At 37.9% G+C, this 144,179-nt stretch overlaps 5 protein-coding genes across 7 annotated transcripts; 3 read left to right on the top strand and 2 right to left on the bottom strand.

Annotated features, from left to right (window-relative positions):
- Positions 1 to 49,661: 49,661 nt before the first annotated feature.
- Positions 49,662 to 51,340, top strand: LOC133298093 (inositol-tetrakisphosphate 1-kinase 1-like). The gene has a single exon (XM_061497328.1). It carries the CDS (start codon positions 49,872 to 49,874, stop codon positions 50,874 to 50,876), a length of 1,005 nt encoding a protein of 334 aa, XP_061353312.1. The 5' UTR covers positions 49,662 to 49,871; the 3' UTR covers positions 50,877 to 51,340.
- A 29,132-nt stretch (positions 51,341 to 80,472) lies between these two features.
- LOC133298089 (ABC transporter B family member 2-like) lies at positions 80,473 to 92,824 on the bottom strand. Its single transcript, XM_061497323.1, has 13 exons — positions 92,709 to 92,824; positions 91,714 to 91,961; positions 91,207 to 91,261; positions 90,906 to 91,081; positions 87,735 to 87,935; positions 86,541 to 86,800; positions 85,409 to 85,949; positions 84,399 to 84,778; positions 83,673 to 84,088; positions 83,092 to 83,333; positions 82,765 to 83,012; positions 82,076 to 82,488; positions 80,473 to 81,113 (listed from the first exon to the last, which is right to left on the bottom strand). The coding sequence occupies exons 2-13, from the start codon at positions 91,954 to 91,956 to the stop codon at positions 80,551 to 80,553; spliced, it is 3,738 nt and encodes a 1,245-aa protein (XP_061353307.1). The 5' UTR covers positions 91,957 to 91,961; positions 92,709 to 92,824; the 3' UTR covers positions 80,473 to 80,550.
- A 24,683-nt stretch (positions 92,825 to 117,507) lies between these two features.
- LOC133298095 (probable calcium-binding protein CML11) lies at positions 117,508 to 119,987 on the top strand. The gene is made up of 2 exons (XM_061497329.1): positions 117,508 to 118,378; positions 119,583 to 119,987. Exon 1 carries the CDS (start codon positions 117,864 to 117,866, stop codon positions 118,353 to 118,355), a length of 492 nt encoding a protein of 163 aa, XP_061353313.1. The 5' UTR covers positions 117,508 to 117,863; the 3' UTR covers positions 118,356 to 118,378; positions 119,583 to 119,987.
- A 1,777-nt stretch (positions 119,988 to 121,764) lies between these two features.
- LOC133298096 (dolichol-phosphate mannose synthase subunit 2) lies at positions 121,765 to 124,812 on the bottom strand. Of its 3 annotated transcripts, none has more exons than XM_061497332.1 (4): positions 124,756 to 124,809; positions 124,335 to 124,392; positions 122,118 to 122,234; positions 121,765 to 122,028 (listed from the first exon to the last, which is right to left on the bottom strand). In XM_061497332.1, the coding sequence occupies exons 3-4, from the start codon at positions 122,205 to 122,207 to the stop codon at positions 121,876 to 121,878; spliced, it is 243 nt and encodes an 80-aa protein (XP_061353316.1). In that variant the 5' UTR covers positions 122,208 to 122,234; positions 124,335 to 124,392; positions 124,756 to 124,809; the 3' UTR covers positions 121,765 to 121,875. The 3 variants fall into 3 exon arrangements, with proteins under 3 accessions (XP_061353316.1, XP_061353315.1, XP_061353314.1); XM_061497331.1 differs by lacking the exon at positions 124,756 to 124,809 and adding an exon at positions 124,611 to 124,748 and having other exon boundaries at positions 121,770 to 122,028; positions 122,118 to 122,231; XM_061497330.1 differs by having other exon boundaries at positions 121,771 to 122,028; positions 122,118 to 122,231; positions 124,756 to 124,812.
- Positions 124,813 to 141,192: 16,380 nt separating this feature from the next.
- On the top strand, positions 141,193 to 141,630 carry LOC133298090 (uncharacterized). The gene has a single exon (XM_061497325.1). The coding sequence runs from the start codon at positions 141,193 to 141,195 to the stop codon at positions 141,628 to 141,630; it is 438 nt and encodes a 145-aa protein (XP_061353309.1).
- Positions 141,631 to 144,179: the final 2,549 nt, after the last annotated feature.

Here is a 144,179-nt window from a genome sequence, read left to right as displayed (position 1 = left end):
ATCAAGTATTTGAAAGAGCAGAGTGGTATATCTTTGAATGAACTGGGGTTATTAATGTGCCAGGGCAGGATTGTTGTACCCAAAGAGTTAGCATAGGAGGTAATGGTTGAGGCCCATAAGGGTCAGTATGCTATCCACCCAGGTGCCACAAAAATGTACTAAGATTTAAAAGAGAAATTCTGGTGGCCTGGGATGAAGAAGGATGTGGCCGAGTATGTATCAAGGTGCCTAAATTGTCAAAAAGCGAAAAATAGAACATCAGAAACCTGCTGGTTTACTTTAGCCATTGGATATACCATAGTGGAAATAGGATAGCATCTCTATGGATTTCGTTGTTGGTTTGCCTCGGACTCAGGCTGGTTACGATTCAATTTGGGAGATTGTGGATAGACATACAAAGTCTGCACATTTTCTGCCAGAGCGAGTGGACTTCACTACGGATAGATTAGCAAAGCTATATGTTAATGACATTGTAAGGCTCCACGGAATTCCAGTTAGTATTGTAAGTGATCGGGACTCGAAATTTACTTCTCGCTTTTGGGGAGCCTTGCAGCAGGCTTTTGGCACTCTGCTCAGGCTGAGCATTGCATATCACCCACATACTGATGGTCAGACTGAGAGGACCATACAGACACTTGAGGATATGCTGAGAGCTTGCACACTGGAGCAGGTTAATGCTTGGGACAGGTACTTATCATTGGTGGAATTTTCTTATAATAACAGTTTTCATTCCAGTCTGGGCATGGCACCATATGAGGCATTGTATGGATGGAGATGTCGTACTCCTACTTGTTAGACTGAGGTAGGTGATAAAGAGATATTTCGACCGAATTTTGTGCAAGAGACTACAGTACAGATTGAAATGATCAGAGAAAAACTTAAACAGGCACAGAATCGGCAGAAAAGCTATTGTGATAATAAGCATAGACCACTTGAATTTGAAGAAGGTGACCATGTATTTGTTCGGTTATCTCCGGTCACGGGTGTTGGCCGTGCTCTGGGTGTGAGGAAGCTGAGTCCTCGTTTTATTGGGCCATATCAAATCATGAAAAGAGTGAGACTTGTGACCTATCAGCTTGCCTTGCCCCCACATTTGTCTAATCTACATGTTGTCTTTCATGTGTCACAGTTGCGGCGTTATGTTCCGGATGAATCACATGTGGTGATACCGGATGATATTGAAATTTGGGAGAACTTGAAAACTCCCATCTATCCTATTGAAATATTGGATCGTAGTGAAAAGAAACTAAGAAGTAAAATTATTCCCATGTTGAGGGTTCAGTGGGAAGGTCGCACACCTGAGGAGGCTACTTGGGAACGGGAGGATGAGATTCTTCGGCTGTATCCTGAGTTAGCGGACAGGTATGATTTAATTTTGCGGACAAAATTTCTAAAATGAGGGGTGTATATAACACCTCATATTTCTAAATGCATGTTTATATGTGATAAGGTTGGTTAAAGGGGCAGGATTAGTGAAAATCCGGAAATTAGAGCCAAAATACGTAAAAAGGGACTAATGGTAATTTACCAAACACGTATCCCTAGGCAAGAAAGATTGAATAGCAGGTCTCAAATGGTAAAAATAATGTCGGAAATGGATTCAGGACGAAAAATCAAGTGGATAGGCAAGTTTCAGAAAATTTGATGAATAGTGATTTTTTCGGTGTAAAATACTACGGTATAGTTGTACCGATAATCGTGAAATTATGATCAGTATTTTTAGGAAGTAAAAATATGACGTGAACGAAAAAATTCGTAGGATATGAATTTGAGGTTTAAATTAGGTGATTATTAAAGTTAATTCGCAAGTGGGACCCACTTTGGGTTTTAAGTGACTCAAGTGTCTTGAAAATCATAAGTTCCATCACATTCTCTCTCCTCTTCCTCTTCTCTCCCGTGAGCTTTCACCATTGATAGGGCTTGGAAGCTTTTGTTTTTCAAACTTATTTTCTAGCCACTTCTAGGAAAAACTTCCAACTACAAAGTTGTTCCCCTCACTCTTGTGTATGACTTTCATGTAGAGTGCATCTTGTGGGAAGCATTGTGAAGAGAGAAAACCCCCTAAATAGCCACAAAAATATTGACTTTTTGGAGGATTTTTGGTGACTTTTGTGTTGATTCATTGGTTGGAGATCATCCCCTTGGATCCTTGGAAGCTATTGGTGGTAAGATTTCTCATTCTCATTGAGTTTTCATGGAGATCATAATATTGATGAGGGTTTTGAAGTTGTAAATTGAGATACGGCAGTTAGGAGCATTAAATGGTATGTCTCCTTTGGAATTAAATTCTTAGAATGATAAATGATGATGATTGATGCAATAATATTTATGGTGATTTGTAAATGTATAACTTAGGCAATTTGTGATGAGTTTCATGACTTTATGAAGTTAGTATGTGGTGTAATCGAACAATTGAAATATGGACCATTGGTATAAGTTAATAATAGGATTTTATGACTTGTGTAAGTGTTGAATTGGATTGAAAACCTTATGGGGTAATTCCTTGAAGAATTCAAACTATGTAGTGAGTGGAGGGAAAATTGAGGTGAAAAAATGTATACAATTAATGGTTGATATGTTGATGCATAGAATGTGGGATTGATGAGTTAGTTTGATGACTAAATGAGTTAAGATAATTGAATTAAATGGGAAAGGGCCATTAGGCCTAAATGGCAAAAATTAGTGATAAGTCTTGTGACATTGATGAATTGGTTACAATTGATTGATTGTCATTATTGTTGATCATATAGGTTGCCTCTCACGGACGCGATAAAAACGGACTAAGCTTGGAGGTTACGTTTTGGAGCCTTGTCTTCGGTGTTGAGGTAAACCTTTGGAACTTGGGTTTAGTCCCTTGTGTGCTCCACCACACCTAGTGGGAGGTTGTGGTTGGATTTTGTGCCTTTGGGCATTGTGTGAATATGTATGTTCATGCATTATTGCTTGTTTGTGTGACATGCTTGGAGCATGTTGTGTGTGAAATTTTGTGATCTCTGGCCAGTAGATGTGTGTGGTTTGGACTTCCGCTGGAGATATCTTTTGGGGATTCCGGTCGGGTTTTGCCGTGGGGTCGACTCTGAGAGCGGTACCAGGATGATCCAAACGTGGGACTTCCGCTGGATAGGGCTCATGAGGAGTTCCAGTTGGGTTTTGCCATGGGGTCGTCTCATCCATGAGAGAGGAACCAGGAATCTTCCCGGGAGTTATATGATGGGGTCCTTGAACATAATCCTTATGTGGATGTTCTTGGTTTTGTGCCCAGTTATTTGTGATTTTGTATGTTATGCATTTTACATGATGTTATTGTTGAACATTGAGTGAGCCATGGGGTGGAGTGATCCTCTAGTGCCCTTGGTTTACTGAGATATATTGGTATATCTCATCCTGCGTTTGGGGACACCATTTCAGGCTACAAGGATAGTAATATCAAGTCATATAGTGTTCACCCAGTACACAGGGGAATTCATATTTATAACATATTTGTATATAACGGCAAAATGTGTACCCAGTACACTCCAGATCACACATGGACCGAGTCCATTTGGTGTCTGTATTATATCCGTATATAACGGCAAAATGTGTTTGGTATATTCACATGGGGCTACCCCTAATAATAATAGTAGTAGTGGTATAGTATAAACATATTACATACAGGTAAATTTATTATAACTTCTTCGTTTAATTCTCCCCACCGATAGTTTACTTTCATTTTGGTTAACCCTCAGACCTATTTTATAACATCGTCACTATTACAAGAATTCATATTCTCCTCCTATTTTGTACATATTTCCTAACTCTTAATGGTTCCTTCTATCATGTTATCGTTCAATGTTATTGTCCATTATTTCTTTCTCGTTACTCCCCTTGGTGGTTGTAGAATATCCATTACGCTTCAAAATCATCACTCTGTTTATCAACTCTTCAATACGTTACGAGGAACGCCATCATTTACTGGTTCACTCAATCCGCACACAGAGACCATCCAATGAGTTCCACTTCAAACAGTGTCCACCTGGGACTCCCAAGAGTCGTACCTCTTAGGGTCCAATCCGCGAAGGGAAGCCCAGAACAATTTCACGGTCACAACATCTGCGTACCGGCAGTCAGGTCCACTCGAGGTATATATATATACTGGCACTTACGCCATCACAAGACCATTGTCCATTTAACCTTTCAAGGTGTAGACTGACAATCAGTCCATTAAGTATAACCCACTTATCCTTTACTAATATCCTTTGTCATTTAAGTTTATCCAATGGCATATCAGCATATTCAATGGTCTGCAGGCCTAGTATGTTCCTAGATATAAGATCTAATGGGTACTCCCAAGGGTATCCTTTAACTATAGTTCTACTCTTTGGTCAACCCTACTTGACAATCCACACAGTGCATTGCTACAGGGAACGTCCCATCCCCACTACCAGGAGATCATAACTGTAACAACTCGTTGTACACCGGTAGTGTTAACATTAATTATGATATTAAGCGCAGTTACAATCACAGCGATTCATTTATAAAAACGCGAATAAACTTTTTTCGATTATTACGTGAGCATTTAAAACAATAAAAAGCGTAATAATTAAAAGTTGTGACCATAAATGTAAACTCTTGCGGAATACTTATTTAAACTATTTTTACATCTTACTTTGCTTATTATAAGTCACTAAGGGGTTCCCATAAACCCACTTAGCCAATTTGTCAACCTTATGTTTTTACCTATCCGAACATGGTTCACTAATTACTTTTTTGCGCACACACCGTACCAAATCAGACCTTCCTATCTAAAAAGCTATCACACGCTTTAATCGGAGTTCGTTTGCTCCGGCTATCGCCGTTTGAAGTAGGACAAGCAAAACTGCCAACCAACCCCAAAATATCTCAAAACTACACTCACTCCACTAATTACTACAGATAATCCACTCATCTAATTGCTTTCAAATTTTTATTCTACAAACTAGACACCTCAACCTTCAATTTGATATATCATATGCTTAATTTGACTGAGAAACGAAGCGGGAATAAAATTCCCAAAACCTGCCAGAAACAGCCCCTGCATAAGAGGGTTCTGGACATTCAGTGTTCAATGGCTCCTACAAGGCTGCATGCAACCCGGAATATTCTAACATTTTGAAACCTTGTAGGGGACATCTCAAGCTTCAAAATGGAGTATGGCACGTCCCTATCGGACCTCTCTGGAGGGAGATATGCTCTCCCGAAGTTTGTCTAAAATCTGCCAATTCTACAGAAAATTCGCCAGAGTTTCCTTTGTTTTTCCTAAAATCCCTAAATTTGCATAAGCTCACTAGTACCTCAAATGTACCTAATAATCTAATGGGTGGCACACACAAGGACCAACAATGCCTTGGGGCACTTACAACCCAACTCAGTTTATATTTATTACACAATATAGCTCACTATAAATCCTTAAATGGTTTCAATCAACAAAGTCCCTTTTCATGCATATTTCCAACATACAAGTAATCATAAACCTACAATAGGCCTAAAGCCCTTCCATCATAGTATATCATGCATTTCTTGTACATTTACAACATTTAACTTACATATTACAACTTACAACTTCAACTTCAAATTACAACTTATAAATATTACAACTTTAATTACAAATCGAAACATAAGCTTAAATGACACAAACTACTAGACTTAGGCAAAACGACATGAACAAATATGCTAATGAAGCTCATCCTACATACATATGAGATGTTCATTCCCTAAGTCTAGCCTAGGCCACATGGCCAACAAAATGCAAAATGGTAAAGGTGCTCCCACTAATCATCCTACGGGCTTCTTGCCCGCTGCTCCACTGCCACTGCTACCTCCTGAAATAGTGCCCCAAGACGGGGTGAGATATACGGATATATCTCAGTAACCCAGAGGTTCTGGAGAAAACTCTGCCCAATGGTTCACTTCGATGCATATAAATAATATAAAACAACCACTTTCAAAACGGGATATAGCAAGAGATTTAGAAAAACTGGGGAATATCGGGATATAAAATACGACGAAGCTGGAATGGTAGCTACCAATACCACGCAACGTCCTCGGCATATAAGCCTACGGGTTTCATCCAAGGCATTTTCCAAGAACCACAAGCAAGGTACCCCTTCCATCCATATACACCCGAGACTTCCTAGTATGCTTCTAACTGGATAACACACCACGACCCTAGGTCAACTGGAACTCCCTCTCGGAGACCTATTCAGTGGAAGTCCGCACTGCCCGAAGGCTACATTGTCTACTGGTCAGAGACTCGGTACATAAGTACCCTCATAAATACTACATGCATGCTCATGCTGTTCTACACTACTCATATACATTTCCTACCAATACCATCAACTGGCATGGTGGAACACACAAGGGGAACAAGCCCCAGTACCAAGAGATTACCTCAAAATGTTCTTCCACATAGCTCCACAGCAGCTTATTTTCCAAACTCTCTAGTCAACAGAATGCCTACACAGAGGACATTCCCAATTACTCAACAACTCACACAACACTTGCCAATTTACAATTTTACATGCATTGATCCAACCACTTACCTCAATCCACTTGGTCCAAGACCAAGGGCAATCCACCGACTCACGGTTTGGGGTTCAAGTCGACGTACGAAAACCTACAATATCCATGTACGAATCTCAGTACACGGCAAATCCATCACAACGCGAAAACGTCAAATCTTCACCCTTCCCCCTTTAAGGTTCGGCCAAACAAGGCTAATTTTCAAAATTATTTTTCTAGATTTTCTTTCTCATTTTATTACACATCCTTAGGTTGCCAAGAGGCTAATTCAAGTGTCGTTTTTCCGTTTTACGTCTTTTAAGCATCGTTTTGCTAAATAATCCACTCTAGGTTCCTTAATGACCCTAAATACAATTTATTATTTTCATTGATTCTGCCACTTTCCAACCACCACACAACCCATTTTAATACCATTCAACACTTGATATACCATCCACCAATCAACACAAACAACCTCAACTCCCTAAAGCTCTCTATATGGCCGAATTGCACACTTGGAATTTCCAAAGAATTCTCACTCAATTTTAATCATTCCACACCTCATACAACATCATTACATCAACATATAATCATCCAACAACTCTACAATAACATCTTAACACATTTTCCAAAATCTAAGTCATGACACCTCAAAAATATCCTAAGTTAAAAATCCACATTTTTCACCTAAAATTTTCATGGCATTTATAGCTAATACACATTATCCTAAGACACTTTTATGTACAAACTTTTCCCAATTGAGCTCTCTAACCTCACACATCAAAATTTCAAGGTTTAGGGTTCATGAAAATAAACTACAATCAAACCATGTAAATGGGATGGAAATATACTCACAATCAAGGCTTGATGCTACCCCAAGACTCCTCCAAGCAATGGAAGCTCAAATGGCTCCATGAACCTCCACTTTTTCCCAAAATTCAAATCTGAAAATGGCTTGGATCTCACCTAATACACGGTTTCAAGGCTCAAGAGTGGTACCAATGTGTTTAGAAGGTGTTTTCCATCAAGATTCAAGACAAAAATCGATGGATTCGGTGGAGAAACAACTAAGTTGTGACGAAATGAAATTTTGGATGCAAATGGTGATGGAGGGGCTGTATGGTGCGGCCAAGGAGAGAGAGAGGAGTGAAGGTGATGAGAGAATAGTGAGGGGTGAGGTGGCTTAAGTGGAGTTTAAGTGGGGTGGGTCCCACGCCACCTCACGCGATTTAAAACTCGTCTGAACATTCACTAAACGTCCGTAAATTCAAAACCTATTTAGAAACTCTAATTTTTAACATTAACTATTCTCCTTTAATTATACTTGATCAGATGAATCCGGAGTTTTCCGATCGTTCAGAGAAAATACTATTTTAAGCTGTTGCGCGCGTCGTTGGCACGCTTCCCCAAACTGACTTAATTCCATCAAATATTATCAGAAATCATATTTCCTAATTCTGTAGACCATTTATAACTCATATTTGAAACCTAGAGCTCAAAACTCAACTGGCACGTTTTACGGTGCAATCGTGTAACATCCCACGTTAATAGGAATAGGTGTACATAATTATATAAATTGTTTTGAAAATTATGGCAATGCTTGTAATAGACTACACATGCTTTGACTTCGGACTTATATGGCTACTAGTCTGGAGTTAAGATTGAGTTAGGAAAACTATTAGAATTATGATTTATTTTGGAATATGAGAGGCCATAGTTGGAACATGTAGAGATAATTAATAGTAACATATGTAGAAATTAAAATATTTGAAAGGCTAGATACTTATAATTTTATGGGCTAGGCTTTAAGGGAGAAACCGTAATATATTTGCAAGTTTTATTGCCTAAAACTCTGAAACGGCCGAAGGCCCAAAGGGCCTTGAGGAGTGGTTAGGTTCAGCCCAAACCCTTCTGTTATCCTCACAATATCTTAAGTCATCCAACAAAGGAGTCTCCTATTGGGTGGAAATCACACATGGCAACCAACTCAACCTTTCCTTTTCCCTGTGGTTTGCGCTGATTTGGGCAGAACAAAGAGTTGATGCAGTGTTACTTTAATCAAGCAATTCAGCTTTACTTGCATGCAACCAATGAGGCTATGGAAGTCAGCTTGCATGCAAGGTTATTGGTCACACATCTTTCACAATTTCTGCCCTCTTGGTGCGCATAAAGGGAGAAGAAAACTCAGTATTCTTGGTGCTCTTATCAACACTTCAATTCAGTATCCAATCCCTCTTCCTCTCCCTTGTAGCGTTGAATGTGTAGGAAATCAACCCTTGCTTCTTTCCTTCTTAAACCGTGAGTCAAGGCACAACAAGAAAAAAAAATCCTATTGTTTCCATTTCTTCTCTCCTTGACCGTAAGAGACAGTGAGAGGCATTCAAAGAAATAATCACCAAACTGCATCTACCTACCCTTCCTTGCAACCGAGGACAATTGGGAGCAAATACTCTTGAAGAATTCATCCATTCCTTCCCTGTCCAGCCGAGGTCCTTCAAACCAGAAGGTATATAAGTTCCTCATCTTGTTGATTTGTCCCTATTACGTCAAATGATGGGAATACTCCCTTGCATGTAGGATTGAAGTCTAAGAAACTTGTTTTCTCTGTTGCTGCACACAGTCACGGCTTGTAGGATTGAGTTGCTGTGTTTGTAGAGTGTAGAAAACGTGGGTACTGCTCTTGATGTTAATTAAGTTCTCTTGAGGACTTGCAAAGGTAAGCTCAAAGTCTCTTTTTCCTTTTCTACTCAAGTCGTCGTGAATGATTGGAATCTGTTCTTAGAAATTTTGTTAGCTCTACTATTCTTGCCCTCTTAAGTACCTTGGACTTTAGTTGAAAGTATAAAATAGTAAAGTTAAAACTCATATTTAGATCCCCTCTTCCTTCTATTATTCGGCGGTTCATCATGTTAGCGAGTAAATTCTCTAAATTGTATTCTTTTAATTCTGTCTACATGAACCGATTGGATACTCACTCAAAGATAAAAATAAACAATAATGATAGAACCATGTTAGGAGAGGAAAGTCTTTTAGAATTATGGGACTGTTTGGTTATACCCCAAATTTTCATGAAATAAAGGTTGAGACTGCATACCTAGACCCCTTGTTGTAGCGCATCAATTAGAGACAAGTGGAGTTTGAGAACATTTTGTCACTTACATTTTAGGACCAAATCTGTTTTGGAAATTTAGGTGGTACTAAGTCCAAATTTAATTATAAGCACAGCATGCTAAATGGGTCCTTATTTGCGCACACCTTAAGCAGGAAAATAGAAATTTTATCATAAAATGTTGAGGACTTCCTATGTGCCAAAACCGGTTCTGTTTAGAATTGATTAGTCATTGTAAAATATTAGGAAAAATTATTGTAAAGTCAACATGTTAATTGAAAAGAAACAAGGTAAAAAAAAACGGAGTAGGAAATTGGAGGAAGATACGGGCTAATATATGTGGTGTAGGTAAAAATAAGAGAAATACGATTCTGACTTGTATACTTATGCTCAGGTGCGCAACCTTCTTAAAACGTGGGCTTATACACTGCTGTTTGGTTAGTACTTGAAAGCATCAAGGTATGTGTAGGCGGTATTACCTAATGTGACTATTGGCTAGTGTATGGAATTGTGATGTGTTGCTCACATTTGTTCTATGTATGTTATGATGATGATGAGCCAATGGTAAGAATATGAAAGGATGATATGGTATATGCATGCATTTTACATCATAATACATTTTTATGTTGGGTACGATTGCATAACATGGCATGTATACGTGATTCATGACATCTTGAATATATATATATATTTGTATTGAGGACATGTGACTGAGCATGCATCATATAGGCATGCCTGGTACCAGGAGAGGGGACACTTGGCTTCAGTCCGCATAGGTTCCACAGTGGGATTCACCTTCATGGGAGCCATTAGGAATACCCACTGTGATGCTACGCGCACGACGGTGCTATGAGCGTAAAGGAAAAAGGGCGTTGTATACGCGTTATGATATATGATGAAAAGGATTAAATGTTTGAAGTGACTATTTATGATTTTGTGCCTAGTTAATACTGTTGCATTTGGTTTTGTTGCCACACTACTGGGTTTATTCTCACCCCTTTGGGGCTGCAATTTTTAAATTGCAGGAGGAAGTAAAAGCGTTTGAGGACTTGGATGTTGAACTCTGTTATATTTTTGCTGCTGTCTGGATTTATTCACTGTTGACTGTTTTAAGCTTGGGATGACTGTATTATGTGGTACTTGATGATTTTTGGATGACTATAAAACTATGACTTATTTCTGCTTTATGTCTTTTTATGAACAGCGGCTGCTTTAAGAAATCTGAAATGTTTTGCGAAAAGGGACTTTCTTAACGTTCATCAAATGCTGAATTTTTAATGATTTACGGACAACTTACGAGTTATGGTTCGAGGGGCAAATGAACTCCGATTTACTATTATTTTATATGCACGCGAAGCCCCAAGCGTCTACTTTCAGATTCTGGAAACCGTACAAAAATATTTTGAAAAATCGATTTGATATTGATTTTGTACACGAACTGTTTTTGGGAAATTTCCAACTTTGCAAACAGCAAGGTTTTTACAAAGTTTTATCAAGAAAATCTTATTAGCTTTCCACTTTCATCACTAAAAGGTATTTTAAAAGAAAAAGTTCGCTACTAAATTCCGCAACTCTAATAACGATTAGCAAATGACTCTCTTGGATGCATACAAGGGAGGGTGTTACACTAATTGGTATCAGAGCGGTTTTGGTTCATGGTGATTTTCTTTGCTTGAATTGTCTGTTGCTTGTTTAAATTGATTTATATTAAATGTTGAATGATTTGCTTGCTGTTTGATAAATATTCACTACTTGCTATCTGCCGTATGATGGACTGCTTTAATTGTTAAATTTAGGTATTGACTGTTGTAATTAGACTGTTAGATTTAGACGGTGATAAGGGACCGATGCACTGTTAACTTACCCGATTTGAACTCGAGTACCTACTTGGAATTTGATGTCATAAATAACCTGCAGTGAGTCTGATCAGCTCATTTCGTGATATTGTGAGTGCAGAATCATGGCAAGTAATCGTGGTTCCACTCGGGGAAGGACTGACAATGCTGAAGAGGATCTTATCACAACTATTGGGGGATTGGCCACGTTCGTCCAGAACATGAGCCAAGAATGGCAAGAACATCGTCAACATAACCAGAATCAACCCCCGCTGCATGACCATGCAGAGGAGATTGCCTGACGGAGGTTGAAGGACTTCCGTAACTTTCAACCACCTATCTTTGAAGGTGGAGACCACCCTGAGGCTGTAGCAAACTGGCTGCAGATGATCGAACATATTTTTGAACGGATGGGATGCCGGAGGCTCAGAAGCCAGACTATGCCTCCTATCAGTTGACGGGAGAAGCATTGACATGGTGGACTGGCGCGAGAGCTCTGCTGCGAGCTAAGAATACTGAAGTGACCTGGGCTGTGTTCAAGAGGGTATTTTTGGACAAGTACTTTCCAAAAGCAATGCGAAGAATGAAACACACGGAGCTGCTGTCTTTGAGGCAAGGAAACATGACTATCAATGAATACATTGCAAAGTTTGCACAATTGATGGAATATGCCAATTTCGACCGTAACATCTATGATGAGGAGTGGCAAGTGGAGAAGTTTGAGAGCGGATTGCATCCCGAGATCAGAAAGCTCATGTTGACCACGGTTATCCGTACTCTGCCCGAAATCATTAATCAGAGTGGGCAGGCAGAAGGCATTATCATTGAAGAGAGAAATTTGAATAGACAACCGGTGCAACAGCAGGGAGGAAACAAAGTGGGCAGATTCTTCAAGAAGAACACGGGAATGAACAAGGGAAAGGGTCCACAGATGCAAGCTCGGAATGGTAATTTCAAGAGAAATGCTGCACCCGGTCAGTCATCAGCAGGACGTCAGGGTCCCAGTGCATGTTCTAATTGTGGGAAAAACCATGCTGGAGTCTGTTTACAGGGAAGCAACACATGCTACAGATGTGGTCAGCCTGGACATTTCGCTTCTAAATGTCAAAGCTATGCAAGTCAGCAACCTACTCAGGCCAGAGTGTTCACCCTTGATGCTAATGACGCCCAGAAGTATCCAAATTTGATTCGAGGTAACATAATTCTTAATGGTTGTCCTATTTCTGCTATTTTTGATTCTGGAGCATCTGGTTCGTTTATGGCAAAACATATAGCTATGAAGATAGGTATCACCCCAACTCCACTCCCCTATGAATTACAAATCAGTACTCCTGCGGGAGGATCCTGTACAGCCTCAGAAATTTGCAGAGGCGTTCTTCTGGAGTATGAAGGAAGCATTTATACAATCAACTTAGTGGTCTTGCCGGTATTCAATTTCGAAGTAATTATCGGTATGGACTGGTTGGTGGAGAACAGGATCACTTTGGACTGCCAAGCAGGGAAGGTCATTGTTCCTCCGAGAGACAGTAATTTTCTGTCTTTTGCTACTATCTCTTTGTTGCAAGTTCGTAAAGAGCTCCTTCGGGGAGCAGCAGGCTATCTCTTGTCAATCGAGGCTGAGACCTCGGTTGTTAATCAAATTCAGAACGTCCCTGTTGTAAATGAATTTGAGGAGGTGTTTCCAGATGAAATTCCTCACTTACCTCCTCACCGAGAAATTGAATTTTCCATAGAACTCATTCCTGGAGTTGGACCTATTTCCATTGCTCCGTATCGTATGGCACCTTTGGAACTCCGAGAGTTAAAGAAGCAAATAGAAGAACTGCTGGCAAAAGAATTCATAAGACCTAGTACTTCTCCATGGGGTGCACCAGCAATTTTGATAAAGAAAAAAGATGGTAGTCTACGTCTGTGTGTGGACTATCGTCAGCTGAACAAGGTGACTGTAAAGAATAAGTATCCACTTCCGAGGATTGATGATTTGATGGATCAACTCAGAGGTGCCAAAGTGTTCTCCAAAATAGATCTTCGATCGGGATACCATCAAATCCGGGTCAAACCGGAGGATATTCCGAAAACTGCTTTCCGTACCCGTTATGGGCACTATGAATATCAAGTGATTCCGTTCGGACTCACAAATGCTCCAGCAATATTCATGGACTACATGAACCGCATCTTCCGTCCTTTCCTGGATCAGTTTGTCATAGTGTTCATCGATGACATCTTGATTTATTCGATCAATGAAGAATTACATGCAGCACACTTACGGATTGTTTTGCAAATTTTAAAGGAGAAGCAGCTGTATGCAAAGTGGTCTAAGTGTGAGTTCTGGCTCAGTGAAGTTCAATTCTTGGGCCACGTAATTTCTGCTGAAGGTATTGTAGTTGACCCCAACAAGGTCGAAGCGGTGATGAATTGGGAACAACCCAGAACTGTCACAGAAATACGAAGCTTCTTGGGACTAGCAGGCTATTACCGAAGATTTATTAAAAATTTCTCACGATTGGTACAGCCTCTCACTCGCCTCACTCGGAAGGATGTGCCTTTTGAGTGGACTGTAGATTGTGAAGAATGTTTTCAGGAGCTGAAGGATAGATTGACTAGTGCTCCAATCCTTACCATTCCTGATCCAACCAGGAAGTTCGAAGTGTACTGTGATGCGTCCTTGAAAGGACTTGGATGTGTACTGATGCAAGATCGCATGGTCGTGGCTTATGCCTCTCGGCAATTGAAGTCTCACGAAGAAAATTATCTTACGCACGACCTGGAATTAGCCGCCATTGTGTTTGCGCTGAAAATATGGAGGCATTATTTGTATGGTTCGCAGTTTGACGTATTCAGCGATCATAAGAGTTTGAAGTACTTATTCGACCAGAAAGAACTAAATATGCAGCAACGTCGGTGGATGGAATTCTTAAAAGACTACGAGTTTGAATTGAAATACCATCCAGGTAAAGCAAATGTGGTAGCCGACGCCTTGAGTCGAAAGACTCTGCACACTGCAACTTTGATGATTAAAGAATTGAAATTATTTGAGGCTTTCAGAGATATGAATCTGTCAGTGGTGAAGAGAAAGAATAGCATAAGGTTGGGTCGAGTAAGAGTAGAGAATGAATTATTTCAGAGAATTAAGGAAGCTCAGAGAGATGAGGAATTAGTCCGAAGTTTGGTTAATAATCAAGATGTAGTCTGGGATGACAAGGAAATGTTGAGGTACCAAGGTCGGTTAGTGGTGCCGAACAAGGAGTTAAAGCAAGAAGTTTTGCAGGAGGCTCATAAAGGGAATTATGTTGTTCATCCAGGATCCACGAAGATGTACCATGATTTGCAGACGTCGTTTTGGTGGCCGGGAATGAAGCGTGACATTGCTGAGTATGTATCTCGGTGTTTGACTTGTCAAAAGGTGAAGTACGAACATCAAAGACCATCGGGACTTCTTCAACCTTTGGAGATTCCCGAATGGAAGTGGGACAGTATCACCATGGATTTTGTGGTAGGACTTCCTCGTACGCGAGATGGTTATGATGCTATATGGGTGATTATTGATCGATTAACGAAATCAGCTCATTTCCTTTGTGTTCGAACCACGTATACTACAGAGAAGCTTGCCAGAATTTATCTTCGTGAAATTGTGAGACTGCATGGAGTACCTACTAGTATTGTCAGTGATCGTGATCCCAAGTTCACCTCCAGATTCTGGGAGTCTTTTCAGCGGGCTCTCGGGACCCATTTGAAGTTGAGCACTGCCTATCACCCGCAGACGGATGGTCAGACAGAACGCACTATTCAGGTTTTAGAAGACATGTTGCGGGCATGTATATTGGAGCAAGGAGGCAGTTGGGACCAATATCTTCCTTTGATAGAATTCGCCTACAACAACAGTTATCACTCCAGTATCCAGATGGCACTGTATGAAGCTCTGTACGGAAGGAAATTTAGATCCCCCCTGTGTTGGACGGAAGTTTGAGAGTGAAGCATTTTGGGGCCCGATGTGATTCAAGAGACCTCTGAACAGGTGAAGAAGATAAGAGAAAATATGCAGCGAGCGTATGCCAGGCAGAAAAATTATTACAACAAACGTCATAAGCCTCTATCTTTTGAAGTGGGAGACCATGTATTTTTGAGAATCACACCCACCTCGGGGCTCGGCAGGAGAATGGGAGTCAAGAAATTAAGTCCGCGGTATCTGGGACCATATCTCATTTGGGATTGGATTGGTGAATCAGCGTATCGGTTGGCGCTACCGCCTAATTTGTCAGGGATCCATGATGTATTCCATGTGTCGCAACTGAGGAGATATCTCTCTGATCCATCTCATGTGTTGCAGCCGGAAGAAATAGAATTAAGGGAAAATCTGACGTACCAGGTCCAGCCGTTCCAGATCCTGGAGAGATCTGTTAAGCGACTCCGTTCAAAAGAGATTCCGCTGGTGAAGGTCTTGTGGAACAACAAATCGGCATATGAAGCCACTTGGGAGCGCGAGGATGACATTCGGAATCGCTATACCGAACTTTTTTAATTAGTAAGTAAGTTTAATTTTGCGGACAAAATTCTATTTTGGTGGGGAGAGTGTAACATCCCACGTTAATAGGAATAGGTGTACATAATTATATAAATTGTTTTGAAAATTATGGCAATACTTGTAATAGACTACACATGATTTGACTTCGGACTTATATGGCTACTAGTCTGGAGTTAAGATTGAGTTAGGAAAACTATTAGAATTATGATTTATTTTGGAATATGAGAGGCCATAGTTGGAACATGTAGAGATAATTAATAGTAACATATGTAGAAATTAAAATATTTCAAAGGCTAGATACTTATAATTTTATGGGCTAGGCTTTAAGGGAGAAACCGTAATATATTTGCAAATTTTATTGCCTAAAACTCTGAAATGGTCGACGGCCCAAAGGGCCTTGAGGAGTGGTTAGGTTCAGCCCAAACCCTTCTGTTATCCTCACAATATCTTAAGTCATCCAACAAAGGAGTCTCCTATTGGGTGGAAATCACACATGGCAACCAACTCAACCTTTCCTTTTCCCTGTGGTTTGCGCTGATTTGGGCAGAACAAAGAGTTGATGCAGTGTTACTTTAATCAAGCAATTCAGCTTTACTTGCATGCAACCAATGAGGCTATGGAAGTCAGCTTGCATGCAAGGTTATTGGTCACACATCTTTCACAATTTCTGCCCTCTTGGTGCACATAAAGGGAGAAGAAAACTCAGTATTCTTTGTGCTCTTATCAACACTTCAATTCAGTATCCAATCCCTCTTCCTCTCCCTTGTAGCGTTGAATGTGTAGGAAATCAACCCTTGCTTCTTTCCTTCTTAAACCGTGAGTCAAGGCACAACAAGAAAAAAAAAATCCTATTGTTTCCATTTCTTCTCTCCTTGACCGTAAGAGACAGTGAGAGGCATTCAAAGAAATAATCACCAAACTGCATCTACCTACCCTTCCTTGCAACCGAGGACCATTGGGAGCAAAAACTCTTGAAGAATTCATCCATTCCTTCCCTGTCCAGCCGAGGTCCTTCAAACCAGAAGGTATAGAAGTTCCTTATCTTGTTGATTTATCCCTATTACGTCAAATGATGGGAATACTCCCTTGCATGTAGGATTGAAGTCTAAGAAACTTGTTTTCTTTGTTGCTGCACACAGTCACGGCTTGTAGGATTGAGTTGCTGTGTTTGTAGAGTGTAGAAAACGTTGGTACTGCTCTTGATGTTAATTAAGTTCTCTTGAGGACTTGCAAAGGTAAGCTCAAAGTCTCTTTTTCCTTTTCTGCTCAAGTCGTCGTGAATGATTGGAATCTGTTCTTAGAAATTTTGTTAGCTCTATTATTCCTGCCCTCTTAAGTACCTTGGACTTTAGTTGAAAGTATAAAACAGTAAAGTTAAAACTCATATTTAGATCCCCTCTTCCTTCTATTATTCGGCTGTTCATCATGTTAGAGAGTAAATTCTCTAAATTGTATTCTTTTATTTCTGTCTACATGAACCGATTGGATACTCACTCAAAGATAAAAATAAACAATAATGATAGAACCATGTTAGGAGAGGAAAGTCTTTTAGAATTATGGGACTGTTTGGTTATACCCCAAATTTTCATGAAATAAAGGTTGAGACTGCACACCTAGACCCCTTGCTGTAGCGCATCAATTAGGGACAAGTGGAGTTTGAGAACATTTTGTCACTTACATTTTAGGACCAAATCTGTTTTGGAAATTTAGGTGGGTACTAAGTCCAAATTTAATTATAAGCACAGCATGCTAAATGGGTTTTTATTTGCGCACACCTTAATCAGGAAAATAGAAATTTTATCATAAAATCTTGAGGACCTCCTATGTGCCAAAACCAGTTCTGTTTAGAATGGATTAGTCATTGTAAAATATTAGGAAAAATTATTGTAAAGTCAACATGTTAATTGGAAAGAAACAAGGTAAAAAAAAATGGAGTAGGAAATTGGAGGAAGATACGGGCTAATATATGTGATGTAGGTAGAGATAAGAGAAATACGATTCTGACTTGTATACTTATGCTCAGGTGCGCAACTTCTTAAAACGTTGGGCTTATACACTGCTGTTTGGTTAGTACTTGAAAGCATCAAGGTATGTGTAGGCGGTATTACCTAATGTGACTATTGGTTAGTGTATGGAATTGTGATGTGTTGCTCACATTTGTTCTATGTATGTTATGATGATGATGAGCCAATGGTAAGAATATGAAACGACGATATGATATATGCATGCATTTTACATCATAATACATTTTTCTGTTGGGTGCGATTGCATAACATGGCATGTATACGTGATTCATGACATCTTGAATATATATATATTTGTATTGAGGACATGTGACTGAGCATGCATCATATAGGCATGCCAGGAGGAAGTAAAAGCGTTTGAGGACTTGGATGTTGAACTCTGTTATATTTTTGCTGCTGTCTGGATTTATTCATTGTTGACTGTTTTAAGCTTGGGATGACTGTATTATGTGGTACTTGATGATTTTTGGATGACTGTAAAACTATGACTTATTTCTGCTTTAAGTGTTTTTATGAACAGCGGCTGCTTTAAGAAATCTGAAATGTTACGCGAAAAGGGACTTTCTTAACGTTCATCAAATGCTGAATTTTTAATGATTTACGGACAACTTACGAGTTATGGTTCGAGGGGCAAATGAACTCCGATTTACTATTATTTTATATGCACGCGAAGCCCCAAGCGTCTACTTTCAGATTCTGGAAACCGTACAAAAATATTTTGAAAACTCGATTTGATATTGATTTTGTACACGAACTGTTTTTGGGAAATTTCCAACTTTGCAAACAGCAAGGTTTTTACAAAGTTTTATCAAGAAAATCTTATTAGCTTTCCACTTTCATCACTAAAGGGTATTTTAAAAGAAAAAGTTCGCTACTAAATTCCGTAACTCTAATAACGATTAGCAAACGACTCTCTTGGATGCATACAAGGGAGGGTGTTACAAATTGTATCGCGGTATTTTGACCCGGTAAAACACTATTCACTGATTTTTCTGAAACTTGCCTATCCACTCAATTTTTCGTTCTGAATCCATTTCTAGGGTTATTTTTTATCATCTGAGACCTTCTACTCAATTTTTATCTTCCTAGGTTTGCGCGTTGGTTAATTACTGTTTTGCCATTTCTTTGTATTTTGGCCTAATCTTTAGGATTTTCACTAATCCTTCACTTAATTACTCATTTAATATTTTAATACTTAATTTAGAATTGTGAGGTGTTATAATCACCCCACCTTTTAGAATTTTGTCCGCAAAATTAAATCATATATGTCCGCTAACTCAGGATATAACCGGAGAATCTCGTCCTCCCGCTCCCAAGTAGCCTCCTCAGGTGTACGTCCTTCCCACTGAATCTTTAACATCGGAATAACTTTTCTCCTCAGCTTCTTTTCATTGTGGTCGAGGACCTCACTAGGACCTATAGGAGTCTTTAAATTCTCTCTAATTTCAATATCGTCTGGTATCACCACATGTGATTCGTCCGGAATATAACGCCGCAGCTGCGACACATGAAAAACATCGTACAGATTTGACAACTGTGGGGGCAAGGCAAGCTGATAGGCCACTGGTCCTACTTTTTTCATTATCTGATACGGCCCAATAAAACGAGGACTCAGCTTCCTCACGCCCAATGCACGGCCAACACCTGTAACCGGAGATAACCGCACAAATACATGATCACCTTCTTCAAATTCAAGCGGTTTGTGTCTATTTTAATAATAAATTTTCTGCCAATTCTGTGCCTGTTTAAGTTTTTCTCTGATCATCTCAATTTGTGCTGTAGTTTCTTGCACAAAATCCGGCCCAAATCTCTCTTTATCACCTACCTCAGTCCAACAAGTAGGAGTACGACATCTCCGTCCATACAATGCCTCATACGGTGCCATGCCCAGACAAGAGTGAAAACTATTATTATACGAGAATCCCACCAGTGATAAATACCTGTCCCAAGCAGTACCCTGCCCCAGTGTGCAAGATCTCACCATATCCTTGTTGGGAACGCCTTTATTTTTAACGTTTTTCCTCTTTCCTTTTTAAAAATGTGTTTCTTTCTTACTCAATTGTTAGCAGCTGTTTTTGTTCTTTATGCTTCTGGCATTTCTTCAAAGTCTTTTTTACTTTCCTTCATTGGTTTTCCTGATTATTTGTTTTCAGTTGTCATTTCTCTTGGTGGGTGGAGTTATTGATTGTGGAATGTGGTTGAATTGAATGAATATGATGATTAAGGTTGCCCGAATTGGGGTGACTATGGAAATGATGTATGGGTTAGCTTTTTGGCTCAAGCTTAGTTTAAAGATGGCCTGATGGGACAAAAATTGGTTCCCATCTAAGCTCATTTTGATGGTAAAATTCCATTTGTTCCTTCATCTGATGACCAATTTTGGCCTCAAAAGCACAGTTTTAGAACTTAAGAACAAAAAGCATCAGAAGGGAACGAATGATGATGTAATCAGTTGAGAATACAAAAAAAGAAGAACAGATTGAATCATTAATACACCTGCTCCACTAACTCAATCTCTCTGACCACTTTGTAGGAAAGGTTGAAAAGAAGCTTCCAAAAAGCAAAAAGAGGTACAACAATCAAGAAGGAAGAAATTTGTATAGCAGAGAATGATGAGTTGTCATTGGGTAAGAGGAAAAGCAAGGATGGGAAGTGCAGAAGAAAAGACAAATCTCAACAATAAGTGTCTCATCCAGCAACTTGTTTCCCAAAAGAGCACTGTTCACACCTCCTCCTCATGCACTCAAGAAACAACTCAAGTGGAATTACAATTTTTGCCATCCACTCTTCTAGCCTATAAATAGGACGTTCCAACACGAAGAAAGCATTGAATTCCTTAAGAAGATATCACCTAGGATAGTTTCCAGCTTCTACTTTTTAGTTGTATAGTTTTTAGCAATAGTTCAGTGACAGCAACCCTTCCTCCATTCTATATCTTCCATTTGAGACTCCTTACGAGCAACTACCATACTTCTCCATTTTATTTTCTTGTAACATAATCTTGTTTCTTATTAATATAAGTTGTTATTTCTCTTCTCTTCCAATCATTATCTCTGAACTGAATCTCGGGTCTGTGGGACTTCAGTTTGGAATAATTATGTTTATAGTTATAGCCATGGGCTAAGTTATTTATGGAACGGAAAAGTTGTGAAGTTCTTAAAGAACTATATTCAAAACTTTTGCACTGAGGCTTTTGTATTTCTATGATTTAAGTGGGCTTTATTCTTTGTGTATCAATGGAAATTGAACTCAAACTGAGAAAAGAACATCCATAAGGAAGGGATTTCAGACAACTTAATCAGAGGAGGAAGGTAGTGTTGTGAAAACAACACTACTGGTTGCCTTAGGAATAAGGAACCACCTCATTCACTGAATGTTCTGAACTTAGTAACTGTTGGAGTCAAGGGAGCCATAGGAATATGAAAACTTGTGAGCCTTTAAAGTCCATGAGCTGAGGAATTAGAGTTGGCAGTGAAAAGACCTGAACAAATTCAGAAGGGTTAAGTCTTGAGTTGAGAATATAGCCATTTAAGAATGGAACAGTGGATTCGTTCCTTGTGTTAAAAACTGTTTTTATCCATCTATTTTATTCTCTTAAATATTGTTATCTTGTAGTTATTTTCTTTTATAAATCTTGTGACTATAAAATCAAAACTCTAATGAATCTTGTCGTTCCTTCTCACATCAAGAAGGTTTTGGTATATAACTACGCGAGGAGTTATTTGGAGTCAGACTGAACTTATAATCTTTGAGGAACATTTTCAAGGTAATAGGGAACGAATGACCAAACAGTTCAAATACTGTCTTTTCTTTTCATAATAATTCTTTGTAAAACAGTTTAAGGTATTATTTAGAGTTCTATCCTCGTGGGAACGATAATCTGGGCATTAATAATCCCATTTATTACTTGATGCGTGCATTTGCGCAACTGGGTTGATATCAAGAGAACGAATGCATTTTCTCTTGATGAACTAAGTAAAGGGAACATCCTTAAAAGAACATCTAAGCAACCAACAAGTTCACAACCAACGTGGCCCTTGTCCTCTTGTAGCTTACAAGTGATTCTGCAGTACTAGTAGTGTTAATGCAAGTTCAAGAACGAGTGGTGAAAATTCTTCGGAATGCTCTCTTAAGTGTTTTGCTTATTGATCCTTACTTTGAAAGCGCACTCAGATCAAAACCTCAGCAATTTCAAGAGTCAAAATTTAACTTTTGATTTTTTCAATTTTCAAAAAGGCATGTTGCTGAGCTAAAATTGCTACTTAACACTGAAACATTTTTGTTTTTCCCTTTTTCTAAAAGATAAATAATTTAAACAAAATAGTTGTGCACGAAAAAATAACTAAGCAGGACACTTCATTTGAAAAACAGATTGGAATGATTAAGGAAGCAACTATCATACTGCTAAAAATAACTCCTATAAACTACCAACCTTAAAATTCACAAGTAGCCAATCACATTAAAACCCTATACTTGAAACGAAGACTGAACAAAGATAATGCATAAAAATAAAAAGTGGGAGATCGAGGAGAATATAAGTTGTTCATTCAGATTTTTCCTCATCCTCATCATCTTTTTCCTCGTCTATTTCTCCTCTTTACTACTCCTTGAATTGCCTTTATCTGGGTTTCATCTCTGATTTGCTGCTGTTCTTAGAATTGGTTTAGGGTGCTAGTGAGTTTGTCGATGGATTACTTCAATAAGAGCAAGCTAAAGTTGTCTGTTTCTCGATTCAGTTTCTTGCTCATTGCATCTTCTTGCTGAAGGGATTAAAGAAATGGTTTGGATGATGCAGAATGTTGTAGAGGACGAAAGGCATTACCGTCTTTCAAGATAGGCGTGTTAGTACATAGGTGTCCTAGAGACAATATGAGAGTTAGATGGACCCATGTACTTCTTTATTTGTTATGAATAAATTTTATGAATAAAATCATTATTTATCTTGTTTCATATTGCATGTCTCAAATATTGAATATGAGTAACTGGATAAAGTCCTTGGAATGGAACGAATGTCACATTGAGGATTTGTGATAGGGATCACGATCATGAGGGCTCAATTACACCACATGTCCATTGCTAGAAATATGTTCATAGTCTAAAGATACCGACAATGGGCATTGGTGATCTCGAGTAAGACTAGCATGACTCATCTACTTGCATGGAGATGTAAGGTAGAGTCCTCGTAAGCTACAGACATGGAGATGTCTTAGTTGACTCGTGGGTGGACCTATTAGAGAATAGCCCGCACTAAATTGACCCGCAAAGAGACACTACAAGGAAATCTCACATATAGTATCAATAGGTAATGTCTCTTATTATTTGGGAGTGTCTTTCCTTAGACCTAACTTTGTCATATAGACCTGTGATTTGGAAGGCTTGCTTTGATTATATACCTTGTCTGCCTGAAACATGGAGATTCGTAGATAAACTCTTGGGCATGCCCTAAGGACTTAGGACTAGTGTGACAAGCTGAAGGAATTCATCAATCTCTGTGAGAGATTAGGTTATCCATAAACCGGTGAAACCGAGATGACATTTACGGGACTTAGGAATCTATGCATAGTAAGGGAGTCATGAGATGGCCCGCTCTTTAGAGTCCATAAATGAAGATTCCCTGTTTCGGCAAAAGCTAATCCTAGACCGCAGGGGTTGATACGTTTTCCTTGACGTAGGTCAATGGGACACATAATCGAGACGAAAGGACAATTCACACGGTAACCAAATAGGTATAACATGTTGATCATTCGATTAACTCAACTAGCTCTGGGACAACAAAGCATTGCTAGTGCTTTGTGTTGTCATTAGATGGATTAGGCCTAATGGGCCCAAGCCCATTTATGTCAGTGGCTATGTTGGGCCTGATGGGTTGCACACGAACACCTTAAGTTGTCTTGAATTCTATCATATGTGGTTTGGCCCAGTAAGGTATAATGGGCCTAAGTTGGAAAATATAACACCTCACATTTTTAAGTTTAAATATTAATATGTTAAATGAGATTAGAGGGAAGGATTAGTGAAAATCCTGAAAAAAAGGTCGAAATACGTAAAACAGTAAATTGACAAATTGTTGTTAACCTTGTTACCAATTAATTTTACTTAGTATAAACTAAAGTATGTAGAGGAAATATAAACTAAATGGTATATTTTGGTCTCCCAAGTAGGTGATTTATTTCCAAATCAATTTCTAAGTCCTTTTGGTGTTTCACCGTTAGATTCATTACTTTGTCCTTAGTGAGATAATAAATCAATAAATGGTGTAGTTGGTACCCAAGTAGGTGATGCAATCTGTTGGCTTTACTTCATGAGAAGGTAAGTGAGTTGATACCAATAAAAGAATAGGTAGCAAATAGTGGAAAGCAATTCCCCAAACGGTGAACAAAAACAATCGAAGAAGGAATTTAATAATCAATAGAAACAAAACAACAAAGTCAGTTTGTTTGTTCTCCAAGAAGTGGTGTCAAGGAGATATTAAACAAAAAGAAATTATGAATGCCTTAAACAAACATCCAAGTCGGCAATGCAAGTGACTTCCAAGCGGTGGAGTCAAGAAAGAATAAAAGAAGAGAGTCCTTGTCATGCTTAAGCAAGTAGGAAACTCAAGCAAGAGGTGGAGTCGAAGGAAACATTAAAGAAAGGAAATCTGATTTCCTTCAAACAAACAAGTCGGTTCCTTCTTGTCAAAAACCTCAAGTCAGTTTTCTTTCCCATTCAAAACACTTGACCGCCCCTAACTTCTTCTCTCTTTCTTTCATACGGCCAAGAAAAAATTCTGGATGAGGAGCAAGTCATTAAGCAACTTGACCAGCCTTGTTAGTATTCGGTTGCCTCCTTTCCTTTTTAGATATCAAGCAGCTGAATTGTTTCTTCTAAACCGTAGCAGCTGAATTGTTTCTTCTAAACCGTAGCAGCCAAGTGAGCTAAGAGGAGCTAGTGAGATACGTGCCTCCTTCCCCTTCGACCTTAGACTGTCTTACAAGGATATGAAGTTGTTTTCCAAAGATTAAAATTGCAAGTTGATTCCTAGTGTGGTGGAGGTTAAACAAGGTAACGTATAGATGTTTGAATGGTTGAAAATTTATAGTTGATTGGATTTTATATGTCAAGGGCTGATTGTAAATAATTAATATAGTGATTATTTAAGGAATGTTATGTGTGGTTTGGGTGGTTGTTGATTATATGGTAAACTATGCATGTATAGGCTTGGAATGAACAAAAGAAATAGTAAGAAAAATCTATGGAATCCTAGTCTAGGCCAATTCGGCCAAGAGGAGAAAAATGGTGTAACTGTATGTTTAATAAAATTTCTAGGTGGAAGTTGGAGTGTTAAGTGAAGTGATGTTGATGGAATTAGTAGAAAATGATGAAAAGGTCGTCGAACTTAATTAAGGCCAATTCGACTTTATATAAAAATAATGAGGTTTTTTGACATTTTCGTATTCAGACAGAATTGCCGTGTATTAACGATTCGTACATGGTTGTTGTAGGTTGCCGAACGTTGACTTGAACCCCGAACCGTGAGCTCGGTGGATTGCCCTTGGTCCTGGATCAAGTTGGATTGAGGTGAGTAATTAGAACTATGCTTGTGGAATTAGTAGCCTGCATGTGTTCATATGAACATTAATTAATTGAGAATGTCCTCTGTGTATGCATTTCTGTTGTATAACGAGCTCGAGAAATACTGTTGTGGAGCTAAGCGAATAGGCTTATTGAGGTAACCTCTTGGTACTGGGGTTTGATCCCCTTGTGTGTTCCACCATACTCGTTGAGGGTGATGGTAGGAAATGTATATGAGTAGTGTAGAATAACATGATCATGCATTTAGTATGTATGTTGGTACATAGGTACCGAGTCTCTGGCCAGTAGACAGTTTTGGCCTTCGGGCGTTTCGGACTTTCACTGGATAGGTCTCCGAGAGGGAGTTCCAGTTGACCTAGGGTCGTGGTGTGTGATCCGGATAGGAGCACACTAGAAAGTCTCGAGTGTATGCGGATACGAGGGGTACCTTGGTTGATGTTCTAAGAACACGCCTTGGATGAGACCCATAGGCTTATATGCCGAGGACGTTGCGTGGTGTTGGTAGCTACCAATCCACCTTCGTCGTATTTTATATCCTATGATCCCCATTTTCATTAAATCCCTTGTTGTATCCTATTTTTAAGAAGTTATTTTATATTATTTATATGCATCGAAGTGAGCCATTGGACAGAGTATTCTCCAGAACCTCTGGGTTACTGAGATATATTCGTAAATATCACCCCGTCTTGGGGGCTTTATTTCAGGAGGTAGCAGTGGTGCAGGAGCAGCGGGAAAGAAGCCCGCAGGATGATTAGCTGGAGTATTTGCAGTATTTCGCATTTTGGTGGCCACTGGGCCTACGCTAGACTTAGGGCATGAACATTCCATATGTATGTAGGATGAGATTCATAGTCATCTTTGTTCATGTCATTTTTCCTAAGTCTAGTACATATATCATTTTGAGGTTTTTACATTATGTTGTATTTGAAGACTTTGAGTTGTAAAGTGTAATATGCATATGGAGATTGTAAACTGTACCTGAATACTTGATGTGATATGTAAACATGTAATACGATGGAAGGGTAATAGGCCTATTTTAGGAATATGATTATGTGTACGTTTTAAAGATGCATGCAATTGGACTTTGATGATTGAAACGTATTAAGTATTAATCCAAGAAGCAATGTGATATGTATTATATAAGTAAAATAAACTGTGATGGGTTGTAAGTGCCCCAAGGCATTGTTGGTCCATGTGTGTGCCACCCACTGATTATTAGGTACTATTTGAGGTCATAGATCACTTGTACAAATTTGGGAAACGTTGGAAAAACAAAGGAAACTTTGGAAAAATTTCTAGGAATTGACAGTTTTTTGGTGAATTTTGAGAGATCATATCTCCCTCCATAGAGGTCCGATATGGACGTGCCATACACCATTTTAAAGCATGCTATGTCCCCCACATTGTGTTAAAATCTGTGAATTTCCTGGTTGCACGCAACCCTGTGGAAGCTTGTGATCTCGGACTGTCTAGAACGCACCTGTGCAGGGGCTGTTTCTGGCAGTTTTTGGGAATTTTATTCCTGCTTCGTTTCTTACTCAAATTAAGTGTATGATATATAAAATTGAAGCTTGAGGTGTCTAGTTTATGGTATAAAAATTTCAGAGCATTTTAGTGAGTTTTTTCCCTGCAGTAATTAATTTAGTGAGGGATGTTTGGAGCTGTTTTGGGGTTGGCTGGCAGCTTTGCTCGTCCAACTTCAAACGGCGATATCTGGAGCAAACGAGATCGAAATACCTCGTGTGATGGCTCATTAGAAAGGTAAATAAGTCCCGTAAAAGATACAAAAAGATGAGACAAACTCGAAGAAAACTGTGACGATATAAACAAATATACCGAACAATGTTCGGATAGGTAGAAAACGTAAAATTGAGAAATTAGCTAAGTGGGTTCATGGGAACCCCTTGGTGGCTTTTAACAAGAAAAATAAGTTAGAATAGTAGTTTAAATAAGTATTCCGCAAAGATTTTACAGTTACAGTCACAGCTTTTATTTATTACGCTTTTTACGGTTTTAAATGCTTGCGTAATAAACAGAAAAAGTTTACTCGCATTTTTATAAATGAATTGCTGTGATTGTAACTGCGCTTAATATCATAAGTAATGTTAACAATACCGGTGTACAATGGGCTGTTACAATTTATGGTATCAGAGCAGTTTTGTTAGGGAACTCTGATAATGCATTACTGTATTTTGTGTTGCATAGCTATCTGTGAACTGTTTATGATTACTGCATATGTGATTCCTCAGTGTGGGTCTGATCAACTCATTCCTTTGTGTTACATGTACAGATATCATGAGTAGGGCACGTGCTCGACGTGGAACTCGAGGTGCAGGTCTTCTTGTAGCACCAGATCCTATTATTGCAGTTCTGAATGCTCTGCAAGAAGAAACTGCTGCGAATAGAAATATGACCGAGACCCTGATGAAAAATAATCAGGATATGGTGCATGCCTTTATGAATGAGATGAGGGCAGAGAGGGCTCGGAACAGGAGGGATGATTCTCCTCCACATACGGCTACGGAGACTAATACCCGTACGCCATCTGTTATACCTCAGCAGGAGGGGAGTGGGGCTAGTCGTCATTTTGGGGAGGCTAGTCGTCACACTACTGATCCTACTTATAACCCAGAGCCTTCTGTGGATCCTTCAGTGGTTGCTCAGTCTGCTAGAGTTGCTGGGAAAGTATTTGTTGGTACTGACGAGCAGAGGCTCATTTCTTTCAGAAAGCATAAACCGCTAGCATTTCAGGGGTCAAGGGACCCGAAGGTAGTGACTACTTGGTTGATGGGTATGGAGAAGATATTTCAGGTTATGGGTGTCAGGATCCCAGAGATTATTGTATTCTGTTTATATGCTCGAGGGAGATGCCCACGAGTGGTGGTATACTACATGTCAGCCTTTTGATATTCAGGGGGAAGAAATTACCTGGGCTTTATTTGAAATATTATTTCATGAAGAGTACTTTCCCAGGGATGTTTAGGAAGCTAAACAGGGTGAGTTTGAGAAATTGGTACAGGGTACCATGACTGTTGATGCTTATGTAGCAAAGTTTAATGAGCTAGTGAAATTTTCTAAGTATGGGGGTGTGCTGCCGACTCCTGAGTTTCTGTGTGCTAAGTTTCAGAGAGGTTTGAATGAGAAGATTGCAAAAAGAATGTCTAATACTGCTGTGAGGAATTTCGCAGAAGTCTGGTTCTTCAAGGACATCTGGTCCTCCAAGTAATAATAACAGGGGTGGCTACCATCAGAATAATAATAGAGGTAGGGGGTTCCAGGTGAGGCAGTCTCCGGGTCAGTTTAAGAGGGGTGGTGGTTAGAGAAGTGGGTTCAATGACAGAAATTCTAATCCAAGATGTGACAAGTGTAAGAGGTTTCATCAGGGCCCTTGTACTGCGGCTCCAAATTCTTGTTTTAAATGTGGTAAGGTTGGGCATTATGCAAACAATTGTTACAGTAATACTGGGCAGGCTACGAATCTGCAGGCCTTGCCATCTGCTCCTACGGTAGGACGTGTTTATACTACAAATGTGCAGTAAACAGAGAAAGCGCCTAATCTGGTTAAAGGTACAATTTTTATCTCGAATATTGATTTTTCTGTATTATTTGATTCGGGAGCTACACATTCGTTCGTGGCTGAATATGTTGCAAAAGGATTAGGGCTAAGAGTATCACAGATGATCCTCCCATGCGTATTACTACGGCTACAGGAGAGGTTAGTGATTCCTCCTTCATTTGTAAAGAGGTCGGGTTTATCTACGAAGGCAGGGGCTACACTATTGATTTGATTATCTTGCCCCTGGCCTCTGTTAATTTGCTATTGGGCATGGATTGTTGTCGCAAAACTGCGCAATGATTGATTGTTGCGGCAAGAGGTTAATATTATCTCACGAGAAGCCCTCGGTTACTCCGTCCCCCTTTCTGTCTATGTGTGAAGCTGTTAAAGCCTTGAAGGCTGGGGATCAGGGTTATATTTTCTTGGGTGGATTGGTGGGTGATAAGGAGATAAAAATTTCCAGTATTCCGGTGGTTAATGAGTTTGTGGATGTATTCCCTGATGAGATACCAGAATTTCCACCTGAGAGAGAGAGAGTTCTCAATTGAATTGTTGCCTGGTGTGGGGCCTCTTTGGCTCCATATCGGATGTCTCCGCTGGAGTTGGCTAAGTTGAAGAAACATATGAGGAGTTGTCTGCAAAGGATTTTATCAAACCAAGTGTGTCTCCGTGGGGAGCACCAGTAATATTTGTGAAAAAGAAGGATGGAAGTATGAAACTGTGTACTGATTACCGGCAATTGAATAAAGTTACGGTTAAGAACAGGTACCCATTGCCACGTATTAATGACTTGTTAGATCAGTTGAGGGGTGCTTGTGTATTCTCTAAGATTGATCTCTGGTCTGGACACCATCAGATCCGGATTAAGGCGGAGGATGTGCCTAAAATGCCATTCTGTTCTAGATACGGACACTACGAGTATCAGGTGATTCTTTTTGGGCTTACAAATGCCCCGACGGTGTTCATGGACTATATGAATCGTATTTTCAAACCGTATTTGGATCAGTTTGTAATTGTGTTCATTGATGACATCTTGATTTATTCTAAGAGCAAGGAGGAGCATACTGAGCATTTGAGGACTGTGTTGCAAATATTAAAGGATAAAAAATTATATGCGAAGCCGTCAAAGTGTGAATTCTGGTTATCTGAGGTGCAATTTCTGGGTCATGTTATTTCTGATAGGGGTGTTGCGGTGGATCCAAATAAGATTGCTGCTGTAATTGACTGGGAACGACCGAAAACTGTTACTGAGATCCGAAGCTTTTTGGGTCTTGCTGGATATTATCAGAGATTTATTGAGGGGTTTTCCACAATGGTACTGCCATTAACCCGATTGACACGAAAGGATACTCCTTTTGTGTGGACCCAGGAATGTGAGAGGTGTTTTCTAGACCTTAAAGAGAAATTGACTACTGCTTCTTTGTTGACCCTTCCCGATCCGGAAGGTGAGTTTGAATTGTACTGTGATGCTTCCAAGAAAGGTTTGGGGTGTGTGTTGATGCAAGAGAGGAGAGTGGTTGCTTATGCTTCGAGGCAGTTGATGCCTCATGAGGAAAACTATCCGACACACGATTTGGAACTTGCTGCTATTGTGTTTGCCTTAAAAATATAGAGGCATTTTCTGTATGGGATGAAATTTGCTGTGTTCAGTGATCACAAGAGCTTGAAGTATTTGTTTGACCAGAAAGAGCTGAACATGAGACAGCGTAGATGGGTTGAATTTCTAAAGAATTATGATTTTGAGCTGAAATACCATCCGGGTAAAGCTGGCAGATGCCTTGAGTAGGAAATTTGTTAGTGTGTCCCAGTTGATGTTGTGGGATAATGAATTGATTGATCAATTCTGGAATTTGAAACTAACGAAGGTCTTTGCAGGTAGAATGGATGAATTTGAGTGTTTACGGGTGGAAAATGAATTACATGAGAAAATTAAAGAAACACAGGTACAGAATGACAGTATCAAGTATTTGAAAGGACAGAGTGGGATATCTTTGAATGAACAGGGGTTATTGTTATATCAGGGCAGGATTGTTGTACCCAAGGAGTTAGCAGAAGAGGTAACGACTGAGGCCCATAAGGGTCAGTATGTTGTCCACCCAGGTGCCACAAAAATGTATCAAGATCTGAAAACTAAGTTCTGGTGGCCTGGGATGAAGAAGGATGTTGCAGAGCATGTATCAAAGTGCTTAATTTGCTAGAAAGTAAAGATAGAACATCAGAAACCTGCTGGTCTATTGCAGCCGTTGGATATACCAGAGTGGAAATGGGAGAGCATCTCGATGGATTTCGTTGTTGGTTTGCCTTGGACTCAGGCTGGTCACGATTCAATTTGGGTTATAGTGGACAGGCTTAGGAAGTCTGCACATTTTCTGCCAGTGCGAGTGGACTTCTCTGCGGAGAAATTAGCAAAGTTATATGTGAAAGAGATTGTAAGGATCCACAGGATACCGGTTAGCATTGTTAGTGACCGGGACCCGAAATTTACTTCTCGTTTCTAGGGAGCCTTGCAGCAGGCTTTTGGCACTCAGCTTCAACTGAGCACTGCGTATCATCCGCAAACTGATGGTCAGACTGAGAGGACCATACAGACACTTGAGGATATGTTGAGAGCTTGCACACTAGAGCAGGGCACTGCTTGGGACAGATACTTATCACTAGTGGAATTTTCTTATAATAACAATTTTCATTCCAGTCTGGGCATGGCACCGTATGAGGCATTGTATGGACGGAGATGTCGTACTCCTACTTGTTGGACTGAGGTAGGTGATAAAGAGAGATTTGGGCCGGATTTTGTGCAAGAAACTACAGCACAGGTTGAAATGATAAGGGAAAAACTTAAACAGGCACAGAATCGGCAGAAAAGTTATTATGATAATAGGCACAGACTGCTGGAATTTGAAGAAGGTGATCATGTATTTGTGCGGTTATCTCCAGTTACGGGTGTTGGCCGTGCGTTGGGCGTGAGGAAGCTGAGTCCTCGTTTTATTGGGCCGTATCAGATAATGAAAAGAATGGGACTAGTGGCCTATCAGCTTGCCTTGCCCCCACAGTTGTCAAATCTGCACGATGTTTTCCATGTTTCGCAGTTGCGGCGTTATATTCCGGATGAATCACATGTGGTGATACCTGATGATATTGAAATTCGGGAGAATTTAAAGACTCCCGTAGGTCCTATTGATGTCCTCGACCGCAGTGAAAAGAGGCTAAGAAGCAAAGTTATTTCAATGCTAAAGATTCAATGGGAAGGACGTACACTTGAGAAGGCTACTTGGGAACGGGAGGATGAGATTCTCCGGCTGTATCCTGAGTTAGCAGACATGTATGATTTAATTTTGCGGACAAAATTCTAAAAGGTAGGGTGAATATAACACCTCACATTTTTAAGTTTAAATATTAACATGTTAAATGAGAATTAGAGGGAAGGATTAGTGAAATTCCTGAAAAGAAGGTCGAAATACGTAAAATAGTAAATTGACAAATTGTTGTTAACCTTGTTACCAATTAATTTTACTTAGTATAAACTAAAGTATGTAGAGGAAATATGAACCAAGTGGTATATTTTGGTCTCCCAAGTAGGTGATTCATTTCCAAATCAATTTCTAAGTCCTTTTGGTGTTTCACCATTAGATTCATTACTTTGTCCTTAGTGAGATAACAAATCAATAAATGGTGTAGTTGGTACCCAAGTAGGTGATGCAATCCATTGGCTTTACTTCATGAGAAGGTAAGTGAGTTGATACCAATAAAAGAATAGGTAGCAAATGGTGGAAAGCGATTTCCCAAACGGTGAACAAAAACAATTGAAGAATGAATTTAATAATCAATAGAAACAAAACAACAAAGTCGGTTTGTTTGTTCTCCAAGCGGTGGTGTCAATGAGATGTTAAACAAAAAGAAATTCTGAATGCCTTAAACAAACATCCAAGTCGGCAATGCAAGTGACTTCCAAGCGGTGGAGTCAAGAAAGAATAAAAGAAGAGAGTCCTTGTCATGCTTAAGCAAGAGGTGGAGTCGAAGGAAACATTAAAGAATGGAATTCTGATTGCCTTCAAACAAACAAGTCGGTTCCTTCTTGTCAAAAACCTCAAGTCAGTTTTCTTTCCCATTCAAAACACTTGACCGCCCCTAACTTCTTCTCTCTTTCTTTCATACGGCCAAGAAAAAATTCTGGATGAGGAGCAAGTCATTAAGCAACTTGACCAGCCTTGTTAGTATTCGGTTGCCTCCTTTCCTTTTTAGATATCAAGCAGCTGAATTGTTTCTTCTAAACCGTAGCAGCTGAATTGTTTCTTCTAAACCGTAGCAGCCAAGTGAGCTAAGAGGAGCTAGTGAGATACGTGCCTCCTTCCCCTTCGACCTTAGACTGTCTTACAAGGATATGAAGTTGTTTTCCAAAGATTAAAATTGCAAGTTGATTCCTAGTGTGGTGGAGGTTAAACAAGGTAACGTATAGATGTTTGAATGGTTGAAAATTTATAGTTGATTGGATTTTATATGTCAAGGGCTGATTGTAAATAATTAATATAGTGATTATTTAAGGAATGTTATGTGTGGTTTGGGTGGTTGTTGATTATATGGTAAACTATGCATGTATAGGCTTGGAATGAACAAAAGAAATAGTAAGAAAAATCTATGGAATCCTAGTCTAGGCCAATTCGGCCAAGAGGAGAAAAATGGTGTAACTGTATGTTTAATAAAATTTCTAGGTGGAAGTTGGAGTGTTAAGTGAAGTGATGTTGATGGAATTAGTAGAAAATGATGAAAAGGTCGTCGAACTTAATTAAGGCCAATTCGACTTTATATAAAAATAATGAGGTTTTTTGACATTTTCGTATTCTGACAGAATTGCCGTGTATTAACGATTCGTACATGGTTGTTGTAGGTTGCCGAACGTTGACTTGAACCCCGAACCGTGAGCTCGGTGGATTGCCCTTGGTCCTGGATCAAGTTGGATTGAGGTGAGTAATTAGAACCATGCTTGTGGAATTAGTAGCCTGCATGTGTTCATATGAACATTAATTAATTGAGAATGTCCTCTGTGTATGCATTTCTGTTGTATAACGAGCTCGAGAAATACTGTTGTGGAGCTAAGCGAATAGGCTTATTGAGGTAACCTCTTGGTACTGGGGTTTGATCCCCTTGTGTGTTCCACCATACCCGTTGAGGGTGATGGTAGGAAATGTATATGAGTAATGTAGAATAACATGATCATGCATTTAGTATGTATGTTGGTACATAGGTACCGAGTCTCTGGCCAGTAGACAGTTTTGGCCTTCGGGCGTTTCGGACTTTCACTGGATAGGTCTCCGAGAGGGAGTTCCAGTTGACCTAGGGTCGTGGTGTGTGATCCGGATAGGAGCACACTAGAAAGTCTCGAGTGTATGCGGATACGAGGGGTACCTTGGTTGATGTTCTAAGAACACGCCTTGGATGAGACCCATAGGCTTATATGTCGAGGACGTTGCGTGGTGTTGGTAGCTACCTTTCCACCTTCGTCGTATTTTATATCCTATGATCCCCGTTTTCACTAAGTCCCTTGTTGTATCCTATTTTTAAGAAGTTATTTTATATTATTTATATGCATCGAAGTGAGCCAATGGGCGGAGTATTCTCCAGAACCTCTGGGTTACTGAGATATATTCGTATATCTCACCCCATCTTGGGGGCTTTATTTCAGGAGGTAGCAGTGGTACAGGAGCAGCGGGAAAGAAGCCCGCAGGATGATTAGCTGGAGTATTTGCAGTATTTCGCATTTTGGTGGCCACTGGGCGTAGGCTAGACTTAGGGCATGAACATTCCATATGTATGTAGGATGAGATTCATAGTCATATTTGTTCATGTCATTTTTCCTAAGTCTAGTACATATATCATTTTGAGGTTTTTACATTATGTTGTATTTGAAGACTTTGAGTTGTAAAGTGTAATATGCATATGGAGATTGTAAACTGTACCTGAATACTTGATGTGATATGTAAACATGTAATACGATGGAAGGGTAATAGGCCTATTTTAGGAATATGATTATGTGTACGTTTTAAAGATGCATGCAATTGGACTTTGATGATTGAAACGTATTAAGTATTAATCCAAGAAGCAATGTGATATGTATTATATAAGTAAAATAAATTGTGTTGGGTTGTAAGTGCCCCAAGGCATTGTTGGTCCTTGTGTGTGCCACCCACTGATTATTAGGTACTATTTGAGGTCATAGATCACTTGTACAAATTTGGGAAACGTTGAAAAAACAAAGGAAACTCAGGCAAAACTTCTAGGAATTTTGACAGTTTTTAGGTGAACTTTGAGAGATCATATCTCCCTTCATAGAGGTTCGATAGGGACGTGCCATACACCATTTTAAATCATGAGTTGTCCCCCACATTGTGTTAAAATCTGAGAATTTCCTGGGATGCACGCAACCCTGTGGAAGCCTGTGAACTCGGACTGTCCAGAACGCACCTGCGCAGGGGCTGTTTCTGGCAGTTTTTGGGAATTTTATTCCTGCTTCGTTTCTTAGTCAAATTAAGTGTATGATATATCAAATTGAAGTTTGAGGTGTCTAGTTTATGGTATAAAAATTTGAGAGCATTTGAGTGAGTGTTTTCCCTGAAGTAATTCATTTAGTGAGGGATGTTTGGAGTTGTTTTGGGGTTGGCTGGCAGCTTTGCTCGTCCAACTTCAAACGGCTATATCCGGAGTAAACGATATCGAAATACCTCGTGTGATGGCTCATTAGAAAGGTAATTAAGTCCCATAAAAGATACTAAAAGATGAGATGAACTCGAAGAAAAATGTGACGATATAAATAAATATACCGAACCATGTTCGGATAGGTAGAAAACGTAAAATTGAGAAATTAGCTAAGTGGGTTTATGGAAACCCCTTAGTGGCTTTTAACAAGTAAAATAAGTTAGAAGAGTAGTTTAAATAAGTATTCCGCAAAGAGTTTACAGTTATAATCACAGCTTTTATTTATTACGCTTTTTACGGTTTTAAATGCTCGCGTAATAAACGGAAAAAGTTTACTCGTATTTTTATAAATGAATTGCTGTGTTTGCAACTGCGCTTAATATCATAATTAATGTTAACAATACCGGTGTACAACGGGCTGTCACAGAAAAGCTCACATATTGGGCCAAGAGAGAGTAGGTGACATCGTGGGTCAAGTTGGGCTTGATCTATGATGGAACCTAATTAATTTTAGGTGGCATCGTGGGCCAAGAGGGAAAAATGCTTGGTGATGAATTTTATGTGCATCGCATGTTTGCATTGTGACAAAATTTCGATTTCTTGCGATGGATAATGTATGTAGCTAAATCATGTCTTTTTAGTAAAGGTGTGTGTGATTTCGAAATTGTGGAACTACATCTCATATTATTATAAGATTACATCATTAAATATAAATCATGTCGATTTTGTGGTTGGTTTTCCATCTGTATAATTGTTTTGCGAAACTTGTGCTTGCTTTGACGGTGAATTCTTGAATTTTATGAGTATATTTTAACGTTCAATAATTTATTGGATTATAAGAGTATTTTTAAATATAAATAAAATATAAAATAAAATATAAATATAAAAGTTAAAGAACAAAAATAAAATATAATTTATTGTAACAAGATCATTGGATCAAGATAAACAAGGAATAATTAGAAGAGCAACACCAAGATCAAAGACAACAAACCGTAGACAACATCTAAGAGAAGCTCAATATTATAACCTTGGTGAAAAATGATCAAAACCAACAAAGTGTCAAGCATTGTCATATCCAACAAGTCAAAGCATCAAGCTCAAGTAAAGATCCAAGACACAAGACATGAAGCTAAGTCTAAAATTATATTTAGAATATATCTTTAGGACTTAGAATATATGTGAGGGTATATGGTAGATTGCATTGCATGAGCTCAAAGTTTATCTCAAAGTAAACGTGTTTTTCGAATTGCATAATCACGACCTTTATATACTTGTAAGAAATTTGAAAAACCCATGAAAAATATCCTTGACATATTTTATAACTTCAAAACATACTTATCAAGTCAAGATCTTTCACAAGAAGTGGTTGGAAGCAAGCTAGAACACATCTGAACTTAAAATTTGTTGCATAATTTCGTTGATGCCTTCCATACAGTTTTTCGTATCCAAGATGATGGATTTGGATCTTGTGTTCTTCATAGAAGTTATAGATCTTTTTTTATCTTTCCAACAAGACCAAGATCATATAAATCCGACAAGAGTAGCTCAAGTTATGCCAAAAATATGAAACATTGTTATTGATGTCGAATTTCCAGCCTTCCAATAGGTTGGGAATCGATTCTCTGCACATGGAAATCGATTCCCCAACTAGGAAATTGATTACCACATGTGATAATCGATTCCCTCTTCCTGGAAAGGTTGGGAATCGATTCCCTAAGTATGGAATCGATTCCCCCTGCGACAGAAAGCCTATAACGGCTATAAACGGCTAGTTTTGAGAAAAATCACTATAAATACATTTCTTATGACCCTAAAACGATTTGATCACTATTCCTACACATCTTACGGATGATTTGAGAGCTTCTTCACTATTATTTGCATATTCTTTCATATCTTTCAAAGATCAAACATATTTGAACTCATATCTTAAAAATCCATATACCCATAGTGCTTCAAGTTGTATATCCATACTTTGAGAGTGTATATTCATTTATAAATATTTATCTCCTTGTATTCTTGAGTTGAAAGGGTTGTGAGACCCATTGTTTGAGAGGTAGCCAAATACCTAAGTAAATTTGGAATGAATTATAAGATTGTCAAGTACTCGTAAACTTGGAAATTTTAAGGTATCCAAGAACCCGAAGTCTTGGAAGATTGTAAAGGTTTGTTATAACACCTCGTATTTCTGAAACGTATAATTATATATGAAAATATGGATTAAAGGGTAGGATTAGGGAAAATCCTGAATTTAGAACCAAAATATGTAAAAAGGGTAAAATGGTAATTTGCCAAACACGTAATCCTAGGAAAGGAAAATTGAGTAGAAGGTCTCAAATAGAAACACTAATACTGGAAATGGATTCAGAACGAAAAATTGAGTGGTTAGACAAGTTTTTGGAAATTTGATGAATAGTATTTTTATCGGGTAAAAATATTACGGTACAGTTGCACCGTAAAGTGTGTCAAATAAATTTTGAGCTCTAGGTTTGGAAATAAGTTATAAATAGTACATAGGACTAGAAAATATGATTTCTGGTGAAAATTGATGGAAATTAGGGTTTTTGGGGAAGTGTGCCCACAACGCGCATAACAGCTTAAAACCGTGATTTCTCCGAACGACTTGAAAACTCCGGATTCATCTAATCAAGGACAATTAAATGACAATGGTTAATGTTAAAAATTGGAGTTTCTAAATAGTTTAGGAATTTATGGACGTTTAGTGGAATAAGCGGAAGATTTGAATTAGTTTGAATAACGCGAGGTGGCGGTGGGACCCACCCCACTTAAGTCATAAGATGACAACATGGCAAGGGACACTATTCACTCTTCTCCTTCCTCCTTCTCTCTCCTTAGTCGCGGCCTCATGTGTGAGGGACCAAGGTTTTGCTCCAAAATTTCTTTCCCTCCAAACTCCCTCATTTCTCACTCAAAATCAACAATGTCCTACATCAAACTTTAAGTAAAGGACATTCTAAACACAATCATGGTAGTTTTAAGGCTTGAAACCCACTAATTTGAGAGAAAAATCCCACTCAAACCCGCGGCCAAGTGTGGAGATTTGGTGTTCTTGGGTTGTTTGATCAAGTCATTGCTTGGATATCACTAGGAGGAGTCTTATGCCTAGCTTGTGGATAAGTTTCAACACATTTCATTGGTTGATTCATTGGATTTGAATTTTGTGACCCAGAGCTTACATGCTTGGATTGATATGGTTAGAGAGCTCAAATTGAAAATGTGTATTAGATAAAAGTGACTTATAATGATGTTTTATAGTGATTGAACTCAAAAAAATTATTGAGGAATTGATTGGTAACTTAGGCAAATTTTGATGTGGGAATGTGTGACTTTATGAAATTGACATGTTGTAGGATTGTGTAATTGAGTTGTGGAGTATTTGTATAAGTTAATTATAGGATTGTATGATGTTTGAAAGTGTTGAAATGAATCAAAAGTCCCTAGGTATCCAAGCATGTGGAATTCGGCCATATGAGGGGTTATAAGGTTGGATGATGTAAAAATTATGTAATGGATGTTATGTGATTGTGAATTGTGTTTAAATAGGTTGTATGTTGGTGTGATGTAGCTGAATTGGAAGGAAAATTATTGGTTGTGTTTGAGTATGTGTATTCGGCCATAATGGCATAAATTAGGGAAAATGGTGCTATGATGGTATTAGATGGAATTAAGGGTTTGAATTGGTGTTGTGGTAAGTTTAGAAAGCTAGTGGGAACTTGAAATAAAATTAAGAACATGGTTTGGTTATTTTGGGCCACTTGGCCGAATTGTGATGTGTGTGGGTGGGCTTGTGGTGCTTGTAATTTTGGTTGGTTGCTCCTTGTGTTGATGATCCTTGTGTGATCATTGTAGGTTTCCTCCCACGAAAGTAAACTTGGAGCATTGAGCTTGGTCGGTTGCCTTTGGTCCTTGACCAAAAGGATTATGGTAAGTGATTATGCAAAAAAAAAAATGCATAAGTGTTTGAATAATCATGTATATGATTTTATTTGGTTATAATTGAAATAGGAATGACCTATGTGTAGGCATTTCTTGTTGGACCAAGCTCGGTGACATATTGCATTGGAGCTACCTAGAGAGGGAGTTCCATCAGATAATCCCTTGGTACTGGAGTTAGTCCCCGTCTGTGCTCCACCATGCCCTTTGGGGTAATGGTTGGAGGTGTATGTTGAGAGTATATTATAACATGCTCATGCATATATGTATGTTTAGTGGGTACATAGGATGTTCCGTGTCTCTGGCCAGTAGATTGTTGCCTTCGGGAGTTACAGACTTCCACTGGATAGGTCTCTGTGAGGGAGTTCCAGTTGACCTGGGGTCATGGGGTGTCATTTGTTGAGGAGCACTGTTAATTTTCATTTTGAGGCCTTTGTGGCATAAGATAGACTTAGGGCATGAACATTGTATGTTGATTTAGGATTATGCATATTGTTATCTTTGTTCATGCTATATTTTGTCTAAGTTTAGTTGATGATTTACAATTGTTGCTGTACATAGTATAGAAGTCCCACATTGTGTATATGTGTGTGTATTTCTTACTTAGTTTAATATATAAATGAAATCTCCTTCGTGTAGTTGACACAAGGATTACAATGTATACCTCTTGCCTCTTGGTAATTAACATGGTATCTAGAGCCTAACAAGAGAAATCCTAATCTGCGTTTTTTTTCCGGTGGACCACTGTCTGGTGAGTAAAAATTTTTTTTTTTCGGGAAACTGTCATATCTGTCAGTTTCCGGCTTCCATATATCGTCTACGGACCTGTCTGATCACTGCCGCCATTAGGCACCACTGTCCACCGCCGTTGACCGCCGTCCATCGCCGTTGGCCGCCGTCCACCGCCATTGACCGCCGTCTCCGGTGACTTTTTCGGCGATTTTTCCGGTGAAACCCATATCGATCTGATCGCCACGAGAAGGCGCTCCTTTCTGTTCATGACCCATCCTCAGATCCTCCTACACGCGCTCTCACGCGCGTCAAACAGCGGCTGCAACCTGTTTTGTTGCAGCGGCGCGTCCCACTCCGGTTGGCCGTCGAACCACCACGGTTCCCTTCGTCTTCTCCTTGCGCACTTGGATCTGTCCTCACTTTGTTGTTTCGACTTCGTTTCGGCTTCCTACGGTGTCTTTTCCCTTGCTGGTCACTATTCACACACGTTTCTTTGCTTTTCGTTGCTGTTCATTTTTGTTTCAGGTAACCCATGGCTGATTTGTCACCCCACGATGCATCCAAGGGTTCTCAAAAGGCTGACCCGCCTGTTTTTTCTAATTATGTTAATGTTCCGCTGCACGTCGACAAGTTGGATGGCTCCAATTATGATTCTTGGGCTTCTGATCTCCGACTTTGGCTTGATGGACAGGACTACACTGACCATCTCATTACTAAGGTTGAGTCCATCTCGGTAGATGTACGCCCTCGTTGGAAAAAGGTTGATGCTCAGTTATGTAGCATCATCAAGTCTACCATCCACTCGTCCTTGAAGCAGATTTTTCGTGCTCACGTCACTTGTGAGTCTGTTTGGCGTCAGGCCAAGGCACTTTATACTAATGACACTCAGCGACTCTGTGGCGTTTGTCAAAATTTGATCACTACTATTGCTGCTCACCGACTTGATGTCTCTATGTCTGCTTACTTGGGAAAAGTTCAGGGCCTCCTTCATGATTTCAATGAACTGTTGTCGCCTGCTGCAGATCCTGCTAAAGAACTTGAGCAACACAGCACGTTCTTCATGCTCATGGCTCTTTATGGTTTGCCCTCGGAATACTTTGTCAACCGGGATCAGATCTTGGGTTCTACTACTGTTCCATCGCTGGACTCTGTTTGGTCTACGTTGCTTCACATTCCACCTAAGACTGCTATGGAGCCTGCAGTATCTGCTCCCTCTTCAATTGACCCATCTGCCCTTGTCTTTAAGGGTTTTGCACGTGGACGCAAACCCTCTACGAGACGCTTTCTCTGCACTCATTGCAACAAGTCGGGCCATACTATTGATCGTTGCTGGGATCTTCACGGTCGCCCTCCTCGCTCCGCTCATTTTGCTCAGACTACTGTTCCTGCCTCGGACTCTGCTTTGATTGCTGGATCACAGCCACCTGGTACCACTGCCTCCGGTGTACACACAGGTAATTCCTTTGCTGGTGTTTCTCACTCGCCCTCTCTTGGTCCATGGATTCTCGATTCTGGTGCATCTGACCATATTTCTGGTAATAAGTCTTTATTTACCTCTCTCTGTACGTCTGGTCCCCTGCCCAGTATCACTATGGCTAATGAGTCACTGGTTCAGTCCCAAGGGATTGGCACTGTTCTCCTTTTTCCTTCTATTTCTATTGAGAATGTGCTTTATGTTCCTCATTCTCCTTTCAATCTTATTTCCATTAGTCGCTTGACTCAATCCCTTGACTGTATTATTTCTTTCACTAAAGAGTCTGTCGTTTTGCAGGATCGGAGCTCGCGGAGGACACTTGGCGTCGGATCTGAGTCCAATGGCCTTTATCAGCTTTCAACTTCTGTTCCAGTGTGCTCTGTTGTGGATTCTCCGCTTACTATCCACGCTCAGTTGGGTCATCCAAGTCTTGCTAAGCTCCAGAAGATGGTCCCACGTTTCTCAAATTTATCTAGTTTGTCTTGTGAGTCGTGTCAGTTAGGGAAACACACTCGTAGTTCGTTTCCCGATCGTGTCAGTCGTCGGTCTTCGTCTCCTTTTGCTTTAGTTCACTCCGATATTTGGGGTCCTAGTCGTACCGTTTCCACTATGGGGTACAGATATTTTGTAACTTTCATTGATGATTATTCTCGATGTACTTGGTTATTTTTAATGAAAAATCGGTCTGAATTGTTTTCTATTTTCAACAAGTTCTTTAATGAAATCCTTACTCAATTTGGTGTTTCGATTCGCATTTTTCGTAGTGATAATGCTCGTGAATATTTGTCTCATCAGTTTCAAACCTTCTTTGCATCTCACGGCATCCTTCACCAGACATCTTGTTCACACACCCCTCAACAAAATGGGATTGCTGAACGCAAGAATCGTCACCTAATTGAGAACACTCAGACACTTTTATTACATAGTCATATCCCCTTCCAGTATTAGGGCGATGCTGTCCTCACAGCTTGTTATCTCATTAATCGCATGCCTTCCTCCGTACTTAATAACCAGGTACCACATTCTGTGTTATTTCCCCATCAACCTTTGTACCCACTCACTCCTCACATCTTTGGTTCTACTTGTTTTGTCCACAATCTCAGTCCTGGTCTTGACAAGTTATCTACTAAGTCACATAAATGTATTTTCCTGGGTTACCTTCGCTCACAAAAGGGTTATTGTTGTTACTCTCCCAGTCTTCGTCGTTACTTTGTCTCGGCAGATGTTACATTCTTTGAGTCTATTCCATTCTTTGACTCCTCCTCCCATCCCAGTGATTCTGTTGCTACTCAGCTACCTTTACCACCTGTTTCAGTTCACTATATACCTTCACCATCTCCTTCTTTAGATGTCCCTGTTCCCGCCCCCGTTCCCCCCCTCCAGGTCTATCATCGTCGGCAACGTCCCCCTGTTCCCCAGGACCCTGCCCCCCCCCCGAGTCTGCCTCTATTGTTCCTGAGGCTCCTGTGGACTTACTTTCGTCATCATCTTCTCCGGCAGCTCTGATCCTTCCGTCTGACATTGATGTGCCCATTGCACTCCGGAAAGGTACTCGTGATTCTCGTCCCCCTCCCAGGTATTTAATAAATTTGAGTTATCATCGTCTTTCACCATCCCATTTTGCTTTCCTCTCTTCTCTTTCTTCTGTATTTGTTCCTAAGACTACAGGTGAGGCGTTATCACATTCTGGTTGGCGACAGGCCATGATTGATGAGATGAGTGCACTTCAGAGCAGTGGTACCTGGGATCTGGTTCCCCTTCCCTCTGGGAAGTCTGTTGTTGGCTGTCGATGGATATACACGGTTAAAGTTGGTCCGGATGGTCAGGTGGACCGTCTTAAAGCCCGCTTGGTGGCTAAAGGTTATACTCAGATATTTGGCCTTGACTATGGTGACACATTTTCTCCCGTGGCGAAAATGACTTCTGTTCGCCTCTTTATTACTATGGCAGCCATTCATCACTGGCCTATGTATCAGCTGGACATAAAGAATGCTTTCCTCCATAGTGATCTGCGGGAAGAGGTTTATATGGAGCAACCTCCTGGGTTTGTTGCTCAGGGGGAGTCTAACCTAGTTTGTCGTCTCCGAAAATCTTTGTATGGTCTCAAGCAGTCTCCCCGGGCTTGGTTTGGAAGGTTTATTACTGTTGTACAGCAGTTTGGCATGACTCAAAGTGAGGCTGATCACTCAGTCTTTTACAGACACTCTGATTCAGGTTCTATTTATTTGGTAGTATATGTTGATGATATCGTCATTACAGGTAATGATACTCATGGCATAACTCAGATAAAACAACATTTGTGCCATCATTTTCAAACAAAGGACCTTGGAAGACTCCGATATTTCTTAGGGATAGAAGTGGCCCAATCCAAAGATGGCATTGTACTATCACAGAGAAAATATGTTATGGATATTCTTGAGGAAACAACATTGTTGAATGCTAAGCCCGTCGATACTCCTATGGATCCAAATGTCAGGCTTTTACCAAATCAGGGGGAGCTATTTTCTGATCCAGAAAGGTATAGAAGATTGGTTGGGAAACTGAACTATCTCACAGTTACTCGACCAGACATTTCCTTTGCAGTCAGTGTAGTAAGTCAGTTCTTGAATTCTCCTTGTGAAGATCACTGGAATGCAGTAATCCGTATCCTCAAGTACATCAAGACTGCTCCTGGCAAAGGTCTTCTCTATGAAAACAAAGGTCATACCAGAGTTGTAGGATACTCAGATGCTGATTGGGCAGGTTCTCCTATTGATAGAAGATCCACTTCTGGGTATTGTGTATTCGTTAGAGATAACTTGATTTCCTGGAGAAGTAAGAAGCAAAGTGTAGTTGCTAGATCAAGTGCTGAAGCAGAATATCACTCCATGGCCACAGCTACCTGTGAACTCATCTGGTTAAAACAGCTACTGGATGAACTCAAGTTTGGAGACAATGGCCCAACATCTCTCATTTGTGATAATCAAGCTGCTTTGCATATTGCTTCAAATCCAGTGTTTCATGAAAGGACTAAGCACATTAAGATAGATTGTCATTTCCTTAGGGAAAAGGTTCACTCAGGAGACATAGTCACTCGTTTTGTCAACTCAAATGATCAATTAGCTGATGTATTTACTAAGTCTTTGAGAGGACCTAGGATAGACCAGATATGTAACAAGCTTGGTGCATACAATTTATATGCTCCAACTTGAGGGGGAGTGTTGTTGTACATAGTATAGAAGTCCCACATTGTGTATATGTGTGTGTATTTCTTACTTAGTTTAATATATAAATGAAATCTCCTTCGTGTAGTTGACACAAGGATTACAATGTATACCTCTTGTCTCTTGGTAATTAACAACAATATTGTATTTGGAGAAATTGGTTATACTCATGTTTATTATTTTGCAGAATTGTAATTTGTAAATATTGGACCTTGTGTATTATTGAAGGATGATCTATTATGACAGGGAAATAGGCCTATTTTAGTTGATGATTATGCAAATGGATCAAAGTGATTAAAACGGTTTAAGTTTTGAGATTGTAAGTGATGAGATGTAAACTGAGTAAATTGATATAAACTGTGATGGGTTGTAAGAGCACCAAAACATTGGTGGTCCTTGAGTGCCACTCTTGAATGTTAGTTACAATTGATGATAGTTAACACACTTTTGATAAAGTGGGATAAGTTGAATAAACAAAGGAGATGCCGTCAAATTTTCTATAAATGACAGATTTTGGATAAATTTTGGGAGAGAATATCTCCCTCCATAGAAGTCCAATAGGAACATGCCATACATCATTTTGAAGTTTTAGATGTCAAATACATCATGTCAAAATTGGGTAGCTATTGGAGTTGTACGCAGACCTATAGAGTCATTTGAGTAGAGACTATTCCGAAGTGCCCTCCACATGGGGCTGTCGGGTGCTGGTTTGGGAAAATTTATTCTCATCTCAATTCTTGATCAAATTAGGCCCATGATATGTAAAATTGAAGCTTGATGTGTTTAGTTTACTGTATAAAACTTTGAGAGCAATTGCTGAAGTAGTTTATCCAGAATCGTTAAAAGAGTAGAGGCTGTTTGAAGCTCTGTTTGAGGTTGGCTGACAGCTTTGCTAGTCTAACTTCAAAAGGTAATAACCGGAGCAAACAAGAACTTTATGGAGCGTGTGATAGCTTGTTGGAAAGATAATTAAGTCTAGAATAACATTTTAAAAGATGGGGTGTTTGTAGCATGCGGATCTCTCATAATATCCAGATTACTGAACCATGTTCAGTTTTGTAAAAATCGTAAAGATGAGATTTATGCTAAGTGGATTTATGGGAACCCCTTAGTGACTTGAGAGAAGTATTATATGATAGCTAGGCAATTATTTCTAATTATTCTGCGTTTAATTTTCAGTTATTTCACAACTTTTACTCATTATGCTTCATTATTGTTTTAAAATGCTCGCGTTATGAAAAGGAAAAAGTTTACTCTCATTTTTATAAATGAATTGCTATGATTGTAACTGTGCTTAATATCATAATCAATATTAACAATACCGGTACATAACAAGCTGTTACATTTGTCAAGCACCCGTGAAGCTTGACCATTAGTGAAAGAGTTGATCGATCGGCTTCAGTCTAGACGTAGGTTAGTATATAATATATTTATAATTTGTTTAATCTTATAGTTTATTGCATAATAAATAATAAAACATGCTGGATACCAAAAAAAGAAGAAAACGAATAAAACATGCCATTTTTTTATTTCTCATTTCTTAATATTAAGATTTTCTCTTTTAATTTATATTTTTTATATTCCACCTGAAGGAATTATTTCTCTCTCTGTATATATATTTTATTACTTTTTAAAATATATGATTTTTTTAATACATCATTGTTATGTATATAGATGGTTGCTAAAGAATTTTTTATTATTATATTATTTTAAATTTTTATTATTTTATTTATTTTTAAATAAATTAAAAATAAATATTTGAAAAAATAGAAGATTAAAATAATAAAAATAGAGCACCAATAAAAAATTTGTTTATATTTTACACAACAAAAATTAAGAACCTTACACTATTTAATCCTAATTTAAGTATATCACAGGAATGTCAAAAAATATAATGATAATTATCTCAATTCTAATTTCTTCCACATCGAGGCATTAACTTTTCTCTTGAATGTTGAACAAAACACCATTTATTTGCGTTGACCATATACCTCATTAGCATGTTCGGTTCCTTCCTCATTTCTAGTTTTTTTTTTTTTTTTATTGTTGCAAGAAAAAATTCAAAAATCCCCATATGGTTTAATATTTATCACTTACCCTCTTAATCATTTACCTTGCTTGTATTTTTTTACTTATTTATTGGGGCAAAATAGATAGATTTTCCTAATATTTAACGACACTAAATGTGGATTTGGATGGTAAAAGACTATTGATAGATAAAAAAAAGAGGTTAAATGATTTTAGAGCAAATAACTTGGGAATTTTTAAATTTTTCTCACTTTTTAATTTATATTTGTTAAATAGGTCAGGATTTTTTACACCGATATAAATTTTTTAATTATGTGAGTCATTGAATATAAATGAGTTAATAAAAAGAATCACAACCCATGTATACTTGCTTGTATTATTTAAAAGTGTAACCTTTGTCTATAAAAAAAAAATAGTGTAACCTTTAGTCTTTTCAATACTTTGATTCTTTAATCGTATATATTAAGAATCGTGATGTTTTGTTTTTTTAATTATTATCAAAGGAATAGATTAGTGGATATATTCTAATTTTTACGTACCTTGATTCCTATAAAATAATGTGGCAACCGAGATACACCCAAAAAAGCTAGTAATTTTCCACGGAGAATGTCTGCAATGCTTCTAGTAGAAACCATATCAATTATGCTCTAGGGACTAAGGGTCAACCAAAACGTGGGGGGTTTCAGTCAACTCTCTGCCTCACGGAACCCCTTTCATAAATCATTCAATGGATGAAGGACTTCAGCCTCCAATCTCCTCACAAGTAGCATATTCCTTTTTTAGGGTAAACTGAATTCAAAGAGCCGTGTCTAATTAAATGCTGGTAACTCAGTTGGTGTATGGAAACTATTCTGGATATCCTATAAGCTTAGGCCCACTACTGGGCCTAGCTTAAAGAGTCCATTTTTAGAAGGCAACTTAGGGTTCTCCCTCCTCCCAAGGCACAAGGTTGTCCCTGCACAAGGGCAGTGTATCACCATGAGTACATGAACTAAGCAGGTGGAGTGAGAGCATGTGTTCGAATCTCTTCAGTATCACCTTTGGGAGGAATTTAAAATCTTAATCCTATGTACCAAAAAAAAAAAAAAAAAATCTTAATCCTGGATCGCCCTGAATCGAATTAATCACAGAGGTTGGAATGAACCGATTGAAATATTTCAAAAAAAAAAAAAAAAACTGTGTCTATTCTTGACCAATTGAGTTTAACGTGGACTAATTTATAAACTCATAAATTGTTAAATTAATTATATGATAAAACTTCAAAATTAGTCAACGTTGTATAATGAATTGAGAATAAAAGAAAATACCGTTATCAAGAAAATTAAGGTTGAAAAGTTATGCAGTAGAGTAAGTGCTTGTTATCCGTTTAACTGAGCGGGGTGTTTAGTAGGTGGAATTTGTTAAGAATATTAGATGAGATTTATAAATGATCATATTTGATATCGAATAGAAAAAAAATTTGTCTAGAAAAAAAAATTTGATGGAAAAATTTTTATAGCGTAAAAATGAAAGAAAATGTCAACTTCTTAATACCACTTTGATGTGGATATTTTAGCAATTTTACACCAAAATTTTTTCGATAATTTTTTGGTCTATTAAATAACTTTTTCTTAACTTTATCAGAAAAATTATTTTCCCACATTTCTCATCATTTTTTTAGTAATTATATTTTTCTCTTAAAATTATTTTTTCCTCGACCAAATGCCATCATTTGTCTAAGGAAATTCATCTTTATTGTGATAACAAATTAATAACTTTAAAATATATCAATTTAACTTTCCCGTAACGATTAAGTAACTCCTTCAACTTTAATATCATCTTGATAACAGATATAAGAATATTAAACTAATTTTTCAATACAAATATCAATTTGATGTTAAAATGTGTAACTGAAAAGCTAATTTAATATCAAAATCAATAATTTCTTAAAACTGATATTAATCGAACATCGTGATATATTTATTATTGGAGGATAAAGCCGTCATATTCTATTACTTATATCTCTAAAAGAACAAGAAATTTATTAAACCTTTCCTAATTTTATGTCTTTTGGACCACCTCTTTTTTTTTTTTGTAAGTACAATATTACTAGTTTACCACACAAAGTGCAAAAGACCAAGGTCAAAAAGTCCTCTGCTCCAGAACCGGAACTACATTCCTATTCCAAAACAGAACCAAAGCCAAACACCCACCCAATCTTATCACGTTTTGACTTTGCCCAATCCAAGTATCAACCCGCTGTGATTTTATCACCGTCTCATCCACCTCTCACCCTTCCCTATCCGGCTATCCCTGCCAAGATTTCCTCACGCGTTTCATAAAGCGGCGCGATACCTCAATCGAAGCTCAAGAACGTGACACGTGTACCCCTTCTCCGCTCATTTTCCAACTAACCCCAGTTACCGTATCATCCCCCCTTCGCTTTCTCCAACCCTAGTCTAAGCTATATATATCCACAACCCTCTCTTCATCTCTCTCTCTCTGCTTTTTTCTTGCTCACTCTCTCTTTTCCGTTCCGTCCGTTCTTTCCCTTTGCAAATTTTCGGTTTCAAGAAGGAGCGAAAAGGCGAGGAACCAAGAACAGAAACCCGTATATTCACGATTAGGGTTTCTCTTTGGGAATGTGATTCATCGACCAACACAGAAGAACAAAAAATCAATGGCGGATAAGAGACTCGGCGTGATAGGGTACGCGCTGGCGCCGAAGAAGCAGAACAGCTTCATCCGCGACTCATTGTTGAGCACGGCGAAATCGCGCGGAATCGAGCTCGTACGCGTGGACACGGAGCGAAACCTGGCGGATCAGGGGCCGTTCGATTGCGTCTTGCACAAGCTCTACGGCGACGAATGGAAGCAACAGCTGAAGGAATTCAAGGTTCGGAACCCGAATGCGGTGGTGCTCGACGCTCCGGAAGCGATTGAGAGGCTCCACAACCGGATATCGATGCTGCAGGTGGTGTCAGAGCTGAAGATCGAGGACCGGAGCGAAACCTTCGGGATCCCCAAGCAGATTGTGATATACGATAAGGAAACCCTAATGGATCGTCAGGCGTGGGAGTTCTTGAAGTTTCCGGTGATATCGAAGCCGTTGGTGGCGGACGGAAGCGCGAAGTCGCACAAGATGGCGTTGGTGTTCAGCCGCGACGCGCTGAATAAGCTGAAGCCGCCGATCGTGCTGCAGGAGTTCGTGAACCATGGGGGCGTGATCTTCAAGGTGTATGTTGTTGGGGAACACGTGAGGTGCGTGAAGAGGAAGTCGCTGCCTGACGTGTCGGAGGAGAAGGCGTTGGGCGGCGTTTCGGAGGACTTGTTGTCGTTTTCTCAGGTGTCCAATTTGGGTGAGATGATTGACGACGACAAGTATCACGAGTTGATGATGCATTTGGACGACACCGAGATGCCCCCGCAGGGTTTCATCGTTAACATAGCCAGGGGTTTGAGACAAGCGATGAAGTTGAACCTTTTTAATTTTGATGTGATAAGGGATTCTAGATATGGGAACCGCTACCTTATCATTGATATCAATTACTTCCCTGGGTATGCCAAAATGCCGGGTTACGAGACCGTGTTGACAGAGTTTTTCTGTGATATAATGTGTCAGAAACAGCAAGAAGAACAAGTGGAAGACGGTCCGGTGCCCAGTAGTGACCAAGATATGACCTAGATTCTAAGCAATACTTGTTGTGGTGATGGGGATGGGGGTAACCTTCCTCTTTCGCCTAAAGTGAAAGAGAAATCTGTTCCAAGTCTAAAATAATTGTGACCAGCCAATGTGCTTCTCATTCTGTCGGTGTCTTTAGTGGGTGGCTTTTGGGTAACCAAGAATTTGCTCAGTGGACCCATTTGCCAAATTGGTGGGTAGGCACGAGTTGCGCATACCGTTTTGGTAGCAATTAGTACAGTGGTAAAACCAGTAGGGTTGTTTGTGGCTAGTTTTTAACCTCATAACAACATGTATATTCCATCCACCATTGCTCTGGAGATGGGTACCTTTGCAAATACACTGAAGGTTTTGGAAAGTTGTATTTTGAGGCTTAGTTTCATTCTAGAAACTGCTTTACTTTGTGCCTTTGGTTTTTAACCCAATGCCTTTATTCTCCATTTCCCCAAATTCTATTCTCATTTTGGATTGCTTGCTTTTGATCACATTAATTGTGTTTAAGATCTTCTTTCTTATTCAGTTATATATCTTCTTATTCATTTTGGGTTGCTTGCTTTGATTTTATTTTCAAACCTGATGTTTCGTAATTGGTATTATGCTAATGAATATTCCTTAAAGATGATCAGAATAAAGTTGAAAGGATATAGGCTCTTTATGCTGCCCTCACTTCCCTCTTCAGCTATCTGAAGTCTGAATAAAAGGAGAAAAATTCTTAAAAGAAATGGCACAATATGAGGAAACCCGTGCATTATATGTGCCAACATAATTTTAACTTTTATCAAGATACTAGATATTCAAATTTAATTTATGATTTCACACATGAGGTTTCTAATTTTTTGTTTATTTATGAGCATATTTACTTTTTTGTGGGTTGAAGAAGCCTCATGAAAATCTGTCCGGATGAGGTTATGGCTTATTACGTATGCTGCTATGCTGTTACGTGAAACTTGAGATGTGAATTTCAGCTCCTTAATGCATTATAGTGACTCTTTTATTGAATTTTAATTGCTACCCCTATGTATGGCAAATGGTTTCATTGATTTTGGATTTCCTAACCAATGTTCTGCACGTGCAGTATTAGAGTTGTATAGCCATATGTATATCTATACTTCTATACTTTCTCGTGTCTCAAGATCATTATTGCAGGCTTATACAGAAGTTTGACTTGCAGTTCCAACATCTTTGTCATCAACATTTTCTGGCAAAAACACAATCCTGCAACCAAATTTTTAATGCTATATGCTGTTGTCAGCTGGTCAAGATCGGTTGGTCTGTGCTGCCAAGATGAATGATCTTTTCTTTTTCCTTTATAGTCTTAGATTGTGGCACCACTTGAAAGGTTCTATGTGCAATAATTTCTATGCTACATGGATGAAATATCTCTGAAAAATTCTTATATGCATTGCATTCAAAGATATACCTAGTATATAAAATTTTCAACATGTGTGAACATTCTCAGATTGATTTGATTTTCTTTTTGAAGACTGGAATTCTTATTTTATGACCATATTTTTTAAAATGTAAAGCATCTGCTTGTTTACAGAAATGTCACTAGCTAGGATTGAACAACACGTGTTCAACAAAGGTGCCCCAAGGATATGGTTTACAAACTAAATTTGAGTTGCTTTGTTACATTTTTCTGTTTTCTATTCTTGGAGTAATGTGGGTCTAATCCTAATCCAAACAAGTGCAGGCCGGGTATTGCAATTGCTCATTTTTGACCAACTTGATTTTCCCCCTCCATGTTTGGATGCCAGGCTTTCTCTCATTATTGGTAAGAGATTGTGTCCAGTGCCTTGTTATAAGTGGTGCTCTATTGTCTTAAGCAGAATATCTTAAAAACATATATCTTTAATTGTTGATGTGCATGCTTAGTAGTTTTTTTACCTTTACGTTGAAGTTATATCCATTGACCTTTCTTATCTTGTAAGTTTTCTTCTGCAAATGTGTATTGGGAGTTCATTTGGGAGATTTGAAGGTGGTTGGATTACTTTTTAGATAATTGCTGTACTGAACTAAGTCGGTGCAAATTTCACTGAATTTTTTTTCCCATGATGTTTTCTATTACTTCAATGTATACCTGCAGTAATTATTCGTTTACAATGATTTCACTTTTGAAATTTTTCATCTACATTTGTGTGGCATGCAACATTGTATTATGGTGCTCCTAGTTTTAATGAGTTCAAATTTGTGTACCTTCACATTGGATTATGGATTAGAAACCCACTGTATGAAAAGTGTGATTTTATTGTCCTCATTTTACTTTTGAAATGAGGTTCTTTGCTTGTTTCTCAATTTCCTAATCTATTACTATTTGCTTTCCTAGACATGATTTCTTTTCACTTTGCTGGCTGTCAGTAACTTCCTACTGTGTGATCCTTTATGTTGAAGCAGCAACTATATTAGAATTTTCCTTTTGTGAAGTTTCTTGAATCATCAATATTCAGCTCTTGCTTTTCATCGTTTATAAGCTGTGGTATTTCCTAATTGACTGTGAATGTTAACCTTATCTGTATCGAAACTGTTGCTTTGCATTTCCTTAAAAGGGAAATAAAAGGAAAAAAGAACTTCCTTATTGGCATAGGGAGGTTAAGGGTCATGCTTTTGTAGGTGATTGATTATATTTGTTAATGGAGCTTGTTAGTTTACTTGTAAACAAAATATATTTGTGTTATGCAAATATGCCTCTGGTCTGTTGGTCATGCTAGCAGCCTACAAGCAGGTGCTCCCCAGTTTAGTTTGTTTGATCCTGCCTTCTCTCTTCCAGTAGCAATATGTATTTGTATGTGTTGTGTGACTGTGATACAGCTTAAGTCAAATGCTTGTTATAAGAATAGCATTGCTGTTGCTATAAGTGGCTAGCCATTAAAATGTTTAGGGTTTGACGTAGGGAGAGGGGGGAGGGGGAGGGGGTGCGCATGCATATGGAAAAGATATTTAATTAATTGAAAAGGCTGTAAGAAGTGTAGTGGATTCTGAAAATTTTAAGGGGGGGTCACACTCCCCCTCTTGTTATACCAGGTGCTGCCTCTTTCAGTTTTCCTCTATTGTATAAGTTTGAATGAAAATCTCTGCTTGGGTAATTAAGGTACTTGTTTGTCGAATGTTTGTTTATTTTAATTGTATAAACATTAATGTGGAATGCGTAAATGTTAATTTAGAAAATCAACGTGGGAAGTTAATTAAATGAATGATGAGTTTTTTCTGAAGTGATGAATGGCATTAAGGATTCATGTAGCTTTGATTTATTAAGGTGCATATAAGACATTTTCAAGTAGTGTATAGAAAAGTGATCAAAACATTTATGGCAGCAGATCTGAGAAGTCAATAAGATGCTTATGGAAGATTCTTTTCTTGATGGAAAGTCTTGTACCAAATATAGAAAAGTAAAACTAGGGTTGTTTATATTTCGGGTAAAATGGTGTGTATGGTATGTTGTCTAGTAACTTAGTACTTCAAAATTTAACGCGAATAGTAAAATAGACAAAACAAGCTCTAGGGAAAGTTAGGTATATTTGGAATAATTTGAATGTAGATCTTTATCCACGTCCAAGTGTGAGAAGAAGTTAGGTATATTTGGAATAATTTGAATGTAGATCTTTATCCACGTCCAAGTGTGAGAAGAAGCAATAAAAAAAAGTACATGGGCATTTAAAGTAATCTTAGGGTGTGCTTATAATGGTTTTTGGCGTGATTCTAAATTTGGTTTAGCTACCCGGTAGCATTCTTAAAACCAGATTCCATGTCAGGCACTATTTTTGCAAGCACTGGAATGATTTGTTATAGTTACTCCTGTATAACCATTTTATTGTGTTCTTCGGACTGATAGCATCTAATTTACCTTTTAATTCTTTAACCTCAACTTGTAAGAAACCAAGTATTGGTTGGGGAAAGGGAAGGGGAAGGGGAGGGGAGAAGCCCATCTCCCCCAGGTTTATCGTTTTACATATATATACATTTGAAGATTCATAGTTTTAGCTGATATTGTGCTGCCATCTTGACTTTTTGGAGATCTCAGCTTGACATCAAATTGACATACAGCAAAGGAAGCCGAAAACTGACGGACGTGACATTGTAAAATAAAGGATGAATGAGGTGCATTGTAAAATTAAGCAGAAACAAATGTAGAGCCTTAAGGGAAGTAGTATGACGCTTTTAAAAGTTCCAAGGAAAGGTTTGTCTCTGTTTTTCGGAGGATTCTTTGGAGCCTATGGCCATCATCATATTTCAAGTATTATGATCTGTCTCAACTCAAGATCTTGTCCCTGACAAAGGCTGAGTAGGAACAAAAAGTTGCTTGAAAGTCAGGTTTGCTCAGTTTCTGAATCGCTGAGCCAAATCTGGAGCATTTTAGCTGAATAATACCATCTACCCATCTAGGAGCTGTCATTCTGAGTGAGTGCTATTCGTTGGGTTGCACCTCCTCTTCCCTGTTGATACTTCAACATGGATGGCTCGGTGGTGTAGCAGGGGATGAATGCTTCTTGTGGTGGCATCTTGAGAGCAATGTCTTAAAAACCTGTCGTATCATTGAAACTTTGATGGCTTACATTTTCGTCACACTCATGTTTTCCATTTTTCTTGAAGTCAGAGTTGCCTCGATTGATTTTTGTTGTTGTAAATATTGTAGTAGAGGTCCCACATTATGTACATGTCTTTGTATTTCTCATTTGGTTTAATATATAAATGGAACTTCCATGTGTAGTGTACTGATGGAATCAATAAGCCCACTGTGTACCCTGATAGGGTAATATCAATATATGGATAATACCTTCAGTCAAGGTAAAGACCTGGCTAATAGGCAATGTTCCAAGGGTTTGGTGAGTTAATATCAATGGCAGGTAATGAACAGTAATGAGACTAAATACAAATGGGCATAACAACACTACATAAAATCTACCCTTCTATGTGTGGAAGGAGTGGTATTTATAGAGGTCCTATGTGCTGATCCGTTGAGGGGTCCTCTTCTGGAGGTCAACGCTCCTTCGGGTCTGCTATGATTAGCTCCCATAGCAGGAGTAGGCAGTGATTCAGTACCTGCTTCTGGCGGTGGCAGCATGGGACAGAGGGGCGTTTACCTGTAATGGTATCTGGGGCGACTTACAAAGGGTTGGGGTTCCTAGGAGAGACATTCTAGTGTCTCGCTTAGGAACTCGTGCCGCCTAGGGACCAGTGCTTGGTCGATGCTGGTAGGGCTGACATGTACAAGTGGGGGGTTACTGGACCTCCGTCATTGGGCTGCCCACATGGTTGGGCCCTTTTAGGGGGAAGGGATTATTGGGCTTCTTAGGAGTTGGGTTATCCAGAACAGGAGCCCCACAGCTTGGTAGTCAGCGTAGCTTGATGCCCAGATTGCCAAGTTGTCTGTGTGTTTTACAGGCTGAACCATGAATTTGACCCAGGTAGGTTGACCTGGGCGGTCCTCGTGTTAATGTTACGATGGGCGATACTTATTCCACGTTCTGACGTGGAGTACCAGGAAAATTCGCGGCGGGATTATGCCGATCATCATGACGGGGTCTTAACAAGTTATGGCAGAATGCTTTGGGTGATTGGTAGGTTATCTTGGGTATTGCCATATTCTGAGTCAGACACGTGTTGTGTGCACAAGTCTGCGGTTTGTGGTTATCGAAGGGTTGTAATGATGACTTCGTTCATCATTGTCATTAATTGTGAGAAACCTAGCGTCACCGTACGGCCCATTAATACGACGTGGGAGATGTCTTGTCTCCATTAAATTACCGTAAAGTCCCTTATCAAGACCGTTCATTCTTGGACGGTTGTCAAAATCGGACGGTCGCGACCACCTGTTGCTCCACGTGTAGGCTGATGGGCGGTCGACGTTGTCTATTACCTAACGTGTGTTAGAATGCTGCCACTCCTTCTATCTGCATTTCAAAACTTCTTCCTCTCCACTGTTCTTGAAATCTCTTTGGTCTTTATCTTTGATACCTTCATCTTCATTTTCTTAGTTCTTGGGTCTTCATTTTCTTGCTGCACTTTCTTCTGTTTCTCTTACTTGTGCGAATTCTTCTACTGGTATCGTCCTTCTGCGTTATTTCTTCACACTAGTACCTCAGTGGTTGCAGGTATGGTTCTCCTAGCTTTTCTCCTTTGATTTCTGTCTGCTCTCTTTGGGTTCTGGGTTGCGATTCTGCATATTATGGTTAAATTTAGTGAAATGCCTGTCGAGGCTTTGCTTGGGTTAGGAGCAGTAGTAAAAGAAGAAGAGTTAGACGAGGCTTTTGAGTCTCTTGATAATGCTGGGGAGGGCCCGGCTATGCGAGATTATCTTGCTAGTCGTCCAGGGAGGACTTCCAGTGATATTCCCACTCAAACTCTTTTGGTTCCTGGAGTTTCAACCTTGTCTTATGGTAGGGTTCCTGAGTTACTGGGTTTCAGTGAGCCTGAGATCTTAGATCTTCTGCCAGAAAGGGCTTTGGGGGCAGTGGTTCCTTATTTTGGTGAGGCTTCTGGGAGTGGTTGCCGGGCAGTGGTAGGGTTAGAGGTAGTAGGGGATCTTCAGGGCTTGGTAGAAGCCGCCCTGAATCCCGTCGCGGTTCACGTTCCTCTCAGTCTCACCAGAGGGGGCTTCGTGGGTCCTTGGGTCAGTCTTTCAGCGTTCGAAGATCGCATCCATGTCGCCGTAATTCACGGCGTTCCAGCTTTGGGGTTGGGCGGCTTATTCACCCATTGTCTTCTATCAATCGAGATTATAGATATCGCCCTTTGGAGTCATATTATCAGCCTCGTCCCTTACAAGTGATTTATCCCCCTAAAAATCTCTCAATCGCCTGTGAAACTTCCAAGGGTTTTACTCCTTTACTTTCCGCCTCTTTTCATCGCCGTAAGTACGACGAGTCAACAGACAACCGGTTGGGTAGATACCATCCTGAGGATGCCAGACTCACTCTTCATGGTGTGTGGGATGCAACCTTGGAAAATATAGGGTTATACAAAGTGCCGCCTGCTTGGTGGCCTTCTCCCCTTACATACTCTGACTTTTATACGTCTGATTCAGAGACTTCGGACTCTTCAGGTAACTTCCTTGTTTTTCTTATCATGTTTGATTTTCCTCCTCGGCGAGAGTGTGTGTGGAAAGTCATGGGGGGGGGGGGTGAAGGGTGTGTGGGTCCTTTAAGTGTGAGGGTAATGCGAACTGTATCCAGAACCCAAGGATTTTACCCCATTCGATGATGGGCGTGTGACTGATGGGCGTTTGCCTGTATTTAACCCTCATCCCAGGTTTGTTTGCGGGTACAACACTACTAGCGAATGGCGGTTGTGGAGACTAATGAGCGTTTCTTGGCCCGGAATTGGGTGGATGAAGATGTGGCGGGCACCCCTTCACATTATACAGATAACGCCCTTCTGGTCGAGGACTATGAATTAGAGGGTAAACTTTATCTTACTGAGGGGGGAACTGAGGACCAGAAGTGGGAGATTAGATCGGTACGGGATTTCGATCGGGTTTGCGACAAACCGGGTCATGAGGGGATCGCTCGTTCGCGATTTATGGTCTACAAGACCCATTTTACGGACCAGAAGGTTAGGTTTCCGTTCTCGCCATTTGAGATGGAAGTGTTAGCCCATCTGAGGGTTGCACCTTCCCAGTTACACCCAAATGCCTGGGGTTTTGTGCGGGTATTCGAGAAGGTATGTAAGCATTTTGACTGGACGTACTTTGTGCGACTGTTTTTTCATTGCTTCCAAGTGTCTTCGTCTTTGAAGAAATTGGGCTGGGTTTCAGTAAAGGCGGCAGCGGCCTTGGGGGCGATGTTCACAACGTACGCCGACTCATACAAGAAGTGGCGGACGTCATTTTTTTGGGTACAACCTTCTCTTGGTGAGGGTGAGGTTCCCTTTTTGTGGATCAGGCTAGTGGAGTAAGCCGTTTTCAGTTGTATTGGACCAAAATGCATTACGGGATTCCCGCCAATCATTATTCATATAACTACGGCGCCTTGTCGCCAGCTGAAAGGTCGGTATATGATTGGCTCGTCGAACTGAAGAAGGAGTCCTTTAGTCCTTGACCTACTAAGAAAGTTTTGTGTTACGGAGGTGTGGCGATGACCTGGGTTTCTTTCCATTTTGAGTTTTCTTTGTACTTGCTATAAGTTTTATACTTTGTCCTTTGCTAACGTGTGTCTTTCTGTAAACTTGCAGTTGATAGCTTGGAGATGGATGCCTTGGCGATCGCACGTGCTACGGCTGCAAAGGTTCGAGGGGCCACTGTTCAACCGGCTGCAAAGGGGCTGAGAAAGGAAAGAAGAAGGTTGTGCACGTCTCCAAGAAAAAGATCTTGTCTGCCGCCGATATTCCTGCTGAAGAGCTGGCAAAGAGAAGTGGCGGACCCATAATCAAAGAAGTGCCACCGCCCAAGAAAAGCCTGGCGGTTAAAAAATCTGTAATCCAGGGAAAGCAGGAGAGAACTCTGGGAATGGCGACCAAACCTTCTTCCGTTGATGTCGTACCTCCGGAGTCAACAATTCGTAGAAAGAAAAGGATTGTTGAAGAGGATTTGGCTTCTTCTGGCGGCGGGAAGGCGGCTAGGATTGACAGGACTGAGTCTGGACAGTCTAGCGGTAGTTTCTCACTTGCCATGGAGAGTTTTTCTGATGCTCCTAGCAGTGATAACGTGGTGTTAGCTGACACTCCTAATGAGGCAAGGGGAACGGTGGTGGCTACCGCCCAAGGATCGTCTTCACCTGCTGTAGCTTTATTGACACAAATCTTGAAGCTATCTGAGAAAGACTTGCACTCTATCTTCCCACACCCTGATCTTAAGGTGGCGGCGGCGGCGCGGGTTGACCGTCAAGACATTATAGATAGCGCCCAGGTGATGATTGGTCGGATTGTGGGAATCCGCGAGACAGCTCTTGCTGCCGACAGCCTCTGTTCCTCCTTGACAGAAGAATTGCAACAAAAGAAAGGGAAGATCGAGTCATTGACTGCCCAAATCGGGCGTTTGGGGAAGGAGGTTGGCGATCTAAAGGCTGCCAACAACACTTTGGTCGATAGCAACGAAAAGTTGAAAGGGGCGAACGACGAGGCGCAATGCCTGTCAAAAGAAAAAGATGAGGTGTCGAAGTTGCTGGAGAAGGCTTCAAAGGAGAAGAATGAGCTAACACTGGCGATCAGCCAGCTGACCAGTGAAAAAGTTGTCCTTCAATCAGAGAAGGAGACCTTGTCCGTTGAACTGACTGCCGCTCGTGGTGATTTACACACCGCTCGGGAGGACTTGAAAGAAGCTTCAGGTCGGGTACAGGAGCTGGAGCAACTGATGACTTCTGTTTTTTATGATTCTTTTGACAATGCCCTAAAACAGATCAAGCTAAGGTACCCGGACGTGGATGATTCAGGTCTTAGTGCGGACTATATGGCGGAAGGGGAACGCTTGCTGTATAAGACCGCTACTGGCGAGGTTACTTTAATTGAAGAAGCATTTGGTTCCGATGAGGAGGGGGCGATGCAGAAGGGGAGGAGGAGCAAAGGCTGGGAGACATTACTCTGGGAGGCGTTCCTCTTCCAGCCGATGATAAAGTTGCATGTGCGGAAAATGTTGATGCCGTCGGGGCTTCCTTGGGTGGCGTGATGACTGTTGGCGATGACAGTCCTGGTGATCCTTTGGTGGGCGATGGAGATGGGGGGATTTCTTCAGCCACGAATGCCGAGACTTCTATTGGTGTGGGAACCGCCATGGTGGTGCCTGAAGCCGACGATGGGCTACCCTCTGCTTGACCTTACCAGACTTAGCTTGATTTTAATGAGAGAGTAATAGAATAGGATTTTTGTATTGCAATAAACTGGCTACTGAGCTTGCTATTGTAGACTTGTAACCGCCCTTTTTAAATTGAAATGGATAATCATGTTCTCCAATTATCTCTCTTATTTGTGTATGACCGACTTGGTCTGCTTATTAACTGTTTGCATAACTGAGGGTGAGAGCCATCCCATTATTTGTACGTTGGCTGGGGGTGAGGACCTTCCCAGTCCAACTATTAGGCGGGGGTGAGAACCATCCCACTATTTGTACGTTGGCTGGGGGTGAGGACCTTCCCAGTACATCTATGGGGCGGGGGTGAGAACTGTCCCACTATTTGTACGTTGGCTGGGGGTGAGGACCTTCCCAGTCCAACTATTAGGCGGGGGTGAGAACCGTCCCACTATTTGTACGTTGGCTGGGGGTGAGGACCTTCCCAGTCCAACTATTAGGCGGGGGTGAGAACCATCCCACTATTTGTACGTTGGCTGGGGGTCAGGACCTTCCCAGTCCAACTATTGGGCGGGGGTGAGAACCGTCCCACTAGTACGTTGGCTGGGGGTGAGGACCTTCCCAGTCCAACTATTGGGCGGGGGTGAGAACCGTCCCACTATTTGTACGTTGGCTGGGGGTGAGGACCTTCCCAGTCCAACTATTGGGCGGGGGTGAGAACCGTCCCACTATTTGTATTTATGAAGCTCTTAGGACGACGAATTAGGAACCAAACATGATTTTATTGAACAAAGTTATCTGCCTCATTAAAAACATTTCCAAGCAAAACCCAGTGGGATAAAAACTTGGAGAGGAAAAGAGTGCAGCGTGAAGATTACATTGTGATTCAACTATAGTATCTTGTAAGCTTGTCTGCATTCCAAGCCCTCGGAATAATCTTCCCTTCAAGAGTTTCTAGGGCGTATGACCCACCACCCAGAACATTTGCTATCCAGTATGGCCCCTCCCAATTTGGGGCGAGTTTTCCCTCTTGAGCGTTCTTGTTTCCTATGTTTGCTCGTCGAAGGACGAGGTCGGAAATTTGGAAACGCCTTGGAATGACTTTCTTGTTGTATTGGTTGGCTGACCGCTCTTTCGTCTGGCGTTCTGACTGCGTTGCACGCTCTTGGATTTCTTCTAGTAGATCAAGTGCTTCGTTGAGACTCTGGTTGTTGGTTACTTCTGCTATATTTTCCTTCCTCCAAGATGGTTCTCCAATTTCTACTGGAATCATAGCCTCAGCCCCGTATGTCAAACAAAAAGGGGTTTCACCAGTACTTGATTGGGCGGTTGTACGATACCCCCATAAGACGCCATCTAGGTTTTCTAACCAAGCTCCCTTATGGGAAACTAACTTCTTTTTTATTCCCTTGGAAAGCATCTTGTTGGCAGACTCCACTAATCCATTAGATTGGGGATGTTCGACGGCTGCAAAATGGTGTCGAATCTGTAGGTTTGCCATAAGTTCTCTGAACTTGGAGTCAGTGAACTGGGTGCCGTTATCAGTAATGATCTCTCCCGGAATGCCGAAACGATAAATGATGTTTCTCCAGAAAAATTTCTTGACCTTGTGGGAGGTTATGGTAGCAACTGGCTCTGCCTCCACCCATTTGGTGAAGTAATCTATGGCGACCACCAACCACTGCATGCGCCCTGTGGTTTTTGGGAATGGTCCTAAAATGTCCATTCCCCATTTGTGAAAGGGCCAGGGTGATGGTATTGATGTCAGCTCCTCAGGCGGTGCTCTATGAATGTCGGCAAACCGTTGACACTTATCACACTTCTTAACGTGGTTATGAGCGTCCCGCTCCATGGTTGGCCAATAGAAACCTGCTCTTAATGCTTTCCTTGCCAACGAATGTCCCCCTATGTGATGGCTGTTGATTCCTTCGTGGATTTCTTCAAGCACGTACTCCACGTCTCTTGGGTTCAGACATTTCAGAAGTGGGGTTGAAAAACCTCTTTTATATAACTGGCCATGCATCATGCAAAAATGGGCACTTCTTCGCACGATCTTCTTTGCTTCTTTCTCGTCTGGCGGGAGTGTTCCCTCCGAGAGGTAATTGGCGATTGGAGTAATCTAGGTATCTGTAGTGATCATGTCTGCTGCTGCTGTGATGTTCATGACAACGCATGGGTTAGGTAGGTTATGCTGGATAACAGAACGATTGTTACCTGGGCTTTTTGTAGTGGCTAGTTTGGCGAGGATGTCGGCCCTTGTATTCTCTGTCCGTCTGATGTGCTCTACCTTGACCGTCACGAATGTCGCCATTATTTCTTTGACTTTTTGTAAGTACTTGCTCATCAGGGGACCTTTTGCTTGATACTCTCCTGAAATTTGGAAAGTTACTAGTTGTGAATCACTAAAAACCTTGAGGTGTTGGGCTCCCAGTTCCCTTGCTTGAAGCAAACCGGTTATCATAGCTTCATACTCTGCCTGGTTGTTGGTTGTAGTGAAGTCAAACGTCAACGAATGCTCCATTGCCACTCCATCTGGATTTTCCACTATCATACCAGCACCTGACCCTTTGGCGTTGGTTGAACCATTTACATACAGTTTCCATGTCGCCGTAGTTTCTTCTGATTGGTCGTTGCTGGCGATGGCATGGGTCATTTCTGCGATGAAGTCTGTAAGAGCTTGAGCTTTGATGGCTGTTCTTGGTTCGTAATTAATTTGGTATTCCGATAGTTCAATCGCCCATGACATCATTCGTCCTGCCAAATCGGGCTTTTGTAGTACTTGGCGAATGGGTTGATTGGTTCTAACGGTGATTGGATGACACTGGAAGTACGGCCGTAGTCTTCTTGCAGCGAAAATGAGTGTGAGAGTGACCTTTTCCACCTGCTGATATCTGAGCTCGGCACCCTGCAGGACTTTGCTGAAAGAAACTGACCTTGAAGGTCGAGGCATGTGAGAGGGAAAAACAAAATTTTTCGAGCGGAATAACACATACGATATCAAGAAACAAGCTTTAGGGCATGTATGTTACCTTGTTTGCTTTCCAAAACTTGAGGATGATCAAGATGAGGCTTGAAGATGCAAGCCCTCTAATGTTGATCCACACCACCCTTTGTCAAGACGGAAGAACTCTTCTTCAAGGCCACCAACAAAAACACCAATGGAGGCAAGCTATGCGCCCAATGTGTGGAGGAGGAGGCTAGGTCAAGGTGTTTAGAAGAGTAAATATTCATCAAGAATAGACACAAAAGTGGCGCATGGATTTACTTTGAAAAAGGCTAGGTTATTTCAAAAACTCTCTTAAGAAAAACCTGACAAAAGGAACCCACAAGGAGATGAGAGAATCAGTTAATTAAAATCAGATTTTTTTCACTTAAATAAAGCCCTATATAGCGCACACTAGGGGGGATGAGTAGAGTTGTTTGCAAAATTCAAATCTTGTCAACAACCTCCTCTCACATCCTCATGATATCAAGTTAATATCTCAACAAGAATCTGACTCAACAACCATCATACGGCCAACCATGTGGCGCGCCCCACTTGGCCTCATAACAGTCCAGATACGTTGAGCAGATGCATTCAAACTTGAACCAACTGTCTCACTTATTCTCTTAACAAAACCAAATCTGACTGGAGCTCATTTGGTTGATCCTATGACCATCATCAAATGCCAAAATCAGCGCCCCATATCCTCACTAGAAGATTCTCAAAGATCCCCTCTTGATATTTGGGATTTGTTCCAACAAGATTTTATCCTATCCTTTTGTTATGAAACAACTTTTCATAGCCAATTCAAATTCGAATTCAAACATTTGAATTCAAACGTTCAAATATTTAAATTTTAAATTCAAATTCAAATTTCAAATTCAAAATTCAAAATTCAAAATTCAAAATTCAAAATTCAAAATTCAAAATTCAAAATTCAAAATTCAAATTTCTAAATTCAAATTTCAAATTCTAAATTCAAATTTCAAATTCTAAATTCAAAATTTAAACATTTGATAATTAATTTAACTAATTAAATTAATTAGTAATGTCTTGGACCATCCAAGCCCATTAATTAACCATGCGCCCTTTTTTCCTTTTGGTGGGCTTCCAAACTTCTTCTTGGGCTAACAACCATTATTAGGCCCAATACCTTTAATGCTATATTGTCATGACAATAAGGTGTTAGTGTGTGACCCATTAGGCCTAACTTAGCCACTGACATAAATGGGCTTGGGCCCAATAAGCCCACAACCCATCTAATGACAACACCGAGCACTAGCAATGCTTTGTTGCCCCAGAGCTAATTAGGTTAATGACATAATCATCCTATTATACATATTTGGTTGCCGTATGTATTTCCTTTCGTCTCAGTTACCTTCCCATAAAACCTAGGGTAATGAAACGTATCAACCCTTGCGGTTTAGGGCAAGCTTTATTCGAAATAGGGAATCTTCAATTTACTGACTCTAAAGGTAGATCATCTCATGATATCTTTTACTATGCATAGATTCCCGAGTCACTGTAAATGTCATCCCAATTTCTTCGGTTTACAGATAACCTAATCTCTCACAGAGATTTGACGAATTCCTTCAGCTTATCACCCTAGACTTGTGCTCTTTTAAGACAAGCCCAACAATATACTTATGAATCTCCATGTTTCAGGCAGACGAGGTATCCAGTCAAAGCATGCTTTCTAGAACACAGTCTATGCAATAACTTCTGGTCTAAGAAAAGACATACCCAAATGTAAAGAGACTACTCTAATGATACTCTCTGTGAGATTTCCTCATAGAGTCTCTTTGTGGGTCTGTTCAGTGCGAGCTATGCCCTTATAGGTCCACCCACGACTTTAGCTAAGACATCTCCATATCTGTAGCTCATGAGGTCTTTACCTTGCATCCGAATACAAGTAGATAAGTCGTGCTAGTCTTACCCGAGATCACTGATCCCCATTCTCAGTGTATCTAGACTAGGAACATAAAATTAGGAATAAACATCCAGTATCCTTGAATCCTCATGATCGTGATCTCATCACAGATACTCAAGAGATACCTATTTTATTCCAAGGGGTTTATCCAGTTACTCATATATAATATTAACAGTAATATCAAGACAAAATATGAAACAGGATAAAGAATGCTTTTATTTATTTGCGACAATACAAAGGTCCACTTATGTCCTAATCTAATCAAAAGATTGTCTCTAGGACATCCATATACTAACATTTGCTAATGAAATATACTGGCTTTTGTACTTCACCGTTTGGTCCTCGAATTAGAGCGGCACTTATGGCCTCCGTACCAACGGCGAGATACAAATACAGAGCTTCTCCACTGTCTGGCTTTGTGAGGACAGAGCTCTTTTGAACTCCTGGAAGGCTTTTTCACAGTCATCGGTCCATTGAAAAGTAGAACCTTTCTTAAGTAGGCCAAACAAGGGAAGGGACTTATAGGCGGAATTGGCCAAGAACCGAGTAAGGGCGACTAACCTCCCGGTCAACTGTTGAACCTCTTTGACCGTTTGGGGGCTTCGCATGTCTATGACCGCCTTGCACTTGTCCGGGTTAACCTCGATGCCTCTCTCGGTCAGCATAAAGCCTAGAAATTTCCCAGCTGGTACTTCGAACGCGCACTTGCTTGGGTTGAGCCGCATATTGTATTTCCTCGATCTATTAAACACGCCCTGAAGGTGCGATAGATGTTGTTCTGGAGTTTGTGACTTGGCGATCATATCATCAATGTATACTTCGATGATGTCGCCAATCAAGTCCTTGAATACCTCATTCATCATTCACTGGTATGTGGCACCAGCATTTTTCAACCCAAACGGCATCATGGTGTAACAGTAATTGGCGTTCTGAGTGATAAACACCGTTTTGTTTTGATCCTCTTCGAGCAACGGGATCTGGTTGTATCCTGAGTATGCGTCCATGAAAGAGAGTACTTTGAACCCGGATGAGTTATCAACAAGCTGGTCGATGCTCGGAAAAGGGTAGGCATCTTTGGGACACATCTTGTTGAGGTCAGTGTAATCAACGCACATCCTCCACGCCCCGCTTGGCTTTTTGACTAAAACCGGATTGGAGAGCCACGTGGTGTACTTGATTTCTCGAATGAAACCTGCATCCAAGAGTCTCTTCACCTTCTCATCTATAATCTTTTGGCGGTCAGGGCCAAACTTTCTCTTCTTTTGTGAGACCGGCTTTGCTTTGGGGTTTACCGACAACCGGTGGCAGCATACTTCTGGATCAATACCGGGCACGTCTGACGGCTTCCATGCGAACAGGTCACGGTTGTCACGTAGGAGTTGATCAACTTGCTCTTCATTTTCGGGTTGGTGAACGCCCTGACAGTTGTGGTTTGATTCGCCTCGCCAAGGACAACGTGTTCCAGAGCTCCATCTGGTGTAGGCCTGGAGTGCTCCATTTGTGGGTCGTCTCTTGCATCAAATTCTACAAGGAAACACTGATCAAGTTCCTTACCCTTGTCATTATGGTTGTTCGTTGTTACATTTGTTGTCTCTGGGTGGGGTACTGGTTGAGCTTTAAAGGTGACTTTAGGTGTTTGTTTTAAGGATATGTTGTAACAACTCCTTGCTACCGTTTGATCGCCCTTTATCGTCGCCACCTTGTTGTCTCTCGCCACGATCTTTGTAACACCCAGTGTATACCCGGAATATTAACATTACATCGTATTAAGCGGTGCTTAATTAAAAATGCGAAAATTCTTTTTCTTTTCAATTATGACGTCATTATCAATTACCAACTTGATTACTTAATCAATTTCATAAAATATCGCCTGTATGTAAATTGCAATAAGACATCTACTGAAATACCTCAATATATAGATAAAGTGTGTATCTAAATCACGACATTACGTCAAGTAATCCGGACAATAACCTGATACATTATTACAACTCCAAAAGACTCAAGACATAAACAAGACATAACAATACTATGTGTCATGGACAATCCCCATGCTCACCAAATAAACATAGTAACCAATGAGTCTCAACATAAAACTCCAATACATAAACTGAAGCTATAAGCATAAAAGCAGCATGCAAATCCAACATCCAATCATGACAGCACAATATAACAGCAATCTAACTCAGCTCCGGCCTCCTGCCGCCTGAGGTCTCAACACTACCTGACCCTGAAATAAGCATTCCCCAAACGTGGGGTGAGATCTCTAAACTAGAAATCTCAGTAAGACAAGGGGTCCTCAAGGATCTTCCACCCCAAGCTCACTTACATGTGCAATATAAGTTCAAAAAACATATATATCATTATCAGTTCCAAAACTATGTAGTGCAACAGATATCTATGACATGTGTATAATCACTATCTACTGGCCAGAGAAATGTAGGAATACGTCTATTCCCTACATGTAGTACAAGGAACACCGCTTGCACCTCACCCACGACCTCACCCTCTTGTATGTTCTACATACTCAGGCTTACCGTATAGGTGGAACACCTCCATGCATATCAACAAGGCACTAACATACAATAGCTCAACAGCATTTCCAAAACATCAAAAGCATGTAACACAGCATGCATATACCATATCCCCATGGGACATGGTGGAACCACAACATGGCTAAACCGAGGACACGAAAGCTTACCTCTAAGCTAGTTATCCAATGCCACAAGCTCAAAGTCCAATCACAGCAGATCACAATCTGATATGGACCAAATATAAATCAATAAATATGTACCACATGCATACAATTAAAGACAACATCTTTTCATTACGTTTTTAAGTCTTAAAGCTTCTAACAAAGCCACAAGCCCTTAATCCCATGATTCTGGCTTAATCCAATAAATACAGAAGTTCAACTTCATCAAACTAGGGTCCACAAACCCCCAATAGCCTACTGTACACACAACTCAGCTGCTGTTCTGCGAAATCCCAGAATATCCGGATACTCCTCGGGACCATATCCGGATATGCAATATCCGGATATCTCACTGTCCATATCCGGATATGCAATATCCGGATATACAGATTCACATATCCGGATATACAATATCCAGATATCCCAAAACCCCATATCCGAATACACATATCCGGATATCCAATATCCGGATATTCCACGGGCAGATATCCGGATATTTCACGACAGAATGCAGTTTCTGCATTTTCGTGAAGATATCCCAAAAAGGTTCCCTTTTACCGATTTTAAACACCTAATCATGCATTTCTAGGCGTGTTCAACATTACCCAACAACAAGTTATCATCTTTTAGTCATAACATGCATCAAGCTTCCATTTTTAAGCCTTAAAACTCAAGTTAAAGGTTGGTACACATACCCCAGCTCAAAACAGAAGGAAATGTTGCTCTTTGGAGCTCACAATCAGTCTCAAGCTACTGTCACAAAAGGATGCACGAAAATGGTACGAAAGGTTGACCCTTTAGCACCAAAGATCAACACTTGGACCACCAAAAATCCAAGACAATGCTTCTTTCAACCCAACCACCAAGGTCAGCCCCCAAACAAACAAGAACAGTGGCTGATCACTCAGAAAAATGGTGTCTTCCAACCTCCCAAGGCTCACTCAAACAAGAACAAGTGTTTAGGAAGAAGGTTTTAAGAAGAAACAAGCATAAAATGATCACAAAGTCTCAAAATGGAGCAAATGGCAATGGAACAATATAGGAGGTCAGCCACCAAGGAGAACTCACACTGGTTTTCTGGTGGGATGGCGATTAGGAACGACATTCCAAAATGGACGCCTGGAGGTGGGGGTTGGTTTGTGACCAAGTTTTCTCCTTGCATTTCCAGTATTGGGATAGGGTAGTTCGGCTGTGTTGCTCTAATGCCGACTGCTGGTAAGTGGGGGCCTGCAGGTTGTTGGATCTGGGGTAGGGTTTCTGCTTCCGCTCGTCCAGCTGGGGCTGAATGCATAGAGGGGGGAGAGTTGGGGGGCACGGTTTGTACGTGTCCATCTGGAGTGACTGCCCTTGCTTGTTCTGCTCGTCGTGTTGTGAGGACCATGTTGGTGTTTGAAAACAGTAAGTGTTTTTGGATTTTTGGTAAGACAATGGGATTAGAAGTTTATCGTTTCCCACAGACGGCGCCAATGTACTGATGGAATCAGTAAGCCCACTGTGTACCCTGATAGGGTAATATCAATATATGGATAATACCTTCAGCCAAGGTAAAGACCTGGCTAATAGGCAAGGTTCCAAGGGTTTGGTGAGTTAATATCAATGGCAGGTAATGAGCAGTAATGAGACTAAATACAAATGGGCATAACAACAGTACATAAAATCTACCCTTCTATGTGTGGAAGGAGTGGTATTTATAGAGGTCCTATGTGCTGATCCGTTGAGGGGTCCTCTTCTAGAGGTCAACGCTCCTTGAGGTCTGCTATGATTAGCTCCCATAGCAGGAGTAGGCAGTGATTCAGTACCTGCTTCTGGCGGTGGCAGCATGGGACAGAGGGGCGTTTACCTGTGATGGTATCTGGGGCGACTTACAGAGGGTTGGGGTTCCTAGGAGAGGCATTCTAGTGTCTCGCTTAGGAACGCTTGCCGCCTAGGGACCAGCGCTTGGTCGATGCTGGTAGGGCTGACATGTACAAGTGGGGGGTTACTGGACCTCCGCCATTGGGCTGCCCACATGGTTGGGCCCTTTTAGGGGGAAGGGTTTATTGGGCTTCTTAGGGGTTGGGTTATCTAGAACATGTAGTAAACACAAGGATTATAATCAATACCTCTTATGTCTTGATATTCAACATGATATCAAGAGCCTACCAAAAGGAATCTTAATCTGTGTCTTTCCGGTGGATCCACTGTCCGTCGAGTAAATTTTTTTCAGAAATTGTCACGTCCGTCAGTTTTCGGCTTCCGTCTATCGTCTAAGGTCATGTCCGATCACCATAATTGTCAAGAATTGTTGTTGACCATTGTCTTTGATGACTTTCTCGGTGAAACACACGGTTGTGATCGCCATGACAAGGCTATCATCTCTGTCCAGGGCCCACCCAAAGATTCTCCTTAACGCGCTCTCACGCGTATGGAACAACAACGCTTGTCCGTTTTGTTGAAGCAGTGCATGGAGGTGCGTGGGCCACTGTCTTCACGTCTGACCACCACCAACAGGCTCGTTGTTACCTTACTCACCTACATCTGTCCTCACCTTGTGGTTTCGACTCAGTTATGGCCTTCCCATAGAGATTTTCCACCTTTGGTTATTGTTCACGCCCTTGTTTGTGTTTCATGCCTTTGTTTCATGTGACCTATGACTCAGAAGCATGACGCGCTAGTTTTCACTAATTATGTTAATGTTCTGTTGCACGTGGACAAGTTGGATGGCTCCAATTATGACTCTTGGGCTTCTGCTCTCAAACTTTGTCTTGATGGACAAGATTATGCTGAACACCTCACTACTAAGGCTGAGTCTATTTCGGTTGATGCCCAGTTATGTAGCATCATCAAGTCTACCATCTACCCGTCATTGAAGCAGATCTTCTGTGCTCACGTCACTTGTGAGTCTGTTTGGCATCAGGCCAAGACACTTTGTACCAACAACACTCAGCGACTTTATGGTGTGTGTCAGAATTTGATGATGACTGTTATTGCTGCTTGACACTTTGATGTCTGTATGTCAGCCTATTTGGGAAAAGTTCATGGTCTCCTTCACGACTTTAATGTCTGCTAAGGAACTTGAGCAATGCAACACCTTCCTCATGCTACCGGCACTTTATGGCTTGCCCTAGAGTACTCTGTCAACAGGGATCGGATCTTGGGCTCTACTATTGTTCCCTCACTGGACTCTGTTTGGTCTATATTGCTTCGAATTCCACCTAAGCCTGCTATGGAGCCTGTAGTATCTGTTCCCTCTTTGATTAATCCTTCTGCCCTTGTCTCCAAGGGTTCTGTACGTGCACGCAAACCCTCTAAGGGTCGCCCTCACTACACTCATTGCAACAAGTTGGGCCATACTATTGATTGTTGGTTGGATCTTCACGGTCGCCCCCCTCGCTTAGCTAATGTTGCTCAGAATGTTGTTTAAGTAACCTCTTCTGCCTAGGACTCTGCTTTGGCTGCTTCACCACAGCCACCTTTGTCTATTCTCACTGACTTCTTATAATGGTATGAGGAGAAACGTGCTCCCGATACCATTGCCTCTGGTTCACACATGGGTAATTCCTTTGCTGGTTTTTCCCACTCACCTTCTCTTGGTCTGTGGATTCTCAATTCTGGTGCATCATACCATATTACTAGTAATAAGTCTTTATTCATCTCTCTCTGTACGTATGGTCCCCTGCCTAATATCACTATGGCTAATAAGTCGCTGGTTCAGTCTCGAGGGATTGACACTACTCTCCTTTTTCCTTCTATTCCCTTTGACAATGTGCTTTATGTCCCTAATTTTCCTTTCAACCCCATTTCCATTAGCCGTTTGACTCGATCTCTTGGTTGTATTATTTCCTTCACCAAAAAGTCTGTCATTTTGTAGGATCGAAGCTCGGGGAGGACACTTGGCGCCGGATTTGAGTCCAACGACCTTTATCAGCTTTCCACTTCACTCCCGATGTGCTCTGTTGAGTCCAACAACCTCCCCCGAGTCTTGCTAAACTCCAAAAGATGGTCCCACGTTTCTCTAATTTATCTAGTTTGTCTTGTTAGTCATGTCAATGAGGGAAGCACACTCGTAGTTCGTTTACTGATCATGTCAATCGTCGGTCTTCGTCTCCTTTTACTTTAGTTCATTCAGATGTTTGGGGTCCTAGTCGTACCGTTTCCACTATCGGGTACAGATATTTTGTAACTTTCATTGATAATTATTCTCAATGTACTTGCTTATTTTTAATGAAAAATCAGTATGAATAGTTTTTCATCTTTCACCAGTTCTTTAATGAAATCTTTACTCAATTTGGTGTTTCCATTTGCATTTTAGAGGTGATAATGCCCGTGAATATTTGTCTCATCAATTTCAAATCTTCTTTGCATCTCACGACATCCTTCACCAGACATCATGTTCACACACCCCTCAACAAAATGGGGTTGCTGAATGCAAGAACTGTCACCTTATTGAAACTACTCGGACCCTTTTACTACATGGCCTTGTCCCTTTCCAATATTGGGGAGATGTTGTCCCCACAGCTTGTTATCTCATTGATTGCATGCCCTCCTCCATACTTGATATCCAGGTACCATATTCACTGCTATTTCCCTATCAATCGTTCTATCCATTGACTCTTCACGTCTTTGGTTCTACTTGTTTTGTCTATAATCTCAGTCCTAGTCTTGACAAGATGTCTATAACCCTCGGTCACAAAAGGGTTATCGTTGTTACTCTCCCACTCTTCGTCGTTACTTTGTCTAGGCGGATGTTACCTTCTTTGAGTCTTTTACATTCTTTGGCTCCGCCTCCTTCCCCAGTGACTCTGTTGATACTCAGCTATCTTTACCCTCTGTTTCAGTTCGTTATATCCATTCACCATCTCTTCTTTTGGTTACGTCCTCTAGATGTCTAACCTAGTATGTCGTCTCCGCAAATCCCTGTATGGTCTCAAGCAATCTCCTCAGGCCTGGTTTGGAAGATTTAGCACTGTTGTATATTAGAGTAGATAAAGGTGTATAGCTGTACACAGGGTCAATTTTGTAATTAGCAAAATAGATCAGTTTAGTTAACTGATTATAGTTGTAACTGAACTAGATGACGTGGCATAATTCTAAGCTCTATATATGAGCTTCGTGTAATACTTTTCATTTCAATGAACTATTCACTCCCTCTCTTCTGTTAACTCTCGTTCTCTTTCTTCTCTCTCTCTGATTTCTTCGTTGGTATCAGAGCTCTTTATGAGGGCCTGATACAAATCGAGTCACACGATGTCTTCCACTTCGCAACCATCGTTTCCGTTGTCTTCAGCTACCGGAGTAACTACCGAAAATGGAACGACAGAAAATCGATCGTCTTCTCCATCATTGTTCACTTATCAGATCTCCGTTAAGCTAACAAAAAGCAACTTTATCATGTGGAATCAAGTTGCAGAGCCTGTAATCACCTCTCACCAACTCCACCACTTCCTTGTTAACCCGAAAATACCTATTCAATGTGAATCCGAGCAAGCTCGTATTGATGGAGCTATTAATCCACTGTATACCGAATGGCTACGTCAAGATCAAATGCTCCTCTCATGGATCCTTTCTACTGTTTCAGAAGAAAACTTGAATGAGATTCATGGTGTCTATCATGCATATGAGGCCTGGGAGCAGCAGTTCCACAAGTTTTTCCAAGGTATGATGAAAACTAAAACTCATCAACTCAGATATGAACTTCGTACCATCAAGAAATGTGGCAGATCTGTTGCTGAATATCTCATACGAGTGAAATCTCTTTGTGATGAGCTGAAAGCTATCAAAAGCCCTATCTCAGTTGAGGAACAAACTGAACTAATTCTAGCTGGTCTTCCTCCTGAGTTCAACGCTCATTTGTTACCTCTGTTAGAGCTCGTGAAAATCCATACTCACTTAATGACTTACGAGTTGAACTGATGTCCTACGAAATGATGCTTGCAAGGAAAAAATGAAACTCTACTTTCAGATTCAATGACTGTGAATGTGGTCCAGAAGATATCCACTGATTCAAAAGAAGCTTCAAGATCTGAATCAACAACTATGAGACCTCCATTTGGTTCTATACAAACAAATCGGAATCAAAGAACTTATGGTCCAAGTAATGAAAGAGGCAGAGGAAGATTCTATGGTCGGAACAACAGAGGAGGAAGAGGTTGAGGACGCAACAATATTCAATGTCAACTCTGTTATAAGTTTGGACATGGAGTTCAAAGTTACTGATATAGATTTGATGAGAATTTTGTGCCTGAATTCTCTTCACCTGAAGCTCCTCAGTTCTTTCCATCACCACAGTCCTCGTTTCAAAGATCATTTCAGTATAACAGGACTGCTAATACAAATCAACCTCAAGCACTGTTAGCTACAAATCAACCTCAACATGCAACTCTACAACAATGCAATGTCACGTTACAAGCTCAAGGACAAGGACTCTTGCCTACTCCTGCAAATATTCAGGCCATAGAGTGATATCCAAACTCAGGTGCTTCTCACCATGTAACTGCCAATTCTCAGAACCTGCTACAAAGCACACAACTGTCAGGTGCAGACCAGGTTTACATAGGGAATGGCCAAGGTTTGAAAGTGAATGCTACGGGTTATTCCTCTTTTTCTTCTCCACTCAAACCACACACTCATCTACATCTCAATAACTTACTACTTGTTCCCTCTATAACTAAAAATCTCATTAGTGTTAGTCAATTTGCTAGAGATAACAGTGTGTATTTTGAATTTCATCGCTTTACGTGCTGTGTAAAATCTCAGGCATCTCATGAGGTGTTGCTGGAAGGTGCTTTGGGAACTGATGGATTGTATCGTTTTCAAGGAGTTAATTTTTCTCCCAACTCTAGTATGCCATCAAGTCAATAGTGTGCTTCTGTTGCTACTTTCAACTTTGTTTCCTGTAGTCCAAAAACCTTGTGTACTAGTTCCAGTAACTCAGTTTGTACTAGTACTATACCCACTGATGTACTCACACAAAACACAGCTAATAAAGCTAGTAGCTCTACAAATTCTGTTGGATCAAACTATATGTACTCTTTTTGGCATTGTAGGTTGAGACATCCTCACACTGAGGCCCTAAATTCAGTCTTAAAGTCCTGTAATATTCTTGTTCCTAATAAAACAGACATTACCTTTTGTTCTGCTTGTTGTTTGGAAAAATACACAAATTGCATTATGGTCCATCCACCAAAGTGTATGCAAAACCTTTTGATCTTGTTTTCGGTGATCTATAGGGTCCAGCACCTGTTAAATCTACAATGGGCTTTACTTACTACATATCTTTTGTAGATGCTCACTCTAGATACACTTGGATTTATCCTTTCAAACAAAATGGTGTATGGCACGTCCTTATTGGACTTCTGTGGAGGGAGATATGCTCCTCCAAAGTTCACCCAAAATCTGCCATTTTATAAAAAATTTGGCAGCATCTCATTTGTTTTTCCAATATATCCCACTTTTGTAAAAGTGTGTTATCTACCATCAAGGGTACCTAATAGACATGGGTGGCACTAAAGGACTAGCAATGCCTTGGAGCTCTTACAACACATCACAATTTATATCCATTTGCTCACTTTACATTTCATTTCTCAAATTATAAAACTTAAAAATATTTCAATCACTTTGATCCATTTGCATGCATTCTTTAAACATACCCATAATTCATCAACTAAAATAGGCCTAATGCCCTTTCATCATACGTCATCTTCAATAACACACAAGGTCCAATATTACAATTACAAGCCTCCAATGAAACATAATACAAATAAATCTCCAATTACAACATAATGAATCCTCAAAATAAACATGGTAAACCATCAACTAAGCTTAGACAAAATATGGCACTGAACAAAGATGACAATATGCATAATTCTAAATCAACATACATTGTTCATGCCCTAAGTCTAGCCTAGGCCAAGTGGCCTCAAAATGCAAAAAAGATGTATAATCTATAATGCTCATCCTACGGGCCTCTTGCCCACGGTTCTTGCCCTACTGCTACTACCTGAAATAAAGTCCCCAAAATGGGATGAGATATACAAATATATCTTAGTAACCAAGAGGTTTTGAAGATTACTCCACCCAATGGTTCATTGATATGTACATCAATAATATACCACAACAACCAAAAGGGGATAAAGCAAGGGATTTAGTGAAGTAGGGATGTGTAGGGAGTAAAAATATGATGAAGCTAGAATGGTCAATGCCAAAGCCATGCAATATCCGGCCTATTGGCCTCGGCATATAGCTTACGGGTTCTCATCTAAGGAAGTGTTCCCAGAACATCAACCAAGGCACCCTCCATCCATATACACACGAGACTTTCCTAGAGTGCTCCTCAACGGATGACTCCCCATGACCCTAGGTCAACTGGAACTCCCTCACGGAGACCTATCCAGTGGAAGTCTTAACGCCCGAAGGCAACAATCTACTGGCCAGAGACACAGTACATCCTATGTACCACTATACATACATAAATGCATGAGTATGTTATAATACACTATCAACATACACCTGCAACCACTACCCTCAAGGGGCATGGTGGAGCACAGTCAGGGACTAACCCCAGTACCAAGGGATTACCTGATAATAGCTCCCTCTCTTGGTAGCTCCAATCCAATACACCACTGAGCTTGGTCCAACAAGAAATGCCTACACATAGGTCATTTCCATTTCAATACAACCACATAATACATATACATGATCGTTCACATATTCATACATCATTACATAACCACTTACCACAATCCCTTTGGTCAAGGACCAAAGGCAACCCACCAAGCTCAAAGCTCTAAGTTTACGTCCGTGGGAGGCAACCTACAATGATCACACAAGAATCATCAATGCAAGGTGCAACCAATCAAAATCACAAAGCACCAAGATCCCCCACACACACATCACCATTTGGCCATATAGCCCAAATTTACCAAACCATTTTCTTAATTTTATTTAAAGGTTCCTATGGTTTCATAAGCTTATCACAACACCCATTTAAGTCCTAAATTCCATGTAATACCATCGTAGCACCATTTTCCCTAATTTCCCCTTAATGGCCGAAATGCATACACATACATCACCCAATGGTTTTGTTTCCAATTTAATGCAAAACTCAACATACAACCACTCTAAACTTAGCTCAAACCTTCAAAATGCCAACTGCATGAATTTTTCATCATCAAACCCTATATGCCCTACAATGGCCGAAATCTTCATGGAAGCATACACCAAAGTTTTCAATTCAATTCAACACTTCCACACATCATGCAATCCTTTAATCAACTCATACAAATACTCCACAACTCAATTACATAATCCTACAACCATGTCATTTCACAAAGTCGTGAATTTGCAACTCAAAATTTCTTAAGTTATTCAAATATTTCTTCAATAATTTTTATGGTTTCTATCACTATAAAACATCATTCTAAGCCACTTTTATCTAATACACATTTTCAATTTGCGCTCTCTAACTACATCAATCCATGCACACTAGCTTTAGGTTTTCAAAATCAAATCTACCAATTCAATCAATTAAAAGTGTGGAAACTTACTCACAAGCAAGGCCTAGGACTCCTCTACAACATACCAAAGAATTGGAGGATCAATCAACTCCAAGAACCTCGAAATTCCTCAAATGGCCGCAGATTTAGATGTGCTTTTTCTCCCAAATCACTGAGTTTCAAGCCCTAAAACTATCGTGGTTTTGTTTAGAAGGTCATTTACTTAAAGTTTGATGTAGTGGAAGTTGGATTTTGGTGGAGATTTGAGTGAGTTAGGAGCAAATGAAATTTCAAAGAAAAACTTGCATAAATGGGAGGGGAGCTCGGGTTTGAGAGGAAGAGAGGAGTGAGGGTGATGATAAATAGTGAATATGCTTAGGTGTCTTAAGTCACTTAAGTGGGGTGGGTCCCACTGCCACCTCACGTGATTCAAATTAAATCAAATCTCTCGTTTATTCCACTAAACGTCCATAATTTTCTAAACTATTTAGAAACTCTAATTTTTAACATTAACCATTGTCCTTTAATTTTCCTTTATCAGATGAATCCGGAGTTTTCCGGTCGTTCGAAGAAATCACAATCTTAAGCTGTTATGCGTGTTGTGGACACGCTTCCCCAAAAACCCTAATTTTCATCAATTTTCACCAGAAATCATATTTTATAGTCTTATGTACCATTTATAACTTATTTCTAAATCTAGACCTCAAATTTCATTTGGCACGCTTTACAGTGCAACTGTACCGCAGTATTTTTACTCGGTAAAAATATTATTCATCATTTTTCCAGAAGCTTGCCTAACCACTCAATTTTTTGTTTTGAATCCATTTCCAGGGTTAGTTTTCTCATTTGAGACCTCCTACTCAATTTTTCTTTCCTAGGGTTACATGTTTGATAATTTACCATTTTACCCTTCTTATGTATTTTGACCCTAATTTCAGGATTTTTACTAATCTTACCCCTTAATCCACATTTTCATATATAATTATACGTTTAAGAAATACGAGGTGTTATATAAAAGGCACCATCCCCTACTCAAGCCTCTTGCCTAGGTAGGGAAGATCCATCTCCATCAGTACCTGCACCTGAAATATGTCCGCATACGAGGTGAGATAAATATCTCAGTAAACTATGGATCTTTAGAGGATTCCCCCACCCCAAGTTCACTTCAGTGTAAAAGCAGTAAAATCAAAACAATACATTATATTCATATCCATGCAAAGTGTGCAATAATAAATTCTACTAGTCAAAGAACCTACAATGTAAGAATTACGCAAGGATCACTGTCTTGCAATATACCAAGTATAAGGAATCACCTTCTTATGCCTCACACAAGGAATCACTGTCTTGTGTGGCACACAAAGCATACACATACATATATCAATGCATTAAACCAACATGCAATGCACTTACGTACACTATATAAAACCACTACTCCATCGGGGCATGATGGAACAAACAAAAGATAAATCTCAAGGTCCGAAAACTTACCTCTTTGAAGCTTCCTATCTAATACCACGCACATTTGCAAATTACTAGAGATATCAACAACCAATAGCTTGTTATATCAACACCTAATTTCCAAGGTGAAATCACAATTAATTACATATATGTATACACATAGCAAGCTAACAACCCTCATTCAACAATGAACACAAAGTTGGAACTCACCTCAAATCCTTGAATTCACTCAAGAATCCACACTTTGATCAATAGATTGGCCCAATGCTTGGTTCCCAACTTGAACATCAATGGAATCCAAACTACTAAACCAATCAAACATAGACTTCAATAAACATCCATTCATATTACTTGAAATGCAAGAAATCTCACACTTTTCATATGCTAAAATTTCAAAAATCATTAAAGTGTTCTAAATGAATATCTTAACACTTTTCACCAACTAAATCATTCTATAAGCATTCTTTCCAACATGACTTAGGTCTAATACACACTCCAACACCATCATCCATGCAACACTTTCATGAAGACCTAGGTTATTCCATAACCATTAAAACTTGAAAGGCAACTTTATGCCTAGCACTTTATTTTTATTATTATTATTATTATTATTATTATGAAAAAGATGGCTTGCGACATAAGTCAATCTCAAATCTAATAGGATATTACTTTGTTTTTCTTTTATGTTCAATTGATATAATTTTATTAATAATTAAAAAATTGTTTTATTATTTAAATTTTATTTCTACTTTTTACCATTTTGTAAAGAAAATAATGAAATCAAATATATTGTTTTAATCTCTTTCTATACAAAATATTAAAATTATGAAATATAATAAATATATGGTGCCTTTTTATAATTTTTAATAAAAATATATTAACTAAAACACCCTCTGAAATAGAGTTTTGATCTCTACCAGCTTAAACACCCTATTAGTGTTGGTGAGTGGTTTTCTTATTGAGTCCACCATTTCCTCCAAAACAAATGCTCTTAAGTATGATGTTAATTTTTTGTGTTTTGCATATTGTCTTCTTCTTCTTTTTTATTTTAATAAAAACTGTAAATCACACAAATGAGTTTTGTTCCTCATCATCCTTAGAGTAAATAATAGCAAAAGGTTACAATCACTGAACTTTTTCTTCTTCTTTTTTGGTTATATGTTTTGTATTGTTTTAGGTTTTTTAAAATTGAAGGCGAAAAAAAATAAAGAAAATGATTAGATAAAATGTCGGGCTGATACACTCTTTTATGATAAAACAAATTACCAATCAAGAAGTAAATATTAAGAGCAATTTTATAATTTTACAATAGTTACTATCACATCCTATATATGATTATTTTCCTGACCAAACACCATCTCTGTAAAAGGGGTGATTAAAAAAAATTACTTATAGTATAAGAAAATTCATTAGTCTTTTCGTTATGTCATCCATCATGTTCTTGTACATACTGTTGTTGTTGTTGAAGGCTGACTAATTTGAAGTATGCTCCACTTGTGTTCTCTACAAGACTTGAATGAGTCCCTTGCTCAATTATCTTCCCATCCTGTAAAACTGATATTTGGTCTGCATTTCTTATTGTGGATAACCTATGTGCAACCATAATTGTTGTTCTGTTCTGCATCAATTTGTCTAAAGCTTGTTGTACCACACGTTCTGACTCCACATCCAGTGCACTAGTGGCTTCATCTAGTAGCAAGATTTTAGGGTTTTTCAAAACAGCTCTAGCAATAGCTACCCTTTGTCTCTGGCCACCAGATAGTTGAACTCCTCTCTCACCAACTTTGGTGTTGTAGCCCTCAGGAAGACCACTAATAAAATTATGAGCATTGGCAAGTTTAGCTGCTTCAATTACTTCTGATTCAGATGCTCCTTCCTTCCCGTATAGAATATTTTCATAAATTGATGTTGCAAAAAGAGCTTGTTCTTGTTGCACAAGACCAATATGCTTCCTAAGGGATTTCAAATTGAGTTTCTTGATGTCTTTTCCTGTATTAATTTGATGAATCACTGTTAGAACAATGTTTTCACATTTATGATAACTAGCACATTGACATTACTTACACTTTTATGCAATGAGTAGGGGTGTCAATATGGGTTGACACGACACGAATACATCAACACGAACACGATACGAATTTTCATTCGTGTCAAAATCTTCAACACTGACACGACACGAATTTTTTGCGGGTTGACACGACACGACACGAATAACACGCAAAATAGGGGACAAAACGGTAATTGACAAAAAAATTAAAAAAATAGATCGAAAATAAATAAAAAAATAAAAAATAATAATAATAATAATAAATTAATAATAATTAAAAATAATACGGGTCGACACGAACACGAATTCATAAACACGAACACGACACGAATTTTTTGCGTGTCATTTTTTCCAACACGAACACGACACGAATTTTTTTACGGGTCAACCCGAACACGAATTTTCGTGTCGTGTCGCGGGTCGACCCGCGTGCCAAAACCCATATTGACACCCCTAGCAATGAGTCTTTTCTATATTCGACTTATGCATGCCAATATGTGTTTGGCCTTAGGTATTATGCTTCTTGAAAAAATTATCCTATATTGCTCTTCTCCTTTTGTACTAAAAATGGAGTAAGAGTTGTTGAGATATATAAAACCATTAATGTAGCCTCATCCAATAGCTTAAGCTTTTGGGTTGAATTGGTTCTTTACATGGTATCAGAGTCTCGTGTCCCGCGTTCGATCCTCACTGCCCTCCACTTTCTTTCTAATGGAATTTCTTTCTTCGCACAGGTAGGTGGGCCTGTGCATTGTCCATCCTTCAAGCCCAGCGAGCTCTCGTGTGAAGGGGCGTGTTGCGATATATAAAACCATTAATGTAGTCTCACCTAACAGCTTAAATTTTTGGGATGAATTGATTCTTTACAAGAGCAATTAAATTATAAGTTTTTCAAACATCTTACCATCAATCATCACCTTCCCAGATGTTGGATCATAAAATCTGAGTATAAGGGAGATGACAGAGCTTTTGCCAGAACCACTATGCCCCACCAAAGCAATGCTCTTTCCTGAGGGCACTGTTAGATTGAAATCATTAAAAATAACAACCTCTGGCCTTGAAGGGTAGCTGAAATGGATTCTTTTTAGATCAATTGTTCCTTCAACTATCTCCAACTCTTCTCCAGCATCACCTATTATTCTTGTCCTTCTCTCCATCACTTCGAAAACTGATGCAACCATTTGATTCCCTTTCAAAAGGTCTGGTGCTAGTGCCAAAGTCTCCCCCATAGCTAGTGCTGTTACGATCAAAACCATAAACGACTTCATAATTGATTTGAAACTAGCAAGCTCCTTTTGCATCAAGACAGATCCATACCTGCAGAATGTATATAACTCTCAGTACAAAGGCAAATTCCTAATTAGTGAGACATTTGTTCTATGACTTAAAACAACCTCTCCCTATTAAAACCCGACTACTAAGGATAGAGAGGTGAGCTCAATTCTTATATGCAGCCTTACCCTTGCATATTTTGCAAAGAGGCTATTTTCCATATTTAAACTCGTGACCTTGCAGTCACAAAGAAACAACTTTACCACTCCCTCTAATTTGTCCTATGGCATAGTAAACAAAAAATGAAGCTAGAGCATATACCATAAGGCAAGGCCATAAGATGAGAAAATAAAGAACTGGGAAATGCCATAGAATATGCCAGCAATTTGGCCCCGTCTGAACGAATGCTTGGAAGGTTCAACAAGCTCAGCAGCATAAAGTTCAAGGATCTTTTCTTCAGAACAAAATGCTGCAACAGTGCGTATATTACTCACTGCCTCCGCAGCCAACATGTTGGCTTTTAGATATGCTTTACTTAGGTTGCCACCAAAGCCTTGCATGAAAAGTTTCTGAAATGATAGTAGCAAGTTATAAGAAACAAAACAAATGTACTATTTCATAACGTTGAATTGTAGACCAAGAGGAAACCTCGCTAATGTGACCACTAATGATCAAAGGATATGTGGCCAAAACAACAAGTGTCATCCTCCAGTTCAAAATGAAGGCAATGATGAATGATGAAACAACCAGACCAACATTTTGTAAGAGAATGGTAGAACGATCAACAACTATAGTTCTTAATAAAGTTGCATCAGTCTCTAAACGTGATGAAAGCATAGAACTTGTGTTGCTCGTATTATCAAACCAGCCAATTTCATTCTTCAAAATAGCTGCAAGCAGATGAATAAAAGATGTTAGGTGAAAGAAAAATCATCAAGTTTTAACGTATATAGATATGTTATTTTTCAGCTTTGTATATTTTAGAATCAATAGGACAATATTAATCTTTTGAACACTTAAAAATACAAATAATGCATATCTATAACAAAATTCATCAGATGAAGAGTGAATCATCAATGTTGAATAACTTGACCGTCATTCAACAGAGTGGAGGTTCCTTTGATATTCAAATGCTGTCAAAAATCAATAGGAAGATTAAAAAGAAACATCTCATAAGAAGACAAGAACATAAGTAGTGGGTAAAGTATGAACCAGTTGATCACAATTACCAGAAAACATAATTTCTCTCACACGAAGGGTAAGTCTCTCGCCCATGATTCCAAAAGAAAGATGTTCAATGGAATAGGCAGTGATAGCTGCAACTGCTCCTCCACAGAAGAGGAAAGCAATTTTTTTAACTTCATGACGTGTTATATCCCAGTCCATGTAATATGCTACAAGACAGTGAGTGATTCCGAGAGCAAAAAGTGGCATCAGAGCTCCAGCAACAAATGCACACAAGGTTCCAAAAACCCCATAAAACCAATCAGGACCAATCATTGAATATAGTCTTCTTGCTGAGACATGTCTTGACTTTCCATCACTTTCTATTTCATCAGCACAAGAATGGCCAATGGATTCTTTATCTGAACGAAAACTAGCCCCGAAGCTTGTTGTACAGGATAATTCTCTTGACTGCATTATGCTACAATCAAAATAAACATATAAACATAAGTACAATGCTAATGGACATGTTATCCTAGTAGCGTATGTAAAAGGTGACAGAAAGGATTGTCTATGAACTCATTCAATTCTCTATTTTAACTGCATCGAGAAGCTTGAATTTCCCATATCATATTTTTTTCATTACAGTCACTTGACTAAGCACAAAAATTATATAAATAAATATCAAATTTTGCAATAAATCTCTTTAACAAATGGATGTTATGTAAGTACCATATCTTGATAAGTTATCTCAATTTTATTAATTGCAATTAAGCATGAGAATGAAGTACCTTGATGACAGTTCCAAGCAAGGATCCTTAGAAGGATGTCCTTGCAAAGAGGCTGCCTCCTGGATTTGAACAAGAGATGCATATACATTATTTGGGTTGGAAATGAGCACCTCATGGTTGCCAATTTCCACGACCCTCCCTTCCTGAACAACAGCAATCATATCTGCATTCCTAATGGTAGAAAGTCTGTGTGCCACTATCACAGTTGTTCTACCAACCATGACACGATCAAGTGCCTCTTGTACACTCTTCTCGGACTCTGAATCTAGTGCACTGGTTGCTTCATCCAACAAAAGTATTGATGGATTCTTAACTATAGCACGAGATATTGCAATTCTTTGCTTCTGTCCCCCTGATAATTGTATCCCTCTCTCACCAACCTGCAAAAGAAAGTTAATATCCCTTCCTGAAGAAAAAACATGCATCATATTTTACTTGAGTTATAAAAAGCACTTCCCAACCTTTGTTTAACAAATCATGCAATTGACATACTATCACCCACAATATAGTGTTCCAATAAAGGACAAACTCCAGTACACAAGGCTTCCGACTTGCAAGGATATATGTGATGGTCGATTGTATACAACCTTACCCTTACTTTTTCGTACAGAGGTTATTTTCCATAATTGAACCCGACCTTCCGGTCACAAGAGCAACCTTACCATTGCTCCAAGGCTCACCCTCACAATATAGTGTTGCAATGTGTTTTTGTTTCTTTACGCCGTGAAAATTTCCTAGGAACCATTGCTACCAGTTGCAATTTCCTAAAATAGATAACCTATACATATTTACCTTCACTTGTTTATCTGCAGTTGCAATTATTGTGATACAAATTTCAACCATTTATACCAGTATGATTATCATTTCTGAATTTCCTTTTTCCATCTTCCTTCTAGGATAAAAAAATTGCATGGACAAGGAGCAAGAATAAATTTGTTGGAAACATGACCTCATGATTATGAAATTTTTGGAAGTTGGTACATGTTAAAATGCTGAAGATGAATGCTTACCTGAGTATCTAATCCATCAGGAAGATTGTTAATGAAAGATTGAGCATCAGATAGCTGCATAGCATGATTTAGTTCTTCAAGAGTAGCATCATCTTTTCCATACAATATGTTCTCCCTAATGCTTGTAGCAAAAAGTGCAGGTTCTTGATTAACTAGCCCAATTTGGTGTCTAAGCCATTTGAGATCAAGATCCTTGATATTATTCCCATCTAATAGTATTTGACCAGAAAGTGGTTCATAGAAGCGCTCAATCAATGATATAAAGGTGCTCTTTCCAGAACCACTTCCCCCCACAAGAGCTAAAATTTTCCCTGAAGGAATATCAAGACAAAGGTTGTTGAAGACAACTACATCAGGACGAGATGGGTAACTGAAATAGACATCATTAAATTGGATGTGACCCTCCAATGTGCTCAATGTTTTACCAATTTCTGAGCTTATTTTGTTCATTGTGTCCCTCTCTATCATTTCAAAAATGGGATATGATGCTGCCTTTGCTCGGATAAACGCAGAAATATCTGGTGCTGCCTGTCCAAGTGACCTGAGAAGCAAATAGAAAAATGATCTCAAGTAGATGATACTCATTAGCTTGCTTTTGAATAACATTCTTGATTTTGGTGAACAACTTAGATTATCTATTTTAAGGCATCTTCTAGTTATCCTTATCTCACCTAAAATAATTTATTGCTGCAAATAACTCACATTTTAACCATAGCAAACACAATAAAAACCTATTAATGCCTTGGTTTCTACCATTAATATAAAAAAATGTGACCTCTAATTACATCCTTTTACTTTTTGGGGTGCATTATGCATCCATTACTTATTTACCGTATGTTATGTCATCACAAGAATAATGCAATTAACTAATTTTTTTTATGGTTTACTTTATAACAAAATTTACAAAAGAAAATACCCATTCATTTGATTGACCATTGCTAAAACGTTGCAGTGTAATCTGGAAAATGTACTTGCTGAACTTCCATTTGGAGTACATTAATTGTTAAGTCAAAATTAAAAATTGCAAATCATTCAATCATGAGGCAGTATTATCTACTTTCTCAGTATGCATTAGATAAACACAATGAAATAACATGGGACCAATATATAACAAAAGGTAACAAAGGCTTACAGGCCAGAGATCACAACATTGAGCATGGTAGTGAAAGCCTCCCCCCCATTGGCAATATTTTTGTGAACAACAATGCTATTGAACCAAACAAGCAGAGCCCATGATAGAAAAAGGACACAATGCATAGAGCCAAGTCCCAAACCCTTTGCCAAACCTGCTTTTCGACCATTTCTATATGTGTTCATCAGAGCCTCTTTGTATAATCTTACTGCTCTTTCTTCTCCTGCAAATGCCTGTACCGTTCTGACATTGCCTAACACCTTAAATCCACAAAGAGTACAATATAGTCACTTCACAATCACATTATAGTCATTGAACGACATATAGTAATGGGTCATATATGAATGAACTTTGGTCTTACTAGTGAAGCAACTAAAAAATACTCAACTTTTGTTTCTAGTTAAATTATTTTCTTCTACCAGTGACCCTTCTATTTTCTTGTAGCATTTTTTTTTATTTTTTTTTAAATAGATGCGAGTCTCACACAAAATATGTTTACGGTACGAGACAATTTTCTCCTACTGCGTAAGAAAATTAAAACCCTTTGTCACTTTGTCAAATATGAAGTGTTACATAAATCTAATATAAAACCATTAAGATTTAGTTAATAACTTGAGTTTGTAGCGGGATGGCTGTTTAATGGGATCTATTTATTTCATTTTGTATGAGATAATTATCTGATGCAACAAATATAAGATAATGTGGTCCACTATATTAAAAAAAGAAAAGAAAACAAGACAAAATAGTGGATCCTACTACTTTGTCTCTGTTGCATGAGATAATTATTTCCCTTGTTTAATATGACTAAATGATCAGTAATTATTTTTTCACCGCTTCTCAATATTCTAATAAACATTCAAATTGTAGAATTTTTTAGTATATATATATACAGAGAGGTAAGATTTTTTGACACCAGTGTCAAATTTGAAGTTTGACACAGGATCTGAGAGCCGTTAGATAAAAAAAAAAAAAATCAATGGTGTCACATGCTTACATATCAGAGTCATTGATCTTTTTGATTTAACGACTCTCAGATAAAGTATCAAATTCTAACTTGTATCAAACGATCTTACCTCGTATATATAATATTAAAAAAGTCTAATATAAAATTATTAAAATAATCTTCACATCAGTTGGAGCTTATAGAAAGAGATGGTGTTTATTATAAAGATATAGCATAACAGATAACTTTACCTCTTCAGCGATTTCACCAGCCCTGACATAAGCTTTCCGAACTTTTGCCACCAGCCCAAACGTCACGTATGCATAAAGACCTCCAGCAAGGGCAATCAAGGGTACAATTGCAAGTGTCACTAAACTGATCTGCCATACTCTCACAAAGCCAATGATAAAGCCCGCTATAAATCGGCTTATGTAGTGCATGAAGTTCCCTACCTGTAAACCCCATCAATTATCAAGTTTGATATATCTTTTACTCAACCATTATTCATGAGAAAAGTTATTACCATGCTTTGCTGTGACAAAATTATTTCTTTTGCACATAGCCTCTAGTTTAAAGGATTAATTTAGCGAAATTCGAAGACATATGAGCTTTGCATTTTTTTTTAAGTTAAAGTTAAGAATTAAAACTTAAAAATAAAGTTAAAAGTTATTTAATTATATAAAAATTTTAACTGAGAAATTAAAAAAAAAAACTAAAAATAATTATTTGATAAAGTAACTTATTTATAATTTTTTCTGAAAAAACAAGTGTACATCTTAAAAAAAAAAAAAGTTTTCCTTGGAAGTTTCTAACTTTTTTTTATTATGAAAAAAATTATTTTAATTTTAACAAAAATATGTTTGACTTTGATTCTTCTTTTGAGGAGAAGAGAAACTGAAAAAAGGACTCGCGAAATGGATAAATAGAGTCTTTTAGAATTACTCGGATACAAACATATATTGTTTTTGTGTTTTCAACATTACATATATTTGAGAAGAGTTTTAAATTATTTCTTCCTTTGTTTTAAAATAATTATTATTTGAAGTTTTACACAAAAAATTAAAAATTCACTATATATTTTTACTTTTTAAAAAATGCAAGCTCATTTAACTATAATATTCTCTCGTTCCTTTAATATTGTCTCATAAAATAATGATAAAGGTTAGAAAAAGAAAGTAACTAATGTCTTCTTAGCAATTAATTTTTAAAAAAAAAAACAAAAAATTTTAAAGTAATAATTATTTTAAAATTTAAAGACTACATTTATTGATATTTACTAAATTTTTTAAATATTTGTAGTTAAAATAACCACAAATAAATGTTTAAACTTATACCGAGTCCTTAATTTGTACCTTAACATACTCGTCTGAAAATTTTAAATTCCGCGAAGATGCCCCCAATTATTATTAGAGTTTAAATTTGATAAACACTTTCAATGTAATACTTTTAACACAATCATATGTTTTTTTATCATTAATAGAGTTAAGTCCAAAAAAGGGGGTTGTTTCAACCATCTAGGGTCAACCATGTATGTTTAAACATTACATTTTTATTATAATATGTTTCAAAAATATTATATGTATTCATTAATTATTTTTAAATATCATATGTTTCAAAAATTATTTTTATTATATTGATAAAAAAATTATCTTAAATTTTAAATATTATTCCATCAATTATAATCAATTAAAGATGAAAAACAATAAATTATAATTAATTAATGGAAAAAATTAATTATAATTAACTAATGAATTTACACAACTCAAACTACACAAAGGATCTGAAAATTAGTAAAAATTCATAATTATTATTGATTATAATTATTTAGTAATTAATAATTATAATTACTTAGTAATTAAAGTGAGTGATTTTGGAGAAGTGAATATTCATAATAAAGAGAATAAAAATATTGTTTTAAAAAAGGTTGAGGACCAACCGGAGTTCACCTTGTGGCACCATTTAGTTGATCCATGTCCTTTTCTTTTTAAATTAAACCAAAAATTTAAAAAAATAAATAAAAAATGAGTGTCACTATACTTACTATTACTTTAAAAATTATATTCCTAACGTTAAAAAAGGAAAAAATAACTATAATTTGACCCAAATAAGTCAAACAACAAACAAAAGAGATCTTCCTCTTGATGGATTGACTGATTGGATTGTAAAGAAGTAAGCATGATGATGGCCAAGCTAGCAAGGTAGCAAAATTGAAACAAACAATCAAAAGAGGATTTAGTTAGGACTTAGGAGTAGAGATTCCATCGTATAAGTTGATGGAAAAGAATTTTTAAAATAGTTTTAATAATCAAATTCCTTAAATAATTTAACAACATACTTAAAAGATAATATAAAAAAAAAATTTACCTAATATTTTATTAAAAATAAATTCATGTCACTATTAAATTACACTATTAAAATAAGGGAAATGTACTTCTGTTACAGCTGCAAAATAAAAATTTTGCAGCAATACCAAAGAAAGTCAAGAACCGCATGTAGATAACTAGATATTGGCTTTTTTTATAATATATATATATATATATATATATATATATATATATATATATATATATATATATGTGATGTAGGATCCTTTGACACCGGTATCAAATTTAAAGTTTGACACCTCATCTAAGAGCCGTTAGATCGAAAAATATCAACGACGCTGTTTTGTAAGCATGTGATACCATTGATCTTTTTCGATCTAACGGCTCTCAGATGAGGTGTCAAACTTCAAATTTGACACCGGTCAAAGGATCCTACCTATATATATATATATATATATATATATATATATATATATATATATATACACAAGTGGAGTCCACTTTTTCTGTGTATGCATCATAAAAGGTGATGCAGCGACACGGTAGAAATTTGAAATCCTTAAAATAATTATGTAATTTATGTTATATTTAGACGAATATATTAAGGGAAAAATATTCATCCTTTTAAAATATTTAATTTTGAGAAAAACATCTATCTTTTTAAATGATATAAACTTATATCATTTTAGATCCTAACCGTTGATTTCTGTCATCAATGGTTATAATCTATTGGGTCAAACTTAATGAGCCAAATTTATTATTAATTAATTAATAATTTTTATCCAATAAATTATAACCGCTGGTGGACGGAAATCAACGATTAGGATCTAAAATGATATAAGTTTATATCCTTTAAAATGACAGATGTTATTCCCATTAATTTTATATCATTTTAGATCATAGATAAAAAAAGATTTATCTTTTTATCTGGGAGATAGAAAACAAAAATAGCTGCAATACAAAAACACGTTTGGTCGTGATGCCTCGTAGATGCTTCATGTTTTCTCATAATTAATTGTTGCCATACATAGAGCATTATATATATAGTGGCCAGCGAAAATGTACAAACCTTAAAACAAGATGAAAATGCATGGATACCTTCTCGGATAGTGCATCTTGAACAACGATGATGTCACTTGTAATAGAAGAGATGACTTCTCCGGTTGATGCCTCGGTATCAAAAAGACTTATATCTTGATTCAACATTGACCTTAAATATGCCATCCTCATCTTCGCTGCTTGACGTTCCCCAGTATGCATCCAACAAGCCACCTCTATATACAATATATATATCAGCATTTTCACCCAAATAAATTAAAATGCTAGTAAATAAAAATTATAAAATCAACATTTGTTAGAATTATTTTTTTTCCTTAAAAATCATATTATAAATTCATACCTGTCCAAGATGAAAACAATATTACTGTACTTAGATACACGAAATCCAACGAATACTGCAAAATCGCAAACAAGTAGTATTAAAAAGAAGAATATTAATATTTACCAAAAAAAAAAAAAGAATATTAAATGGTGCAAATTAAAGTAGATATATAGTGCATGGGAATTGCTGGATTTAAGAGTATTGTGATTGATTAATATGCATGGTATTTGTGAACTAGCGATGCCTATGGCAAGAGCAAGCTGCAGGTGGTGACAAATTATTGTGCACACTGAAACTGAAGAGGTTTGAAGCCAATGGACGTAGTATATGTGCAGTCACAATAAAAAAGGTTAGGGTTTCAAAAGAAATACATATAAAAGTATAACCTTTTATTTATAAAAGGGTTTAGCTTATAATAGATAAAATTTATAATCTCTAAAAGTGTGCATGGCCCATTATGTAAATCCAGAACAGAACAGGAATTAAGAAGCAAGGCAAAAAGTTCTTATTATAAAAAACACAAACCTTGGCAACTTGATGGGAAGCTTCTTTGGGATAAAGGTAAGCCATGCCTATGACATTGATCATCTTTCCAAAGAAGATAAAGAAAACAGGCACAGATGCACCATGAACACATGCCCCAACAGATCCAACCGCCATTAAGGCACAATCATAAAAGTCAGCAAATGAGAAGAGCTTCAGCAAAGGAACCTTTTGCTCCTTTCTATCCTCTACGACCTCCTCCTTCTTTCTCTCCTTTGCTGACATATTGCCTGAAAATAGGGAAAGAAAGTACTATAATTAAACTTCAGCAACTACAAGGGGTGTTGCAAAAACAAAAGTAATGAGTTGTTGCACAAAGTAAAAGAAGGGGGTTTGTATGTTGTGAAGGTATTGAAGGAACTAACTCGATGGGTCATAAATTTGTAAGGTGAAAAATACAGAATATTTGTTGATAAAATCCTCCCCAGTACTGTTTTTTTTGGGAGGGATCTAAAGCTTTGATTTCAAGATCCATTTCGAATCGGATTAATCGCGAAACAATAAATCAATTGTAATATCTCCAAAAAAAAAAATACAAATATGGGGAAAAAGTATCTAATGTTACTTTAGATAACTTTGTCTAATGTTCATCAAAACGACGTCGTTTTGTAGTTGAAAAATTAAAAAAATTGAATGATAAAGACTATTATAACCTAAAATAAATTAAAATTACAAACACACCATGATTTCTGTCCCAAAATGACGTCGTTTCGGTGAACATTAGATAAAGTTATCTAAATTAACTTTAGAAAACACAAACCCTACAAATATACCACCAATCACATGATGAATTGAAATATATTAAAAAATTAGTAGAGAGTTTTGTGGTCGTCCTTATAGTCATGCCTCACTCGACAGTAAGAAAAAAAAAAAAAAAAAAAAAAAAAAAAAACTGTATATATATGGTGCTAGTGTAAGACTGAATTGAAATCTAAAACTGATATATTATTACATGGTAAGGGCTTTTTTTTTCCTACCTCTAGCAAACCACGCTTGTGTTTGCTAAATCGTGTTGTGATTTCGTGAACAGTGAGTTGTGGGTTTTGCGGATAGCCCAGAAACGCTTGCACACACTCTTCCACTTTCTCTCTTAACATTAAATTGCAATGAGAGAGATTGTTTGGAAATGTCTTTAATAGAAGAATGTAATTAAGGGGTTACCACTTATACTTAATGAAGAAGGAAATAACTTCGAAAGTGACAAGGAAAGAAGTCTTAATTCGTTAGGTAACTGAGGCAGCATTTTTTTGGTTGTTTCTGCGTTTTTACTTAAATTATAAGAAACAAGTAATGTCACTTACATTCAACACTTCAACTTATTTGTCACGCATAATAATCCCATCAATTATCGTAAAAAAGGGAAGTGTTTTTTCTTTTTCTTTTTTCGACGGGTAAAAAACGTGAATTATACGTACTAAATGACATTAATTTTTTTATCACGAGAAGGGATAGAAGCTTCAAAATAATTGAAGTTAGAGTAGAACTACATAAGTTTAAGCTTGGTCTGATAAGAAATTAAGTTTATTTATTTTATTCGAACATAATGATTCCTTTGATCAGTTTAAGTTATGTTAACTTGGTGGCCAAATCATGAGCAAGATCTCTGCCTCTCGTGACGAGATGGATTGCCTTTGCGGCTGTCTCACATGAGTGAGTTGGGCCTTTTGGATCTTGGTACAAGTAGATCTTTTTCCCATGCATAATAGGTCTTGATCACTTACCTTACTTAAAACTCATGAGTTATTTGAGTTTTATATTAGTTCAACCTTTTAAATTCAAGAATATATTTTTTTTTTTGGAAAATTTTTAAACTCAAGAATATAATTTAAACTATTTGTGTTGTCTGTGTAGAGCCCCTTATGTATCCCTCAAGAGATAAAGTATATTAATTTTGAGGTACTCTTAGTAGCAATGGTAGAGACCAAGACTCATTTAGAGCCTGTTTGGATCCTCTTATTTTTAAGCTAGAAGCTACTTATAAGCTAAAGCTAAAAAAGAGAGCTTAAAAAAAGAAGCTAAAAGCTGTTTGAAAATTACATGAAAATTTTAGCTTAAAATTTACTTAAAAGCACATATTTCAAGAAAATTATCTCTCTCTCTATCTTTATCACTCTTCATTTAAAAAAAACACACAATTCAAGAAAAACAGACAAGAGCTTAAAAAAAAGCTCCTCCTAGGAGCTTTTAATTTTCAGCTTTTTTCTTCATTATAGAAAAAAGAGCTTTTCATTATAAGAGCTTTTTTCAAAACCTGTTTGGCCTAGCTTATGCTTATAAGTAGTTTAGCTTAAAAAAAAGAGGATCCAAACAGGCACTTAGAGTTCTCACACACTATCTCAAAGGGGGGATGGGGGGAGTGTGTAAATGGCTATTTGGTGGCTCTACCTTTTAGTATAATAACAACTCATGAATATTAATAGAATAGGTATGCCTCTTCAACAGGAGAATAAGATATTTATAGGAGAGGAGACTTTCCAGCTGAGGGAGAGAGAATGAAATAGAATGTTCTAGATATAGGCTATTAAGATTGAGCCCAACTTGCTAAGCCTATAAAGTGGGCCGGTCAGAACATAATTCAAATTTATAACTAAAAAATGTTTATCAAAATATATTTAATACAAAATTACTTTAGAGAAACAAAAAAAATAAAAAAAAATACTAATAGGTATTAAATAATAATAATAATAATAATAATAATAATAATAATAATAATAATAGGATTAAGTGTTCCTATTACAATACATAAAATTGCCTGGCGCAAAAATGACATTGTTATGGAATTGGGGGAAATAAATTTGTCATGATAAACACTAGTATAATTTTAAAATAAACTAAAATTAAAAAATATTCTTAAAACCCGAAAACTATTATTATCGTTATTATGATAATGTGTGAGTGTTCAATAGTCAATCTAATAAAGAATTAAGCTTTGAAAAGGCTCCGACGCTTGTTCAAATCATGTTCAACCATAATCACAATAAGGATTTAGAAACATTTTAAAAAAAAAAATCTAAAACATGTAATTTAAAGAATAATGTTTTGAAGTTATAATAGTTTAGATAAAGATTGATTGATTGACAAGGTTATTAATATTAAGGGATATGTTATTTTATCTACCTTTTTTTATGTCTATCTTGCTTTATCAATTTCTAACACCGTTGATTAGAATCTCAAAAGAATAGATAAATGGTAAATATAAGTTGAAATTATGATTTAATAGTGTTAGTTAATGATAAGCATGGAAAAAAAAGGTAGAATAATTTATCCCTAATATTAATATCATAATATTTATAATTTTCATTCAAATCCAATTATAAGGTATACATATTTCATGACATTTTAATTTCATCTATAGTCACGTCCATATTTATGTGGGAGATTGAAAAGGGATATACAGAAACAAAAAATTGTTTTAATTATTCATTATTTTTTATTAAAAAATATTATATATGCTTGTTATTTATTCTCTTGAGTTGGCAAAATAAGTTGATTTATCCCAACCCGCATTTGACTCGTAAAAAATGGGACGAGATGAGTTGACCAACCATTAATTAATGGGTTGGAAATATTAGTGCACCTCTTTTTAAGGCGGGTTGGTTATTCAATCTACCTAAAAAATCTTATTTAAAAAAAAAAACATGAGTCTAATATGCCACACATTTTCCTAAAATATTAATTTGTGTAAAAATACTATAAGAAAGATGATGTGCAAATTGATAATGAAACGATAATGAGCAAGAGGAGCCGCCAAGCTAAAAATATTCATTATTCTCGTGTCAAAGTCAGTAGACTTAGTATATATAATAGCGTTCAAGACTTTATGCAAGTTAACCAAACATGAAATCTATCAATACTAAAAAAGCATGGCTAAAAAAGAATTTGAAAAACAAAAATGGAGCTCTGTTCATCAACTAAACTAATCAATTATAGTAAGCTCCAATTTTCCGTTACACACTCTAAAGGCATTCAATTTTGCTAAGTACTGATAATATCAAGTTTGTTAACACTTGACAATATAATCAACAGGTTACAATCACGAACTTCTTTAGAACACCCAACCATATATATATATGGAAAAATATTTCTCAAGCTGCTTGAGATAAATTTATCTCTGCCTATCCCAAAACTACGTCGTTTTGATTATTTATTTCCTTATATGTATTGATTTACCTTTGAATGGTTATGATTCCTCTTTTCTCTCTCTTCCTTTATCACCATTCATCCATCTTTGTACGGTTATGATTTAGTAGCCGGAGATAACTTTATCTCCGGCAGCTTGAGAAATGATAAGCCCATATATATATATGTATGTATGAAAAAACAAAAAAAAACACTTGATCACAGATCACAAACGCCTTCCACATCAAGAGTCAACAACATTATTAGATGTTCCTTTGGAATAAGAAGCTCCCACATTCAAATTATCATTGCCATCATTATCATCTTCACCTACAAAACACAATTAAAAATGGAAAACAATCAAATTGACGAACAATTATGATTTAAAATAAAATTGCAATTTCATTTAAATTAAAAAATTACCATCGTTAACAAAATCAGCCAACCAAATGTGAGAAAAAATCAAATTGCAACATTTTCTGACAATATTTTACTTGTATATTTGTTAAGTAGAGTAGGAAAGCCAGAAATCAACTTGGTTATCTTACAAAATAGCTGCAAGAACTGACAAAGTTTTTCTAGCTCCTCTTTTCCACTCTTCTACAAAGGATAATAATTATAATTTCTATCACTTAGTTGGAGACTTGAAAACACACGTTGGGTACTAAGAGCACTATAGGGCATTAAATAAGTGAAATTCCATCTAGTAGAGACATCTAAAAGCAAACCAATTCAAATGTAACCACCACTAACTTGTTCAATGCATTCTTTAAATTTTTTTCATTCTATTTTCTAAACTCCTTTCATATTTGATACTCTCTTGAATTTAGGACAAGGCATCACTTGCAACTTCTAATTCTTCTTGAACAATTATATATATATTCAATATGTATGTAGAACAACACACACACAAAAATCTCCATCAAATAATAATCAAATTTGCATAGTTAGTTGACTTCTCAAAATACCTACCATAGTGTCATTGGTAGATGCATTATCCAAAGTAATGCTTAGAAACATCTTCTATATTTCCTAGTCCTTCAAGAAATCAATTATTTTTTTAGACAACTCAAATCTAGTATGAGGAGGAGGCATGCGACAAAAGTTGAGAATTTTGTTGTTTAGCTTCCAATTTGTATCAACAAAATAAACAATTGAGCATACGTAACCCTTAATATTACAAGATGTCCATAAATCCGAAGTTTAACATATCCAAGCATGAATACTAGTAATTGTTTTTTTAAGCTTATCCTTCTCTTTCATATAAATATATAAGATATCTTGTTTAAGAGTATTTCTTGAAGGAAGAGTTGCATGTGGATTCAAGTAATTTATCCAACGCCTAAACTTCTTATACATAACAAAGTTGAAGGGCATATCATGTTCAATAATCATTGCAGCAAACAGATTATGTGATACCTTTTGATATATTTTACTGCAACACCTCATTCCAGAACTGGTTTGTTATGATTACATACGATACTAAGCGTAGTTACAATCAAGTAAATGAATTAAAATTACGGATAAATTTTTCTTTTACTTCTTATTAAACATAAACTCTATATCTATATAATTCAATTACATTAATTGTAACTCATACCTTATGTGCAACAACATAAATTAACTTAATAGCATCCACCATGTAGCCCCTATAAGCTAACATGGTGTGAAACATGCAATGGAATTTTATTGACACTGAACAGCCATCACTTTTTCTAAAGCTAGGACTACAATCCTTTACCATAAATTATAATTTTTTTTAATGTTAAACTAGACATCTTGGGCTTTCCAATGACATATTATAAATCGTCATTGGATTTATATAACTCAAGATACGTCTGTCGCAAGCCAACTGTTTCAATCGGATTTTTGGAAAACAAGGCAGCGACTACAAAATTAAATTGGGATTAATATACTTAACCAATGGCCCTGAGATTTTATAAGGTTATAGCTCTATGTATTAGTTTCACATAGGTCCAAACTTCATTCAATTTAGAGCTCTGTATCTTAAGTTGGCCGTTTTACTACACCATGTTTGTTGTTTCACCCAGATATCTGAATATTGGTCATGAAATATCTGAATATTTCATGATAGTGGCCAAAGATACACTGGCCAGCTTCAATTTAGGGTCTAAAGGCCACATTTTTCATATAGACTCTCCATCTTAAACCTAATTGATGTTTTCTCATAATACATGCATATACTGAGCTATCCGAAGCTTAAAACCTGTGATCCATCCACGAACCATTTTAATACATGCATTCTTTTAACAACCTTGGGTCATAATACAATTATCTTGTAACTCAAGCACTCTCATTTACATGCTCTTTGCATACATGAATAAATCTTGCAAGTCACCTAGCATTCTAATTGCGAAGGTTGCATTTCAAGCAAACTCCACGACTTGGCTTACATACATGACTCTAAGCTTCATGAAATAACTTAGTTATTCCTTGGCATAGTTTCACAAATTGTATGTCTTGCAACTCAAGTAATACCTCAATATACACATATCCATCATATTGCATAACTTGTAATTCAAGAAATGCCCTAAACATTACATTACACATATAATAACCTCAAATACTTAAACATCATAATAGTTGAGATTACATGACTCCAATACAAAGTTCTCTAACAATTTACATAAGACTTATACAAAATGTGTACAAATGACTGTAAACTAATAAATACATAATCCCATAAACTATATGCATAATCTGATTACATAACAACAAAAGATAATCAGTCTCTAAACATTTTATACTATCAGGCTATCTGTGGCCCCTTGCCATGTGGTGCTCCTACTCCAACTATGGAGGTACCTGAAATGTATTCCCCATAATGCGGAGTGAGATAAAGATCTCAGTAAACTAAGAGTCCTTGGAAGATCAATCCACCCTATACTTCACTTACTGTGCAACAACAGTAAAATAAGCATAACATGCATATATCCTAAATTGTTTTTAACTGTTACCTATTATCATATCGTCCTGAACTATTATACTGACATGAGCTTTTATATACTGATATATGTACTATACTGTGGAACTTCCAAGAGATTTCCCGATGGTTGAGTCTCTTAGGTATCTGTACCCCATGGATTTCCCAAAGGCTGAGTCCAAGGGAAGCTCCTAATGATTAGTTACTTTCATGAGATTTCTCGAAGGCTGATTCGTATACGTATCTGCACTTCATGGATTTCCCAAAGGCTGAGTCCAAGGAAAGTTCCTAAATATACATGTATAACTGTGTATTCCAAGGAGGTCTAGAAGGGTTGTGTCTGTAACACCTCGTGTTACCCCGGTTTGTTAACATGTCATCGTATTAAGCCAAATTAATATAAAAATGCAGAATATCTTTTCCTTTCAATTATGACGTCATTATTCATTACCAACTAATTACTTAAATTATTTTCCAAAACATCGCCTGTATGTAAATTGCAAAAGACAGCTAACTGAAATACCTCATAAAATAAATAGCATAATTATGTCTCTAGTCACGGACCTACAACACGTAGACCGGACAACCCTGATAGTTTATACAACTCAAGCTAAAAGGTACTAGCATCAAAGCGGCATGGACAAATCCCATGCTCACCAAACAAGGCAACAAGCCCCAAACGAGTCTCAACTCAAATATCAATATAAAGACAGAAAACATAAACAGCATCCAATATCCAGTCATGTCAGCATACAACATATATAATCAGCTAAGCTTCGGCCTCCTGCCGCCAGAGGCATCAGCCCCCAAATTACCTGAACCTGAAATAAGCGTCCCCAAACGTGGGGTGAGATCTCTAAATAAGAAATCTCAGTAAGACAAGGGGTCCTCAAGGATCTTCCACCCCAAGCTCACTTACATGTGCAATGTAAGTTCTAAAAGCAGTAATTCAATATCAGTTCCAAAATCAGTGCAATGCAGTAGATAATCATGTCATGTGTGTTATAACTATTCTACTGATCAGAGAAGTGCAGGAATACGTCTATTACCCACACAGTACCAGCCCATGCTGTACCCGCCCCCAGGATCACCCTATGGCCTCCTGGCTAGTGAAACACCACATACATATCATAAGCATGTTGCACTTAACAACTTCATAGCATTTCAATAAAACAGTACATGAAAACACATCATGCATATAATCATCCCCCCATGGGACATGGTGGAACAAACAATGGCTAAGTCGAGGACACGAAAGCTTACCTTGCAAGCTAGCTATCCAAGCCAAGAGTCCACACAAGCTCAAAGTCCAAACACAGCAGAATCACAATATGTTTTGGACCAATCATCATATCAATAATCATACTTAACAATTATACGACATAAAGACAGCGTCTTTCCTTTACTTTTCATGTCTTAAGGCTTCTCACCAAGCCACAAGCCCTTAATCCCTTGATTCTGACTTAGTTTAATTATTACAGAAGTTCAACTTCCACAATCTAGGGTCCACAAACCCATAACTCAGTTCTGTATGAACAGTACCGTTACTGTTCCTCGAAAACCCAGAATATCCAGATATTCGTCGGGGCATATCCAGATATCCCATATCCGAATATCATATCCGGATATTCATATTTGGATATCACAAGACCCCATATTCGGATACCAATATCCGGATATCATATCCGGATATTTCGCGACAGAATGCAGTTCTACATTTTCGCGAAGATATCACTCAAAGGTATAACTTTTACCATTATAATACGTCCAAGGATCCATTTTTAGGCATATACAAGTTTATATACATGTTAGTTACTTCATTTTAACATATTACATGCCAAGACTCCATTTTTACCCATTAAAACTCATGATCAAAGGTGGTAAAGCTTACCCAAGCTCAAAACAGAGGTATAATGGCTCTTGGAGCTCACCAAATAGCTCCTCAAGCTCAGACTTTCAAGGCACACGAAAATGGCGCACCAAAGGTTGGTTCTTTCTTCACAAAGGTCACCCCTTGGACCTCAAAATGCCATGACAAAGGCTCTCCACAACTCCACTCAAGAACTCAACCCTCACACACACAAAGTAGAGGCTAATAACTCAGAAATGATGCACATTTATCACTCACAAGGATACCTCACACTCACACAAGGTGTTTAGGTGGAGAAAATGAGAGAAAAAGTGAAGACTTGGAACATTTTCAAGCAAGGAAGGCTAACGAAGAAGGGTGGCAGCAGCCCCTTCAGAAACTTCACGTAGGAGTGCACAAAATCTGACCTAGAAATGTGTGTCAAGGCCTTATATAGGCCACTTAAGCTTTAATTGCACTGTATTAGCGCTAATTCCTATGCTCATCATTTTAATCCCAAACTTAGGATTCTGAACCTACTCATTTTTCTAAGATTTATCATATTTTTATTTTATTTTTCGCAGCACCTTTCCGATACGCGCTTTTCCATAACCAGTATCAGTTCTGGCACCATTTCTTCTTATTTTAACTTGAAACTCGTTTTACAAGTCCTACATATTATTCTAAGAATATTCATGCACTTATTATAATTTTTCGGGATACTTCGTCGGTACGCATTTATACCGGGTAGTAGAACCGGTATCTGCACTTTTCATCATAAAAGTGACTTTCAGTATTATTACTCACTTACTATAATTATTTAAGCCTAAGAATAATTATTAGGGTCAATTATGAAATTATTTCCTAATTTTCACATTTATTTAATTAATTTCCTTAATTAACGGTGCGAGTTCTTACAGTGTCCAAGGAAAATATCTGATTATATAAATCTACTACCCAGAGAGACAACTCAACATACATACATATCATTAAATTGTTCACTGCAATACTGATAAGTTGTACATTGTAAATATGATAAATTGTATATGACAAACTGATAAACTATAAACTGAAAAAATGATATTTGTACAATGTAAATGCATTATGCCATGCTCTACTACTATATGCACAACATATCACTGAAACCATTACTCTAATGGAGTATAGTGGAAAACACAAAGGGACTTGACCCCAAGGTCCAGAAGTTTACCTATTTAGACCTCCATAAATAACTATTCTCTACTATAAGAGACTCAACCACAATTAATTCACACAAGGCGACCTATACTATAATAGCCCTAACCTGATTAATTAGTAAATTACATGTAATAAAGTAATTAAGTGTGTGTTAGTGGGTTGAAAAAAGTAAAAAGCCTAATTAAATTAATTAAGGTTACTTTTGAGGTAAAAAGTGCAGTCAGTGAAAATTATGGGGTAAGAATATGTGTAGGCAAAATTACCCAAAATGTAGAAGTAAAGCTAAAAATATTCTAGACCTTTTGGTTAAGTTTGGTGGTGAATGGAAGTGAATAGATAGATAAGCTTTTACCCAGTTGAAATAACTTACCTATGTTAAGTGGCAAAACAAAGGAAAGCCCCACTCATTTTCTTTTTCTTCTTCTTCGTGGGAAAACAGAGAGATAGGGAGAGGAACCATTGAAGAGAGACTTAGAAAGCCTAGCCCACTCAAATTTGCAAAGACAAACTTGCATCAAATTCCTTCCTCTTCAAAACCCATCACTCCTTGTTAATTGGGTACCATTGTGGGTGGAGATCTTAGCTTGTTTGGGGGGGGAATCAGATTGGAGGAGTATAACGGAACTTCATTCTATGGGAGCTTAGGGGACACTCATTCCTTGGTTGGGTGTTCTTTTATGGTAAGTTTCCACTCCTTAAAGCTATTTCCATGGAGATTAAATGTAGGTTGAAGATGATGAATAGTTATTTTTTGAGTTTTATGAGTTTTGAGCTTGATTGAAGCTTAGGCTTTTTGTTAATGTTGTTAGAAATGATAAATAAACAGTAGAAATGGGCTTGAATTATCATTTGGTTATTGTTCAATAAATTGGAAAATTCATGATTGGGTTTGTGAGTTTCTAGCATTTTGAGCAATTAGTGAATTGGATGATTGATTGTGTCCCTTATGTTACTAGGATTGAGGCAAATGGACCAACTTTGAGTGACCACCCATTGGAGCAAGCTATGGAGCTTGATTAGCTCATTTGGATAGGTAAGTTCATGCTAAGTTGTGGTGTGGAGTTGTGGTATTTTTTATGAATATGTTGATACTCATTAACATGTATTGGATTGCATGCTATTTAGGATTGCTAGATGAAATTGACATTTATATCACCCCTTGTACATGTATATTTTGAGCCTATGTGATGTATTATGGATGACTTAGTTCATGATCATTGTTGTAGTAATTGCATTGTTGTATATGGCTAATAGCTTTGATCATGTCTTTTGATAGCTAAGTCATTTGGCATGTATTTATTTTGAAGAACATGGATGTAATAGGGATATTGATATATTAATGGAATGTGATGTTAAGTTTTGTCATTTTGATTTGTAGAATGAATTGGTGTAGAAGATGTAACTATTGAAACATTGATGTTGTAAGATTGTCAATTAGGTCATATGGTGTGTGGGATTTAATTCCCTAAGAGAAATATATGAAAATAGAGATTTGGTATTTTGCCCAGGTGGAGGAGGCTTAAGCCCCGAAAATGGAGGCTTAAGCGCGCACAGGGGGCTTAAGCGCCCTGGTACACCTGTGCATGGAGAAACCCTCTGTCGCAGGGGGCTTAAGTGTCCAAAATGGGGACTTAAATGCGCACAGGGGGCTTAAGCCCTCTCTTCGAATAAAAACTGAAAAATCCTCTAGGGGGGCTTAAGCACCCAAAATGAGGGCTTAAGCCCCCAACCCCATTTTTAAGAAAAAACTATTATCACTTGAAATAAGTAATAGGGAACTTCTAATTAGGTCTAATAAAGATAGTAAATGATGTTAAGCATGATTTTAGTTATTCCACATCTTCACACGATTATAATCACGAAATTGGTAGCTTAGATTACGGTCTTGTTAATAAAGGATATGAGCAACATTTTATAAAGAAAAAATTTATCCATATTCTTAATTGAACCAATATGATTGTAACTGTGCTTAATATTATAAAGCAATGTTAGCAAACTGGTTCTAGAACAGGGTATTACTATACCAAACGGTGGAAATGTGATCAACATATCATACAACACAGAAAACACTAAGTGATTGGCTAGAATTTATTCTTGCATTTTAAGCTCATGACTTACCCCTTTTGATATGGATTTCAAGAAGCTTGTTCTTGAATAATCGTTGAATCAAACGGTTGTTCTTCAACCTCTATGGTACTAGGAACAACTCTAAATCATAAAATAACATAACATTCACCATCAAACATGATTTCATGATTCAATTATCATAATATCTTATTTTGAAGATCAATGCTTGATGTGGTTGATTTATTAATGGCTAATGTGTGGTGATGCAATATCAATTGTAAGATGAAATTAAAATAAAAAATTAGGTTATTTTGGGGTTGTTGGCCGAACCTAGGCATGAAAAATGTGGTTTCATGTAATTGAACACTTGCATTGTCAAGTTGTGTATTGATCACTTGGTTTTGTGATCATGTAGATTGAGACAAGTGGAGAACTTGATGGAGACCTAGGCATTGCCTAGTGGTTGTGGAGCCTTTGGTCCTTGTGAATTAAGGATTAGGTAAGTTTGTATTATATGTATTTTGTGTTTAATTGATAACCATTTGATTAATGGTTTTGGTTGATTCCATTGTTGATTGGAATAATTACCTTGTATAGGTGATTTTGTGTAAAGGATATTATGAACTTGCTTGGTCATTGGAGAGCTTGGGAAGAGGAGGTTTGCATTGAGGTAAACTTCTGATCTTAGGATTAATTCCTTTGTGTGTTCCATCATGCTCTATTAAGAGGAATGGTTGGAAATGTGATTTTTGATCATGTTTGAAATAGTATGCTCATGCATTGTTGGATATGATATCCATATGTTTGTGTGCTATATATATATATATATATATATATATATATATATATATATAGCATGATTGTGGGGACTTCTACTAGATAGGTCTCTATGAGTGAGTTTCAGTTGGTGTTATGCCTTAGAGCTGTAATCCATGATGGAGCACTCTAAGAATTCTCAGGGAGTTATATAATGGGGTCTTTGAACAATAATCCATGATAGATGTTCTTGGAAGTGCCCGTGGATTATGATTGATGTATGTTGCACTATACTGTTGTTATTATTTATGCACATTGAGTGAACCATTTGGAGGAATGGTCCTCCAAGACCTTTGATTTATGATATTTTTATCTCACCCTGTGTTTGAAGGACCACATTTAATGTACCACTAATGATGCTGGAATATCCTTGGGCAAGAGGCCCGAATAAGGATGTGGATCATTGGAGTATTTGAGATGCATATGTGGATGCCATGTTATGTTGTATTTTGGAATTGTATATTTTGGTTCCTTATTGGACTTAGCACATGAACATGGTGATATTGTATTATTTTGATGTATACCTTGATGAGGATTTTGTTCATGTAGTGTTTTGTCTAAGTCCAAATTGTATTTGGGACATTGGTCATTCATATTTTGAATATTGATGTAGAAATATGTATATGTAATGTCAAAGATGTATTTTGACGAGTTGGGATCAAATGATGTAATTAAGTTTATATTCATTTGAGTATTTGGACATGTAATATTATGATATATGCATGATGGAAGGGATGGAAGGGTCTTGGGCCTATTAAGGTATTTGAGACCTTGATATGGATATGTATACATAATTGGAAGATTGATTTATTGGATAATGCATGAAATGGAATTGGTAATGTAAGCAACATTAAGGACTGTGGTAACTTGTGGAATAAGAAAGGAACATAAATTTAGTATAGTATTTGGATGTAAGTGTCTCCTTGTTTGTTGGGCAATGGGTGGTGATTCTATGTCAATTAGGTACAAGATTAGAATTAATGACATTATATGAAAAATACAAACCAATGTTGTCAAGTATTATGTAGAACCTAGGATTTATCTCTATTTTGAGAAAATCATATGTCACACAATTCTTTGCCAAATGAGGCGTTGAGGTACCAAATTAAATCTTAGGATGTCTATTTTTTTATCCTAAAATATGGGGGGTTTCTGGGTTGTAGAGTGTCCCCAATTTTCAGTTGAATGCATAGTACTCAGATCCGCAAGTTGTTTGCCGGTTTCTACCTACAACTTCTAAATTGCGTATCTCCTTCGTTTCTTATCGAAACTAGGCGTATCTTATGTAAAATTAAAGATCTAGGTGTATATTTTCTTGTATAAAAATATGAGAATAAACTGGGTAGAGAACATATCTCTGTTTTTAATTTTGTTCGTTGTTTTCTTCTACTATTAGCCAGTTTTGAATAGTTAACTTACAGTGAGTGTGTCTTGAGTTCTAAACATCCAATTGGGACATGTAATATATCGTTGGAAAGCCCAAGAGGTCTAGCTTAACATACTAAAAGATGAAAACTTTTATACCAAAAAAAAAAGATGGGAATTTATGGTGAAGTTAATCATTCTCAGTTTAGAAAAATGTTAAGGCTATTAATGTTAGAAATTTGTAAATTGGAGAATTTAGCCTTATTGGTTTATGGGAACCACATGGTGATGTCTAATTAGTAATGTATGATTTTATTAGCTAGTTTTAATTATTTCACAAATATGTATGAGTTATAATTATAGATATGAATGCAAAAACGTTTACTAATAAAAAAGAAAAATTACTGTATTTTAATTCAACTTCTGTGAATGTAACTGCGCTTAATATCATACGTAATATTAACGAATCGAGTGCACAACGGGGCGTAATAGCGAGTGATGGGACATAAATTCGTTCTCATCTAAGCCCATTTTGATGGCAAAATACCATACGTTCCCTCATATGATGAGCAACTTAGCATGAAAATCACTTGTTTTACACATTTGTGACAAAAACACAGTGGGGGAATGTATGATGACGTATTCTTTTGAAAACATATTAAAAGGGGAACAGATTGAGAGCATTTATTACACCTGCTACCTTCATTTAATGCTCTGCTCATTTTGCAGGAAACGTGGAAACAACGTCTTCTAAAAAGCAATGTGGTGCACCACTTAAGCAGCAGGAAAAGTGAACAGCAGAGAATCAAGAGTTCTCATTGGCTAGGAAGAAAGCAAGGCATGGGGGACTGCAAGAAAACGGCTAATCATCAACAAAAACTATCCCATCAAGCAATTTGCATGCTTCTAAACACTGTTGCCACCGCCCCGTCCCTTCATTCAAGAAACCAACTCCAAAGGATTTACAAGACTGCCACTCTCTTTTCTGCCTATAAATAGGATGTCCCAAACACAAAAACATCATCGAATTCTGGAGGGATTGAAGTTCTAAAAGAAGAGATCACCTAGTATTAGTTAGTAGTTTAGTTTTGTATAGTTTTAACTGTAGTTAAGTGACAACCCTTCTTCCTTACTCTGTATCATCCATTAAGACTCCTCACAAGCATCAAACCATCTTCTCCATTTTATACTTTGTTGTAATCTTTCTTGTTTGATTTCAATATAAGTGTTTCTTCTTTTCTTTCCAATCGTTATCTCTGAACTGAATCTCGGGCCTATGGGATTTGTAACACCCTCCCTTGTATGCATCCAAGAGAGTTGTTTGCTAAGCGGATTAGAGTTCTTTAATCGTATTTTAGAGACTGAAAATCACTTTTACAATGCCAATTAAAAACTTATAATTGAAATCGAGTTTGTCACAAAATCAGAGTATACTTTCAAAATTTCCCAACTACTGAAAATATAACTTTCCTGGCAGACCTTGCTGTCTTTAAAATTCGTATAAAATTCAGTTCAACGATTCAAAAAATATTCTTTGTAATCTAGAAACTAGGCATCCGGGGCTTCGCGTTCATATAAAATAATAGTAATTTGAAGGTCGTTTTCCCCTCGAAACATAACTCGTAAGGCAAGAGTTAAAATCAGTGAATTTCTATCAAACGACCTGACTTGCAAAAATCATAATAAATCGAGCTTTCAGAATTACGTTGAAAGGTTTATATCTGATGAAACTAGACACCTGGGGCTACGCGTGCATATAAATTATAAGAAAATCAGAGGTCCGTAGCCCCGGGACGCCAACCTACAAATTGCTCGCAAAAAAAGTTTTAACTTAGCTTTCAAGACGTCATGAATCAGTTTTCGTAAAACGGTTCTGAAATCCGTTTCAAAACACTTGTTGTTCTTAAAAGTCTTAAAACAGAATGCAAACATAGTTCACTAATAATTTAAACATCCACAATTAGTACAATTATCCATGAAATTAATATAATCACAGCAGCAAGCCCAACAGTAGAAACCAACAGCAAATATCCAAGTCCTCAAAAGCTTTTACGTCCTCCTGCCATTTTGTAAAAATAGCAGCCCCAAAGGGGTGAAAGAAAATCCCAGTAGTGTGGCAACAAAACCATAATGCAACAATATTAACTAGGCACAAAATCATAAATAGTCACTTCAAACATTTAATCCTTTTCATCATATATCATAACGCGTATATAACGCCCTTTTTCCTTTACGCTCATAGCACCGTCGTGCGCGTAGCATCACAGTGGGTATTCCTAATGGCTCCCATGAAGGTGAATCCCACTGTGGAACCTATGCGGACTGAAGCCAAGTGTCCCCGCTCCTGGTACCAGGTATGCCTATATGATGCATGCTCAGTCACATGTCCTCAATACAAATATATATATATTCAAGATGTCATGAATCAAGTATACATGCCATGGTATGCAATCGCACGCAACAGAAAAATGTATTATGATGTAAAATGCATGCATATATCATATCATCCTTTCATATTCTTACCATTGGCTCATCATCATCATAACATACATAGAACAAATGTGAGCAACACATCACAATTCCATACACTAGCCAATACTCACATTAGGTAATACCGCCTACACATACCTTGGCACTTTACTTTTAAATCAAGCATTCCAAACATCATCGAAAAGTCCCATTATCTAAGAACTTGTGCACCTAAACAAATACATACATCAAATCAGAATTTATCCCGTTTATTTTATATATTACACAATTGTCCCGTCCTCCTAATTCTTGATTTGTGATCGGTTTCCAGGTCCTCGTGCTAAACGAATTTTCTGCCCTTATATGAATTTAATTATTTTAAACATTTCTTATTTCTACCGATTAATAATAGGTAGTATAATCAGGATTTTTCATGCATGTAGGTTCGGTTTCATGCTTTCTATATTAATTATATTTTTACCTTAAGTTTGTCCTGCCAATTGTTGTCAAGTAACAAAACATCCCAATTACCTATACATTCATATAGGGTTTTGGCCAACAATTAGAGTGCTAATACCATACACATATTAACTCCTACAAGGTGTAGGGTGCGCTAAATGATTAAAACATACTGCCTATGTAGACCGTTAACAAAATTCTAAGATTCTAATCAAGTTATCATACTTCCAGGTTGGTAGCTTTATGTCCTTAGTTTATTCTAACAATTTCTCTTAATTGCCAACAGCTCAAAGTCCATAAGGCATACTGAATCGATTTTAAGCTCTGAAGTAGGTGCTCATTATTTTTCCTATTCCAAACTTCCAGTCACATCAATTAGGCATGAAGAATTAAATTCCACATGCTGCCTACACAGATTTTATTACGTATAAGGCTATCTATAATAGTCTATTCCAACAATTAAGCACACAATGATGAGGGTTGTCTTCAACACTTTACACATGCAAACACCTAATTAATTTGGTTAATCAAATGGCAGCCCAACAAAATCAAGAGGGCAATTTCCAAGCTTATAAATCGGGTTCTGTATGCATTACAAGGCTGTTCATTATTTTAATAAACCTTCACACTCCACTAAATTTATGGTTGAGCTAAGGGAGACTTGTAAGCAGGTTGTACTCTAAAATTCAGCCCTTGTAAAGCCATTAATTCTCTTCCCCATTTTAGCGCATAGTTTAGCATTTAGGATAACTGATTTCTAATTTATTACAATTAATTATCACAACTTGCATGCACTAGGGTACCAACTAATATGCAGCTGAACAACACGGAGAGTAGGGAGATGACCAAAACGAGCTTCCTAAACATGCTTACTGTCGGAACAGAAAAATAAGAGAAATGGGAACTAATTATTTCATTGTTACCTTCTTGTCCACACCAACGATCTCCAACCAAAAATGGGAAAAGTCCTTCACCCCTTACTTGGCTCCAAGAATCGAACTAGTTGTATGCAAGGGAAAGGGTGACTCAACCAAAACAGAATCATGTTCCAACAAAAAGGGAAAGCTCATTCAGAAACGGTTCGGGTAGGAATGACAAGAAGACAACGAAAATTACCTTACCTTCTCCTACTTGGTTGAAGGCGCGCACAAAGGGAAGGAATAATGAGGAGTTTAAATCAGAATCCACATGCAATGGATGACAGTCCCAAACCAGAACCAAAACGTGAACATGCAGGGAAACTCTTCACTAAATCGGATGGATGAAAGAGTTCTAGGCTTTTTGTTTTCTGCTCAAGGCAGAATCGTTGCAGAAGAGAAGTGAGGAACTTTGATTGGGGTTCTCCTACACATTAGCTCACGGTTTTTTTTTAAAGAGAATATGGGAAGAAATCAACATGCATCATGTGGTCCTTCCACTAGATGGTTCTCGGCTTGAGGAGTGAGGACCGTAATTGATTCTGTATCAAGGGTTTGAAATCTGTTTTCCTTGGATAGCTATATGTTATGCGCATGAAGAGCTAGGGAACCAAGCTTTTGGTTAAGTTTAATTCAAGAGAAATAGAAAAGGGAAGACAGCAATATGCTCCCTCCATCAGCGCCTAGTGAGATGTGTAGGTCAAATTCTGATTCAAGAGTGTAAGCAAAAGAAGGGAACCAAATAATAATCATACAGCCTTTGCCCTCATTGGGTGTTAGGTGAGGTGGCTGCCCTTTGGCCAATAGGGTTTCATGCAAAGGTTCTCTCCTCTAATTGGTTGCAAGGTTGTAAAGCTGATCTAGATTGGCTAAAGTTACAAGCAATCCATTTGCTTTCTCCTCACCCTATGCGTATAAACAAGAGAAGATAAGGAAGGATGATAGTTGCCAAGTGGAGTTCCTTGACCAATAAAAGAGAGACTATGATTTTTCTTTGAATAAAAGGATAAATACTCATGTTGCTTTTATATGTTATGATTAATTTAGTCCTCTCCCTTTTTACTAGAATTTTGCATCCTCAAGGTATATGTATATAAATTTTCACTCATCACCTATAATATATGTTATGAATTACTCTTTCATGTTTCCGCAAGGTAGGGACTAGGGTCTCTAAATAAATTATAATTAACTTAATACCATTCCTCCTTAACTAGGGTTTTGAATTCTTAACATACTTAAACACTCGTTTGTAGTTTCCACCAAAATAATTTTTCTAATTAAATTGATTCCACTCTTAAACAGAATTTAATTCGAGCTTCAAGCCTACAACACACTCCTAATTGTAGGTTATGTAATTTCCTAATTTTGCGGGGTGTTACAGGATTTCAGTTTAGAATAATTATGTTTAAAATATCAGCCATGGGCTGAACTATCTGTGGAACAGATAAGCTGTAAAACTCTTAAAGAATTATTTCCAAAACTCTTGACTGAAGCTTTTTGTATTTCTTTGGCTAAGTAAGCTATATTCATTGTGTATCAATGGAAATTGAACATATACTGAGAAAGGAACTTCCTTAAGGAAGGGATTTCAGACAACTTAGCCATTGGGGGAAGGTAATGTTATGGCAAAAACACTATTGGTCACCTTAGGAATAAGGGGCCACTTCGTCCATTTTAAGGTTCTGTACTAAGTACCTGTTGGAGTCAAGGGAGCCGTAGGAATATGGAAACTTGTGAGCCATCTAGTCAATGAGCTGAGGAATCAGACTTGGCAGATAAGAAACTGGGACAAAGCCAAAAAATGCTAAGTCTTGAACAGAGGAAATAACTATTTAAGAATGTAGCAGTGAATCTGTTCCTTCTGTTAAATTGTTTTTCCAACCATCCACTTTGTTGTCTCTTGATTATAGTCATAATTACTGTTTTATTTTTACTTTGTTTAATCTTGTATCTATCAAACTCCAATGATTATTATCACACCTTCTTCTAAACAGGAAGGATCACATAGATAACACAACGAGCAATTGTTTGCCATCACACTAAACTTACTGTTCCTGAGAAACGTCGTCAAGACAGTAGGGACCGTTTGACCAGACAGTTCATTCACTAACTTTTCTTCTCATTTTCATTCTTTTTAAAATAGTTTAAGACAATATTTAGAGTTCTATCCTCGTGGGAACGATAATCTGGGCCTTAATACACCCATTATTACTTGATGCATGCACTTGCGCACTTGGGTTGGAAGTAAGAGAACAACTCTATTTTCTGTTGCTAACTTAGAACAGAGGAACGTCCCTTATCAGAATATATAATTTCCACCATCAGCAAACCACCCAACAGCGAGCCTGAGAGGAGCCTAATAGTAAGAAAGTGCATGTGAACACTATTGCTCAAGTTACGAAATTGAAAACCTCCTTGTTAAAGCGGTTGAGATAATCACACAATGGTTGTTGGTCTTCCCTCTATTGGATTGCTCTAAACATAATGAAGGACCTCCGACACACTCTACTTGTCACAAAGTTGAGCATGGACCTTTTAAAGAGGTCCCTTAAGCACTTGATGGATTGTGGAGGCAAAGAATTAAATTATGTTTGGGTAGGGCGAGTGAAAGTGAAAGCAAATGTCCTTGCTATTATGTGGGATTTTGCTCCTGCTAGGTACATGACCATTTTGAAGGATTCTAGGTGAGCCTATGGATCCTAGGTTTCATCATACTGGCCAAGCTTGTACTTTTGATAGCTTATGGAAAATTTGAATCCATGACCCAGTCTATGAAAAGGGTTGTCATGGTCAATGTTTTGGTCATGGTGCTCCTGATGAGTAGCATTCTGGTTTGACCCGTTTGCTCCAGCATAACTACCATCATCTTGGCCCCTATTAGCTCAACCTTGGCCTTGTTGTTCAGTGGTTCACCCTTGAACGGTGCTCCTTGTCGTCTATACGTTGGATTATGAATGCTAGAACAGTTTACATAAGGTTAATAGTGTTTGCAACTACTTAAAGGGTGGCCTGGGCTTGTGTTGAGGCTAACTCATTCTTTTCTTCACTAACATGGACATTCATCTCAGTCTAGTTTGAGATTGGTTTTTGCTAGTTAGGTTGGCTGTTCTAAAGCGCGTTCTCCTTCGATTGCTGGTTAGGTGGTGGCGACAACTGTAACACCTCGTGTATACCCGGTTTGTTATCATGTCATCATATTAAGTCACGCTTAATTAAAAATGTGGAATAAACTTTTTCTTTTCAATTATGACATCATTAACAATTACCAAGTTGATTACTTAATCATTTTAAAACATTGTCTGTATGTAATTGCAAATAAACAGCTATCTACACTGAATAATCTCATAATATAAATATGTGAGTATCTAAGTCACGAAACTACAACATGTAGTCCGGACCATAATCCAGATACATTAATACAACTCAAGGCTAAGATAAGACATAGACAATCAATGTGGCATGGACAACCCCCATGCTCACCAAATAAGGCAACAAAACCCAACAGAGTCTCACAACAAATAACAGGATGATAAATATAAGCATGTCATCACCCAAGCACATCATCATGAACATCAGATATCTAACTCAGCTCCGGCCTCCTGCCGCCCGAGGTCTCAACCCCCGAGTTACCTGAACCTGAAATATGTGCCCCAAACGTGGGGTGAGATCTCTAAACAGAAATCTCAATAAGGCAAGGGGTCCTCGAAGATTTCTCCACCCCAAGCTCACTTACATGTGCAATATAAGTTCTAAAAGCAATATACAATATCAGTTCCAAAAATCAGTGCAATGCAACAGATAATCATGTCATGTGTGTCAAGATATTCTACTAGCCGAGAAATGCAGGATTTATATACGTCTATTACCCACATTTAGTGCAAGACGCCACTTGCATCCACCCATAGAATCACTGTATTGTATGACGCCACATACTCAAGCTTACCGTCTAGATGTAACAACACATGCATATTATAAGGCCCTTGCACATAACAAATCAACAACATTTCAAAATCAATACATGAAAACACACCATGCATATAAACCATTTCCCCATGGGGTATGGTGGAACCAACAATGGCTAAACCGAGGACACGAAAGCTTACCTCTAAGCAATCAATCCAATCCAAGGTCCACACAAGCTCAAAGTCCACACACAACACAATCACAATCTGTTTGGACCAATAATCATATCAATATTCAAACTCTACAAGCATATGAATTAAAGACAATGCCTTCCTTTTATGTTTCATGTCTGTAGGCTTCTCACAAAGCCATAAGCCCTTAATCACTATGATTCTGACTTAGATTAATCATTACAGAAGTCCACATTAACCAATCATGGGTCCACAAACCCAAAATTCCATTCTGTATGAACAGTACAGCTACTACCTCGAAATTCCCAGAATATTCGGATATATGTCAGGTCCATATCTGGATATCCATATTCGGATATCACAAGACCCCATATCCGAATATCATATCCAGATTTCAATATCCGGATACCATATCCGGATATTTCGCGACAGAATGCAGTTCTGCATTTCGCGAGATATCCATCCCAAAGGTTGCTCTTTTAACGATTCTAGAAGCTTAAACATGCATTTCTAGGTGTGTTTAACCTTACCCAACCTTAAGTTCTTATCTTTTAATCATTACATGCATCAAGTTTCATTTATAACTAAGAAAATTCAAGAACAAAGGTGGTGAGGCTTACCCAAGCTTAAAACAGAAAGGAGAGATGCTCTTGGAGCTCTCAAAACAGCCACAATGTTCTGACCTCTAAGGGAAACGAAAATGACAAGCAAGCAAGGTCCTTTCTTACTAAAGATGGCTTCTTGAAACTCAAAATACCACCACAATGGCTCCCTCAATCCTCACCATGAAGTCAGCCCCAAGACCTCACCAAGACAGTGGCTGGAATCAGAAATGGGACACTCATCTCCTTCACAATGCTAACCCACACCCAACCAAGTGTTTAGATGAAGAAAATAAGAGGAAAGGTGAAGACTTGGGAAGTTTTTAAGCACAAATTCCTAAGGAAGAAGGTGGCAGCAGCAAGGCTCAGCAACACTCACGTAGGATTCTGACCTAGGATCATGTGCCAAGGCCTTATATAGGTCATTTAAGCTTTAATCGCACTGTATTAGCGCTAATAGCTACACTTAGTATTTTAATCTCAAACTTAGGATTATGAACCTACTCATTTTTCTAAGATTTTTCATATTTTTATTTTATTTTTCGCAGCACCTTTTTGGTACGCGCTTTTACTTAGCCAGTATCTGTTCTGACGCCAGTTCTCATTATTTCGACTTGAAACTTGTTTTACTAGTCCTATATATTATTCTAGTGACATATACATACTTTTCATAATTTTCTGGGATACTTCATCGGTACGCATTTATACTGTGAGGCAGAACCGATATCTGCACTTTTCGTCAGGAAAACGACTTTCAACATTATTAATTACTTAGCATAATTATTTAAGTCTTCTCATAATTATTAGGGTCAATTATGAAATTATCTCATTAATCTCATAATTAAATCATTAAATTCCTAAATTAACGGTGCGGGTTCTTACAACAACGACGATGGTTGTTGGCTGTTAACCACACTGCGTGTGTGCTCCATTGTGGATCAAGAATCAAAATTTAACAATTCCTACAGATGATGCCAATAATCGATTCGAGAAGATCGTGAATGTATACCCTATGGTCGTAATTAATTTGTGATATGTATGTCGCGATAGTTTAAAAAATAGACGACGCATAGGTTGAAAGTTCACGATTGATTAAGAGGCTCAAGGTCGAACGACATGGGTGTGTGCATAGTGCCACCTACAAGAATAGGGTTCAAAAAGTGTATACATTAGAGACTCAATCCGTTATATATAAATGGGCTTATTTGTAAGGGGTCTATGGTAGGGGAATTTTTTTAGATACTCAGGAAAGTAAGGATGGATTTCCGAGAAAATCATATTTGGTATCACATTTCAAAAAATTTACCTTGGAAAGTGATTTACCTGGGAATCCGTTTTGTGTGTAAATTGTGAATGGAAATTTCATCCAAAAAGAGGGTGGTATTATTGGATTGCTGGGAAAATAGAAAAAAGTAGGTGAAAAAGCTGACAAGAATCAGGAAATTTATCCAATATTTTCAATATTATTTTTTAGGGAAGGATATTGTAACAACCAACTAGTGTTACTACCACCAATCAATTTCACCGTAAGATTGATTATGTTGATCCGACGGTTATATTTATTTTCACCTTTGTATGGTTATGATTTTTCATATTTAATACTTTCACATTAAATATGGGGAATCATAACTGTACAAAGATGGAAATAAATATAACCGTTGGATTAACATAATCGATCTAACGATGAAATTGATTTGTAGTAACATTGGTAATAACACTAGTTAGTTGTTATAATATCCTACTCCTTATTTTTTACCTACTAAACAGCTTTTTGGTAACATTTTCGAAAAATTTACTTTCTCACTATATTTCCAAGAATAAAAATTCTTGGATAAAAAAAAAATTTCTTTATCAAACGCCACCTAAATGTGAGAGTCTAAGCGGGAGTTATTGAAGGATAAGATGATGTGACATCCATATGTTGAATAAAAAAGAACTTTGATACATAACTTTCTCTATGAATTAATAATACAAAGTATGTATTTTTTTTCATTACACAATAAATTTAAGGGTTATATTTATGGGTTTGCTTTTTCTGCAGTAAGTCCAATACGACGTCGTTTTGGAACGGAAATCATGGTATTTTTGTAATTTTAATTTATTTCAGGGTTATAATAATTTTTATATTTATAATTTTTTAAGATTTAAATACCAAAATGACGTCGTTTTGAAAATAAATGCAGATAGCTTATCTGCATTAATTGCAGAAACATTTTTCCCTATATTTATCTCATATTACATATGAGAAGCCAATTTGCTACACACACAAAAAAGAGGTGGGTCCCACTTTTATTTTTTCTCTCTACTCTTACCTGTGAATCCCACTTATAATTTTGTTTCTACTACATAAGAGAAATTTTTTTCTACAACATAGCATAAGAAAATTATTTCCCTAAATTCCCTGAATGCCACAAAGTTTAATGATTAGTCGGCATGCCTGAGCTTCAATTTTCAAATGGAATTTTAATTTTACAAACCCAAAACGGAGACGGCGGCCAGCTATGACAACGTGGGAACAGTTACCGCAATTCCCGCCTATTTTGGCTGTAATTTCCTTATCTTCTTAGAAAAAAATAATTAAAGAAATTCAGATAATTAATTAATTATATCAATAAAATGAAATTTAGAGAACAAAGAAAAGGCCTATTAGGGTATCAAGGGCCGGTTAGAAGAGAAGGTTCCTTTGACTTATTTACGTGCAATAAATTCATTACCATACTTTTCCATTACATTTGCCTTCAAATTAATGACTAATCCATCATTATTAATGTGCATTGACTTGACAATCCATAAAATATTTTATCGTTACATAAAAATTTTTGAAAAAATATACATATAAACATTCAACTTCTCCTTCTTTCATTAGCCCTCACCAAAATTCAACATCTGAAATGTTCCTTCTTTAAGAAATTCAAAAACAGATCCGAAATTCGGGTAAACCTCTGGAAATTCGGAGTTGTCATTGGAAAAGGAAGAAAAAAACCACATCCGATCCAAGCACTTGTTCGGATCTTTCAACCCTTCCCTCCCCTGTTACCAACACACCCAATTTTCCGTGTCACAAGTTTAGCGATTTTTTCAGAAACCGACTCAAATCGCAAAAGGGTCTTCGATCTGAACATTTTAGACAAAAGGGTATCTATCTATCTATCCATCCATTAGAACACTGCACACTGCACTATTGGATAATCTAGTTTTCTTCAAAAACAGTGTTTGAATAAGTCACAGAAAGAAATGAGCAAGAAACAAGCAGTGAACTTGGACGACGAGCAAATCGCGGAGTTACGCGAGATTTTCCGTTCATTCGATCGGAACAACGACGGAAGCCTCACACAATTGGAGTTAAGTTCGCTTCTACGATCACTGGGTTTGAAGCCAAGCCCTGAGCAATTAGAGAGCTTTATTCAGAAGGCTGATACCAACAACAACGGACTTGTAGAATTTTCGGAGTTTGTGGCGTTGGTGGCGCCGGAGCTTCTGCCGGCAAAGTCGCCGTACTCTGAGGAGCAGCTGAGGCAGCTGTTCAGAATATTTGATAGAGATGGAAATGGGTTCATCACTGCGGCGGAGTTGGCTCACTCTATGGCAAGACTTGGCCATGCTCTCACGGCGGAGGAGTTGACTGGGATGATTAAGGAGGCTGATACTGATGGTGATGGCAGAATCAGTTATCAGGAGTTTGCTCAGGCTATAACTTCTGCTGCTTTTGATAATTCATGGGCTTAACAACCCACTCTTCTTGTTTGCAGGTAATAAAAATTAACCCTTTAATACTTTGTTTTATGTGTCGAATGAAATTATTATCAATCTATATATGCTTTGCTTTTGTTTTTTCAAATTTTATGTGATTCGATTATATGGAAAGTCTCACTTACAACACAAGCATCATTCACGCGCTCAAATGTGATTTTGAACGGTTGTGAAAAGAGAGCTAGGTCTGTATGATATAGTATCTAGATGTATGAGTATTTAAGGAGGGAATGGTATTAGACCAAAACTAAGGAGAGTTACCTAAGCGGTCACAGAGGTGGCTGCGAAAGTGGGGGGTGCATGAAGGCTATGGTGGCTATAAAATTCGGAAGAGTGACAATTTTTTAGAAGTGTGTGATATCAGGTTCTCTAACGATAAGAGAAAGAGAATGTGTTAGAAAATTCACCATGTACCATGGTGAGCTGTGGAGGGAAAACAGGAATCACCTATAAGGTGTTGATGGCTAGACCAATAACGGCCGACCTATTATACTAGGCCTGTGTGGACCGGCCCAGTGTAATAGGTAAATATGATGTATATGGACTCACTTATAAGGTGTTGATGAGCTGGACCTGTAATGGCTGACCTATTATACTGAGCCTGTGTGGACTGGCCGCAACATAGTAAAAAGAAAAATCATAATGTTGGTTCAAAGATATGTTTTTGAATCTATTCCCCTGTCATGGCCGTATGTGAATTGTGATTATTTGTTTATACTTGTATTTGGAGACCAGATGCATGTTTGTAATTGTAAGCATCACTTGCTAAGTTGTAATTGATTGACAATTTTGTTGTACTGGTTTTAAGTTGGAGCATTTGTTTGTTCTGTTATTTTAGTTTACGCGAATTTTACAATTTAGAAAACAATATGCTAATAAGGACATACTTATATATGTTTATATGGATTCACATATTACTTCACAGAATATTATATCCAATTCTAAATTCACTATAACTTTCTTAGAAATTGTAGACTAAATGCATTTTTTTTTTTTTTTTGGGGGGGGTGGGGGGTGGTGTTTCGAAACTATATACGTATATCAATAAATATTCTTATTACTAACTGAGGAGTTAACTTCACATTGAAGCACGTCTTACTTTTGTGTTCTTGCTATTAAGATTGTAACTAAAAAAGTGATCTATTGAAGAACCTTACTAATGCTTAAGATATTGCATCCACTTCTAACTTGCTTTTCTTGCAGATTAGACAGCGAAACTTGGATTGATTCAAGGCACTGCCATATGTCTAAATAGGGTCCAAGCCTCTACATGAGTCATATTTCTGTAGACAGTGGTGCTAAACTAGTGATCGAGCTAGTGCTTAGGTTTGAGTTAGAAGATTTTGAATGCTATTTGATACCCTTTTCGTATCCGAGGAGGAGGAGCCTGGACATTAAATTTTTGGGTCTTGTGGCGATGTTGAAAGTTGATGGTTTTTAAAAATTACTGATAAGCAAGTATTTCATGGTATTATCATATCACAGCAGAATCACAAGAAACACCAAAATAGATTTGTTTCAAGAATTTTTCGGAGTTACTATCATTGTTTTTCATTAGGGGTGAGCAAAGAACCTCAAAACCAAATCGATTGCTATCTTAAATTCCAGAAATTCTTTGTTATAGAAAGGTAAACTTATTACAACAATGCGGTTACTTGTTTAGTTTTTTTATCAAACAATTCAAGTGTTCTCTCTCTCTCTCTCTCGGTCAAACTGAGTATTTTTTATATTTTTTTCTCATTTACTTTCATGTCCCGGCCGTCAATAGAGGAAAATACCACAATGCTAACTACTCTAAACCATGGAAACTAACATCTTAGAATTCAAAAAGACCAAAGTTGTGGGATATGAAGTATAAAAATAGCAACAATATAACAAATGGTAGCAACAACAGCCTAATAAAATACATCAGAATCTTTCCTACTTTAATGGTTATTTAATTGTTATAAACTAATAAATTGTTATATTTGTTTAGGAATTCGGAGACCGTTTCATGCTGAGAATAACCAACTAGCAAACTGTTACATTAGGAAAATCACAGCATGCAAAGAAGAGTTCCATTAGGTTGGAAGGCTTTGCTGCATAGGTGGTACGTGGGAAAATATGAGCTAAGGCTGTTAGCTGAGTCAAGCTATGAGATTGGAAGTTAGGGATGTACTGTTAGTACGTTACTATTGCTATTAGTACGGTTAATAGGATGATAAGTCGGTAGGGTTGTAAGTCTTGGTGGTAAGATGTATGAAAAAGTCTGTAAACGTAAGACCAGTATGAGGAATACAAACTTTAGTTTTCTTCCTTGCATCACATTCTCTCATGCTAGGGTAGAGACCCTAACAAACATACTAAATTAATCTGGGTTAAATTGCAACAACAGCAACAACAATGTCTTACATCATGCTCTACTATTTTTTTTCTTTTTCAAAACAGATTATTAGCACTAATCCTTGGCCGGTTCCTTTTAATTCAACCCCTATTACCACCTTGTGTGTGCGCTAAGAGATCATGGCCTATACTTTCAGTTACCCAAATTTGATTTTCTTTTACAAATTTTTTTTCTATGGAGGTCACACTATGTTATTACCAAGACATGGTAACACTTCAACAAAGTGCTTTGCAAACTTATAATTTTGGGCTATGGTTTAAGACAAAGACGAACATGACCTACATGAATACCCCTGGTTACAACACAGCCCAAAACAGAGGAGCGTATTTCTCTTTTTCTTTTATGCATCAAGGGGTCATATTTTTCCTACACAATTTTTCTTCAAGCTTATTAAATAGGCATTACGGGCACCATCTTTTAGTCCTAAATCCTCTCCTACTACCAATCTTTTTGAACCAATCGCTCGTGTCATTTTTGTTATGGTTTGGTTTAGCCTAAAATTGATTCAAGCCTTGGATTAGTACCAGAAGTTAAAAAAAAATTCAAAATTTTCAAGTTCTTCCACAAAAATTATAGGGCATTTCAAATTTTCAGCAAATTACTGCTACAGCCAACCCAGAAACATTAGCACATACAAAAGCCCTATTTCTAACGGCCAACACATGCATGATCACAGTCAATTAATTTCAATGATCAAGTCAGCCATAGAAACATACCATGATAAAACAGTAAATTAAAAACAGATTGAATTCACAAATTCAGCATTGCATCATTTATAGAGGCCATTTTAACAACAAATGATTCGAGCTGAACCTTTAAAACATAACTATATGTAGTTCAGGCAAAATTTCTAGCATATCGCTTTCAACTTATCCATGTAGCTCTATGTAGGATCGAAGAAATAAACATATAATCTGGACGCAAACTGTTACTGGAAGACAACGAAAAAAACTTTTTTTTTTTTTTCTGGGGTGAGTAAACAAAAGTTAAAGCGCTTGTCAATTCCATGCACGAGCACATACAAAGTAATATTTCCATTTCCTAGCATGAAATGTTAAAAGATACATTAGTTGTTTAAACAAAATAAATTGTGCAACAAACGGTCAACAAAAATTATGCCTTCTTCTTTTTCGATTTGAGCATCACGAATCCAATAAATATACATAAGAAGCAAAGAAGTGCCACCCCAGCAGAAACTGGTATTAGTATAGCATATTCTTGGGGTAAGAAATACTTGTGTACGAAATGATCACCATCTACAAATGGCTGAAAGAGCACAATATCAATAAAGAAGTTATTAGGAAGTTAAAATTGGAAAGCCATAATTCATTTGAAATACTTGGCAAGTTACTAACCAGGATGATAACCCAGAATGTATAGTAAGTAAATATCGATATGCTAATAAACGATAACAGAAATCCAACTGCTCTGTCCGCTAATTCCATTTTGATGGCTATTGTTCTCACTTCCTGCTGACAACAAAAGACACAAATGACTACTCACATTCACAATATTAGACACTTGAAACAAATGTCAACAGTTATCCATAAACCCAACAGTAACCATCAACAAAATATTGTTAGCACTTGGCACAAATAAATTCTTGAGTCTGCAACTAATTGAAAGGAATTCAAACCTTGTAATTGAATGCTGTGGTGCCTTTCAGTGTTTCACTCACATGAATCTAAGGTCAGTCTAGTACAAGCCAATTTTGGTAAGGAAAATAATTTTCAAATTTCCCAAATTTGGATATCTCATGGATTGTTTGAATACAAAAAATGTAAACATGATTAGACCTTACTATAAATGTTCGGATTAAAAAGAAATTTTTATATATGTTAAAATTTAAAAAATTATCAAAAATTAAATGTATATACTTCATATTTATTACTCTAAAAAGGAAATTAAAAATTAATATTTCATAATAAAAATTTACATCAAGTTTATTAATGCGAAAGTTAAGTTGGAAGATTTGGAACATTTGTCAGAAATTCAGATTGAATAGGATCCTAAATTTTAGACCATAATAGATTAGACAATATCCTCTCCTGCATCAGTAGTAATCAAAAGCACGTATACTGGATAATTCTATTGGTGGGAAAGAAGCTTTTATCCAAGAAGGTACTACACTTTTGTGTTGAAAATTGAAATATGAAAAGAATGACCAGATTATTTCTGAACTTGGGTCTTGGAAATATGAAAATAGAACTCCAGTAAAAAAAAGGTTATATGTGCAAATACCAAAAAAAAGCTTAGTATGGCTGTGTCAAAAGGAAAGTCATTGGCATAGCTGTGATACTCATCATAGCAGTCTCTGGCTAATAAGTCCAGCGAGTTTGAATGAGATAAATCTGTCATTATAGCAAACTCATTCTGTTGAAAGTGGCATCTCAGAATATTTTAGCACTGATAGAAGAAAAGGATTCTCTACTGAAAGATCTTGAACTGTCATGCTTAAGGATAAGCTGTCCATGGCAGTTATGAAGGAAAGCACTCGGATCAAGATAAGGAACATCCAAAAAGTCTTCTAAAAGAAAAGAACTTCGAGCTTGAGCATTTGAAGATGAAGAATCAATTGAATGAAAAATGCAATACTGACCAAGTTGACAAGACCAATATGGAAAAAAAATTCAAGAAGCTGGAAAGTGAACTTTAGAACCAGTTTAAATTGGTATATGTCTCTGCAACTATAAAATCACTGGAAGAAATTTGATCCAAAAGAAACCCAGATTCACAAACAAGATAACCACAAAATAAAGGATCCGTGTATAAAACCGGTATAAATACCATAATTCAGCTGGATTAAGTCCCCAAAAGAAGAAAACCCAAAAAAAATCTGAAACAAAAGCCGCAGATCAATCGATAACTTATCTATTGATACCAGATACCAGCATTGAATTCCCAGTTCAAAACGTCACACATCAGCTTACGAATCCCAAAGACCAATAAAATTATCCACTGAAGGTGGCAGTGTGCATGTTACTAATCCCCAACAAAATTCAGCTGTATTCTGAGATTCGATGGACAGATTTCATCACAAGAAAAAAAAATTGAAAATAAAGCAGAGAAAATGTTCACCAACCTAATGATGAGAAGCTATGATATGATGAGTTCAAGTAATGGCCTGATGATGGCCTCAGGTGGCTTTGAATGCAACAAGCAGAAATGAAGAGGAAGAGAAGAGTGGAATCTTGTAGTGGATCAGAAAACGAGGCAGAAGATAGAAGTAGAAGAGTGAAGGTATGTCCTGTAAATTAAAAAAACTTCTAAAAGACTTTTTCTTAAAATAAAAAATAAAACAGTTTCCCAGTCACACTCTCATTCACAGCACCCAGTTTTTCAGAAGCCAGTAGCTGTGGCTTTGAGAAAGAAGCACCACAAGACCTCAAAAATTGATCAAAACATTCTAAAAAGTAAAACCTTATAACTCTGATTTTTATTTAAAAAAATAAAACAAATAAACAAACGAGCCTTGATCATTACAGATCCAACCAACACTCTGCTTGCATTTGGGACGATTTCATACTTTATTACCAAAACATATCACACCATTACAGAGCCCTGATCCTTACCTTGTTAGAAGAACACTATGGTGTCAGAATCTATCACAGAAAATCTTAACGTTACATTCTGCACACAAAATCAGGAAATGTACCAAAAGATCAGCCAAATCAATATACACTGAATTGCCTTAAATCATGATATAAATGAGTCCTTAAGTCTCCACACTATGTCATATGGAACAATCACAGGTTTATTACATCTTGAACCCATTTTAATTTTTGCGAAAATTTATTATAAGGACCCTAGTCTCTAAATCAAATTCATATTACAATTAAAGCACATACCCTCACCCACTGATTCCAACCCGATAATATAATAATATTTGACAAAGTGGTGTCTCTAATTTGTATAAAATCGCCATTGCTCCATGGGATTATGAAAAATTAAATAAACTAGAGAATGTAGAGAGATGTAAAGAGAGGAGCGCACCGTGGACGAAAGCAGCAGAAACAATGAAACGATACTTCAACGCGACGCGTCGTCGTCGATCGACGTCAATTTGGAAGCAAGGAAGGCCGGAAAAAACAAGAGAACTTGCTATGGGCCGAGAGTCAATGATTTCAGGCCCAATCAACTGGTCCTAGGGTAAAACTGTTGATTTGTTATTCGGTTCTTTCACTGTTTCTTTCCTTTTGTTGGTGCAGTGTGTTAAAAATTTAGTAGGTACGCCTAGAGTCAATGTTCGAGTTTCTATTTAGAAATGAAAAGAGGTGATAGAAACATAAAATGTAAAAATAACACGAAACGTAAAATTTTTACTTTCTACTACTTAAGGTCAAGATACAAAATTATGTATATGCATGTAAAAAAAATATCACATAATGAATATGTGTGTTGAGTCACTTATCTATCTAAAAAGAAAAATTATTTTTGATAACCAAGTATCAAAATTATAAACAGTGATAACTAACAAGTAATGGATAACGAATCTGCTCTAACTGCTTTATACACTAAGTAGATTTTGGATCATCGCTCATCAGTATATAATTCCACTTCTTTCAATGCACACAATGATCCAAAAACACAAAACAATTCTTATAGCATAACTTATAGAATTGCAGCTTTATAAGACATAATTATAAAAGACATATATCCAAACAAAAAGATATCAAGATAGTGTGCATATGATTTGGGAAAAACAAAAATTGGGTTTTTTTTTAATTTCTTTTTTTTAAATATTTTTTTAAAAAATAAATCGTTTTAAGTAAAAACGGTCATAACAGTAAAAATGTAAGTTTTTATCGATTTACGCGGCATTTTTACTAATTTTTATCAAAGACCGTTTTTACTTGAGTTTTAACATGCACCACTCTAGTAAAAACGTACGTTTTTACGTTAGTTTTTGACAACAATGCCTAGAGCTACAAATGGGTCAATCGGCTTTTTAGAGCTCAAGACTTGTCTTTGTTTTAAGTTTGTTTGGCTTGGTTTGTTTAATAAATAAAATGTGCTCGGGCTTTAAAAAAAGTTTGTTTAGCAAATAAGTGCAAATCTAATTTAATGAAGCTTGGCTTGAAAGTCCATGAACTTGCCTAATATATTATTATAGAGGAAGGTTATAGTTACAATCTTTTTTTTTTTACAATATCTTACAATCATATTTTAATACCGTTGATTTCCTCCAATCAACGGTTATCATTTATTGTGAATTAATAATTAATTAATGAGTTTAATTTGCGAAAATCATAACCGTTGATTGGCGAAAATCAACGGTATTAAGATATGGTTGTAAGAGGTTGTAAAAAAAAAAGATTGTAACTATAACTACCTCATTATTACAATAAATAATATATTTCTATGTTACTGAATCATTAACCTTACTTTTCTAACCCTATTTTTTTAGGTTTGTCTATTGGCAGGGGTGTAAATGGGCTAGGCTGGGCTGGGCTTTGCCCTTCTTGGCCTAAGCCTACGTAAAAAAATATTCAGTCTATCTAGCCTATTGGCCTACTAAAGGTTTTATTTATAGGCCAAGCATGGCCTATTTTTAAAAATTAGAGAGCCTTATATGGCCTTGTAGTCCCTCCTAGTGAAATATTTTTAAAAAATTTTAAAAATACTTTTAACAATTTTTAAAATATTTGCTTGACATTACAAGTCATTAACGTGTTCATAAATTGCTGCATTTTTTTACACGAGATATAAATTTCACTAGTGAGCATTAAAAATTTTACAATAGTAACAAAAATAACTATAAAAATATACTGAGCAAAGTTCTATTCATGCATGCACTAGTACTTCTCATTATTCATAAAAAATGACAAACAAGAAAGAGTCAACATAATACCTCAGGTTTATAATATATATCATATACCCTAAAATAAATATATTATTTTTAAAAATAATGACAAACAAGGCTTTAGGCCAGGCTTGACAAATTTGGCCTATGACCTACTTGTTAAAAAGGCTTTTTTTATAAGCTCAAGCCTACTCTACTTTTCAACGTAGGCCGGACTGTAGGCTAGGTCAGGGGAGCCTGGCCCATTTACATCCCTATCTATTGGCATTCTCTCACAATCACATATTCTCAAAGCTCTCTAACTAGTCTCTCCTTTCCTCCCTCGTCACTCACCTTTCACGGCTTTACCCCAACATTTTACTTAGTGCAACTCTGGTCATTTAGACATATGAGAATTTGAAAAAATACATTTTATAATTATAAATGAGCCAAGTCAAACTCAAGCCAAGCCTAGCATTTAATTTTTCATAAACAAGTCAAGTCAAACCTAGAATTTAACTCGTATCAGGTTAATGGGTCGAGTCAAGTTCAAAATATTTTTCATAGACTTGACTCGTCTAAGCTAAAGCTTGATTCTGCCTAACTCATTTACACCCCTAAATACACCTTTGTTACTTCTGTGTTCAACTTGATTTGAATCAAATTAATCAATGAATTGATTGAGAAATTAAAGAAAAATTATTGTTACTTTAAAAACTATTAAGTTTGGAAGTTATGCATCATTACTTTTATAATTACTTATTTCATTTCTTTTATTTTATTGTTGCTATAAGATAATGATATTGAATGTTATTAAGTTAAACAATAGTAATAATAATAATAATGATGATGATGATGATGAGATTTGTAACACTAATAAACGATGATTTGAAGTCGAATTAAACGGCGAGCTATGATGTGATTTCAATTTTAAAATTGGCGAGTTATGAATAAATTTTTATCAATTTAAATTATTCTGGTCCCTATAAACTCTGAAAAATTGAAGTTACACCTAGACTGATACATAATTGTTCTAGGGGAAGGATATACTTACCACAAAAAATATTTATTACCTTTATAACCAATTTAATCACCGTTGATTTCTGTCAATCTAATGATTATAATTTATTAAAAATTATGGGTTGTACTTATTAATTAATTATTAATTCTTAATAAATTATAACCAATAGATTGACGGAAATCAACGGTGATTAAATTGGTTGTAAAGGTAATAAATATTTTTTGTGGTAAGTATATCCTGCCTCAGTGTTCTATTAGAGCCTTATTCTTACAATTTATGTAAGGTTTTGAGCTTATATGTCTCATAATTTACCTTTAAGCCTTCTTGAGCAATTTGAGCCTGAAATTGATACATCTTCATTAGAATTATTTTGCTTATTTTAATTCCTAGGTTCCTTCTGAGCTTTCACTGACTAATCTTTCAGGTTTTCACTGTAAAGGAGGAAGAGACTATTATCTATGATGTAAAGAAAAGAAGCAAAGAGCATAATCCTGTGATTTACAATTAGGGGTGAAACTGGCTCGGGCTAGTCTACAGGGGCCTACGGCTCGGACTACATCAGGCCAGATCTGACCTAGTATATTTCGTAAAACAAGCCGGATTTGGGCCTTAAAAAAGCTTTTTAATAAAAAGGTAGTAAACTGATGTGCCTCTGGCATTTATGTTTTCCAAGCCAAAAATAATAAGAAATCAGTCATAAAAGAGCATTTCTTGTATATTAATTACTTTTATTAGTTAGTTTTCCTATTTCAGTTTATTTTTCATCTTTTATATCATTTTTGCAGGTTAAAGCAAGAAGAAATAGGAAAATTGAGAAAAATTGAAAAAGGAAAGTGGCGCTACCCGCGCCACTTTGGCGCTGTTGCAGCGCCGGAAAAATACAGAGACCAGAGATTTGGCGCGAGACCCGCGTCAGAATGGCGCTACCTGCGCGAGAAATCGACCCAGTGCAAAAATGTGGCGCTAGACCTGCGCCAGAATGGCGCTACCCGCGCGAACTTCAGCGTGGAGGCAATTTCGAACTTAAAAGGACGCTGCGAGGGTTCTTTAGGAGGACTTTTGACGACAGAGCAGAACAAGGACTCGTGAAGGAAGAGAAGAGCAGAGGATTGTTCTTAGTTTCTCATTGTAATTACATTCTTTCATCTTTATCTTTTATAATTTTATGTCAGCCATGTCTATGACTGGCTAATTTCTTTTATTGTAAACCCTTGTTACGACGGATTGGTTTACTTTTACTCATTTATATAAATTGTCTTTATCTCTATCATGTGCGTATTTATATTCTCTTTATCAGAATTGATCAATCTGATAGTTGAGAATAGTTTGAGGGTTAGAATCCTAGATAAGAATATTGGGGTTTTCATCCTGAAAGGGGATAGGATAACGGTTCGTATGCATGCTAGGGATAGATGTGTATTGAATTGCGGATACCTAAATTATTGAGTTCATTGCTTAATACCATGAGGAACATTGCAAGGAATTGGGGTTCCAATTGGGTTTAAAGGGTTAACCTTGCAAGGAATTGAGGGTTAACTATTAATATTTTTTAGATAATAATTTATCCGAGTAATTTTATAAATGAATATTGTAAATCAATCCAGAGTAAGAAGTGGGGATCATATGGTGAGTGTATCCTAGCTACAATGCTTTTCTCATTTTTACAAATCAATTCATTCTTATTCTTATTTTTATTCTTCAATATAAAAATATAAAAAACAAGTCTTTACTTTTAATTTTACTCAAATCGACATTATTTGTCACAAACAAACCCTTTTGAACTCTTCCATTCTTGAAAGGAATATTAATTGATAAACGATCACAATCACTGTGGAGACGAAATTTACTTACTATTATATTACTTGTGCGATCGGTATACTTACCGAAAGCATCAAGTTTTTAGCGCCGTTGCCGAGGATTGGCGTATCTTTTATCAATTAATTTGATTTGTAAGATTGGATTTTTATTTTATTTTTATTTTTGATTTCTCTGTGATTCTTGAACAGTGCTACTAATTCCTTTTCTGAGTTGTATGCGAGGTAAAGAGCCAGAATTTCCACTTGATTTGGAGATTACAAAGACTGAAAAGAGATACAGAAAACTTGCTCGGAAGAAGCTTGAATTCGACAAGTCAGAAATTCTGTCTGAAAAAGCACACAAGATGGCAGGGAATAATGAAGCGGACAATCCTCTCATGGACACCATTCTGACGCCACTATTTAACAGGCCCAATTCAAGTATTGTCCATCCTGAAGTTGGCAACAATAATTGGGAGCTCAAGTCTGATAATATTCGACTGGTGGAGAGAGCTCAGTTTGGTGGAGAGGATGATGAAGACCCTCATAGGTTCATAAACAGATTCCTGATGATCTGTGACTCGACTAAACATCCTCAAGTGTCCAATGATGCAGTCCGGCTGAGACTGTTTCCTTTTGCTCTTAAAGGAAAAGCTTTGAATTGGTTGGAAAGGCAACCTGTGAGAAGTATTCCCTCATAGGAGAATTTATCAAACAAGTTCTTTGCGGAGTTCTTCTCGATGGAAAGATACAATCAAATGGTGAATGATATCACCAATTTCACTCAAGCTGAGGGTGAAACTATGTGTCCAGCCTGGAACCGGTTCAAAGATCTAATGAGGAGATGTCCTCATTACCCCATGACTAATGGTGATCAGGTCCGGATCTTCTTCAACGATTGTAAACCGGAAATCCGGATGGTTCTGAATGGTGCAGCAGGTGGCACAATTAAAACTCTGAGAGCAAATGAGACTCTTGAGTTGATTGAGAGGATGGCTGCCAATGAAAATGAAGTGCTGTCATCCAAGCCTAAGAGAGGTATCCTTCAACTGGAAGATAATGATGCAGTGCTGGCTGAAAACAGTTTGTTATCTCAGCAGATAGCAAACTTTACCTCAAGGCTTGACAAGATGCAGCTTGCTGGTGTTCAGACTAAAGCTGCTGTTGTTGTGTGTGAATATTACCAGGACAATCATGAGTCTAATAAATGTCCTTTGATGCCTTCTGATTCACCTCAACAAATGCAAGTGAATGGCATTTGGTATGATCAGAGACCTCCGCCATAAAATACTCCAAGAAATCAGAATTTTCCTTCTAGAAGTAGCAATTTTTAGAGGAGAGGTCAAGAAGGTGGTCTTGATTATAGTTCTAACAACTACCTGCAGCCTCTACCAATCCCAAACAAAGAGCCTTCTGATTTGGAGAGGTTAATTGGACAAATGGCTCAACATTCTAGTGCTTTTATGGAGGAAACTAGAGCCAATACAAAGAATACACAGGCTTCTATCAGAAATTTGGAGAATCAAATTGGCCAACTGGCAAAACAAATGGCTGATAGAACTCCAGGTACCTTCCCTAATAACACAGTTACCAATCTGAGGGAAGATTGTATGTCCATCACAACCAGAAGTGGAAAAGTACTGCCATCTCTTGAGACTGAAGAGAAGCTGGATACTGCAGGTAAACCTGAAAAAGAAATTGAAAAACCTGCTAAAGTTGTGAAGCCTCTGCAGAAAGGTGAAAAAGAAGAGCAACCGATTGTTGCTGAAAAAAAGAAATTTGAATTGAATCCTGATTATGTAATAGCCATGGCACCCTATCCTGACAGATTCAAGCAAGATGCCCAGAAGCAACAATATGCCAGGTTCCTTGATATATTCAAAAAGCTTCATATCAATCTTCCATTTGTTGAAGCCTTGGCTAATATGCCCAATTATGCCAAGTTTATGAAGGACCTGTTGTCAAGAAAACACAAGCTGCAGGAATTCCAAACGGCGACACTCACTGAGGAGTGTAGCGCTATCATTACGAAGAAGTTTCCTCCTAAGTGTCATGATCCAGGGAGTTTTATTATTCCTATTGCTATTGGAAACAGAAATGTTGGCAGAGCTTTCTGTGATCTTGGGGCAAGTATAAATCTGATGCCCTTGTCCGTGTATAAATCTTTGGGGATATCTGAGCTCAAACCTACTATGGTTTCCTTGCAACTTGCTGACAAATCTTTAAGGAAACCTAGTGGTATAATTGAGGATGTCCTTGTGAAAGTGGACAAATCCATCTTTCCAGCAGATTTTGTAGTGTTGGACATGGAAGGGGGAACTGAAATGCCTCTTTTATTGGGTAGACCTTTCTTGGCCACTGCTCAGGCCATGATTGACATTGAGAATGGGAAGCTAGAGTTAAGGATGAATGATGAAACAATCTTCTGGCAAAGGCGATTGTTTTAGACTTGAGCAAGTGGGGAAGGAAGAAAAATCTTCTATTCAAAAGCTTGATGAAGAACTTGAGGCGCATAAGATTGTTCCTGCTAAGGAAAAAAAGAATGTAGTGTTTGAAGTTCTTGAGAAAACAAATGATGACAAAGAAGATGGTGCCCCAAAAATAAAGTTGAAAGAGCTTCCTAAAACTCTGAAACATACCTTCTTGGGTAATAAGGAGGCGGTAATTGAAGCACTGAAGGAACAAGAGACTGATTTGAAAGATAAAGATCCCTCTTCCCGTACCCACAAAATTCTCAATGAAAATGATGACAAACATGGGAGAAAACCCAAGGGAGGCGTCATCCTATACGGAAGAAGGTACTGAGAAAGGAGGTGGTCAATCTTTTTGATACTGGTTGGACGATGTGTGCAGATCACCGACAAATGAAGGCCTCAAAAAGAAGAGTCTTTGACAAGAGATACCGAGACTCTATCTCTCAGAAAAATCAATGCTTCAAAGAGTTCTTAACATGGCTTCACGGTTTGAACCAAATCTGGGGATGATGGTCTCATATACCAAGGCATCCAGTACCACCAGATCCTCCATTTGCTGAGTCATCCCATGCTACTGAGGGGGATGACATGGAGGGTTGATTATATCTCCTTGCTGACGGAGATTTTGTATATTAGTTTATTTTTGTGTTTCGTATTTTTAGTTACTTTGTGTTGGTATATTTCTCTCTGATATTTTAATGTGCGCATTATAGTTCATCATATATTCCATTGTTTGTTCCATTGTGCATGTTTTTCTTCCTTTTAGTGGTTTAATTATTGCTGAAGACAATAATTCTCCAAATCTGGGAATGGTAGGCTTGCATCTTAGAACTGTAATTCTTCTATCAGGGGAGATATTCTAAACTCTTTACATTTTATTTTTAGTTAATTGTTAGTTTGTGTTACTCTTATATATAAATAAAATAAAATAAATATAAAATAAAATAAAATAAAATAAAATGGAAATACATTTCTGAAGCAATTCTCAGGTTTAAATGTGCTTACCTAGTTAACTTGCTGGATTGAATCTTAGGAAGCATGTTTGTGTGACATTCTGGTATAACATTGCATAGGTATAATTGGATTACATGATTGCTCGTTTGTCTGAATTGATGTTGTGAAATTCTAATAATGTCTGAGGTTAATTTTCATGAGTCTATGTTGATACCACAGCTTGTGAGGTTTGAGCTTAAACAATGAAATTTCTTGTTGAGAGACCTCACTGTTGTAACACTCTAGAACTTGATTTGTTTCTCTGTGATGCATGCATTGGTTGAGATGATTAAGGCATTTTGTTCTTGTTAGCCTATGGCCAAAATAGCCACCTGTATGAAAAATTTCCATTGTTAGCCCCTTGAGCCTGAGCATATTTTGTTGATAAATGACCTGTTAGCCTAATTGATGGCTTAGCTTATATCCATGTGACTTACCATGTTTGAGATTGAATTACTGATGTGTTGAAAATAAATAAAGAAATCGAGGTAAGCTCCACAAAGGTTAAGTGATAAGGGGTTGTGTAAAAAAAGAAAAAAGAAAAAAATATTTATTTATGCATAAAAGGTGGCTGAAAGGAATTAATTCCCGAAATTCTGTGGGAATATTAGTGGAGCAAGACCATTGAATTGAATGTGCTAAATTGTAAGAATATCAGTTTTTCAATCTCACCGTTGTTTTGAACTACTATCCAGATATTCCTACCTTTTAACCTGACCAAGATACAACCTGTGAAGTCCTTTTGATCAACTGGTGCATGTGTTTGATTCTTCATTTTTAAGAATTTTGAGAATATGATCAAGCTTATGGTAGTGTTATAGCGGTGTTGGATCGAGTGCTCATGATCCCTAAACACTAAGTGTTGAGTGAATATTATTTATCTTTGTGAGGGGTAATCAATGTAGACTTGCATCTTTATGAAGCTGATGATATTGTTGGAATTTTGTGATGTTGGATCAGTCATGCTTAGTATATTGTGTCTGAGAGTGTCTATGTATTGTTATGCTGGAATGATTGTTTATTTCCTGGATTGAGTCTTGTTTGTTGCTAGGGACAACAACGTTTAAATCTGAGAATGATTTGATGTGCCTCTGGCATGTGATGTTTTCTAAGCCAAAAATAATAAGAAATCAGTCATAAAAGAGCATTTCTTGTATATTAATTACTTTTATTAGTTAGTTTTCCTATTTCAGTTTATTTTTCATCTTTTATATCATTTTTGCAGGTTAAAGCAAGAAGAAATAGGAAAATTGAGAAAAATTGAAAAAGGAAAGTGGCGCTACCCGTGCCACTTTGGCGCTGTTGCAGCGCCGGAAAAATACAGAGAGACCAGGGATTTGGCGCGAGACCCGCTACCCGCGCGGACTTCAGCGTGGAGGCAATTTCAAACTTAAAAGGACGCTGCGAGGGTTCTTTAGGAGGACTTTTGACGATGGAGCAGAACAAAGATTCGTGAAGGAAGAGAAGAGCAGAGGATTGTTCTTAGTTTCTCATTGTAATTACATTCTTTCATCTTTATCTTTTATAATTTTATGTCAGCCATGTCTATGGCTGGCTAATTTCTTTTATTGTAGTTAGGGTCACAAACCCTATGTGAACCCTTGTTACCACGGATTGGTTTACTTTTACTCGTTTATATAAATTGTCTTTATCTTTATCGTGTGCGTATTTATATTCTCTTTATCAGAATCGATCAAACTGATAGTTGAGGATAGTTTGAGGGTTAGAATCCTAGATAAGAATATTGGGGTTTTCATCCTGAAAGGGGATAGGAGAACGGTTCGTATGCATGCTAGGAATAGATGTGTATTGAATTGTGGATGCCTAAATATTGAGTTCATTGCTTAATACCATGAGGAACATTGCAAGGAATTGGGGTTCCAATTGGGTTTAAAGGGTTAACTTGCAAGGAATTGAGGGTTAACTATTAATATTTTTTAGATAATAATTTATCCGAGTAATTTTATAAATGAATATTGTAAATCAATCCAGAGTAAGGAGTGGGGATCATATGGTGAGTGTATCCTAGCTACAATGCTTTTCTCATTTTTACAAATCAATTCATTCTTATTCTTATTTTTATTCTTTAATATAAAAATATAAAAACAAGTCTTTACTTTTAATTTTACTCAAATCGACATTATTTGTCACAAACAAACCCTTTTGAACTCTTCTATTCTTGAAAGGAATATTAATTGATAAACGATCACAATCCTTGTGGAGACGAACTTTACTTACTATTATATTACTTCTGCGATCGGTATTCTTGCCGGAAGCATCATAAGTCCACTTTCACAAGGCTTGGCCTGTAAGCCTATAGGCCAGCTTATATTGTACTATTTATTTCAAATAATATAAAATAGAATAGGTACGTCTTGAAGAAAAAACAAAAGATATAAATTTAATCAATTGCAATTATTTATAACTTAATTATATTCGATTATATATTAATAAAAATTTGACTTTATTTCTTATGTAGGAAGAATCAACATCTCAACATGTTAGATTGTGTATATGAATATATTAAAAGGTTTTTGGGAGAGGTTATACTTACTACAAGCATTATGATGTGTTTGTTCGATTCATGTAGTTATTTTAATTTACATAGTATGGATTTGTTTGTTGGATCTGATTAAATATATGTTATTTAGTTTGAGCAGTTTGCTTTTGAAAGTGACTCAAATGCAGATTGTATGAGTTTTGTTGTGATTCATGATTCTGTTTTGACGTTGAAATAATGATTTTTGGTTTAGCAACAGAATTTGAGTATTTTGTAAAGTTGGTTCATGTTCTGCTTGGAAGTTAAAAATTAACATGCTAACGAGCTAGGCCAGGCCATTTGTTTTTTTATAAACGGGCCAAGCCATGTTAAAAGTTAGACTCATACTAGACTTGGGTCAGGCCAAATTGAAATTTTTTGACGTAGACTTGGGAAATTTATTCCCTGGTCCTTTTTTTCTTTTTTTCTTCTTCCTCTCTCTCTCATCTCTCCTCTTTTATCTCTCTAGCTTTTTCTCTCACGGGGGACTACAAGGTCGAGAGCTCTAAATTTTCTCTCGTAGACTTGAGCTTTTCAGAACAAAGCTTGGGCCAGCCCCGCTCACTTTCACCCCTAGTTACAATCCAGCGCAAGATGTAACGCTACAGAAAATATTTGGCTTTTTATTATTAACCTAGAGACCCATTTTTGTATCTTTGGTTTTTACATTTTTTTTCTAGAGAAAAAGTGTGTTAGGGTGTGAGAATTCTAGAGAGAGGCTTCAATATCCTGGAAATCGAGATTGACGGATGGAGATTAAGCTTGAATATCCATCAAATTAGTTCTTCTTAAACATTTTCTCATGATTTTTTATTGATTATGGTGTTTTTTTTTCTTTTCTTTTTTTGTTAATTTAGGGTCCTTGTTTTTAATCTTTATGTTATGACTTTCTGAATTCCTTTCTAAACGATCCCTTAAAATCCATCATTTAGCTTGATTTCTTAATGTTTTTAATTTCTTGATCGCTTTTGATAAATTTATTGTCATGTTTAAAAATAGATAAATAAATTTGGACGCCTGTTTGGAAGGTTTTTTTTAACTTCTCTTTTCCTTTTAAGAGAAGTTAGACCAAATAAGTTTTTATAAAAATTCTTATAATAAAGAGAGCTTTTTTTCATAATGAAGGAAAATATCAAAAATCAAAAGCTCCTAAATGAAACTTTTTTTGAGTTGTGTCAGTTTTTTTTAAATGAATAATTTTTAATTTAAAATTTTTATATAATCATCAAATAACTTTTAACTTTATTTTTAAAGTTTTGTTTTTAAGCTATAACTTAAAAGTAATTTTTAGCTTAAAAAATAGATATGTCAACCAGATTCTTGATTGTAAATATTATCAAATTCTGTTCTCATGAGTGAAATTAAAGCCAAAACCACCTTCGTGTTTCCTATGTGATCCGGATATAATATAGGCCTAACCAGGGCCCAATAAACACATGGAAGTCCAAGCCCATAAAGGACCTAGAACAAGGCATAAAAGACAGGCACGGGACGCGATAACCCTATCGCGTCAGACCAGCGCGATGTCCATATCGCGGAACACCAGGCGCAATAGTCCCATCCCGTCATACACGGCGCAGTGCCTCATCACAGCATGCAGGATATACTTACTCCCCACGCAACGGGATACCTTCTACAGACAGTAAACTTAAGGGCCAAGGCAACACCACCGCGCCCTCACACCAGTAAGCAATGGACAGCTCCAGCTCGCCACAACTCTACTAATAGACACCATGGCGGCAAGCTCCTCTACATTTAAACCATGACAGTCACACTACGTTGGCACCAAGGAACCTTTGCCTTCACCATGAAGAAAGGTCTCCTCCAAACACACATCTCGATTACTATATAAACATACGTTGTGCCACCAAGGTACGATCATCCTTTACTTTCACAACATAAACACCTGCCTCTGATACTGGCTTGAGTGTCGGAGTGTCTTCGCAGGTACCCCCCCCATCCGGTGCAACGTGAAGGACGAAGGACAAAGAGCTCAGGCTCATCCCACATCAACAGTACCAGGCCCAGGCCAGTAACCATCTAAGGAGTCTCAACCGTGTGTGATTTGGGCTTGATACGCATTGGGCCAACCCTACCGTACCTGGTTCGATCATTGGCGCCGTCTGTGGGGACCTATATTACCCACCATTCTCTGAAAACATGGTTGAAACTCGCAGCAAATCTCAGAACGGCTCCAAAGGAAAGCAGAAGGAGACCCCTGCTTCCCGTGAAAAATCAGCTTCATCGGTGGCACCAATTACCATCCACCTGGATGACCCACCGACACCCCAACATCTGTTGGACCTCATCACGTTACAAAAAACAAGAAAATTGCCCAGCAAAATCGAGATTTAGCTCAATTGAAAAAAGCTCAAAAGCAAAAAGAAAAAACTCAAGAAAAGGGAAAAAAAGAGAAAAATCAGGAAAATGGAAAAGATATCGAAAATTGTGCAGAAAGCGAACCACTTCATTCGCACTCAACAGGGAACCCAGGACCTTCGGGTCACAAAAATAAAAAAGGTGAAGAAATCAAAGATACTCATGAGAATGAGAATTCCAATGGTCCTTCAAGGACTGTTTCTCGAATTATTCACCCCTTTGTCCCCTGCATTATGAACATCCCAATCCCTCGCGATGTCAAGATAACAACAGAAAAATATAACGGCAAGGGGGACCCTCAAGAGCATCTGGAACAATTCCAGACAAACATGATGGCACAAGATGTCACAGATCCAATGGCATGCCGACTATTTCCTACAACTCTTAAGGAAACAGCCCTTAGGTGGTACTCAGCGTTGCCATCTAATTCGGTACAAAGCTGGGAAGACTTAACCAACCAATTTCTCGTGCGGTTCACAACGAACAAAGCGCAATACAAATCCACTCACGCGCTAAAAACAGTTCGACAAGAGTCGAATGAATCTTTGCACGATTATTTAAACAGATTCTTCAATGAAGCACTTCTGGTTAGAGACTTAGATTCACAAGTCTCACTACACATCATCACTGAAGGCCTTTTGGAAGGACTTTTTTCTATGTCGCTAGCCAAACAGCGACCTCGCACCATAGAAGAACTATGTGCGCGCTCAGAGAAATTTATCAACTTGGAGGATTACAAGTGTTCACGAGAAATCTCCAACACCAGAACCAGTACAAACAACTTCGAAAAAGATATCCAGAAGAATGTCCAACGCAAATTTCGCGAAAAAAGAAAGTGGGGAAAATACGACAGCTACACCCCCTTGAATACATCTCCCAAGCGGATTTTCAAGGAAGTTTTCCAAACAGGGTATGTCCGTGTTAACAAACCTCCTCCTACGTCAAAAGGAGTTCAGCGCGATGAATCCAAATTTTGCGAATTCCATAACGACAAAGGTCACACCACCGACGAATGTCTCACGCTCAGAAATACGATTGAGACACTCATTAGAGAAGGAAAGCTCCAAGAATTTTTTTCCACTTGCAGGGAATACAAGACACAGCAAAAGCGCGATAGAAGCCCTGATCACGACTCGAATCCCAACGAGCAAAGGGCACGTCTAGGAGAACTTATAACTTCACTCGTAACAGTGACCGTAGAGAGGACATAACAACATCAACTGACAGACGTCATAGAACTCCATCAAGAAACAGACAGCAAGGCGCGGGGCAACACCGTGATGGACTACCCAATAACGCAGCAGGTGTTCTAGCCACCATTGTCGGGGGCTCAGCGGGAGGCGGTGCGACCACATCTCAACGAAAGATGCACTTAAAGTCAGTAATGACAGTGTGCAATCACGCACGCCCATCAACCCCTCGCGATCTAAAACAGGCCATCAGTTTTGATGATGATGACTATGGCGACATCATTTCAGACCACGATGACCCGCTAGTAATCTCAGCATGCATGGCTAACCTCCAGGTAAAACGTATTATGATTGATAATGGTAGTTCAGCTGATATCATATTCTAGGATGCCTTTTGCTTGATGCACATCCCAGAAGAACATCTTCTGCATGGATGTTCGGACTTAATAGGCTTCGCTGGAGAATGCGTACAGCCCAAATGCACCATTGAAATGTGGGTCACCTTTGGAAACATGCCTTTAGCTCAAACTATCAAGGTGAAATTTTATGTCATTGAATACGCTTCAGCTTATAACATCATTCTAGGAAGACCAACTATTTCGGTATTAAAGGCAATCATTTCCATGCCTCATCTTTTGATGAAATTCCGTAACAAGTCTGGCACGGTAGTTGCCATTAGAGGAGATCAGAAAACAGCACGCAGTTGTTACAATACCAGTCTAAGAGCCAAGACTCCTGTACATCCTGATGACAAAGGCAAAGCATCGGTAAATATGACCGATCTCGATGTACGCAACGATCTACACGATATTCGTCCTCAACCTGATGGGGAGTTGGAAGACCTCCAGATAGGCCCACTCCCTGACAACACTACCAAAATTGGTCGAAACCTCCAAGAGGCTGAGAAAAGCGCGCTGATAACCGTATTGCAAAATAACAAAGACCTTTTCGCATGGACAACCGCGGACATGCCAGGGATAGACCCAGGGATAATATGTCACCATTTAACCCTGGATCCCAAAGCAAAGCCCATCGCGCAGAAAAAGATAAAAATATCCCCTGAGAAACAACAGGCAGTTGAAGCTGAAGTAGCAAAATTACTTGATGCTGGAGTGATTAGAGAAATCACTTACTCTACATGGCTCTCCAATGTGGTATTAGTTAAGAAACTCAATGGAAAGTGGCACATGTGTACTGATTACACAGATCTCAACAAACATTGCCCAAAGGATTTTTATCCACTTCCCACCATCGACAAGCTGGTCGATAATTTTGTAGGATACCAAATTTTATCCTTTATGGACGCATATTCTGGCTACAACCAGATTCCAATGTTCACACCAGATGAGGAAGCCACAGCTTTCATCACCGAAAAAGCTACTTACTGCTATAACATGATGCCATTTGGTCTCAAAAATGCTGGAGCCACTTATCAACGCATGATGAACAAAGTCTTCAGCCAACAGATAGGCCAGATGCTTGAAGTTTACATTGATGATATGATAGTCAAAACAACGACAACTGTGCAACATCCTCAAGATTTGGAACAGGTATTTCAACAACTGCGCAAATACAGGCTACGGATTAATCCAGCTAAATGCGCGTTTGGGGTACTTGCTGGAAAATTCTTAGGATTCATGCTCACGCATCACGGGATAGAGGCCAACCCTGACAAATGCAATGACATTCTCAGCATGACAAGCCCGCGAAACGTCAAGGAATTGCAACAACTGACAGGAAGAATTACTGCTCTTACCAGATTCTTTCCTGCATCAGCTCAAAAATCATTGCCCATGTTCAAACTTTTGCGCAAGCAGACAGACTTCATCTGGACTCCTGAATGCGAGGCATGGTTCTTGGCCATCAAAGAACATTTGGCCAACCCACCAGTCTTGGTCAAACCTCCACCCAATGAACCCTTGGTCCTATACCTTTCCGTCAGTAATGAGACCATAAGCGTTGTCCCCTTGTGCGAAGAAAATTTGGAACAACAGCCCGTATACTTCGTCAGCAAAGCACTCCAAGGACTAGAACTGCGCTATCAACAGATTGAAAAAGTCGCCTTCGCATTGATCTTAACTTCGCAGCAAAGCACTCCAAGGATTAGAACTGCGCTATCAACAGATTGAAAAAGTCGCTTTCGCATTGATCTTAACTTCGCGACGCCTGCGCCATTACTTTCAGGGGCACACTATCAGAGTCAGGACAAACCATCCTCTTCGACAAGTGCTTAGACAACCTGATTTAGCAGGCCGCATGATCTCATGGTCTATAGAGTTGTCAGAATACGACATCATCTATGAACCGCGACAGGCAATTAAAGCCCAAGTATTAGCAGACTTCTTGGTTGAAATGACACATTTACATGAGGCTGAGGACAACGTCGATTGGATCATTTACGTCGACGGATCTTCCAATATCAAGGGAAGTGGTGCAGGAATAATAGTGGAAAGCCCTCAAGGTATTACAGTGGAACACTCTATCCATTTTGGATTCAAAGCTTCAAACAACCAGGCTGAGTACAAAGCAGTCCTCGCAGGACTCGCCATGGCCAAAGAATTGGGGGCAACAAATATAAATCTCAAGAGTGATTCACAATTAGTAACTGCTCAAGTTCAAGGAAGCTACCAGGCCAAGGAGGCATTAATGATAAAATATCTGGAAAAAGTGAGACTCCTACTGACAGAATTTTGAAGCTATAAAGTGGAGCATGTCCCTAGAGAACAAAATTCACGGGCTGACATTTTATCCAAGTTAGCTAGCACAAAAGGACCTGGAAACAACAGAACAGTGATCCAACAAAGCGTCCCTAATCCTAGCGTCATAATGGCCATAACCAAACAACAAGCTCAACCATTCCAAAGCACGCAATCCATGGTTGAGGATGAATCTATGCCATTGGACGATGACGAAACTTGGATGACACCAATTTGGAACTATCTACTCAAAGGAGAGGCACCACAAGAAACGCGCGCGGCCAAAAAACTAGCGCGCAAAGCCTCATTCTACACCATCATCAATAACCAGCTTTACAAAAAGGGATTCTCTTCTCCAATGCTCAAATGCTTAGATCCCCAACAAGTCAGTAAGTAATCTCTGAAGTACATGAGGGAATTGGTGGACACCACATGGGAGGTAAATCTTTATCTCGAAAATCACTCCGGGCAGGATACTTTTGGCCTACCATGGAAGAGGACTCCAAAAAACATGTGCGACATTGTGTCAAATGTCAAGAGCACGCAGACTTACACCATGCTCCCCCCGAGGAATTATCTTCAATGCTATCCCCATGGCCATTTTACCAATGGGGCATGGACATTCTGGGACCATTCCCAGTCGCCGTCGGAGGGGTCAAATGGTTGTTAGTAGCAATTGACTACTTTTCCGAATGGATTGAGGCAGAAGCGTTAGCCACAATATCAGCCAACAAGGTTCTCCAATTCTTCTACCGACAGATCATTAGTCGATTCGGTGTTCCACACACCATTGTAACAGATAATGGCACACAATTCGTGGACAGAAAATTCAATCAAGTCCTTCAGGATTTGCATGTTAAACACTGATATACGTCGGTTGAACATCCACAAACGAACGGATTGGCAGAAGCTGCGAATCGAGTTCTCAAACGCGGTTTGGAAAGAAGATTAGAAGCAGCAAAAAGGGAGTGGCCTAAACAGTTAGACTTTGTGCTATGGGGATACAGAACAACCAAACACTCAACCACTGGTGAAGCCCTATTTCGCATGGTCTACGGTTCTGAGGCTATGATCCCAGTTGAAATTGGGGAACCATCATGGAGAAAGATGTACACAGACTCAGACAACAATTCGCAGGCATTACTTCATAATTTAGACACGGTAGAGGAAATGCGCGAGATCGCGCATGTCAAGGAAGAAGCACTTAAACAGAGGATTGCAGTGCTCTACAACTTAAAGGTTGTCAAACGAGGCTTCAACGTGGGCAACTTAGTCCTACGCAGGGCGGACATTGGCAATAAGAACGCACGACAGGGCAAACTGGCTGCAAACTGGCTGCAAACTGGGAAGGACCTTATCGCATCTACAGCAAAACTGATAAGGGGGCATATGTCATTGAGACACTATCTGGCCTTACTATCCCACTCACATGGAACGCAGACAAGCTTAAGACATTTTATAGCTAAGTCTCTCACGACTCACACACTGTTATCTTTGAGCTTTTGTCTTTCATTATTATTTCAAATAAAACGAACCAGTTTCCCTTTACTATTGATCAATCTCTGCATTAAGTTTCCAATTTACAGGAAACCTCTCACGGTTCCTATCAACTTACAGGGTTTTCTCACGAATCCTCCAATTAACAGGAAACCTCTCACAGTTCCTATCAACTTACAGGATTCTCTCACGAATCCTCCAATTTACAGTAAACCTCTCACGGTTCCTAACAACTTACAGGGTTCTCTCACGAATCCTCCAATCCACATGACACCTCTCATGGTTCCTATCAAATTACAGGGTTCTCTCACGAATCCTCCAATCCACAGGACACCTCTCATGGTTCCTATCAAATTACAGGATTCTCTCACGAATCCTCCAATCAACAGACTTGTCAACAAAGATCTCCTCAATAGATCACAAGCATACAGGTCGCGATCCCCAAGGATGTATCGTGATCTTTCATGCTCAAACGTGATCGCATAACCAAAGGTATGCAAAAAATACAAATATTTTACAATAAACTGTTTAGACATACAGCATGCAGATATAGTGTTTAAGCGCCATATGGTGTACACACCACAACTCCAACATGAAAAGCATACAACCGCGACACTATGCAGACATGGTGTTCAAGCGCCATACGGCGTACACACCAGAGCGCGGCCTCGTTCACTTTACAGGACTCTATACTTAAAGGATTCCTTTGTAACAAAGCACGACATGCATATGATCGCGGCGCAACATACAAATAGAATACACTTCAGCTGGGTTACAAAGAAGGTGAAGAGCAATATGAAGAAGGATGAGAAGGATAATACCCTGTTACAAAGAATGAAAATTTTCAATCGATTAACAACAGTCTACAAAAAGAGAGCAATGCAAGCATTCATTCAGCAACAGATATATATTTAGCAAAATAACCTCAAATGTCATAAACTTCAAAATTTGCGGGAACAATGCACGCATCATTGTTATGGGGATACCCCCCTTCCACATACTACAAATAAAAAGAAGCAGAAGATATATAAAGGACATCAGCATATCAAC

Source organism: Gastrolobium bilobum, unplaced genomic scaffold, assembly GCF_033153095.1.
Source record: "Gastrolobium bilobum isolate Gb01-03AN ecotype WA unplaced genomic scaffold, APGP_CSIRO_Gbil_v1 utg826, whole genome shotgun sequence".
NCBI classification, from domain to species: domain Eukaryota; kingdom Viridiplantae; phylum Streptophyta; class Magnoliopsida; order Fabales; family Fabaceae; genus Gastrolobium; species Gastrolobium bilobum.
This window is presented reverse-complemented; position numbering and strand designations above follow the sequence as displayed.

What these genes read in the sequence shown, in the direction of transcription:
- LOC133298090 (XM_061497325.1), top strand. Translation starts at nt 141,193, where the DNA reads ATGATCTCATGGTCTATAGAGTTGTCAGAATACGACATCATCTATGAA.
- LOC133298095 (XM_061497329.1), top strand. Translation starts at nt 117,864, where the DNA reads ATGAGCAAGAAACAAGCAGTGAACTTGGACGACGAGCAAATCGCGGAG.
- LOC133298089 (XM_061497323.1), bottom strand. Translation starts at nt 91,956, where the DNA reads ATGTCAGCAAAGGAGAGAAAGAAGGAGGAGGTCGTAGAGGATAGAAAG. An exon ending in TTAGTGGTCACATTAGCGAG is followed by an intron (nt 83,013 to 83,091) that starts GTTTCCTCTTGG and finishes CTATCATTTCAG; the next exon opens with AAACTTTTCATGCAAGGCTT. An exon ending in TCTTATGGCCTTGCCTTATG is followed by an intron (nt 82,489 to 82,764) that starts GTATATGCTCTA and finishes TACATTCTGCAG; the next exon opens with GTATGGATCTGTCTTGATGC.
- LOC133298096 (XM_061497330.1), bottom strand. Translation starts at nt 122,207, where the DNA reads ATGGAATTAGCGGACAGAGCAGTTGGATTTCTGTTATCGTTTATTAGC. An exon ending in CATTCTGGGTTATCATCCTG is followed by an intron (nt 122,029 to 122,117) that starts GTTAGTAACTTG and finishes GTGCTCTTTCAG; the next exon opens with CCATTTGTAGATGGTGATCA.
- LOC133298093 (XM_061497328.1), top strand. Translation starts at nt 49,872, where the DNA reads ATGGCGGATAAGAGACTCGGCGTGATAGGGTACGCGCTGGCGCCGAAG.